Consider the following 110,757-nt stretch of genomic DNA (forward strand, 5'->3'; position numbering starts at 1 on the left):
CGAGAAAACACTCCCAACAAGATTGCTTGCTCCAAAATTGAAGAGGCACCGCCCTCCGAATCTCGAGAGCCAGACTCCCAACATGATTACTTTTTCAAAAATCGAAGAGAGGGTAAAGGAACAGTACCACTGCTGGATAATTGGAAAGTCCCTGTGTGTCAACCTCTGTGCTTCGTGGCAAGGTAGACTAGCAAACATGCCCAACCTTTACTCACATTCGAGAAAACACTCCCAACAAAATTGCTTGCTCCAAAATCGAAGAGGCACCGCCCTCCGAATCTCGAGACTCCCAACATGATTACTTTCTCAAAAATCGAAGAGACACCGCTCTCTGAATCTCGAGAGCCAGACCCTCAGCAGGATTGCTTTCTCAAAAATCGAAGAGGCATCGTTCTCCGAATCTCGAGAGCCAGATCCCCGACAGGATTGCTTGTTCGAAAACCGAAGAGGCACCACTTTCCCAACTTCAAGAGCTGGATCTCCTTGGATAAAGCTTGTCTGTAATCTTCACACGCAACATCAGCTTTCCAGATACCACATACCACTTTTTCAAAGTGCTCTGACAGAGTTAAAACATGTGAAGCTGGCAGCTCCCACTACCGTGCTATGACCAAGCAGGGTAAAGGAATAGCATTATTACTTGATGTTAGGGAGACTCCTATATATGTCGACCTCCATCCCCAACGGACAGGCAGACCTGCAAAAATGCTTAACCCTTCCTCTTATCTGAGAGGGCACTCTCAACAAAGCCTTTCGAAATATTCAGCTTTCTTTCTCCCCGATAATACCTCTGTAAACAAGCTATACTAGAGCAAGAATATCTCATATCATCAGGGTTAAAAGCAAGAGTATCCCATATCATGCTTTTTCCCTGTCTTTTCCTTTGGCCTTGTTCTTACCTGCAAGACAAGGAGAAAGAGAGCAATCAGTCAGCACTTGGAATCAAGCTTCCAGCCAGGAACTGACTGCCTGGAACCCCTTACCTGATTACTTACCTGGCATTGCTCTTGAGTACTCATCTTCAACATCTTATGCTTCCAGGGAAGATACCGCATCTGCCTGAGGAACAGATAGGGCAAGTGAGAAGGATACAAGGAAGCATGTGGAGACAAGCGTAACAGCACACGTGCCGATACATCCACTACTCTGTCAAAAGCAAAAGTATCCCATATCAGCAGGGTCGAACGTACTATAGATTTGATGGACTTGTTTTGACCCTCAAATTCTTCAGTCGACCTTATACTCTAGAGGAAACCAGAAAACCCTCCAGCCCAATTCAAGAATAAGCCTGTGGAAAGTTACTTCTTCAAAAGCAAAAGTATCCCATATCATCTCTTCTCATTTTTCTTCTCTTTATCCTTCATGCTGCCTGCAAGATAGGGAGAATGTGAACAATCAGCCGGAGCTCTGATTGCTTACCTTGTCTGTCACCTCTTTCAGCAGATCCCCTAGCTCGGCGACTTGGGGGACTCCTACTACATGGTTTGTATCGCGCTTGACCAAGCCTGAAACTACAAGTAAGCTTCAAGTGAAATTGATACATTACCTTGTGCATCTCCACCAGTTACAGATACCACCCCTGGATGGAGGAAGAGTACTTCCAGAGAAGATGCCACATCTACCTATGAGACAGATAAGGCAAGTCAATACGATATCACACTCCGGTACTTAGAAGTTTCATGGTTACGAGATCATTCTCCCACAATATTTCCTAATGTCATTTGTACTAAATCATTCACTTGTACTCACTAAAGGAGAACTTAAACCTGTGTACTTGTGTAAACCCTTCACAATTAATGAGAACTCCTCTATTCCGTGGACGTAGCCAATCTGGGTGAACCACGTACATCTTGTGTTTGCTTTCCTATCTCTATCCATTTATATACTTATCCACACTAATGACCGGAGCAATCTAGCAAAGATCACAAAAAGTGACCGTTTTCGCTACCTAGGATCTATCTTGCAAGAGAACGGAGAATTAGATGGAGATCTCAACCATAGAATACAAGCTGGATGGATGAAGTGTAAGAGTGCATCCGGCGTGTTGTGTGACCGTCGTAGGCCACTGAAGCTCAAGGGAAAATTTTAGAGGACGGCAATAAGGCCAGCGATGTTGTATGGCACAGAATGTTGGGAGGTGAAGCATCAACACGTACACAAAATGGGTGTAGCGGAGATGATGATGCTTCGTGGGATGTATGGGCACACGAGAAAGGATAAGATTGGGAATGAGGATATCCGAGGTAAAGTAGGAGTAGCCAAAATTGAAGGAAATATGAGAGAAAATCGGTTCCGGTGGTTTGGACATGTGCAAAGAAGGCCTACTGACGCTCCGGTTCGAAAATGTGACTACGGGACAGAGGTTCAGGGCCGAAGGGGTAGAGGAAGACCTAGGAAAACTTTGGAAGAGACCCTAAGAAAAGACTTGAGTACTTGGATCTAACGGAGGACATGACACAAAACCGAGCGCAATGGCGTTCTATGATTCATATAGCCGACCCCACTTAGTGGGAAAAGGCTTTGTTGTTGTTGAGGTTCTCAAGCATTTTCATCATATTTGAATCTTTAAATAAGGCATTCCAAACTCATTGCATCCTGGTGAGCCAATTACCGAATATGGAGTTATGGATAAAAAAAAATAGTTTTAGTTTTAATGGCATATCATCATTGTACAATAGGGTCAAAAAATGATTCACTTCTAATGTATAAGTGGACTGTAGAGTAAGGTAATTTAGGTTCAAATAAAATTTTCTTTATAATGTCACATGATCAATTAAAACTCTAATATTTTCATAGAATATGGTTCAAGTAAATGATCCCTCTAGCATTACCCTATTATTAGTATTTGATTAAAAAACTTTTAGATTACCCTACAGACATTTGTTAAGTTTCTCTAACAATTAGGTACATAGTTCATGTGGATAAGGTTACAAATCATGCACCAATAGTTGAACTGTTTTAATGGATTTTGTCAGTTGGTTGTAAGGATAAATTTGCTATAAATTTTTAGGGAAGTTAAAGCTTGTTATGAGCCAAAATGTCAAACTCCCTTACTTGTTACAATCAATCTCTACAGGAAGTAATTTTCAATTCCTCGCGAGACTTGATGAATAATGTACCCAAAATCCGCTCTTGTTCTACATTTATATATGCTATGATAAGAGAAATGCTAACGAAACTCTCTCAAAAATGGGAATTTTTTTTATAGATTTTTTGTCTTCTTATGTTTTTTACGCAATGTTTTATAACGTTGACACAAAAATTGATGTTAAACTGTAAGGTAATAGAGTTCATAGAGAGTCTCACCGTTGGGAAAGTCTCCTTAGCATCTCTCACTATTATAAACACAAAGGTTCAATCTCCATAAAAGAGGTTTGTCTCCAAAATAACTACGGTAAAATCTCTCTAAAAGAATACTCTATAAAGGAATAAAAATCATAAAAAGTTCCAGTTCAATTTGGGACCAGTGATGTATAGAAATAAACTTCACATTGTAATACGTTATAATTTTTCTTCGTCCCATCTTAAGGAAACATGTCTCCATGTAGTAATAATTGTCAATAGGTACAAAAATATGCAATATTGCAAATAAAAGCTTAAGATGAGCTAAAATATTTCTCTAAAGTTGTTTGGGACAATGCTTTAGTTTTTTGAGTTGATGTCACGTTTGAGCTTGCTGTTACGTATAGGCAGAAATAAAATACTTGGCACCCAAGAAATTAGGAAATACAACATTCATTAAGGATAAACTAGCATATGCCGCACACTTTGTGTGTTAAATTTTTTATTTATTGTTGTTTTAAATGGGAAGGAGAGAGGGAGAAAAAGAGGAACATGGAATTGGAGAGAGAAGTTTTTATTTTTATTTTTATTTTTATTTTTATTCTTGAAATCAGAGAGTGTTAAGATCACATTTGGATCAAGCTTTAAATATTTTACTACCCATGATTTTATTTTGTAGTAGACTAAATTATCTTTTCACCATCTTTTAGTTGATAAAGAGAGTTTTATTAATATGCAATTTAGATAAGTCAATACATAATATTTTTTAAATACACCTCTACTAATTAATAACCTCCCTACATTTATAATTTGATCTAGTCTCGACTTTATGCCTTAATAAAAGCAAGGACGAAGCTAGGATTTTTTCACCGGTGGGCTAGCCAAAAATATACCTTAAAATGATGATCGAACTTTTTTGTCTACATAAAGTTACATTATAATCAACCCAAAAATAAAAATATTTAAGTAATAAATAAAATAATTATATGGCTTTCCATTAATTAATTTCCAACCAACTTAAATATAAGGGTTAAGTATTGATGTAGTCCCTGGGCTATCACTTTAGTGAAAATTAGGTCCCTAAATTATTTTTTCGGTAAAATAAGTCCCTAAATTCATTAAAAATTGCTAATTTCATCCCTACTATTATATTCAAAGCTATTTTATCCAATTTTTCGTCAATTGAAGTCACTTAACACACTTTAAAGTGTAATACTGTTCTTTTCTCGCCCATAAGCCCTTAATATTTCATATAGGTTACGAATCTAATGTCTAATTTACCTTCAAAGTTAACTCTATACACTATTTCTTTATGTAAAATTACCAATCTACCCTCCAATATTATCACATGCAAGTAACGTGACTTAAATTGATAGAAAATTGAATATAGTAGCTTCGAATATAATATTTTGGATGTAATTAGCATATTTTTATAATTCAAGGACTGATTTTTCCGAAGAAAAAAAATAGTTTAGGGACATAATTTTCACTTAGATGATAATTCAAGGACTAAATTGGCAGTTCACTCTAAATATAAATACAAAAAAAAGTAAAGAAATTATGCTAAAAACAAAGTAAAGAAATTGGATCATTGATATGATCCAATTGGAGTTTTGATCCTTTAACTAAAAATTCATTAGTATTGATCATTGAACTTATCACAATGTGGAGCAATGATTCTCTTGGGTTACTCGTTACAACTTTAGCCCCTTATTCGCTCTTTAAAAGCCCTTAATTTTGGACAAAAGATTTAACGTTGTTGTTCAAATTAACTGTTGCTCTAGTGTGATGAGTCTTGACTACTATTCATATATTTTAATTTAGACACCAAAACTATCAAAATCTAAAGACCAGTGCACTATTTTTTCAGAAGGAAATATATAAAAATGCAATAAAAAAAGAGTGGTGTTATGCCCATCTTATCTCCCTACCCACCTTATGTTTACACCTACTATAAAAAGTGAAGCAACACATAAGCTCTTTCCCCACCTACTATTATTTCTAAAATAACCCTTGCCTTAAAAACTAATTATAATTTAAAAACAATTATCATTAAACAAAATTACCCAACACTCCAAATATGTAGAAAGCTAAATTCAGGAGGATCAAATATGATGGAAACGTTGAGTTTCATTGCTGCATTCATTAGGTATAAATAATGAGTTTAATATACAAGAGTCATATTGGGATTCAGAGTTCCCATCTCTATCAAATACAGAAAACATTTATCAAATCTATTGACAGATTACAAATTACTTCTAATGGACGTGGGACTCTTGTTTAACAAAATATCACCACCGCAACACCAGGCGCCCCTCCTCGGTCACCAACTGTGACGATCTATTCCTAATTTTTCATGTAATTTTCTCCCTGAGTGTGTAAAATGATGCTTATGTCCCTTTTGGCAAAAGTGGAACCTGACGTGGACGTAGTTATTCAGTTTTTAAATTATTTTTCTCGATATCATAATTAATTAGTACTCGTTGTTACGAATGTGTGAACGCGAGTTAGACCTAAATCGGAGTTGTAACGAAAAAGTTACATTTAGTTAAAATGCGTTAACAACGGGTAGATTTGTACGCATGTGTGCTAATTATTCAGTGTTGAAAACTACTGTTTTTTATAAGGTGTGTTAGATTTGGTGTGATTTCAAATTGTACAAAACCTTATCATTTTTCTATTTAAAAATATGTCCCATGCCCTATTCTCCCTCACCAACCAATTGTACAAAACCTTATCATTTTTCTCTTTAAAAATATGTCCCATGCCCTATTCTCCCTTACCAACCAATCAATCACATTCCCACATTTTCTCACCCAATCAGCCAACTCCTCTCTCTTCATTTTTGACCAATTAGAAAACTTCTCTATCTCTCTCTTCTTCTTCTCTCACGCCGAGCCTCTTTCTTCCCTCTGCAACACAAAGAATCATCATCAAACTTCACAGATCGAACCTAAAATCACCACCATCATGCTCCTCTCATCCTCACAAGCCCATTCGTACAAACTGATCATGAAATGATCAAGTTTTAAACCTCTAACTCGGAGCAACTTGGAGCTTCGACTTGGGTGTGGATTCTCCAATGATTTCCAGTTCAAGTTACAAGTTTTTGTGAAGCTTAGAAGCCACTACACAACTCCTTGTGGCCACTAACCTAAGTTGGGAGAGGAGCCAACGTTGAAATACGTAGTTTCAAGGATTGAAATAGGTCCGAGACTTTCGAGCTTATTCAGTCCATTTCCATCCACTTTATGGACTTTTGAAAGGTACAAACTTGTTCTCCACTTCATGAGCTTCATTTTCATATAAAGTACGTCAAAAATGGTTGAAAAATGAAGAAGATATGAAGTTTTAAAATTTTTCTAGAATCCGATGAAAATTCTCCAGTTTCCGACGAACTAGCCAGTGGTGACGGATGGTGGAGGACAACCAGAGAAGAAGGAGAATATTCCGTTAAAGTTAACGGAATATTATGATGCCATTAATATTTAACAGAATATTCCATCAAATATAACGGAATATTCCTCTGTCATCTGCCAATGTGTCAGGCGCGTGGGTGCATGTGTGGCTGCGACCTGGCGGCGCGTGGCCTGTGCGTGGGCGCGAGTGTGGCCACAACCTGGCTGCACGTAAGGTCACGTCTGGCCTCCGGGCGGCGCATGTTTGACGTGTACGGGTCTGTGACATCAAGTAGAATGTTTTCGTATACTTAAACCCTCAATTTAAGCAAACTATGGGGGATTTTCCTAGCCTTTTAGTGTATGTCCTAATTAATTAATTAGTAAAGTCATTTTACATATAGGTGAGACTTACCTCGAGGAGGTACGAGGACAAACAAGGCTAGGAGGCAATGATCCATCGACGTATTAGTGAGTGGGCATTTGTTTTTATATATTATATACAAAGTTTTATAGTTTCCACATGTGCTTTTGTATTGATTTTACGCCTATCATGCCATGTTTGATTTAATGTTAAAAAAATGCCATATTATTGTTGAGATTTTTATATATGATCATGGCATGTTCTTATACAATTACTTGCTCATCATACATGCTTGCACCGGTGTAGTACTCGCCCGGTCAGGGCAGGCTTCACGTGTATGCTCACATCGCACCGCACGCTCACCTTGGATCCATTGTAGGTGCCAATCATGTTGTATAGGTTGCATTAGGCAACTCTGATTCGTATGTGATGCACCTAGCGCCAGTCTTCATGTGATTGTAGTACTAGAGCATATATTATGATTACACTCAGTCCTGTTCATGTCCAAATATTTCTTCTGCATGAACTCGTGTGTTAGCATAGATTGATGAGCACCTAATTCTACTTATGCTACAATTGAGATATTATGAATGGTGTATTTCTAGATTTATTGTTGATTTACATTTGATTTCATACTTATACATAGTATGATTTTCTGGAAACTATACATGTTTTATAGCGAAGGGATAGTATGTTAAAAAAATAAATATGTTTTATAAACCTTTGTTTTTGCCCACTCACCCTTTTGTTTTTTGCCCCTCCAGAACTTAGATAGCTGAATTCTTTGTGGCGTACAAGGAATCTTTAGCAGTTCTGACATATCCATAAATAAATGTCGGGGCTTTTCCCGGTAGTGTATTAAGTACTTTACCTAGTTTCGACTACATTACTTTTGTCGTACTGCGCACTCTCTACCTTAGATTAAATAAATGTTAGTTTTGGTTTAAATTTATCCATAGTTTTATGCTTCACTTTCCTTTTTGGTTACGTCACCTTCGGATGTCGGCTAGCATGCCTTGACTCCGGTCGGAGTGTGTCACCAACCATCGTATTACCACATCTCGAAGATCCCTCCAGTACCCATCGATTTTGGACCATGTTAGAGCCATCGTTGCCCACGATCTTGTTCTTTGACATGCTCATCTCCTCCGCTAAATTCTCGGCCTCTTCTTCTCTGCCAATGACTCGATCGAAGCAGATGTATATACCAAACGCTGCCTTATTCTTGTTCATTGCCTCAAATATTTTTTTCCTTTTCCTCATATATGTTAATTAAGGTTTTTATGTCAATATAACTAATTATTATGTGACAATATATGATTCGCTGGTCTTCAGGTCTTTAACGATCATTTTATACAAGGATAAATTTGTCAATAAAATTGTTATTTTAAAGTGGATAAAGAAATAAGATATTGGAATGAGCTCAATATCACTCTTAAAAAAAGATAAGTTGGTTAAAATATTATTTATTATTATGATCCAGTGCATGCATTGTACATATGGAACTGGGTGGGCCATATATGGTGACAATAGGCCGCAGTAGCCTAATTGATATGGTAATAGCCTAATATAAGTAGAATTTGCACAAAACCTACCTAGGCTACAGCTAACCTTAGCCGTGGTTTTATTATATTAGTAGATTCTTTTCACTTAAAAACAGCACTCCCCATGCTTAAATTAACGTTGATAGGATTATGAACACGGAAAATTCCTGAAACGAAAGAGACAAGAACGACGTGCACAAACAAAATATTTGTATTTGATGATTTCGGGTTACAATCTCTCTTAAATTTGATCCTCTGATTCGATCTCCGTAAGGTGTGTTTTTGTGGATGTGTGATTGATCCAAAAGGCCGTTGGGCTTAATCTAAGGATGAACGTTCTTCAAGGGCCGTGGACTTGATCTTGAAGGTGGATTTGAGCGGATCTTCAAAGGGGCTTTTGGGCTTGATCTTTGAAGAACAGTGATGAACGGATCTTCAAGGGCTTTTGGGCTTGATCTTGAAGAACGGTTGGATGTGTGGATTTGTCGACGTTTTTTATCCAAAGGGCCGTTGGGGCTTGATCTTGGATGAACGGATGATGAACGATGGTGCTTTCTTCAAGGGCCGTCGGGGCTTGATCTTGAATTGGTGGATGGTTGATCCAAGGGCCGTTGGGGCTTGATCTTGGAAGAACGATGAACGAAGAACGAAGAACACTTTCTTCAAGGGCCGTCGGGGCTTGATCTTGAATTGGTGGATGATTGTTGATCCAAAGGGCCGTTGGGGCTTGATCTTGGAAGAACGATGAACGAAGAACACTTTCTTCAAGGGCCGTCGGGGCTTGATCTTGGAAGAACGATGAACGAAGAAGGAATAAGGCTTTCTTGATTCTTCGGGAACCTGGATGCTTGAGAGCTTCGGAGTTTCAGAGCTTCAGAGCTTCAAGGTGTAATATGAATTGGTCCCCTAAAATGAATGAAATGGGCTTGTATTTATAGAATTTTTCAAGGCCTAATTTTGAATATAATATCCCAGATGAAATAAGTCGTTTTTGCCAAGTGTTGACACGTGTCCTGTTTGATGACTTTTCCAACTTATTTCGATTTTTTGTTTAGACACACGTTACGTGTAAAATTTATGTAATACATGAGCGTTGACACTTTGATTTATCAGTCAACATTTATTTACCGAAATTTCGATGTCTACAAATGCCCCCACTTCAAGGCACGTCGTATACATGTGCTTGTCACGAGTAGGAGATGCGTTTTGAAGTCCCTTACTGTAGATGTCGATCCAAGGGCCATTCGAGGCTTGATCTTGAATTGGGCTGGAGATTTCTTCAAGGGCCGTTTGAGGCTTGATCTTGAATTGGGCTTGAGATTTCTTCAAGGGCCGTTGAGGCTTGTTCTTGAATTTTTTGTTTGAAATTTCTTCAAGGGCCGTCGAGGCTTGATCTTGAAGGTTGAAATTGGACCACAAGGAGCTTCATGTGGTAGATGATCTTTGGCTTTGGTAGTGGGTGAATCGGCACATATTTTGTTGCGCTTGTTGACTTTCCACAGCTTTGATCTTGAACTGGGTCAGAGGATTTTCTGGATTCCTCCAATTGTTGATTTTCCACAGCTTATTCTTGAACTAGGTTTTGATTCAAGGGTGGTAGACACTTAATCTTGAATCGGACTTGTGATTTCCTCAAGGGCCGTCGAGGCTTGATCTTGAATTTGGTTGGAAGCTTCCTCAAGGGCCGTTAAGGCTTGATTTTGAGGATGACTCGAACACATGGCAAGCAGGCACGAGGTGAAGGTGACGACTTGTTGCTTTGTTCAATCTTTCTAATTCACACCTGAGCAATTTGGTCAACGGTATGATCTTCAAGATTGATGGGCTTTTCTTCCAGTTGGTGACTTGATCTTTAAGGATTTGATTCAAGGGTGGTGAAACGGCACATGCAGCCCACAACGCCTAGCAAGTCGACCCAAGAATTTGAGGGTCAAAACGAGTCCACCGTCCAGAGTGATTTCACCCTGATGATATGAGATACTTTTGATTTTGACGAAGTAGCGGATGAATCAGCACGTGCTTGGTTGCACTTGTCTCCACATGCTTCAAGGTATCATTTTCATTTCCTTTATCTGTTCCTCAGGCAGATGTGGCATCTTCTCGAGTTCCTCATCTCAGACTCCTTCTGCTGAGTTGACTGTGCAGGCTGCATTCTTCTCTGCTTGTTTCTTCTGCACGTTGTCTCCACATGCTGCAAGGTATCATTTTCACTTGCCTTATCCGTTCTTCAGGCAGATGTGGCAGCTTCTTTGGAAGTACAGCAGTAGTGGGAGACAAGTACTCGAGAGCATTGCTAAGTAGGCAATCAAGGAAGGGTTCCAAGCAGTCGGTTCCTTACCCAAATTTGAGTCGAGGTTCCGGCATATTGTTTTCTTTATCCTTGTCTTTGTAGGTAAGAACAAGGACAAAGGAAAGGACAAGGAGAACGCATGATATGAGATACTCTTGCTTTCTACCCTGGTGATATGAGATACTTTTGCTTTGGAGTCATTGGCTTGCAGAGGTACTCCGAGGAATAAGGAACACTGAATGACCCGAGAGGCTTCGGTGAGAAGGCATTCTCAGAGACGAAGAAAGGTTCTATATGTCTGCCTTGCTATAGAAGACGAAGGTAGACAATTATAGGAAGTTCTTTGATACCTGTAGAGGTACTATTCTTTCACTCGTGTCGGCAACCGATGCTTGATTGATCTATATGGCTTCACGTGCTTTCTTCTTTATCAGAAATCTTCGACAAATTGTCCGTAATTTCCGCCAAGCTGAGTGTGCATGTGATAGGTGTTGACGAGGCTGAAAAAGACTGGCGCCTCTTCGATATCTGGGATTGGCGCTTCGACAAATTGCCCGTGATTTCTGCAAAGCTGAGTTTGCGTGTGACGGGTGCTGACGAGGCTGAAAAACACTGGCGCCTCTTCGATATCTGGGATTGGCGCTTTAACAAATTGCCCGTGATTTCCGCAAAGCTGAGTTTGCGTGTGACGGGTGCTAACGCGTCTGGAAAAGCAAGATGCTTCTTCGATTTCTGAGCTTGCCTCTTCGATTTTTGAATCGGCATTTTCGAACTCTGAGCTCACCTCTTCGATCTCTGAAATCCCGTCGAGTGCCGATTTTTTTTTATTTTATTTTATTTTTATTTTATTTTATTTTATATAGAGGCACGCAGTTCGTTTCAAAGCACACTTGAATTTTCGCTTGTAGAAACTCCCTTCTTGCACTTCTAAGGTCTTGATTTGTCCGACCTCTTCTTTCTTCAACACCTTTGAAAATGTCTGGACCCTCCGACCGTCGTTTTGATTTGAACTTTGATGAAGATGTAGTCCCGCCTTCTCCAGATAACATATGGCGCCCATCCTTCATATCCCCTACTGGTCCTCTTACCGTTGGGGATTCGGTGATGAAGAATGATATGACCGCTGCGGTGGTGGCCTGGAACCTTGTCACCCCCAAAGATAACAGACTACTTTCCAGGCGGTCTGATGAGTTGGCTGTTAAGGAGTCTCTGGCTCTTAGTGTGCAGTGTGCGGGTTCTGTGTCCAACATGGCCCAACGCCTATTTGCTCGAACCCGTCAAGTTGAATCGGTGGCGGCTGAAGTGATGAGTCTCAAACAGGAGATTAGAGGGCTCAAGCATGAGAATAAACAGTTGCACAAGCTCGCACACAACTATGCCACAAACATGAAGAGGAAAATTGACCAGATACAGGAATCTGATGGTCAGATTTTATTTGATCATCGGAGGTTTGTGGGTTTGTTCCAACAACATTTGCCTTCGTCTTCTAGGGCTGTACCGCGTAGTGAAGCTCCGAATGATCAACCTTTGGCTCCTCTTCTTCCTGGAGTTCCGCCGAGTGGTAAGGCTTCAAACAGTCAACCTCCAGCGCCTCTCATTTCTGGAGCTCTGCCGAGTGGTGAGGCGGCACCTGATCGTCCTTGAAGATCCCCTCTTGTAAATTTGATTTGATTTGATTTTTATTATTTTTTTTTAAGGTATGTATAATGCAAATTTATGCAAAATTTCTAGAAAAATAAATAAAATGGACTTTATTTCTCTCAATGCAAATTTTTTTTTTTTTGCTATATATATATATTATGTACACACACATATATATATATATCTATATATATTATTTCTTTTTCTTTTGGCGCTGTACAACCATCCCTTTTTTTTTCTTTTGTTTTTTTTTTTTTTCTCTTTTTTTCTTTTGTCACATGGTGCCAGACGCACCAAAGATCAATTTTATTTTTTTATTATTTATTATTTTTTATTTATTATATATATATTTTTTATTATTATTATTATTATTATATATATATATATATTGCCTTTAATTATGGTGCCAGATGCACCATTCTCCTTTTTTCACGTGGTGCCAGATGCACCACCACCCTTTCCTTTTTTTTTTTTTTTTTTTTTTTTTTTTTTTTCTGTATAAATTTGGGTGATGGGTAGAGGAACTTCTGCAGGGAGCGAAGCAAGGAGGAACTTAAAGCTGGAGATTGAGGAAGAGCTTCTCGGCCGGCTAGTCGTTTGACAGCGGTCTTTGAAGTTGCTGGCAGTTGCGAGGCAAGAGACGGAGGAGGATGCAAGAGAAGAGCGGTGCAGCCTTGACGTCGGAGATTTTGCCGTCGCTGTTGCTGCTTGGAACTGATGGGCAGAAGGGGAGAGCTGCAGAGATGGTGATGAAGAGTCCTGCTCGCGACTACCGCAACTGTTGTGACGATGGTTGCCGGTCATGGCAGAGCTGGAGTTGTAGGCAGCGGCGCAGTGGTGAGGAGAACAGAGGAGGACGTCGCCAAACCTCACGAGGACCTAGTCGTCGCTGCTGCGGTCACGAGGACCCAACCGTCGCTGCTGCGGTAGTCGCCGACGATTCGATCTTCCATTCATAGCCTCAACTCCGTCACGGAGGAGGACGTCACCGCCGCCAACGAAAACCATCAAGTGTTCATAGCCTTAACACTTGTTCCTTCGCTGCAACTTTAGGCTTCGCCGGAGCTGCTGCTACTTCTTCTCATCTCCTTTGAGAGTCTGACCAAAGCTAGAAGCAGCCGCGGAAGGTTTTGATTAAATGGAGCTCCTTTTGCGGCAGACAATGATGGGTGCAGTACACTTTTGCTTATCAAGCAAGGAATCTGATCTTTCAAGCTGTTCAGGGCGTTTGGGTTGCTGACTTGTGGCGGGTGCAGGAGGTTGAGATTGTCTTCCTTGAAGGAGATGATTATGGCGATGAGCTTGGCAAAGAGGAAGGAGAAAATGAGGCCGAGGATTATCGATTGGAGGAGCTGCTGCTACTCTCCGCCCATTGTTTCTTCCCTGCCAATTTTGATTCGAGATCAGCAACGGAGCCAACGTCTGGGGCTTTTCCAGGTGGGTCGACAGCTTCTCCGACGCCGACGATCTCGGATCGCATGTGTAGTTCAGCTTATCTTTGACTGAGCTATCGTTGAAGGAGATGAGGTCGGCGCGCTTAGGGCATCGAGTAAGGCAGCGGGTAAGTCGTGATTGGTAATGTGGAAGGCGCCCCAGTCTCTGCAGGTTTGTCCGATTGAGGCCTGAACTGAGTCGCAGCGGGTCGGGTCAAATCTGAATAGGTCGATGATGGGAATGTTGGTTGAAGTTCATGCACAGAGATCGATGGTTCAGAGCTTAAAATTGGCCTTTTAAAAGGTTCTCGCAACCAAAACTTGGTATACAAAGGCGCCCTGTTAAATTCAGCCTTTTTAAGATGCACATCACCAATGGATCTAGAAACCTGTATCAAGCCCTTCACACGCCATATGTTATGCTTTAAAACTACAATACGTGAGTCATCAGGGTGCAAAGAATGCATTTCCTGTCGAACAGATTCTATGGCCACATTGTGCTCTGATGACAACTGGATGGCACGAACCTCCCCTGTAGCCTTCATAACTCTCCCTAGCACAGCACGGGAGTCACCAACGTTGGCAATGTAAAGGGTGCCACTGCAAATAACACCCGCAAGGCAACCAAGAACCAACAGCTGCAATTTGGGGTTTCAACATAGACTTCTTATTCCCAAAATACCAATTCTGAGCAATGTTCTCAGTACTAACAATAACAGCATAAGTATTCCGATGGATTTGCAACAAGTCCTTGGCAAGATCAACAGCTATAACCCCAGCACTACAACCCATTCCCCGATTCACTCTCATTCTTCATTTCCAATTTACGCCCTCGAATCATCCCAACTATCATGGCCTCTGTAATCCTACTCAGTGACAAAGAGAACTCCTCCGACCTCGCAATTTTTTTTTTTGAAATCTGCTTTAAACTATGGGGCATTTCGTTCGAATCAGAATTCAGAAACTCCTTCAAATCCTTGGAGACAGCACCGATTGTCTCGACCGAATCGGAGACCATCTCGGCCATAGAAATTAGGGCTCCTACGAGCTTCAGGAACCTCTTCCTCTTCCTGACCACAGAGGGCAAATTGTAAACCCTATAAGCTCCATAGCCGGAGACCCCAAGTGCTGCGAGTATCAGAAGCCATCGCCTTCTTCTCCGAGAGAAATTCAAACCCTTAGCGACGAGCCCAAGTTCCATTGGAGCCCAAATCACAAAAGGGAAGCCGTAAAGATTCAATCTTTAAAGTGAGAACGGATATGAACTGACAATTTTACGAATTGGGTACTGAATATCGATTGCTTTGGGTCGATGAATTCCTTCCCGAGTGATTGTCGATTGGTGGGAGAGAATTTGGGCTTGGAGGCTGTCACTTGGGCCTGGATAACTTCCTTTTGAGAGGTTTGCTGCTGATGCATATACATACATATATATATATATACACATATATATATATATACATATATATATATATATATGTATGTATATGTATGTAAAAGAAATTTTTTTTTTTTTAGATACATAAAACATATGTATTTTTTTTTTTTTGATAAAACATTTATTCTTTTTATTTTGATGTGACTGTACTTGAAGTTTTGAGGTTTCAAGTTGCTTACGTACTCTTCCAAAAAAAGAGATCAAGTCATAACGTAGTTCAAATACATAGATATTTTTTGTATTTTCTTTTGGTGCAGTTTGCAGTTTTAACTCATGCAGGCAAGGAGTGTTGGTGTCGTTTGCAGTTTCAACTCGTGCAGACAAGGAGCGTTGGTGTTGCCTTTTATGCTTGTGCAGACCAGGAGCGTTGTGCCATGCAATTTAGGCTCGTGCAGGCGAGGAGCTTTGGTTCGTGCAGTTTAGGCTCGTGCGAACAAGGAGCATTGGTGTTGCCTTTTATGCTCGTGCAGACCAGGAGCTTTGTGCCATGCAGTTTAGACTCGTGCGGGCGAGGAGAATTTGTGAATTTTGTCAAGCAATCCGGGAGAGGCGTTCCTCACAATTTTCATAGCAAGGAGCTTTGACCGCGTGTTTGAAGAAGTTTTCGGGCAAGAAGTCGCGCATCGTGATGGGGATGGATGGTCTATGTGTCGAAATTTCATCATCTTCAACACGTTCACGTTGCTTTGAAGGTTGACAAGAGCTGCTTTGCCCCCTTTCCGATTGGCGGACTTGTGGATGAGACATATGCTTCTTGTGCAATTTCTTAGGAGTGACTTGAGTCCATCCTTCAATTTTGCTTGTCTTGGAGGATGCCCCCAGCGGTTGAGGTGAAAACTTCGAGTCGGAAGAGCCAGAAGTGATGGTGGTATAGTTTGTGTTCACCACATCGTCAAGATCTAGCTCGATGATTCCTTTTTGAGCCAGCTTTATGATGAGATCTTTCAGCACGAAACATTTTTCTGTCGGATGACTGATGAAGCGGTGGAATTTACAGTACCCTGAACTGTCAGTGCGATTCATCTCTTCTGGCCGTCTGCACTCAGGCAAGCCGATCACCTTCTTTTCCAGCAAGTCCTCTAAAATGGCAACCACATCTGAGTCGGGGAATGGATAAGTTTTCTCCTCAAGCTCCTTCAAAGTGTGTCTACGCATCTCTTGATCACGAAAGCCTTCGGCTTGAATCGCCTTGCCTCGTGTAGGGATTTTGACGGGAGCTGTGTTGACCGTCATTGCTTCCTTGGTGGGTTTCCACGTAGCCTTCTCCACCTTTGGCCCAAGAACTTTGTCGTTTTTGTAGTCGGCGATCGGTTCATTCTTCCCATGATGGGCGATGCTCAACTCCATGTCATGGGCGCGAGTGGCCAATTCCTCGAAAGTCTGTGGTTTAATGCCTTGAAGGATGTATTGTAAACCCCATTGCATGCCTTGGATGCACATCTCGATTGAAGAGGTTTCCGAGAGCCTGTCTTTACAGTCGAGGCTTAGAGTGCGCCATCTGTTGATGTAGTCAATGACTGGCTCGTCCTTCCACTGCTTTGTGCTCGTTAGATCTAGCATGCTCACAGTGCGGCAGGTGCTGTAGAAGCGGTTGAGGAATTCCCGTTCTAATTGCTCCCAGCTGTTGATGGACTTAGGCTCTAGGTCCGTGTACCACTCAAAGGCATTTCCTTTCAGCGAGCGCACAAACTGCTTGGCGAGGTAGTCTCCCTCCGTCCCCGCGTTGTTGCAAGTTTCGACAAAATGTGCAACGTGCTGCTTTGGGTTTCCTTTTCCATCAAACTGCATGAACTTTGGTGGTTGATAACCCCTTGGCATCTTTAGGGCATCAATCTTCTTGGAATAGGGCTTCGAGTAGAACAATGAGGTATGTGAGCTCCCTTCGTACTGTGCCTTGATGGTGTTGGTGATCATCTCCTGCAGCTGCTGGATAGAAAGAGATCCCATGAGTGCCGTTGCTTGGTCTGGCTCCGGCTTCCCATCGATTTTCTTCACCGGGGGTTCTTCGTCTCCGCCAGCTCCTCCCTTTAGTGGATCATCCTCTGGGTCTGGTTTATCGCCGTCTTGCGCCTCCAATCGGTTGACTAGTGCTGCAATTTGCAAGTCTTTTTCTTCCACAGTTCAAGTTAGCCTTGCGATTGCTTCATTCATTTGAACCAGCTGCTCATCGATTGAAGTTGCTCCAATGGTCATGACTTGCATGGCTGAACTGTCGCTTGAATCGGCATCAGAGAGCATGGATTCAGAGTATTTCCTTAGGCTTTCCCCCCTTGGTGCCCTTAGTGAGGCTAAGGTAATCAAAGGCTCGTGCCTTGGGTGCTTTTGTTCCCTTGGCAGAGTTGATGCAGAGGTGAAAGAGGCGGCAGAAGTAGCTCTTGCCATGCTTCGAGTCGTGATGCCCAAAGTGACACCAGTTGCCAAGAGGACGCTTTTGTTCTTTGCGCCGGTTGCGGGAACAGTTTGAGCCTTCCTTGATGCCATTAATTTTGGAAGCGCGCTTGAATTTCTTGAACGGAGAAAGAGATGAGAGGCAGAGATGGTCCCACTGGGCGTGCCAATTTGTGAACACGGAAAATTCCTGAAACGAAAGAGACAAGAACGACGTGCACAAACAAAATATTTGTATTTGATGATTTCGGGTTACAATCTCTCTTAAATTTGATCCTCTGATTCGATCTCCGTAAGGTGTGTTTTTGTGGATGTGTGATTGATCCAAAGGGCCGTTGGGCTTGATCTAAGGATGAACGTTCTTCAAGGGCCGTGGACTTTATCTTGAAGGTGGATTTGAGCGGATCTTCAAAGAGGCTTTTGGGCTTGATCTTTGAAGAACAGTGATGAACGGATCTTCAAGGGCTTTTGGGCTTGATCTTGAAGAACGGTTGGATGTGTGGATTTGTCGACGTTTTTGATCCAAAGGGCCGTTGGGGCTTGATCTTGGATGAACGGATGATGAACGATGGTGCTTTCTTCAAGGGCCGTCGGGGCTTGATCTTGAATTGGTGGATGGTTGATCCAAGGGCCGTTGGGGCTTGATCTTGGAAGAACGAAGAACGAAGAACGAAGAACACTTTCTTCAAGGGCCGTCGGGGCTTGATCTTGAATTGGTGGATGATTGTTGATCCAAAGGGCCGTTGGGGCTTGATCTTGGAAGAACGATGAACGAAGAACACTTTCTTCAAGGGCCGTCGGGGCTTGATCTTGGAAGAACGATGAACGAAGAACGAAGAAGGCTTTCTTGATTCTTCGGGAACCTGGATGCTTGAGAGCTTCGGAGTTTCAGAGCTTCAGAGCTTCAAGGTGTAATATGAATTGGTCCCCTAAAATGAATGAAATGGGCTTGTATTTATAGAATTTTCCAAGGCCTAATTTTGAATATAATATCCCAGATGAAATAAGTCGTTTCTGCCAAGTGTTGACACGTGTCCTGTTTGATGACTTTTCCAACTTATTTCGATTTTTTGTTTACACACACGTTACGTGTAAAATTTATGTAATACATGAGCGTTGACACTTTGATTTATCAGTCAACATTTATTTACCGAAATTTCGATGTCTACAAGGATATGCTACAACGTTGTTGTTGATGTAAATTTTCGTTTTTTTCAGTCTTGACAAAAATATATCTGTAAAATAATTAACACATTTGATTAAGGACCTAAGCCTCATGCACCCACATGGTGAGGAGTTAGGCCAATGGATCTCTGATGCCTAAGTCAGTTTCTCTGAGAGAGTAAAGTATTTAGGGCTTTTTAGGGGTAGCAAAAGCTTCTAAAATTTGGTAGAATATGAGGGTATATATTGGGAAAAGGGCCACCCATAGTGTTAGGGTTTTACCCTACACATGGCGGCATCCTATTGGCCAATGTTTATAGAGAAATATTCTTAAGATATTAAATAGGAAATAATATATTGAGATAATGGAGTAATTATCCCTAATTGATTTAAATTGGGATTACTTACTTGATTGGAGTCAATATTTGATCGGATCATATTTATATATATTTTTACTTCAAATTCACTCGTCTTTTCTTGGTTAGTTCCTTATATTTTTGAGCTATTTACGTTATTTTTGTGTTTATAGGATTTGTTATGCAAAGAAAATAAAAATAGAACAAGTGAAATTTTATGTAATAAATTCGTCAAACTGTCTGTGTAGATCAGCTTTTAAATAAAATTAATTAAAAAAATAATAATAATGATAAATCATGATGATGTTTGAAACATCATCATGATTCATGTTTTGTGGCAGGAAGAAAGGCATAACAATGGAATAAAAATAGGAGGAAAGGGAGAGACTCACGGGGTTGAAAGGCAGAAAAGAAAGAAAAACAGAAATAAATAGTGGGAGACAGCTACGGATCCAAGGAAAAAAAGGCAGCAAGGCTGCCAGAAAGAAAAGAATAAAAGAAAGCTGCCTTTGGCAGCACGGGGTCAGAGAGGATAGAGATACGTGAGGGAAGCAAATAAGAAAGAAGAAAGAAATAAAGGTTAGGCTGCACAGAAAAACAGGAGAGAGGCAAATGCTGCCTTGCGGCAGCAGAAACTGACGCGCAGAGGAGTCCACACAGGAGCACGGGAAACGAAGGCTGCCCTTGGCAGCGCAGAAATAGAGGGGAAGGAGAGCACAGAGGTCAGAGGCAGACTGAGTGAAAAGGAACAGCTGCCTTGCGGCAGCAGAAGAAAAATAAAAGGGTTGTATATTTTCTCAAACTCATGTTTAATTTCTGGTTTAATTTGAAGATAATGTGTAATTAAATTTATTTTGGCTAGAGGTTAATTCGAAACCATGAATATATTTGTAATATGAATTGATTACCTTCGGTTGTGATTTCATAAGTTGTGATTTCAATTTACTTATCCGTTCGTATAAAAACTGATTTGTGTATGTTGGTTGAGAGTGCACGCTTAATTTACATGCATGAATTTGATGCTAGAATATAAGTGAATTTCACCTAATCGTTATGAACTTATTTTCACAAGTAGTAAAGGTTGCTAGTCACAATCACGTTAAGTAAATTCTTGGCAAGAGTATCATGCTTTTCATAGTTACGAATGCCTCGTCAATGCTTATAGTTTTCACAAAGTTTAATGATCTTTGATTGTATCTCTATTGTGCTTTTCACGTAGGGGACTTTTGAAGAATGTTTTGAATTGTTGTATGCGTTTTCCCGTCCAATTCAATAACTTAAGGAAAACTTGAAGATTAAAAAAGTGCTGTTCACGGTTAATCTGGAGTATTGAGATTTACAATTTATTAAATGAACAACTGGAAATCATTTTGTATGCAAGTATAACATGTGTGGAGAAGAACCCTCTAGCTAGTCCGTCATTTATCATTTTACCTTAATTTTATGTTTTTATCAATTCTGTAATTTAATTAAGTTTAATTTACTTTTCATCAAAACCAAACACCCATCCATTATTAAATTATATTATTTAGTTAGTTTTCTTTATTGTTAGTCTTTTAATTTAATTTCCGTCCATTTCAGTTCCTAGTGTTTAATTTAATTGTTTTCATTGTTTTGAGTCATTTTAAGTGTGTTTCGAGTTATTAGAGTTTTTAGCCTAATTTTGTGTCCTTGAGTCTTATTTAATATTTTTAAATTAATTTAGAATAGATTAGCAATCCCTCCTAATCCCCGGCCTAGAACGATACCCTACTTACATCTATACTACAATTGTCAAAAAGAGGGTTTAATTTGTGTGTCAAGTAATTTCACGCATCAAATTTTGGCGCCGTTGCCGGGGATTAGCAACTTTGCTAATCCTTTTATTTTTGTTTTTGTTTATGTTTATATTGGTGTTTGTGTATTTTACTTTTGATATTTGATTTATTTTTCTTTCTTTGATTTTAGGTTCAAATGGAGCCGAGGGAAATTTAAAGGAAAGATGCGTCCGGCTAAAGACGTTAAAACAAGCGCTTCTTGGGAGGCAACCCAAGCATTCAACGAAGGGAGACTTTGGAATCACTAACCCAATCAGCTTTGCATTCTTCCACCCTTATCTTTACTGCTTTCATTTTGTTTTGTTTAGTTAGTTGTGTTATTTGGTTGATTTCTGTGAGTTTGTGTTATTTAGTTTAAGTGTGGGGGAAGGTTAACCAAAGTCTCTTTACATTAATTTACATATATATAAAAAAAAAAAAAAAAAAAAAAAAAAAAAAAAAAAAAAAAAAAAAAAAAATAAAAAAAAAAAAATAAAAAAAAAAAAAAAAAAAAAAAAAAAAAAAAAAAAAAAAAAAAAAAAAAAAAAAAAATGCAAATATTTTACAATAATGTAAACTAATAGTATTCATTGGTCGGGTGGTGCTTCAGTAGTAGGCGGGGCTTCAGCAGTCGGCGGGGCCACAGAAGGAGGAGGCGGCAGAGGTTGATCATTTGGAGCTTCACTACGCGGTGCCGCTCCAGAAGACGAAGGCAGATGCGGTTGGAACAAACCCACAAACCTCCGATGATCAAGTAAAATTTGACCATCGGTGTCCTGCATCTGGTCAATCTTTCTCTTCATGGTTGTGGCATAGTTGTGTGCAAGCTTGTGCAATTGTTTATTTTCATGCTTGAGTCCTCTAATCTCCTCTTTGAGACTCTGTATTTCAGCCACCAACGATTCAACGTGACGGGTTCGAGCAAATAGGCGTTGGGCCATGTTGGATACAGAACCCGCACACTGCACGCTAAGAGCCAGAGACTCCTTAACCGCCAATTCATCAGACCGCCTAACGAGCAGTCTGTTATCTCTGGGGGTGACAAGGTTCCGGGCCACCACCGCAGCAGTCATGTCATTTTTCATCACCGAATCCCCCACGGTAAGAGGACCGGTAGGGGATATGAAGGATGGGCGCCATATATTGTCTGGTGAAGGCGGAGCTGCCTCTTCACCAATGTTCAAGTCAAAACGACGATCGGAAGGGCCAGACATTTTTCAGAGGTGGTGAAGAAAGAAGAGAGTCGGAATGATCAAGATTAAACAAGTGCAAGAAGGGAGTGTTTACAGGAGGGTGCTCAAGTGTGTTGTGGAACAAAATTAACGCCTCTATAAAAAGAAGAAATCAAAGAGGCGCTCCTCAGAGAAGCGTCCTCTCGCAAATCGAAGAGGCGGGGCTCCTTTCTCAAAAGCCGGATTCTTTTCTCAAAAGAGGCGTTTCATTTCTTAAAGGCTGGGCTTGCTCAGAAACCACGAGCCGAACCCCGGATTTCAAAAGATCAATTTGTCCAGACGTGTTGTCACTCGTCACATGCAACCGGTAGCTTTGCGGAAATCACGGGCAGTTTGTCGAAGCACCAATTCAGAAATCGAAGAGGGAAATTCAATAGTCAAAGACACGCTAGCTTTCTCAAAAGCTGGGCTTCAACCCACGGGCAAATCTTCTTTTCCAGATTTATCCGCACGTGTCACATGCTACCTCTACAATCGACGATGCTCAGAGCTCGAAGCGCCGATTCCAGATATCAATGAGGAATCTGCTTTGCGGAAATTACGGGCAGCTTTGTCAGAAAGCGCGTAATTTGTACTATTCATCCATCTACCGGCTGCCGACAATGAGTGAGAGAATAGTTCCGGTTGTGAAGAGAAGTCCTATAAGTTTCTACCTTCGCTTTCCACAGCAAAGGCACACTCTCTCAGCACTTCTCTCTAAGCACTTCTTCATCTCCGAAAATGCATTCCCAAAGAATCCTCCTAAGTTACTCTGTGTTCCTCATTCCTTGGGATACTCCTGCGAACAACCCATTCAAAGCAAAAGTATTTCATATCATGAAGGTTGAAAGCAAGAGTATCTCATATCATGCTTTCTCCCTGTCCTTTCTCCAGCCAGCACCTGCTCTCGAGTACTCATCATCTTGTGCTTTCGCTTTGTTTCTCACTTATAAGGGAAGTGAAGATGATACCTCGAAGCATGTGGAGACAACGTGCTGATTCATCCTCAACTAAGGACAAGGAGAAAGAGAGCAAGAGGTGGGCACTTGGAAAGATTGAAGAAAGAAACAGACCAACACCTCTCCCTCGTGCCTGCCCGCCATGCAGAGGAAACAAGCAGAGAAGAATGCAGCTTGCACAATCATCCCAGCAGAAGGAGTCTGAGCTGAGGAACTAGAGAAGCTGCCATATCTGCTTGGAGAACAAATAAGGAACTGCAACATTCCCAAAGAGCAAAGCCTTGCAGTACAATAGCATAAAATCATCACTTGCAAGTGAAAAGCTAAGTGTCACCCTGTTCAAGAGGAAAGCTGTGGAAAGTCAACAAGCACGACCAATGATTACTTATTAGTTTTATTCATTATCTTTTATCTTAATTTTCAATTTTTCGTTTGCAATTTTTTTTAATTAATTTTCTTGCGTACTTAACTGAATTTTTCCTTTTCTTTGCAGGAACTTTTGGTTATTTCCACCCTTGAAGTTGATTGCAGAATTTTAGCTTGGGGGTCATCACTTGATTTTACTGCAAATTAGGGAAGTTTTCAGTCCAATCGCGTTATTTTGTTTCTTATTATTTATTTATTTTATTTTATTTTTTTTATTTGCATTATAGTGTTTTCTGACATTGGGGACAATGTCAAGTTTAAGTGTGGGGGTAGAAATCTCCAGAATTTCATTTGTCTCTGTGTTGTTGTTTTTTGTGTTCTTAATTAGTTTTGTTTTTTTTTGTGTTCTTAATTAGTTTTGTTTTCTTTTAAAAAAATAATAAAAAACAAAAAAAAAAAACAAAAAAAAAAAAAAAAAAAAAAAATGTGTTGTTGTTTTTTGTGTTCTTAATTAGTTTTGTTTTCTTTAAAAAAAAAAAAAAAAAAAAAATCGGAAAATTTAAAAACTCCAAAAATATTGTCTTGTTTCCCTTATTGTTTTGAATTAGATTTTTGTTAGTTTCCCGACCCAATGATATAATTGGATAAAATTTGAACCATGATCATCAAGAACTTAGTTAACATGTGTTTTGTGAAATTCCTAATTCTCTTGTTAGTTTTGTACATGTTTGATCATCTTTGAAAAACCAAATGCACATAGCCTTGTTGATGTGAAACTAAAGCATGACTTAAAGCTTCATATGTGAATTTAGTGACCATATACATCCTATGTGAGTTTTTGAGCCTATTGAAAGTGTGTGCATTTTTCATACACTCCTATTCTTTTCATGTGTGATGAACTTATGTGAGATACATCTCTAGAACTTGCGTAACGATCTTTCGAAATGTTTGTCATTGATTGCATGAACTTGGAAATGATAGAGGCATTAGGTTTACCACCATGGCCCAAATAACCATGTTTCCCAAAGAAAAATGATATCATTAGATTACAAATTTGAGCCGTGTATGTTGAGCCTTTTATTTCTTATCACCAGATATGCATACCCTTATACCTGAAACATTTTTTCCTTACCCTTTCCAAGCAAGCTAGTGAGCAATGTGAGATTGTCTTATGGGAAATGTTTGTGAAGTACTTGGAAGGTGTTTGGCAAAAGAATAAGTGTGGGGGTATTTCATGTTTGTATAAAAAAAAAAAAAAAAAAAAAAAAGAGAAAAGAAAAAAGAAAGATTGTACACAAAGAAAATAAAAAGTTGTTCAAGTTTCAGTTTAAGAGTGTGGTTGGAGGTGCTAAAAGAATCGTTGGAAAGGTTGAGTTCTTATAAATCTAAAGAAAAGAATTGCTTGCAATGTAGCTTGGAACTTGTGTTTACCTATTCTTTCATTTCAATAACCCTCTCCCTAAACCTCATTACGTCCAGTAAAAGTCCTCTTGATTTAAGTTTTGCAATTATGATTGTGGAGATGAGATCTTTATGCAAGCTTATGGTAGAAATTTCATATTTGATTCTTTGAGCGAAACACATTAAAACTAAACACATGTGTGATTGAGTGCATATCCCGTGAGAAGGTTGCTAGTTTGCATATGATGATTTTAAAAATAAAAACTTGAAATTGCATTAGCATGGCTATCTCACACACTACACTTCAAGGATGATTCAAAGATTACTGCTAATATTTGAATAAGAAAGATGAACTTAGATTAGTTCCTTGATGCTAGCTATGGTTCTTGATGATTTGTTTTCTTGAATGAAATTCTATGAGGGTCACATAGAGGGAAGCTAATGTTTTTCATGTTATTACTTTTTCATGTTTTCTTTGTTTTGCTCGAGGACTAGCAAAAGTTAAGTATGGGGGTATTTGATCGGATCATATTTATATATATTTTTACTTCAAATTCACTCGTCTTTTCTTGGTTAGTTCCTTATATTTTTGAGCTATTTACGTTATTTTTGTGTTTATAGGATTTGTTATGCAAAGAAAATAAAAATAGAACAAGTGAAATTTTATGTAATAAATTCGTCAAACTGTCTGTGTAGATCAGCTTTTAAATAAAATTAATTAAAAAAATAATAATAATGATAAATCATGATGATGTTTGAAACATCATCATGATTCATGTTTTGTGGCAGGAAGAAAGGCATAACAATGGAATAAAAATAGGAGGAAAGGGAGAGACTCACGGGGTTGAAAGGCAGAAAAGAAAGAAAAACAGAAATAAATAGTGGGAGACAGCTACGGATCCAAGGAAAAAAAGGCAGCAAGGCTGCCAGAAAGAAAAGAATAAAAGAAAGCTGCCTTTGGCAGCACGGGGTCAGAGAGGATAGAGATACGTGAGGGAAGCAAATAAGAAAGAAGAAAGAAATAAAGGTTAGGCTGCACAGAAAAACAGGAGAGAGGCAAATGCTGCCTTGCGGCAGCAGAAACTGACGCGCAGAGGAGTCCACACAGGAGCACGGGAAACGAAGGCTGCCCTTGGCAGCGCAGAAATAGAGGGGAAGGAGAGCACAGAGGTCAGAGGCAGACTGAGTGAAAAGGAACAGCTGCCTTGCGGCAGCAGAAGAAAAATAAAAGGGTTGTATATTTTCTCAAACTCATGTTTAATTTCTGGTTTAATTTGAAGATAATGTGTAATTAAATTTATTTTGGCTAGAGGTTAATTCGAAACCATGAATATATTTGTAATATGAATTGATTACCTTCGGTTGTGATTTCATAAGTTGTGATTTCAATTTACTTATCCGTTCGTATAAAAACTGATTTGTGTATGTTGGTTGAGAGTGCACGCTTAATTTACATGCATGAATTTGATGCTAGAATATAAGTGAATTTCACCTAATCGTTATGAACTTATTTTCACAAGTAGTAAAGGTTGCTAGTCACAATCACGTTAAGTAAATTCTTGGCAAGAGTATCATGCTTTTCATAGTTACGAATGCCTCGTCAATGCTTATAGTTTTCACAAAGTTTAATGATCTTTGATTGTATCTCTATTGTGCTTTTCACGTAGGGGACTTTTGAAGAATGTTTTGAATTGTTGTATGCGTTTTCCCGTCCAATTCAATAACTTAAGGAAAACTTGAAGATTAAAAAAGTGCTGTTCACGGTTAATCTGGAGTATTGAGATTTACAATTTATTAAATGAACAACTGGAAATCATTTTGTATGCAAGTATAACATGTGTGGAGAAGAACCCTCTAGCTAGTCCGTCATTTATCATTTTACCTTAATTTTATGTTTTTATCAATTCTGTAATTTAATTAAGTTTAATTTACTTTTCATCAAAACCAAACACCCATCCATTATTAAATTATATTATTTAGTTAGTTTTCTTTATTGTTAGTCTTTTAATTTAATTTCCGTCCATTTCAGTTCCTAGTGTTTAATTTAATTGTTTTCATTGTTTTGAGTCATTTTAAGTGTGTTTCGAGTTATTAGAGTTTTTAGCCTAATTTTGTGTCCTTGAGTCTTATTTAATATTTTTAAATTAATTTAGAATAGATTAGCAATCCCTCCTAATCCCCGGCCTAGAACGATACCCTACTTACATCTATACTACAATTGTCAAAAAGAGGGTTTAATTTGTGTGTCAAGTAATTTCACGCACCAATATTCAATTATGAATGTATTAAAGATAGGATCTGGGTAAGTAATCATTATCATTAATGCTTTGACTCTTCCTTGCCAAGGGCAAGTGAGTTGTGGGCATTTGTGTTCAGCTGCTGAGACCTTGAGGGGTGTGAGCTGCGCGTTGGAGTATCTAAAGAGTCTGCCAATTTATTGAGAGTAATCTTGTATTTCTTGAATGAAAGTGCACGTGTCGCTTCTAGAAGTTTTGGGATTATATTTAGCTCTACAAACACATTTTATATTCGTTAGATATAATTACTAATTATAAATTCCATTCTCAAAAGAATCTTATGCAAACAAGAGACCAGGGACATTGGTGTCCAAAGCATCCGAAGCAAAGGTCATGTTTTCCATTAATTTTTATTTGTTTAATTGATAATCAGATCAATATTTATTTAATTGATAATCAGATCAATATACAAAACAAAAAGCACGTAATGACATCGTATAGGTTCAAATCTTCAAGAAAATTAATAATTAATTTCTAACATTTATGATGTGTAGTCAAACTTAGATTTGAAAGAATTTTAAAAGATTTTAAAATTCTAAGTGTAGTCAATTAAAAGATTTTAAAGGATTTTAGAATCCATTCAAATCTACGTGCGACAGCCCGTCCCTAAAAATTATGGTTTTTGTAAATTTTAAAGCATGATTTTACGAAAATGCCCTTAGAGGCAAGGGTATTGACCTTCGTTGACCAACGTATAGTGAGACGTACTAAATATTCTTTTAGCGTATTCTTGAAGTACTCGACGATGTGAACGAGTAAGCGCAATCATAAGTGAATATGAAATTACGAACCGAAAGTATTTGGAAGAAATAACTATTCTATTTATATTATATTAATGTATGCTAAATTAGGAGGACAAGTGTGTGTGGGTGTATGTGACGGAAAGGGGGAAGAAAAAGAAAAGGAACAGGGGAGAAGAAGAAAGTAGGAGAAGGAAATGGCTGCTGCCCAATCAGGAAGAGGAGAAAAGTGAAGGACCAAAAAGAAAGGAGGGAAATGAGAGAGAATAGAAAGGAAAAGGAATCGGGTCCGTACAACCCGTGGACTCCGGCAACCCAAATTCATCCCTCCGACGGCTTTTCATGGTAAATTTCTTCAAGCAACCAATTGGAAACCTCCCCATGACCTTCCCTCTTCCTATTTCACCTCAAAAATCAAGGGTTTTGGCCTTGAAAATGGGTGAACCCGCACGGTGGGTGTGGCGGTTTTGTGTTCGAATCACTCAAATTTGAAACAATTTCATTCAATTACCACCACCATTACACTACCCTTGAGCTCTGGAACAAAGCCCAAGCATTGGTTGGGGCGTTGGAACAGTTTTGGAGTCGAATTGAAAACACCCTTTTCTAGGGTTTCTGGCGGATTTTAACGAAATTGAAGCTCTTCCCGGCCTAATTGGTCATGGTCACATGTATGAAAGTTACTCTACTCATTGAGATATTTATTCCTGTAATTTTTGGTAATTTTTGGAAATAGTTGGATTTTCCGGCAAGTTGGGACGGTCGATCGCCACCCACGACGGTGCGTGCAACGGCGCTGGCCAGGGGGCCGTAGATGTCATTCTTAGGCTAGGTTAGATACTTTGAGCTCATTCTTGGTAATTGCATGATATAAGTTGATGGTTGGAACCTGAATTCTCTGCGATATATTAATTGGTAAAAGTGTGAATCGACGATCCGACCGTTGGATCATTACCAAAATTTAATACATTATAGTATGTAATATTTGAGGACAATAGAAACTTACGGATTAGGAATCCGATGTACGGATCTTCCTGAATTGGAATTGTAAGTTTATAAAATAAATGTTAACCGTCACTTAGTTTTGGGCAATTGATGGAGATCCGACCGTTGGATCATAATGAAATTTTAGTATGTTATTCTAGAAGTATAATGTGGTTCCTTGGAGGTTGCGGATTGGAAATATGAGATACGGATCTTCTGGATCGAGTTTTGCAAGGTTGTGGACCCAACCGTCAATCAATGGGTCTCAAACTATTTTAGAACGTCCTTGAGGATGTGCTTTATGTGAATTACGTATTCTATTGATAAGAGTTCTGAGATGTGATTCTATAATTGGTCACAGGCGCAAATAGTTCGAGACGCCTTGATGTGCATGCTAGAGAACAATAGCGTGGACTCCAGGTGAATGAGTCTTTTCCTTTCTATCGTATGTATATATGTATATGTATATATATATATATGATTGATAATTTCATAATCGTTTATAAATCGATTATTGCTTACGATTACTGTGAATGTTTTGAACTAATTATTGTGAACTACGATTGGCTTGATCCCTATTTAGAGTACGTAGGCAGTCTAACGAGACGTTAGATGCAGCCATACAATAAATGAGACTAAATAATTGAGACAATAGCCTTGTGTGGAGAATTGAGCAATGTGAAGGAGATTGATGGAAAATGTGAGATTAAACCTTATGTTTTAGTGGTTAAATGTTGATTATAAATCAATGTGTGAAGAATCGTAACATTGAAGTGAAAAATAGTTAGTATGATAGTTAATTAATCTAGTGTTTAGTTGGGCTTATTACCGATAATTATTTCTGAAGGTAATTAGTTCGGGAGTGGGACGATACAGCTTATGCATTTTATGCCATTTGTATATATGCTATATGTTTGGAAATATCATGATATGGTCGAATTTCAGATTTACATCTTGGTATATTCACGTGTATGTTAATTGCACATAATTAAGGGTGAACGCTCTGAAATGCAAAGTTGAATTCAAGACACCCCGGTAAGTTCAGGTGAGTTATGGTATTAGTTGAAATGATTAAGTTATGACATGACTACATTTATGTTTTAGGCAACTCCGATATTGTCAAACAAGTTGCCTGTGAGTTTTATATGCCAAATGAGATTGCTTTAGTTGTACGAGATGTGTGATGAGATGTATTTAGAGCTCATAAACCTGCACCCCGGTGTTAGTACTCCCGCCTGTGGCCAGGGCATAGTCCTTCACATGTTGTTCACCTCCCGCACCTTACGCTTACCTTAGATCCAAGGTAGGTGCATAGTCATGTCATACAGACCACTATAGGTGGTTTCAACTCGTAGGTGACCTGCGATTATTCGCACAGTCTTCACGTGATTGTAGTACTTGAGCGTATTTATTTACACCCAGTCCTGTCGTACAGACCACTTTAGGTGGTTCCGACTCGTGTGCAGGTATACTTTTTGAGTTATGGATAAGTCGTACAAGTCATTAGAGGTGACTCCGACTTATGAGCTAGCATATATTTATGATGAGATTTGTGATGAGATGCTAGCATATATGTGATGATATATGTAATGAGATGCTAGCATATATTTATGATGAGATATGTGATGAGATGCTAGCATATATGGGATGAGATATTGATTCAACCATACATGATAGGTGGATCCGGCTAACATGCCACTTCCTATTGGTTTATTTCACCTGGGTTACTCATTCTTGTTAAGAAATTTGACGTAGCATAATCGTAAGACTATTATTTTGGTTATGGTTTTGATTTATAGTCACGCCTGTTATTTTCTGGGAAATTAAACAGGTATTACGGCGAGGGGCTACTATCTTTGGTAGTTGGAATTGGTTTAAAGAGTTTTATTTCACTCACCCACATTTTCTGTTTTTGTACTCCTCCAGGTTCTAGCAGCAGAGTTCCATATCGACGAAGATTCGTGGCACTGTTCAGCACAGATGTCTTTTATGATGGTATAATCATTATCTCTGTTAGAGTTTTGAGACTCTTGTCCCACATTGGAGAAAACAAGATTCCCAATGTCCTTTATATATGTTTTGTCCTCTACAATATTAGTTAGGTGTCGTACCACTTGGAATGGGAATTGAGGCTTGGGCCACCATTTGTGTGGATTGGGCTTGATGATTATACCATAATATTAATATTAATTAATATTAATTAATCAAGACAAAGGCCTTGGGCCTTGGGGCCTAATAATTAAAATTAATCTAATCAATTAGTTTTAATTTTCGAATTAAGTTTTTAATTAAATTTAATTCAAAACATTTTGATTAAAGACACAACTCCTTGGAAAGAGTTGTATAGCTTCAGATACATCCAAAAGGTATTTGAAGAGGTATGAAAGAGCCTATATAACTGGAGTCCTTGGTTCCATTCCAGACATCTTCTTTTCTTCCTTCTTGCTTTTGTACAAAATATCAAGAGAGTAAACACACAAAGCAAATTCGCTAGAATTTTATAATCCAGTGCGGGTTGTAGAATTAGGTAGTTGAATCCTGGTCGAGCAGACGTTGTTGAACCACAAGCACAAGAGTGGGACGGAAATATTGTTCGAATGACATAGCTATTACGCTAGCCTCTACCTTCTCTAATCACGTTAGTACCATTTTATTTATTTATGTATTATTGTGTAATTTTTGTTTTGCATAGCAAGTATATTTTGATTAAATAAAATATTAGAATTTATGTTATTTTTGTTTATTTCTAAATTGTTTTCCAACAATCTCAGGCAAAGACAATCGCTACATGAGCTTGGGCAGAAAGGTGAGCAAATTAAACCTCAGTTGGTTTAGTAGATGTGGGCCTCACACCACTTTAACTCAATTCATTAACACTCTATTAAAGCGATCATTTGATAACCATTTGTTTTAGTTTTTGCATTGTAGATAAAATAAAAGTACGTGGGAGAAATAAGGAATAAAGTGTGAAGGAAACACAAAATGGAAACTAATAACCAAAACATAAATCAATTTTACATTGTTTACGCTTGTTAAGTTTTTGTTTTCTTTCATGTGATCTCCTTCATTTCTTTCTTCTCCCTCCCACTACCTCCCTTTCATCCTACACCCTTCTCCGCTATTCATTTTTCTCTCTTAATTCGACATATTATGCAATCAGACTGTCAATTAAATATCGTCCATACAAAATAAGAGATTACTTGACTAAACAGCCAAACAAAATTATGTGTTTTGTTAATCCGTTTGACAAGACAACATTAGTTACAAAGTTGAAAATCTGCAGAGAGCACTCGAAGATTTTGGGGTGTGACTACATATGTTTTTGTATATTAGGGAATTTGAAAGAAGAGAAAATAATGTTGAGGCGCTTCCAGTTGGATGAACTAGTGAAGTCTACTAAGAATTTCAGCAGTGAGTGCTTGTTGGGTTCCGGTGCTTTTGCAAATGTCTTCAAGGGGACCTTTGATGATTTAGGAACCCTAGCCATTAAGCGAACCGCCTATTCATTTCAGAGTGTCGAAGAATTCAGAAATGGTAAGCCTCAACCAATATAAATGTGTAAACGGTACTTAGATTCACAAAACCGACACATTTGCTTACATTTTCTAATACATGTGAGTCTCATATACAATAGTGCGGCCCAATCAAAAGTGTTGTGTGTCCCAATAGAATTATCAATGTGTAAGTTTGTAGTGTAGAAAGAATCAGAATTTAGTTGAATTTTAATCTGATTTCTATGTAGTGTTTATTCCTTGAACAGAAGTGAGGTTACTTTCTAGGGTCAAGCACAGAAACCTTGTACGTTTGGTTGGATATTGTGAAGAAGGATCATCTGGTATGTAATCAACTTGTAAATGCATATTCAATTTTCCAAATTATCCCTCCTTGTATTGACAAGGAAAATTATTTCTGCACACTCTTATTCTCCTTAATTTGATTTCATAAAACTGAATGTCAGAAATGATTTGGAGAGTGTACGTAGGAGACAAAACAAGATGTGTGAAAATTAATTCCCCTTGATAAAGGCATGTATACTAGCTACTATTGTTGGATTGTGACTGGAATAGGGGCAAAAGGGGGAAAAGCGTTGATCTATGAATATGTACCCTATGGTTCTCTCCTTGATTACTTTATGGGTATGTATGTTCCTTACCAGGAAATTAAACCTACTTGTTAAGTGCTAATTATATAACCTTCCTAATTTTATGTTTGTTTTGCTTAAAATCCTGTTTAATTACCATGTAGGAAGAAAATGGAGGAGCTTAACTTGGAGGCAAAGAGTCAACATAGCCATTGGAGCAGCAAAAGGTCAGTCATCAGTGATTCAGTACTATATAATTTGTCTAAACAGATAAGTAGAACCAGTGTTTTCGATAACTGATAAGATTTTTAGTACCTACGTAATGAACGTTAAAATCACATAAAATACTTAGAAGAGTACAAGGCAGTTGTAGTATAAATGTTCATGCAAAGTCGTTTTCCACAAAGATTATTTAAATAGTTTATGTAAAACCAATTCCTAATTAATTACTTGAAAATGGAAATTGAGAAAGGTGATTCTGAATTTTTGTAATATTAAAACGAATTTTAATTAAAAACCAAATAATAAATTCAGCCAAAATTAAAAAGATAAAAGAAAACAGTCTTTAAAAACCAATTTATAAAAGCATTAGGATTCTGCTATCACCCTAACAATCCTATGTATTTTTTACTAATTACTTATGATTTACTCATGCAACTTTGAAGGTTAGGTTTTCCTAATATATGTCTTACTTGGAACCTCCAACATAGAACATATATTTAACATGTAATTCGTCCGGATGTTTGGATCAAATATGAACATGAGAGACTCATTAAGTTTTGTGAAAACCCTTTGAAAAACCATGCAATCCTTATGATGTGGTGTTCATCATGAGAAGTCAGCGTCAATTTCAGAGAACCTTCCGACCAAAATTGCTTCAAATTACTTTTGTAAAGATCCTAATGGTGATCAGGCATGAAGACAATTAGGTAGTTTAAGCATAGTGATTAATACATGCATGCATACAATCCCAAACAATTAAATAAAAACTACATATTCATGCATGCTAAGGCTCAAGGCTTCGCCCTAGCAAAACGGATTAGTTACGCATATTCATTTTTCCAACACCGCTCATTGCTCCTTTATTCTATCACCAAAAATTAACCGCTTGGTGGAAGAATCTGATATTTTGACACGATCAAGCCAAGTGACTCACGAATGTCTTCTAATTGGAACTACTCCAAAATTCATTCATTTGATCACATTTTTCCCCAGAGGAAGTCGAAAGCCTTTTATTGAAAATACAACTCAAAGTATCAAAATTATTCCAAAATAAACTATTCACTCAAAAAAATAATCAAAATAAACTAAGATTAGGGTAAAATATGTAATATAATATTGACTCATCAAAAACGTTGATAGGTTCGTCTTTTAATAAGACAAACGATTGTCTTATACAGAGGAGCTGTTAATTGATTATGTGAAATTTTGCAGGCATTGCTCATTTGCATGAAGGAGTAAACCCGAACATAATCCACCGTGATATAAAGCTTAGTAACATCTTGATAGGAGATGAATTTGAAGCCAAGGTTTCAGATTTTGGACTTGTTAGGTCAGGACCTACTGGGGATCAATCACATGTCAGCAGCCAAATCAAAGGAACTCCAGGATACCTAGACCATGCCTATTGTTCAAGTTTCCATTTGACGCCGTTTAGCGATGTCTATAGTTTTGGTGTGATACTTCTGCAGCTTGTTTCTTCCCGGCCAGTGGTTGATTCAACCGGGCACCGTCCCAATCAGCATATTTTTGATTGGGTAAACATTTCAATTATTGCTTTTCTTTCTTCTATAGAAGCAATATGTATTTGACTCTTAACTAATTTAAAATGCATAGAGGGTAATTATAAGGTACTTTAAAATCCTTCTTACTGTTGTGCCTTGGCCCGTTCGTTAGTGCGGAAATAAGATTCAGATTACAACCTCACCAAATCACACTCAGTTGAACAGAATAAAATACAAGAAATAAAGACATCGAGAAATTTACGAGATTCGGCAAAAACTTACCTACGTCCCTAGAAAGATATTGCTCTTCACTATGAGAATAACAGTACAAGTACACATGAGTTAAATCGATATAACCCAATCCCAAATCCCTTGTACACCCACTCATAGAATTTTCCAAAAGTCTCACTCTACCCCAAGAGTTCATTCACTAGAATACTTTTCACTCTAGCTCTCTTGATTTTCTCTCAACCCATGTTCAACCTTTCCCATGGGAGAGCCGAATGCTCTCTCCACCTTGGATGCTTTCCTGATGCAAACCTTCTCCCTCGACAAGCACACATAATGCAAGCATTTCCTTGCATTAAATAAAGGCCAAGCCATCATCACATTTCTTCATAATCATTAAAGCAAAAGCAGCCACCTTTTTCTATTTTCTTACAAGCATCATCATTGTGTCTTTACTCATGATGATGTCCACCAAACTTTTCTTTGTTTAGCTTACTAGCCGAAAGACATTTGGCTTGTTGTCCACTTTTGCTTTTACTTTGCAGCACTTGTCTGCAACTTTCATGCAGCCCACACCATGTGATATTTCCATCGAAAGCAAACACAGGTCACTTCATTGTTGCCAGCTCAAAATATGAGCCAATCACAACAATCTCCACCTTGGTGAATACACCATGTAAAAATCCTTGCATCCATTGCCAAAGCCTCCATTGGCCTTATGTACCAGCATACACACCATGAATCAACATCATTGGTCCTGTTTCGATTCAGTCACTGCTAATGCATGTGTAGCTGCTGCAAGCTAAAATTCACCATTTAGCTTCGAATAGGATCTCGACACACCCTCGTCTCCTCCAACAGGTTTTCCTCATCTTTATTGTCTGCAACCTGGAAACTCGTCAGCGCGCTTGTTTCCAGCAACAACCCATCGAGCCAGACAAAATTCCCACACTTCCTCCTACCCCAGGACCATTTCATCACCTGTGAATCCCATAGCTCCACCTGCTGCAAAACCCCTGCAACACTTGAGAATAAACATCACCAGGAGAAGTGTTGCTTCGAGTACCTAGAGGGCATACTCGAAGCCTTATGCCACAAACTTGCTACAACCCGGCCTTGCACCGTAGCACTGTGGACCCTTTCCTCCGGAACTGGATTTGAACCTGTTGTCTCTCTCAGATCCTCTTTCCAATTTTCTTCCACGATTCCAACCTTGAATAGCTTAAGCAGTCTCATGTCCACCATCATCCATGGTCTCCTTTGTGTATCATTCCACACCAAAGAAGCTTGCACCTGCTCCAAACTTACTATATCTTTCCATGCAGTAAAGTTTCATAAGGTTCTCGTACGAATCTGAAAGTAAGGTAAGAAGAAAGAGGCCTTTTTCTTCTTCCTCAACACCAACTTTCGCAGTTGATCCAAGCATCCCTGAACACGGCTTCCATTTCTTCAAGCTTCCATTACTCTCCTTTACCAAGAGTAAAACCGCCTCTCCCATTAAACTACTCAACTAAAAATTTCATGGTGAACAACAAATCTGGACCTCCAACGAACCAAGCACCCAACGATGCTCTGATACCAATTGTTATGCCTTGGCCCGTTCGTTAGTGCAGAAATGAGATTCAGATTACAACCTCACCAAATCACATTCAGTTGAACAGAATAAAATACAAGAAATAAAGACACTGAGAAATTTACGAGGTTCGGCAAAAACCTGCCTACGTCCCCAGAAAGATGTTGCTCTTCACTATGAGAATAACAGTACAAGTACACATGAGTTAAATCGACATAGCCCAATCCCAAATCCCTTGTACACCCACTCATAGAATTTTCCAAAAATCTCACTCTACCCCAAGAGTTCATTCACTAGAATACTTTTCACTCTAGCTCTCTTGATTTTCTCTCAACCCATGTTCAACCTTTCCCATGGGAGAGCCGAATGCTCTCTCCACCTTGGATGCTTTCCTGATGCAAACCTTCTCCCTCGGCAAGCACACATAATGCAAGCATTTCCTTGCATTAAATAAAGGCCAAGCCATCATCACATTTCTTCATAATCATTAAAGCAAAAGCAACCACCTTTTTCTATTTTCTTACAAGCATCATCATTGTGTCTTTACTCATGATGATGTCCACCAAACTTTTCTTTGTTTAGCTTACTAGCCGAAAGGCATTTGGCTTGTTGTCCACTTTTGCTTTTACTTTGCAGCACTTGTCTACAACTTTCATGCAGCCCACACCATGTGATATTTCCATCGAAAGCAAACACAGGTCACTTCATTGTTGCCAGCTCAAAATATGAGCCAATCACAACACTTACCCTAATAGGGTAAACCAACAAGCTTTTTCGCTTATTGCACTAATAGTAATAGTGATTGCAAAAGGGTTTGCCTTTGGTTTTTGAGTTCTAGTGAACTGTTTTTCTTGAATGTAGGCAAAACCAAGCTTAGAGCGAGGCCGCATTGAGAAGATTTTAGATGCAAATCTTTTGACAGAGCCATGCAACACAGAGATGATGCTAAAGATGGGGAAACTTGGCCTAAGATGTGTTGTGAAAGTGCCCAAAAACCGCCCTACAATGTCGATGGTGCGGCAAGAACTCAAAGCGGCCCTCTACTGTGCGGACAATTTCATTAGCAAACATCCTTCAAGGGGATCTCGAAGATCAGCTGGTACATCCCGCCGACCATCAGATATAGGGCTTAGAAGATCGATGGACTACGACCAGTCTCAAAACTCGGTGAGCATAGATGACATTGGATTCCAGAGGTTTCATGTCGACATAAATAGCATCTCCTTACGGAGCACAAGCTTAGGGTGTTTGGAGTTGGACGATAGCAGCATCATCGTCGACATCGAAAATTTGGAAGATATACATGAGGAATCTGTTAGAGAAAAAGAATTGAACATGTAATACATCTTTCTTCTGTGTGTGCATAATATATGAGTTTTCTAAATTGTGATATATTATCATTTCTTTAAAGAAGCACAGTACTTTTTCTATAAAGAAATTATCAACTTTTTAAACCATATTTGCAAATCATATGATGTGTTTTTAATAAGAAATAAGCATGTTATTCAACATTTAAATATTGATCCAATCATTAACAACCACGTCATTTAGTTTAAATATATGGTTTCCCTAACATCACCCTTTTACATATCACAATATTACAATACGTGACATACAAGAAAACTTATTAACATAAAACAACAGCAGCACCTCGGGAGACAAACGTGCACTAGTAGCAAAACCGAGTGTTCATGAAAAAGGTTGGAACCATTGATTAATTGGTTTATTGACCTAAACCAAATGTCCAATTGATTGAACGGATAGTTTATATTTAGAATCAAGTTTCTTCTCCATTCCATGTAAAGTTATTTACGATTTGTTGCATTTTAAGGATCATATAAAAAAGTTAATTTGTAAAGAAAAAAAAATCCTCAAATAAAAAAAGAAAAATTACATATTGTTCCCAAAACAAAAAACAACATATTAAGTTCCTAACGTTCTCAAATCCTATAACATGAATCAATTCTTAAAATTGCCTATCATGCTCAAAATCCTATAAGCATCCTTTCCAAATCAGACATCGGCATCAATGCGAATGCAGCAAGATCATTTTAGGATGAGTTGCTACTTTCGTTGTCAGCTTCGTTTGCATCTCCACAGCTTGCTATAAGGTTATCATACATTTTCATTGCACTGTTTGAATACTCAACCAGGGATTCGAAAACCGTTGAAAACCCCGTCTGAATCTACCCACAGGAATATAAGTTATCGCCTTCTTCTTGTCTAGCTTCTTCTTCAACTGTTCCGTCATATCAGTCAAGGACTCAAGCCTATTCCTCTTATTCAGTTTTTTCAACTCTTCGTCAATCTTTGTCTTTAGTCGATGCTCCTTTCTTTGTCGATCCACCAGTGCTTGGACATCCTTCCCAAACTCTTTCATGGCACAAGTGACTGCTTCATCTGGAAGGTTATTCAGGCAAGCTAACCATTTCTTATATAGTGAAGACTTGTCGGGGGAGCCGGATCCATTTTCAGCGCCAGCAAACTTGAATATCCCACCATCAAGAGCTTTGGCGTACGCCCTCTGCGAAGATACATACGAAGCAAAGCAAGAGCACCACTTTTGAAGTTCAACTTCAAGATTAGAAGTGGCATATTGGTGTAAGTTATTGCATGACATTCCATCAGATGGAGAGTTGAGACATTTCACTTGAGACATGATTCTCTTTTGCATCTCATGAGCTTCCAACATTATCTGCGAATTTGTCATTAGGCTGCAAAAATCGAGAAAGTGATCGTTAGAACACAATTAAAAAATAGGGAGCTTTAACGAAAAGCTCCCGGTATTGTTCACCTTAACGAAAAACCATATTTTTACACTAAAAAGTCAATCCTTATATTATTCACTTTACCCTTTATTTTGTCCTTATCGTTAAAACCAAAAATTTTCAAGCCCTTTTTATTAACTTTCCTTAAAAAATATTCAGATGTCTAATGCACATTCAAAATAAGATTGTAGCATTTATCTTACCCTGGAAACAACTTAACAAGTTCTGCCTGCAACTCATCTCTAGCTTGTGGATTTTCTTGGAGTTATACTTGATATCTGTATAGGAATTTGAAATTTTGCTTTCCAAGTACGTTATTTTCACTCCAATTCTGTCCTTTTTCTTGAGCACATCTCCTTCTCCTCTTTGCTTTTGCAGTTGGCCGCATCTTTTCTTGGTTGTTTCCACAATCTGAATACAACAACAACAACAAAAACAAAGCCTTTTCCCACTAAGTGGGGTCGGCTATATGAATCCTAGAATGCCATTGCGCGCGGTTTTGTGTCATATCCTCCGTTAGATCCAAGTACTCTAAGTCTTTTCTTAGGGTCTCTTCCAAAGTTTTCCTAGGTCTACCTCTACCCCTTCGGCCCTGAACCTCTATCCCGTAGTCCCATCTTCGAACCGGAGCGTCAGTAGGCCTTCTTTGTACATGTCCAAACCCATTTTGTGTACGTGTTGATGCTTCACCGCCCAACATTCTGTGCCATACAGCATCGTCGACCTTATTGTCGTCCTATAAAATTTTCCCTTGAGCTTTAGTGGCCTACGACGGTTACACAACACGCCGGAAGCACTCTTCCACTTCATCCATCCAGCTTGTATTCTATGGTTGAGATCTCCATCTAATTCTCTGTTCTTTTGCAAGATAGATCCTAGGTAGGGAAAACGGTCGCTCTTTGGTATTTCCTGATCTCCGATCCTCACCCCTAACTCATTTTGGCCTCCATTTGCAATGAACTTGCACTCCATATATTCTGTCCTTGATTGGCTTAGGCGAAGACCTTTAGATTCCAACATTTCTCTCCAAAAGTTACGCTTCGCATTTACCCCTCCTGAGTTTCATCTATCAACACTATATCGTCTGCGAAAAGCATACACCAAGGAATATCATCTTGAATATGTCCTGTTAACTCATCCATTACCAACGCAAAAAGGTAAGGACTTAAAGATTGTTGATGTACAAAATCAGTGAAGACTTTGGTACAACAGAGAGTGTTAAGTTTGTGATCTTCGCTAGATTGCTCTGGTCATTAGTGTGGATAAGTATGTAAATGGATAGAGACAGGAAAGCAAACACAAGATGTACGTGGTTCACCCAGATTGGCTACGTCCACGGAGTAGAGGAGTTCTCATTAATTGTGAAGGGTTTACGCAAGTACATAGGTTCAAGCTCTCCTTTAGTGAGTACAAGTGAATGATTTAGTACAAATGACATAGGTGCAGGCTCTCGTCTTCACTTGCCTTAACTGTCTCATAGGTAGATGTGGCATCTTCTCTGGAAGTACGCTTCCTCCATCCAGGGGTGGTATCTTTAACTGGTGGAGATGCACAAGGTAATGTATCAATTTCACTTGAAGCTTACTTGTAGTTTCAGGGTTGGTCAAGCGCGATACAAACCATGTAGTAGGAGTCCCCAAGTCGCCGAGCTAGGGGATCTGCTGAAAGAGGTGACAGACAAGGTAAGCAATCAGAGCTCCAAGCAATCAGTCCCAGATCAGAAGTTTGATTTTGAGTTTCGGCTGATTGTTCTCATTCTCCCTATCTTGCAGGCAGCATGAAGGATAAAGAGAAGAAAAAGAGAATAGATGATATGAGATACTTTTGCTTTTGAAGAAGTAACTTTCCACAGGTTTATTCTTGAACTGGGCTGGAGGATTTTCTGGTTTCCTCCAGAGTATAAGGCCGACTGAAGAATTTAAGGGTCAAAACACGTCCATCAAATCTAGAGTACGTTCGACCCTACTGATATGGGATACTTTTGCTGTTGACAAAGTAGTGGATGCATCGGCACGTGTTCTGTTACACTTGTCTCCACATGCTTCCTTGTATCCTTCTCACTTTCCCTATCTGTTCCTCAGGCAGATGTGGTATCTTCTCTGGAAGCATAAGATGTTGAAAATGGGTACTCGAGAGCAATGTCAAGTAAGTAATCAGGTAAGGGGTTCCAGGCAGTCAGTTCCTGACTGGAAGCTTGATTCCAAGTGCTGACTGATTGCTCTCTTTCTCCTTGTCTTGCAGGTAAGAACAAGGCCAAAGGAAAAGACAGGGAAAAAGCATGATATGGGATACTCTTGCTTTTAACCCTGATGATATGAGATATTCTTGCTCTAGTGTAGCTTGTTTGCAGAGGTATTATCGGGGGGAAAGAAAGCTGAGTATTTCGAGAAGCTTCGTTGGGAGTGCCCTCTCAGATATGAGGAAGGGTTGAGCATTTTTGCAGGTCTGCCTGTCCGTTGAGGATGGAGGTCGACATATATAGGAGTTTCCCTAACAACAAGTAGTAATGATATTCCTTTACCCTGCTTGGTCATAGCACAGTAGTGGGAGCTGCCAGCTTCACGTGTGTCAGAGCACTTTGAAAAAGTGGTCTGTGGTATCTGGAAAGCTGATGTTGCGTGTGAAGATTACAGACAAGCTTTATCCAAGGAGATCTGGCTCTCGAAGTTGAGAAAGCGGTGCCTCTTCGATTTTCGTACAAGCAATCCTGTCGGAGATCTGGCTCTCGAGATTCGAAAAACGGTGCCTCTTCGATTTTTGAGAGAGCAATCCTGCTGGGAGTCTAGCTCTCGAGATTCGGAGAGCGGTGTCTCTTCAATTTTTGAGAAAGTAATCATGTTGGGAGTCTGACTCTCGAGATTCGGATGACGGTGCCTCATCGATTTTGGAGCAAGCAATCTTGTTGGGAGTGTTTTCTCGAATGTAAGTAAAGGTTGGGCATGTTTGCTAGTCTACCTTGCCATAGAGCACAGAGGTTGACACACAAGGACTTTCCAATTATCCAGCAGCGGTGCTGTTCCTTTACCCTTGTAGGTAATAATATGGTAGCTAGACCTTCAAAATTTATGTATCTAAACTTTGTTAGTGCTGTTTCTTTGCTATTCATTTACCCTTCTTGGTCATAGCGATGTAGTGGGAGCTGCAAGCTTCACGTGTCTAAACTTTGTCAGAGATATTTGGCAAAGTTATCTATGGTACCCATAAGTTGATGGTGCGTGTGGAAAGTTGATGATTGAACAGTAAGATTCACGTGCTTTCTACTTCACCAGAAATCTTCAACAGAATGCCCGTAATTTCAGCAAAGCTGAGTGTGCATGTGACAGGTGCTGACAAGGCTGAAAAAAGCAGGTGCCTCTTCGATTTCTGAGATCAGCTCTCGTGGTCTCTGAGCAGCCCAGCTTTTGAGAAAGCAAGCGCTTCTTCGATTTCTGAGATCGGCCTTCGTGGTCTTTGAGCAGCCCAGCTTTTGAGAAAGCAAACGCCTTTTCAATTTCTGAGATCGGCCCTCGTGGTCTCTGAGCAGCCCAGCTTTTGAGAAAGCAAACGCCTCTTCGATTTCTGGGCAGGTGCCTCTTCGATTTCTGAAGCTCCGTCGAGTGCAGATTTTTATAGAGGCTGGCATTAAGTTCCAAAGCACACTTGAATCTTCACCAGTAGAGCTCCTTTCTTGCACTTCTAAGATCTTGATTTGTCCGACCTTTTCTCTCTTCAACACCTTTGAAAATGTCTGGCCCCTCCGACCGTCGTTTTGACTTGAACCTCGTTGAAGAGGTAGCCACGCCTTCTCCAGACAACATATGGCGCCCATCCTTCTTATTCCCTACTGGTCCGCTTACCGTTGGGGATTCCGTGATGAAGAATGATATGATTGCTGCGGTGGTAGCCAGGAACCTTCTCACTCCCAAAGATAACAGACTACTTTCCAAACGGTCTGATGAGTTGATTGTTAAGGATTCTCTGGCTCTAAGTGTTCAGTGTGCAAGTTCTGTGTCTAATATGGCCCAGCGCCTATTTGCTCGAACCCGCCAAGTTGAATCATTGGCGGCTGAAGTGATGAGTCTCAAACAAGAGATTATAGGGCTCAAGCATGAGAATAAACAGTTGCACCGGCTCGCACATGACTATGCTACAAACATGAAGAGGAAGCTTGACCAGATGAAGGAATCTGATGGTCAGGTTTTACTTGATCATCAGCGGTTTGTGGGTTTGTTCCAAAGGCATTTATTGCCTTCGTCTTATGGGGCTGTACCGCGTACTGAAACTCCAAATGATCAACCTTTGATGCCTCCTCCTTCTAGGGTTCTGTCCAGTACTGAGGCTCCGAATGATCCCCCTCTGGTGCCTTCTCTTTCTGGGGCTCTACTGACTGCTGAGACTTCTCCTAAGCAACCTTTGTGAAGACTCCCTCTTGTTTGTTTATTTTGACTCATGTATATGTACATATTTGTAACTTATCGGAGATATCAATAAATAAGTTTTGCTTCATTTCAACGTATGGTGTTAAATACACCAAAGCCTTCTTCACTGAGTGGGGTCGGCTATATGAATCTTAGAACACCATTGTCCTCGGTCTTGTGTCATGTCCTCCGTTAGATCCAAATACTCTAAGTCTTTTCTTAGAGTCTCTTCCAAAGTTTTCCTAGGTCTTCCTCTACCCATCCGGCCCTGAATCTCTGTCCCATAATCGCATCTTCTAACCGGAGCGTCAGTAGGCCTTCTTTGCACATGTCCAAACCACCGTAACCGATTTTCTCTCAATTTTCCTACAATTTCAGCTACTCCTACTTTACCTCGAATATCCTCATTCCTAATCTTATCCTTTCTCGTGTGCCCACACATCCAACGAAGCATCCTCATCTCCGCTACACCCATTTTGTGTACGTGTTGATGCTTCACCGCCCAATATTCTGTGCCATACAGCATCGCCGGCCTTATTGCTGTCCTATAAAATTTTCCCTTGAGCTTCAGTGGCATACGGCGATCACACAACACGCCGGATGCACTCTTCCACTTCATCCATCCAGCTTGTATTCTATGGTTAAGATCTCCATCTAATTCTCCATTCTTTTGCAAGATAGATCCTAAGTAGCGAAAACGATCGCTCTTTGGTATTTCCTGATCTCCGATCCTCACCCCTAACTCATTTTGGCCTCCATTTGCACTGAACTTGCACTCCATATATTATGTCTTTGATCGGCTTAGGCGAAGACCTTTAGATTCCAACACTTCTCTCCAAAGGTTAAGCTTCGCATTTACCCCTTCTTGAGTTTCATCTATCAATACTATATCGTCTGCGAAAAGCATACACGAAGGAATATCATCTTAAATATGTCATGTTAACTCATCTATTACCAACGTAAAAAAGTAAGGACTTAAGGATGAGCCTTAATGTAATCCTACAGTTATGGGGAAGCTTTCGGTTTGTCCTTCATGAGTTCTTACGGCAGTCTTTGCTCCTTCATACATATCCTTTATAGCTTGGATACATGCTACTCGTACTCATTTCTTCTCTAAAATCCTCCAAAGAATATCTCTTGGGACCCTATCATACACTTTTTCCAAATCTATAAAGACCATGTGTAAATCCTTTTTCCCATCTCTATATCTTTCCATCAATCTTCGTAAGAGATAGATTGCCTCCATGGTTGAGCGCCCTGGCATGAACCCGAATTGGTTGTCCGAAACCCGTGTCTCTTGCCTCAATCTATGCTCAATGACTCTCTCCCAGAGCTTCATTGTATGGCTCATTAACTTAATACCCCTATAGTTCATGCAATTTTGTACGTCGCCCTTATTCTTGTAGATAGGCACCAAAGTGCTCTTTCACCACTCAGTTGGCATCTTCTTCGTTTTCAAAATCCTATTGAAAAGGTCAGTGAGCCATGCTATACCTGTCTCTCCCAAGACTTTCCACACTTCGATCGGTATATCGTCTGGGCCCACTGCTTTTCTATGCTTCATCTTCTTCAAAGCTACAACCACTTCTTCCTTCCTGATTCGACGATAAAATGAGTAGATTCTACACTCTTCTGAGTTACTTAACTCCCCTAAAGAAGTACTCCTTTCATGTCCTTCATTGAAAAGATTATGAAAATAACCTCTCCATCTGTCTTTGACCGCATTCTCTGTAGCAAGAACCTTTCCATCCTCATCCTTGATGCATCTCACTTGGTTTAGGTCCCTTGTTTTCTTTTCCCTTGCTCTAGCTAGTTTATAGATATCCAACTCTCCTTCTTTGGTATCTAGTCGCTTATACATGTCGTCATAAGCCGCTAACTTAGCTTCTCTCACAGCTTTCTTCGCCTCTTGCTTCGCTCTTCTATACCTTTCACCATTTTCATCGGTCATGTCCTTGTATAAGGCTTTACAACATTCCTTCTTAGCCTTCACCTTTGTTTGTACATCCTCATTCCACCACCAAGATTCCTTTTGGTGTGGGGCAAAGCCCTTGGACTCTCCTAATACCTCTTTTGCTACTTTTCGGATACAACTAGCCATGGAATCCCATATTTGGCTAGCTTCCCCCTCTCTATCCCACCCACACTGGGTGATTACTTTCTCTTTGAAAATGGCTTGTTTTTCTCCTTTTAGATTCCACCATCTAGTCTTTTGGCACTTCCAAGTCTTGTTCTTTTTTCTCACTCTTTTGATATGTACATCCATCACCAACAAGCGATGTTGATTAGCCAAGCTCTCTCCCGGTATAACTTTGCAATCCTTACAAGTTATACGATCCCCTTTTCTCATTAGAAGAAAATCTATTTGTGTTTTTGACGACCCACTCTTGTAGGTGATCACATGTTCTTCTCTCTTCTTAAAGAAGGTGTTGGCTAAAAAGAGATCATATGCCATTGCAAAATCCAAGATAGCTTCCCCATCCTCGTTTCTCTCCCCAAAACCATGGCCACCATGAAAACCTCTATAGTTGCATGTCTCCCTGCCCACGTGTCCATTTAAATCTCCTCCTATAAATAACTTCTCCGTCTGGGCAATTCCTTGCACCAAGTCTCCAAGGTCTTCCCAAAATTTATCCTTCGAACTCGTATCCAACCCTACTTGAGGTGCGTACGCACTAATGACATTGATGAGTTCTTGTCCTATTACAATCTTGATTGCCATGATTCTATCTCCTACCCTCTTGACATCTACAACATCTTGTGTCAAGGTCTTGTCAACGATGATGCCAACACCGTTTCTCGTTCTACTTGTGCCCGAATACCAAAGTTTAAACCCTGAGTTTTCTAGATCCTTTACCTTAAGACCAACCCACTTAGTTTCTTGTAGGCACATAATATTTATCCTTCTCCTCACCATAACTTCCACTACTTCCATAGATTTTCCCGTTAAGGTTCCTATATTCCACGTTCCTAAACGCATTCTACTCTCTTGAACTCTACCCTTCTGTCCTAGCTTCTTCACCCTCCCCCGTCCAATAGGATCAAAGTACTTCTTTTGTGTGTCCTGTGTAAAGTTGATAGGAGCATATGCTCCCAAACAACTTTGAGTGGAGTCGTTCGAAAAGAAGTTTCTATGGCCCCCTTGCTCATTTAACACTGCATCCAGGTGCCGATGGAGATACAGCGACCCTTGCTCACTTATCACTGTGCTCGGGCCACACAGCGCGCCACTTACAGGTGATGCCCTAGCTTTAGCGCGATTTCGTTCTGGATTCATTTTCATAAGGATTCGACGTAACTGTGGAGTGCCGGCTGTCGACTACCTGACGCCCTCCCCCTCCTCCTTTACCCGGGCTTGGGACCGGCAATATAAAACTAAAGGTGATTTGATAAAAATTGTTGTGAAACTCGTAAAATCGAATAAAAGATCAAGCTTTAGCAAAGAAATTTCAGAAACTGAACGAAAAAAAGCAATTGTCAGATTGATTTACCTTCACCTCCTCATACAGCTTTTTCTCCGCATCATATAGGCTCGTAAGTGTTGACGAATGGCCCCCAAGCAACGCTTTCCATGGTCATCGACGAGGCCACTATTGAAATAAGTGCATGTTGAAGAACTTCTGGAGCTAGATCTCAACAGAATTTTGGAGGAGAACCTAGATGAGGCGGAGCGGCTCACAGTCATTGAACGGACAAACTTTTCCGATTTTTGTGCACCCAAAATCTTAGATACATTGACGTTAGAGCTATATTAAAGAATAAAATCAAATGTGGACGATATGAATTGCACACACACACACAAAAAAGGTGTTATTATGTATACACATAATATATGTGTCATTTTTTCTAGTTATAAACTAGATAGTAAAATAGAGTAGATATTAAAAAAAATATCAAAATTACAAAATGGATTTTTCGAGGAAAGAAGGAAAAAAACACCAAAAATTAAAAGAGAAAGATCTCACCTTTAATCTCCTTCGAGGTAGATTGTGCTTGAACCATGTTGGTTTCAAGCATCTTGGAAACCTCCATACCAGAATAATAAGCTTCAAAGAAATACTTCTCAACAACTTTTAGTGCTTCCAATAATTCCATTGTCCCTTCTCCCTCCCCTTGATTCAAATTACTCGAATCTTCCTCCTTTTCACTACTTATTACCATCTCTCTCCCCTCACCATCAGAATCTCTTTGTACTGATGAGGCCACCGACGGAGCCACCATCACCCTACAAACTACTTCCCCATCAGTCCCGGCCTCGTCCTCTTCTCCATCAACCTCTACAGTGCTCATCGAAATTTCGGAATCCAGAAACGTTGAGCCAATTTTTTGAGGATGAACATTTGCTAACATCCCTACAGCATGTCCCACCGCCAAGAGCGAATGGATGTATTTGCACCGTGCGTCTGCGAACGTAGACCTTCTGTCTAGGGCTAACTCTAGCTGGCGTTCTCTCTCTACAAAGCCGTACCTGATCGTTAACATCCACCACTTTGGACTTAGATTTGGAAGGAATACCACCCATGTCTCTGTTTCCTCTTAATTTGCAGGGTTTTGGTTTGCTTAGGAAGATTTGTACGGACTTCTGAAGATCAATGTGTTGTGTGTTTTTTTTTTTTTTTTTGGTTTGTTCATGGAGAGAGTTATGTATACTAGTAGTAAAAAACTCCTTGTTGGAAGGGGTAATTTAAAAACTTACTGTTTTGTAATCTAATCCCACGAGTAAGAGGAAGAAAATATCAATTTAATAATTTTGATTAGGCAAGTTCGTCATGTACTTAGCCGTTTTCTACATGTTTGAAACTGGGAAACCTCTTCTCATATTCAAAACGGAAAATAGCTTTCCTTTTTTTTTTTCTCTTGTAATTCTCCTTTCTTGGGCCTAAAGTTAGAACATTCTAGAGGTCGAACATTCAAACACGTTAAGGGAAATTTGCCATCTTATCCGGCTTACGGAATCATGTAATAACGGAGATAGATGAAAGATTTGTGTGTATTACTTGATCATTGTGTGTAATTATATTTATTTTTTTATCATGTGATTTGTGTCTATTTGCAATTCTCTTATCACGTGATTTATGTTTATGTTTCTCATCACATGACTAGTACGACTAATAAACATTTTTCAAAATAAAAACATGTCCAAAAATCTCGACATTTGGAGTCGCATTTCGCTTCTCATATTAGCACTCAGGGTTTAACTAAGAGGGAGGAGGATTCTCTCCCCTTCTCTCCTCTCCTATTTGAACAAACACTGTTAAGCCACATCAACATCTTATATTGATTTTTTTTTTTTTGCTTAATTATGGCAGTTTTGTTCGCTTTCTAGTACACAAGTACAAACCGCACTCATTATTGATTAAGGTAGTTTATAATATCAAATTGTCAGAAGAAACTCAAAATGATTATAATTTGGATGGTAATGTTTTGAACAATAGATATTATTTACACTCAACAGATGAAATGCGCTAAGTCTCACAATGGACTAGCAATAATGTGGTTCAAATTCGTCTTTAACGATATTCAAATCTAAGACCTTTCACTTACAAATGAAAAAAATTATCACTATATCATAATACTAAGTGATTAATTTGTATGGTAATGTTAATAAATCATTGGTGAACCGGTTGGTGAAAGATGATCTGGCACAGCGGTAAAAGGAACTTTTGGAAATCTTAACCTCGTTTTAGCATCTCCCAATAATGATTAATTACTAACTTAATTATGTATTAAAGATGGACCAAACATCACATAATTATAGACCACTTCAGAAACCGGAAAACTTATGAGCTGCTGCTGCCCAGATATTGCGTACCAAAAAGTTCTCTCCCTAGCTTTTGTATGTATGTTCCTTTGTCAACAGCAAATGTTTTGGGTCCTGATTTGGTAATTGGATTCTTGGGTTTTGACCACAACCAAAAGAAAAGCCAAAAGCCCAAAAGCTGACAAGTGATTCTTGGAAATCACCATGTCTAATTTTGGATGCTCGGAATACCTGGTACTCCAGTTGTTTTTCCTTTTTAATATTTTTAAACAAAGAATTAATGGTTAAAGTATCTAGAGTAGTGGGTAATCCGGAGCACACAAGAGAGTACAAAAGATCCGAGCTTCAAGAAAAAGCAGACATATTAGAGATCCTTTATTCCCCATAATCTCTGTTAGGGTTTTGTACAATTAGTTTATAGTTTCCTGCTCATTTGCTCCATGCTTCCATGTTTAACTAAAGAAAGAAAAGGTTTTCAATCTCATCCCTTGATTTTATTTCAGAGCCAACATCCATTTAGGGAGGACATCCCAAATGAATAACAGTGTCTTGGTTTTACACGTTCCAACATAACATCGCGTAATTATTCTGGAATGCAACGTTTGCATACCAGGAGGTATAAGGAAGTGTGTTCTCTTCTTCTTCCATTTAGGAGACAATAGGTTCATCGTCTTTGCGACATCCTACGTTACTAATACATGGTCTTATAATAATAGACTAAGACACCACGCAACAGTAAACTCGTTCCACACGGCCAAATTTATAAGTTATCTGTGGACCCAGCAAACCACACATTCAGGGTTAAGGAAGCTGGATCAGGATCCTAACCAAATTTATAAGATTTCTGTGGACCCAACAAACCACACATTTAGGGTTAAGGAAGCTGGATCAGGATCCTTTCCTGAGCTTAGGAGGCTGAGCCTCCTGAGCAAACCCAACAGACCGTTAAAATTTGATCCAACAACTACAATTATTATAACTTTTAAAATGACCCCTATTTGTAACCATTGGATCAAATTTCAACGGTCCGATGGGTTTGCTCAGGAAGCTCAACCTCCTAAGCTCAGGAGACGATCCTGATCCAAGGAAGCTCTATGTTGCAGCAATTTGATCTTCGGGCCATCCTGACAATTTCAGAATTCAAGAGAAAAAACAAATTGTAGAGAAGATTATGTCCTCAAGAAAGAATCTTTGTCTGTCACCTTTGTAGCTCTACATCTTTTGGTTCTTTCATTTTATATCTTTGCTCAATATCTCATAAACTAAAAAAAAATTACATGTTCAAGTTAATTGTTACAATGTACAGTGGAAAAAAAATGACTGCACCTTCTCTTACCTCTCTCTCTCGGATGTACAAGCTGACCGTTCACCGGAGTTCTCAGAGGGACACAACAATAGATCCAATATTTCATGAACTGGCTCCCATCAGGTATCCATGGGCGTGGAACATGGGGCAAGAGTTTTTGATGGTATATGAACACCGGTTCCTCTCACGGACAAAGTAGGGCCTCTCGTTGAGCTGGCTCGCCTCACAAGGTTCGAGTCAAGGAATAAGACTATGACCGTTATGTCGTCGTGGAAATGCCGGCGGACACCACGCTCTATTTTCTTCAAGTCTGAGTATCTCATTTCTCTTTTCTTAGCTGCTTCCTGCAAGGCAGTTTTCACAAGCCTCCGAGCACTTCCCTGAAAACCAATAAGCAAGTAAAATCATGTTCCTTCTCTTTTTAACCACTCGCAATATGGTGTTTGATGTACAATTCTACACTATTCTGCGGTGCTCCTGTATTCGTAGTCATAAACTCGATTCTATCAATATAAGCATTTATATCCTCCTCAAAGTCCACTTTGCCCATTTGGCACATAGACCCCAAATATAGCCCACCATCTAACTGGCTATTCAAACATATTAAACAAAATCGAACTGCAGAGATAAGTAAATTACGCTGCGTGGGTGATTTTGAACAATATCAACCGCCTCCTGGTTGGTAAGGTGCTCCCACAGCCCATCGGAAGCAAGTATGAGAAACTGATCATGTGGTTGAAGTTCATGCACAGAGATCGATGGTTCAGAGCTTAAAATTGGCCTTTTAAAAGGTTCTCGCAACCGAAACTTGGTATACAAAGGCGCCCTGTTAAATTCAGCCTTTTTAAGATACACATCACCAATGGATCTAGAAACCTGCAGAAGAAAAATATCATGACCCTTAATATCAATAACAACCAAATATTCAATTAAGAACCATAATTTTGATTCATTAAACACCAAAAATAAAGTAATCTTAGAAAAGAAAATGCCACTTATGATCATAACCACGAAACTCAGTAACACCCAGCATGTGCTTAGTCGTTTCTACCACAGAAATAGAAAATTAATAGCTCTACGCCAGCCCCAAAAAGAACGGAAATTTATCACTGCTTGAAATTTGAATCAATCTCAGGCCAGGTATTATCCCGCCATGGATCATGTTTGATAATTACCCACATGAAATCTTTATTCTTTAAATGAAAACAAACATTAGCCTACAAGCCTATGTAGTAGCTCAAACCAAAACCAGCATCTTAGTCCCCTAGCATGGTAGATGTTAACATCATTTTTTTTTTCTATTGGGAGCCACAGTTCTCCATCTAATAATCCAAACTGATTAGTCATTTCAATCTTCTTCTTCAACAATTAAACGAGTCAATATTGAATTAGCTTAGGAAATAGGAAAGAAAGCACTTTACCATGAATCATAGAATCTGTGATGGATAAACTATAATTAACGCAATGAAGTTACCTGTATCAAGCCCTTCACACGCCATACGTTATGCTTTAAAACTACAATACGTGAGTCATCAGGGTGCAAAGAATGCATTTCCTGTCGGACAGATTCTATGGCCACATTGTGCTCTGATGACAACTGGATGGCACGAACCTCCCCTGTAGCCTTCATAACTCTCCCCAGCACAGCACGGGAGTCACCAACGTTGGCAATGTAAAGGGTGCCACTGCAAATAACACCAGCAAGGCAACAAGAACCAACAGCTGCAATTTGGGGTTTCATAGGCCATTGTTTGGTAACAACAGAGAGGAATCCCTCTTCTGTTGCTTGATATGCTTTACGCATCACGTCTACTGACATGGACTGTTGCTCTGAAGTGAACCCTGAAAATAAACCAAGATTAACAGAATTGTCAGCAATGACTTCATTTCAATCCTAAGAAATCATCAATCAGAAATAGATAATACACAGCCCCTGAATTGTAGTAAGGAGCTTCATTTAATTCCGTGATAATGAATCCTAACATGGACTAGTTTGAGTGAATCGAATTTAATTTCCCTAACACACTTTTTTGCTAGAAAGTGCATTTGGGACTGGGATGAAGTAGCTTACGTTTTAGATGCTGGAATAGGTGATCATTGATGTAACGGGAGGTCTCAGGACCACCATGACCGTCATATATTCCGAAAAAGGTGCCATGCGGGCCAGACTCGAGCGAGCTCAAGGGACCAGACTCAACCTGGCTTTGATCCTCAAGCAAATTGTTGGCCTGCACAACAGCCATTGAAAATTCACCATTCATGTGCTGCCCAGTGTCTTTGTACCAAAGTAGCCCTTCTTGTCTGCCAGCTGCATCCGAACCTGCGTGTCCATACCGGTCCAAGGAAGGCAGCCAGCAGGCCCTCAGAATGTTCATCAACCTTGATAACATCCCTCATTTCACCTCGGCCAGCCTCCAATGCTTCCACATCCAAAATGGATGCAATCCCTCTCACAACCAAAGACCCCACCACACCGGGCACCTCTCCTGAAGACCAAAAAATCGAATATAAAACCCAAAACCGATCAATTAATACAGTAAAATTAAAACAAGTTAATCAAAATTCACCACACACTTAACCAAAGATTCAAACTTTACAATGCAAGATTAGTTAACAGGCTCATTCAAAATATGATCAAATGATAAAATCAGGCATGAAATATCAACCCCATCTGCATTTCTACTAAATACTACCTTGAAAACAAAGAAAGCAACACAACCAACATACAGTTTTGGGAAAACAGTGACAGTCACGGCCACTACTACTTTACACACCAAACTTCCACCACACAATTATCTCTACACGCCCAAAGCAACCTTAACTTTACCCACTAACAAATTACTACACTTTCCAGTTACCCGATAACAAATTACTGAACTTTTTGATTACCCAATAGCAAAAACAGCACATCAGAGAGTAAAAACCAAGAAAAATCAACTCACAGTGCAAAATTAGGCAGTTTTGATGTCAGCTACTGAACCTTGGCTGGTGAAAACGACGGAGATCTAAATGAAACAGAGCAATACATGTGGGTGTTTACGCGTTAGATCTGCAGATCCATCAAACTTGAAAACTGTGGGCAAAAGGGTTTTTGGACAGGGGTCACTTCTGCTTTTGGTTTTGAAATAAACTTTTATGGTTTTTTTTTTCTTTCTGATTTGGGATTTTTCTTGTGGGTGTAACGCAGAAGGGTGGAGGAGGAGGAGGGAGAGGAAGAAGAAAGAGAGTGATTTTATTAAGGGGAGCTTTCAATCAGTGTGATTGAACGAACTGAAACTCTTTTTTTATCCTCTCCTTTTCTCGGCTGAGAAAACCCCTTCAAGAAAGGAATGTGATCCACACGTTCCTTTTTACTCTTCTCATATTTTTTTAATTTTTGACTTTCAGATTGGGATGACAGAAATTAATAAAAGATGTGAAAGAAGTAAAAATTAGTGTATGGATAGCTCTACCCTAAAGAAAAACCAACAAATCAATGGGTGAGAGCCAGCAATGCATATGGGCAGTCCATGGGCTCCACATAAACCAGAGAAAGAGAAAGTAGATAGAAAGATGTACAATAATTTAATATTCTTTTAATTGAAAATTATGAAAATATAAACATAAATTTTTTAATTGCTTGAAACTCTAAATTGTCAAATTATTTTAAATTTTGTCTGCCCAATTGAGATATAAAAATTTGGAAATGGATTAAATATATGCTAGTTCGTCACTGTGGTAAAGGATACCTTGTCCGATCTGCACTGTTTGGCCATTCACTTTGTCATGAAATCATTTCATGAAATGGAAAGTTACAGTTGTCTTTACAATACAAGTTTATAAATTTACTTTAGGTGTATGAAGTTAAATTCCATCAAATTTAAACATAACTTAATTATCAAAATTCTAATGTTTTTTTTTTTTTTGTCAATGTAGTGTTTTGTTAACGTATATGCTTCTAAAAGTTGATCTTGTGTGGTTAGAGGGGATTAAAATATCAACATCTTTTTTCAAGAGTTTGGAGTATTACAATTTCAAAAAGTGGCTTTAACTTGTGAGGGAAAAAAGTACTTTCTCTTTCTATCCATTTCAAGTATGTCATTTTTTTTCAAAATATTACTTGAGTGGTATGGTTCACCTGACATGTTATTTCTTTTAGCAATATGTTACGATATGGCAAAGACCAAAAATGCCTCCATGGTCCATGGTGTGTGACATTTTGATTAAACATGCTCATTCAAATGATCATTGCTAGGGGTGGTTTGGTATGGGATCCCATACCGAAACTCTTGTCCCGATTCTCAAATCGAAATTTTCGGGAATCCCAATTTCAATACCGATCCCAAACCAAATTTTCGGGAATCCCAATTTTTGGGAATCCCGAAATAGTTTCGGGATTTCGGGACAAATTGGGAATCCCGAAATAGTTTTATGGTGAAGCCCGTGTATTCTTGCAAAACTCCAGTTGGCATATACTGCTATCAAAATTGCAATATGAAGAAAGGATAAACTTCAGCTTTCGATAACATATACATAAAAACTTGTTGTATTTAATAGAGGATATAAGCGGCATTCTTCTTACCAGCTGCGCGATCATGAAAGCACCGAGTAGAAGCATTCCAGGGCGTTCCATAAAGGAGAAGCCGCGGGATCGAGTCACAAAAATGGTATAAGGCAGCCATTAGTTCCTCAGGAGTCTCCCTTAAGGATCTTACACCAAATTGGTCCTGCAAAACAATGAGCAAAAAAATGCAGATTGGAATCTGAACTTCATGAAGTTTTTGTAAAAAAAGATGGATCAAAAAGCGAAAAGCATAACAAAGAAAGCTGAAACCTAAAAGCCTAACAAGGAATAGATGGACGGCATAGATTAATTTGAAACAATCCAACGGTTCAAATTAATTCTAATTATAATTAAAAAATTATATATATATAATAATTAAAAATATATATTTTTGGTTCGGTATGGGAATACCGAAATATTGGAAAGGCAATCCCGAATCCCATACCGAAATTTCGGTATTTTTTCGGTTTGGGAATACCAAAATTTTGGGAAAATCGGTTTGGGACATTTTTTGTTTGGGATCGGTATTTTTTTGGTTTGGTTTGGGAATTTTGGGAATTTTTTCCACCCCTAATCATTGCTTAGTAAAATACAAGTGAATTCTGATAAAAAAATACTTAAGTACTTTTGGAATTCAAAATAATTTCACTAAAACATTTTACGTCATTTTAAAAACAAAGAACCCGATATCATTTTACAATGAGTTATGTTTTGTATCTTTTGCATGTAAATGACTTAAAAAACAGCTAGAAATATTCTTTGATTGTTTGACGAATCGAATCTCAAAAATAAACCACTCAACTGCCTTAAACATTACACAATATTCCAAATAAAGTTTAGCAAACACATTGCTTGTGGGTTTGTAGTCTTATTTATTATACAACTTTGTTACGTGTTTGTTTTGACTATTATTTTGATTCTTGAACATGGTTTGTGTCTGATGACAATAACAAAAGGAAAAGACTTGGCTGCTGAAAAATTCAGCAACACCTCCTGCTGCCAATCAATCACGGCTAGACACGTATCCAAATTGTGATTAAAAAATGAAGAAATTAGGTTTTCATCCTTCCTTTTGCTACTCCATTGATTAAAATTCTATTCCTTTTTATTTTTTATCAATGTCCTTGGGTATTAATAACATCATTAATTATTTCAATAATAAAATATTTTTTTATTTCTTAATATATTCATTTAATGTTAAAAATGTTACAATTAGTATATTTATATTTATAACTAAATTTATTATCATATATTTTTAGTTTTAGTTTGTACCCATTTTTAATTTGTAATTCTTTTTTAATTTGTACCAATTTTCTTTTCAGTTTTAATTTGTACCCATATATTAATTTCTTTTTGTGCCCATATTTTTTAAAGTTTATTTGTATTTGTACCCATATTTTTTTTATTTGTACTTTTTAGTTTGTACCCACTTTTAATTTGCAACATTTTTTTTTAAATTTGTAGTATTTTGTTTTTAGTTTTATTTTGTACCCATGTATTAATTTCTTTTAGCGCCTATATTTTTTTAAAATTCATTTGTACTCATAATTTATTAATATTTTATATGTACCCTAATTTATTTACAATGTACTCATTCTTCTTTATTAATGTACCACTTTATTATATGTGAAATGTACCAATTTTTTTTTGTAAAATGTACCAATAATTTTAACACTATGGATACATTCTTTTGTCATTTATTATTTCTTATTTTTACATAGTTTTTATCCATTTATTCAATCAAAATGTTTGAATTTTTTTTATTGTAACCGTTTCTAATAGTATTATAATGAGGGATTTTAAATTTATAGGATTATAAATCTCATAAAATATCAAACAATTAATGTCAACACTATAAAATTATTAATATTAATTGTAATATAATGAGGTGTACAAAGTCAATATACTTTGATCAAACTTTAACTACCATTAAGGTTTTAGTCAAAGAATATTAAGGATTAGGGACCACATCCAAAGTATTCCTTAAAAAATTCACAACTTAAGCACATGTCTAACCGTGATTGGTTGACAGCATGAGGTGATGCTGAATCTTCAACAGCCAAGTCTCGTTCATAACAAAAAGAAGACGGTTTGTGTCTGTGACCTTGTGACTTGTTTGCATAGGTGTCCATGCATCAAATGTCTGTGGGACACGTGTCCGCACATAATCACGAGAAAGTGGTAATCATTTTATGGAGAGAGTTGAACGTAAAATAATATTTATATAAAAATCTTAGATTTATGTTGCATTTTATTGCGCCAATTTCCGAGAAATACGTATATTTTGGGTGTACTTTGTCTATTTATTGGGTTATTTTTCTTATATTTTCTATCCTAAGATTCCACCCTAGCATGGAACTATTGATGAATATCCCAAAATGATAAACATCTATAGGCAAAGAAGGATTTTTTTTTTTGGTCAAAGAGAATTTTTATAACAAAGTAGAGAATGACAAATTAAAAAGACTCCGCAGGTAAAAGAGAGAAATAAAACAGCCCAAAAAAGGGGACAGTACAGATAGGACGCCACATATGCACATAGTGCATGAGTAAAGGTTCCCATCTATACCAAAAGTAAAAAATTACATAGAATTCCAAAAAACTAAAGTCCAATTGTAGAGTTTTAAAAGTGACCACACAAAATAACCTAATAATCCTAAACAGATCTTCGTCCGCCGCATACACGGCCGAATCAGTGAAGACACCACCGCAAGGTGCACGGCTCAAACCCATCGTAGTCACTATGTTGGGGAAAAAGTGCCAAATCTTCAGATCTAAAAAAACCACACCAATAACGAAAGCCACAATTCTAGCCCTTAGCCGATACCAAACACACAAGGGACGTTTAAATGCCCAGAACCAAGTTGTAACCAAAAATAGCAAAGAAGGATTTTAAGTACAATTATTTGTGTTTTTTTATCCAAGTTTGGTTGTCTATATTTCATGTATAAGACTTGTCATAATATTATTATATGTGTGTATGGAACGGAAAAGGATCCTCTCTGGATCCACTTTGTGAAAATTTCTTGCCGTTCATCGTATATCGTGCAGTCAGTTTTCTTCAGATACTATTTGTGTTTTAATTTTAAATAAAAAAAAGTCAAATGATTTATGACCGCACGATATACAATGAATGGCTAAGATATGAGGATCCCTAGGATCCTCACAATTTGGATCCGGATTGTGACAACCCATCTCTAATTTTTTGATTTTATAAATTTTAGAATGATGAAAGGAAGAAAATGCCCTAGAAGTGAGATAGTTGACTTTCGTAGACCATTATTTCGTGACGTGTACGAGCTTTTATTTTACCATATTCTCAAAGTACTTGATGATACGAACGCGTAGGCGCAAGGAGAATCCAAATAGAAGCTACGGTTAAAATTTTACGAAACATAGAATATCGAGGACAAATTGGTAATTTCATGTTTAGAGATATTTTGTATTGATTTGTGAGACAAGTAAGGCCTACACCCCACTCTTGCCCTATTCCGTATCCTCACCCTCTAGAGATCTCAGTCTCTCTCTCCCATTATTTCTCTTATTTTCAAACTCTATCTTTCTCACTAAGACTCTCTTTCCCTTTCTTTCTCGCATGTCACTCATCATTTCTCCCTCATTCCTCCGTGTTACAGAGACCGACAAAACACGACCACTCCGACAAGATCCTTTGTCAATGAGCTACCCCCGCTGATGGCCACGACTTGTCTCCCATCTCAAACTTTCTAAGATTATCTCATCCAAAACTCTATACACTCCCCGTGCACAGTAACACCGAACCACCATCACTCGACTACTCCAATGAGTTAGACCATCGAACCACCACCGTGCCTTGTCTTTTCTTATCTACGTAAGCTCAGACGTGTAGCTCGACACTCACAAGAACTTTGCCATTGTTCATCATCTCTTTCATGGAACTCCAGCAAGATTTCTCAGTTTTTCGACTTGGGTAAGTTTTGTTTTTCCTTCCATTAGACCTTAGTGATGTTGTGGTTTTGCTCAAAACCTTGAGACTGTGTCTTGGTGGTGTTTTGGTGTAGTTACATCTCGGGGATATTTTCCCCAGAAATTTTGGAAACTTGGAACCTTGGCCATTAGGCCACTTTTAGAGATTTTTTTCGGCCAACTCCGACCGTATCTCAGCCTCGCTCCAGTATAGATCTATTCCCTGCATTTCCTATTTCACTTAGGTTTTTTAATCATCAATTTTGGTTGAGATTTAAACTCGTTTGGAGCTCTGGAAGTCGGCGGTTCAACCTGCAAAACGCAGGTCCTCGTGAAGAAGGCAAGTACGTTTGTACTCACAAGCACGTGGGCGCATGTGAGGGAGCCACCGTGAGTGGCGCGTGCAGCGGCAAGTGGAGGAACCCGAGGTCCCTTCTTAGGTTTCTCGACGTGCCGAACCCGAATCCACCAACTGTTTTATGAAATTCGATCATTTAAAATAGTTCACTTATTAGCCATACTTTTTACAAATACACATTTATATGTTAGTATGTTACGTAATTAAATAAATGGTTTCGTTTCTAGGCGAAACGCATCGCAATGACTCTCAATGCTACGAGGTGGGTTCGACTCGACGACATGATTTGTGAGTGGGTCTTTTCTTTGATATATACATATATATGTTTAGTTTCCATATATACATCTAACAATGAACTTTCTTTATGATTGCCGTAATTAAATTAACGTTTATGGTAAATGACGTAACAATAAAAATTAGTAAGTCATTATAAACTGTACGAGATGCTTTAGCTAAATTTACGGCTATGAATAATGTGATGTTAACTAAAGTTATCGAATCATCTATGTTTATGTTATCTACTTATCGTTTGCTGCACCGGTGTTGGTACTCGCCCAGGCCAAGGCCAGTTTTTCACGTGTAAGTACACATCGCACTGTACGCTCACTTTGGATCCATTGTAGGTGCCAATCATGTCTTAGAGTGTTATAGGCAATTAAGACTCGTATGTGCTACACATAGCACTAGTCTTCACGTGATTGTAGTACTAGAGCGTATATCATTGTTACACTCAGTCATGTTCATGTCAAAATACCTCTGCATGAACTCATATGTCAGCATGTGTTGATAAGCACTCGATATGATATGGTTGCTTATGCGAGATTATGTTGATTACCGACATCAAGCGTTTACTTACGAAATATTGTGCTGTATTGAATCTTGAGATATTGCAGGTTACGGTAAGTACTTTCTTACTATACGCAGTATGTATATTTTGGAAACTATACTTATTTTATGGCGATGAGTTATTATGTTTTTGAAAAGGTTTTTACAAAACTTTATTTTTAGGCCCACTCACCCTTGTTTTTCACCCCTTCAGGTTTTAGCGCTGAGCTTTTGTGTCGATGAGGATTCTTGGCAAATCTCGGTATAGGTGGCTACCTTTGATGGTATAATTCTCATCCTACTTTACTGTACTCTACTTATGCTCTATCATCACATGTGAAATAGGTTCATTCCCGCTCACAAGCGCACTCTTATATTTAGGCAGTTTTATGTTTAAATTTATTCACATTTTCCGCATCACTACACTTTATGGCTTTGTCACTCTCCAGGTATCGATTAGCATAGCTCGATCCGGAGTCCAAGTGGACATTCCAGGTCGAGGTGTGTCATGGATGGAATCCAATTCCAGCATGGAATATATATCTATATACACACACGCTCGCGTGCGTGCACACACACAAATATAATATTATCTTCTGTTGATGCACAAAATCAGCGAGGACTTTGGTACAACAGAAAGTGTTAAGTTTGTTACCTTCGCTAGATTGCTCCGGTCACTAGTGTGGATAAGTAAGTAAATGGATAAGGACAGGGAAGCAAACACAAGATATACATGGTTCACCCAGATTGGTTACGTCCACGGAGTAGAGGAGTTCTCATTAATTGTGAAGGGTTTACACAAGTACATAGGTTCAAGCTCTCCTTTAGTGAGTACTAGTGAATGATTTAGTACAAATGACATTAGGAAATATTGTGAGAAAATGATCTCTATTTATAGAAGAAAGTTTCTAGTTTCATCTTGACATTGACATGTGTCGTGTTATGATTGGCTTCTAATGTTGACACGTGTCGCGCTATGATTGGCTTCTGATGTCGACAAGTGTCGCGTTGTGATTGGCTTCCTGGTTGAAGGGAAACTCTTCTAGGTCCTTGACGGTATAACGTTGACCAGTGCTCAGTAGTTTCGGGATTGGTCAAGTATGGTACAAACAATGCTTCCCTAAGTTCCCGAGTGAAGGAAGCTCCTCGGTTGGGGACTTGCAAGATTCAAGCTATTGAGTAATCACGAAACTTCTAAGTACCGAAGTGTGGTATCATTTTCACTTGCCTTATCTGTCTTATATGTAGATGTGGCATCTTCTCTGGAAGTACTTTTCCTCCATCTAGAGGTGGTATCTTTAACCGATGAAGATGCACAAGGTAATGTATCAATTTCACTTGAATCTTACTTCTAGTTTCAAGCTTGGTCAAGTGTGATATAAACCATATAGTAGGAGTCTCCTAAGTCGCCAAGCTAGGAGATTTACCGAATGAGGTAACAGACAAGGTAAGCAATCAGACTTCCAAGCAAGCAACCTGGATCGGAAGTTCGACTTCGGCTTCCGGTTGATTGTTCTCATTCTCCTTGTGTCATAAACAACAATAAGGATAAGGAGAAGCAAATGGAGAAGAGATAATATGAGATACTTTTGCTTTTGAAAAAGTAACTTTCCACAGGCTTATTCTTGAACTAGGCTGGAGGGTTTTCTGGTTTCCTCTAGAGTATAAGGTCGACTCAAGAATTTGAGGGTTAAAACAAGTCCATCAAATCTAGAGTACGTTCGACCCTGATGATATGAGATACTTTTGCTATTGACAAAGTAGTGGATGTATCGGCATGTGTTCTGTTACACTTGTCTCCACATGCTTCCTTGTATCCTTCTCACTTGCCTTATCTATTCCTCAGGCAGATGTGGTATCTTCTCTGGAAGCATAAGATGTTGAAGATGAGTACTCGAGAGCAATGCCAGGTAAGTAATCAGGCAAGGGGTTCCAGGCAGTCAGTTCCTGCCTAGCTGTGGAGGATGAAGGTTGACATATATAGGAGTCTTCCTAACAACAAGTAATAGTGTTATTCCTTTACCTTTCTTGATCATAGTGGGAGCTGCAAGCTTCACGTGTTTTAACTTTGTCAGAGCACTTTGAAAAAGTGGTATGTGGTATCTGGAAAGCTGATGTTGCGTGTGAAGATTGCAGACAAGCTTTATCCAAGGAAATTTGGCTTTCGAAGTTCAGAGAGCGGTGCCTCTTCAGTTTTCTAATAAGCAATCATGTCGGGGATCTGGCTCTCGAGATTCAAAGAACAGTGCCTCTTCGATTTTTGAGAAAACAATCCTGTTGGGAGTCTGACTCTTGAGATTCGGAGAGCAGTGTCTCTTCGATTTTTGAGAAAGTAATCATGTTGGGAGTCTGGCTCTCGAGATTCGGAGGGTGGTGCCTCTTCGATTTTTGAGCACGTAATCCTGTTGGGAGTCTGGCTCTCGAGATTTGGGGAGCGGTGCTCTTCGATTTTTGAGAAAGCAATCCTATTAGGAGTCTGACTCTCAAGATTCGGATAGCAATGTCTCTTCGATTTTTGAGAAAGTAATCTTGTTGGGAGTCTGGCTCTCGAGATTAGGAGGGCGATGCCTCTTCGATTTTTGAGCAAGCAATCTTGTTGGAAATGTTTTCTTGAATGTGAGTAAAGGTTGGGCATTTTTGCCAGTTTGCCTTGCCACGGAGCACAGAGGTTGACACATATTGGGACTTTCTAGTTATCAAGCAGTGATGTTGTTCCTTTACCCTTGTGGGTAATAATAGGGTAGCTGAACCTTCAAAATTTATGTGTCTAAACTTTGTCAGAGATCTTTGGCAAAGTTATATGTGGTACCTGAGGAGCTGATGTTGCGTGTGGAAAGTGGTGCCTCTTTGGAATCCGGAAAGTGGTGTCTTTTCAAAATCCGGAGAATGGTGCCTCTTCGATTTTTGAACCAACGGCCCTGTTGCCCTTTCTTTTATAAGGGCACCAATTGTGTGCGAGAAGTACATTTAGAGAGTTATTGCTTGTAGGAATTTTCCCCTCACTTCAGTGATTTATTACACCTCATTTCTCCTTCATCATTTCTGAGAATGTCTGGCCTATCCGACCGTCGTTTTGACTTGAACTTTGGTGAAGAGGTAGGCATACCTTCTCAAGACAACATATGGCGCTCATCCTTCTTATCCCCTACTGGTCCTCTTACCGTTAGGGATTTTATGATGAAGAATGATATGACCGCTGCGGTGGTGGCCAGGAACATTCTCACTCTCAAAGATAACAGACTACTTTCCAAATGGTCTGATGAGTTGGCTGTTAAGGATTCTCTGGCTCTCAGTGTTCAGTGTGCAGGTTCTGTGTCAAATATGGCCCAACGCCTATTTGCTCAAACATGAGATCAGATGGCTCAAGCATAAGAATAAACAATTGCACAGGCTCGCACATGACTATGCTATAAACATGAAGAGGAAGCTCGACTAGCTGCAGGAATCTGATGGTCAGATTTTACTTGACCATCAGAGGTTTGTGGGTTTGTTCCAAAAGCATTTATTGCCTTCGTATTCTGGGGCTGTACCGTGTAATGAAACTCCAAATGATCAACCTTCGGTGCCTCCTCCTTCTAGGGTTCTGCCTAGTACTGAGGCTCCGAATAATCACCATCTGGTTCCTCCTCTTTCTGGGGCTCTGCCGACTGCTGAGATTTCTCTTGAGCAACCTTTGTGAAGGCTCCCTCTTGTTTGTTTATTTTGATTCATGTATACATATTTGTAACTTATCGGAGATATCAATAAAAAAGCTTTGCTTCATTTCAACGTATTGTGTTAAATATACCAAGGCCTTCTTCACTAAGTTCTTTGATTTTTCCTTTTGTTGAAGCTTGTATGTTGAAGCTTTGTGAGTGAAGCATGTAGGTTGAGGTAGTGCTCCCTTAATTTCCCGAGTGAGGAAAACTTCTCGTTTGGAGACTTGAAAAATCCAAGTCACTGAATGGTCGTGAGACTTCGGAGTATCAAGGTGTGGTAGCATATGGTAGAAGTCCTCCAAGTCTCCGATCGAGGGAGTTGACGAATGAGGCATTTCCTTTCTAAGTGGTAGCCCAAAACTCCTTCTTCATATATATTTATTATGAAAGTTGTTAGGCCCAAAGAAGAGAAGGCCTAGGCAAATTTTTTTTTTCCAATTTTTTTTTTCAAATTTTTTTTTTGATTTTTTTTTTCTAATTTTCAAATTTCCGAAAATATATATATATATATATATATATATATATATATATATATTTTAAAGCTTTGTAGGTGAAGTTTTGGTGTTGAAGCTTTGTAGGTGAAGCTTTGAGGTTGAAGCTTTGTTGGGTACCATAAATTGATTTTGCTTCACACTATCTTGATCAAGATAGTGTGAAGCTTTTGTAGGTGAAGCTTTTGTGTTGAAGCTTTGGAGTTGAAGCTTTGTAGGTGAAGCTTTAGAGTTGAAGCTTTTGTTGGGTACCATGAATTGATTTTGCTTTACACTGTCTCGATCAAGATAGTGTGAAGCTTTTGAAAATTTGTAGTTGTCCTCCATTGATGAAGCTTTTGTTGGTGAAACTTTGGAGTTGAAGCTTTTGTTGGTGAAGCTTTTATGGGTGAAGCTTTTGTTGGGTACCATGAATTGATTTTGCTTCACACTATCTTGATCAAGATAGTGTGAAGCTTTTGAGAATTTGTAGTTGTTCTCCATTGATGAAGCTTTTATTGGTGAAGCTTTTGTGGTGAAGCCTTGTTGGGTACCATGAATTGATTTTGCTTCACACCATCTTGATCAAGATAGTGTGAAGCTTTTGAGAATTTGTAGTTGTCCTCCATTAATGAAGCTTTGTTGAATTTCCTTTTTTTTTTCTTTTTTTTTTTAGGAAACTAAAAATTTGAAAATGTGGGAGAGACAACATATACAAATTTTGCTTCCATACTGTTGAGCAAGAGATTGTGATGTAAGCTATACCTTGTAGTAGTCGAAGGTTTGGATGAACCTTATAAATTGAATTTGCTTCGAACAATCTTGAATTTGCTTCGAATGTTTGAGAATTGTAGTTGCCCTCCATTGATGAAGCTTTTGTTGGCACCATAAATTCGTTTTGCTTCACACTATCTTGATTAAGAGTGTGTGAAGCTTTTGAGAATTGTGGTTGAACTCCTTTGATGAAGCTTTTGTTGGCACCATAAATTGGTTTTGCTTCACACTATTTTGATCAAGAGTGTGTGAAGTTTTTTAGAATTGTGGTTGCCCTCCATTGATGAAGCTCTTGTTGGCACCATAAATTGGTTTTGCTTCACATTGTCTTGATCAAGAGTGTGTGAAGTTTTTGAGAATTGTGGTTGAACTTCTTTGATGAAGCTCTTGTTGGCACCATAAATTGGTTTTGCTTCACACTGTCTTGATCAAGAGTGTGTGAAGTTTTTGAGAATTGTAGTTGCCCTCCATTGATGAAGCTCTTGTTGGCACCATAAATTGGTTTTGTTTCACACTGTCTTGATCAAGAGTGTGTGAAGCTTTTGAGAATTATGGTTGAACTCCTTTGATGAAGCTCTTGTTGGCACCATAAATTGGTTTTGCTTCACACTATCTTGATCAAGAGTGTGTGAAGTTTTTGAGAATTGTGGTTGCCCTCCATTGATGAAGCTCTTGTTGGCACCATAAATTGGTTTTGCTTCATACTGTCTTAATCAAGAATGTGTGAAGCTTTTAAGAATTGTGGTTGAACTCCTTTGATGAAGCTCTTGTTGGCACCATAAATTGGTTTTGCTTCACACTGTCTTGATCAAGAGTGTGTGAAGCTTTCTACGAGTTGTAGTGTTTGCATTGTTACAGAGGGGAAATGTTTAAAGCAGATGCAAGAGAGCTGAATAGTTTGATCTTCGTATGCTATGCACTGAAGTTGTTGTTGGCTTACAATAAGACTTTGTTGGTGACTATAACTCTTGTTGAGCATAAGTGTTCCCCTAGTTGAGTTGTCAAGCTTGAGGGTTTTTTATTATTTGTGAATGCTAGAAGTTCACATGTACAAGTTGTACCACTCGTCTTCTGGTAGGTGGAATGAATGGTGAGTTGCTTTTATCACTTGGTTGGTGATACGAATGTGAGTTCCTTCATCACTTTTCATCACATTTCATCACCTGGTTCGTGACACGAGGATGAGTTCCTTCTTCCCCTGGTTGGTGGCATGAATGGAAAGTTGCCAAATGATATTAGAGTACGGGTTGTACATTTTATCACCTGGTTGGTGGCATGAAAGAGAGTACGGGTTGTACATTTCATCACCTGGTTGGTGGCATGAAGATGAGTTCCTTCTTCACCTAGTTGGTGGCATGAAGATGAGTTCCTTCTTTACCTGGTTGATGGCATGATTGGCAAGTTGCCAAATGATATTAGAGTACGGGTTGTACATTTTATCACCTGGTTGGTGGCATGAAGGGGAGTATGGGTTGTACATTTCATCACCTAGTTGGTGGCACAAAGATGAGTTCCTTCTTCACTTGGTTGGTGGCATAAGTGGCAAGTTGCCAAATGATATTAGAGTACGGGTTGTACATTTCATCACCTGGTTGGTGGCATGAAGGAGAGTACGAGTTGTGCATTTCATCATCTGGTTGGTGGCACGAAGATGAGTTCCTTCTTCACCTGGTTGGTGGCATGAGTGCCAAGTTGCCAAATGATATTAAAGTACAGGTTGTACATTTCATCACTTAGTTGGTGGCATGAAGGAGAGTACGGGTTGTACATTTCATCACCTGGTTGGTGGCATGAAGATGAGTTCCTTCTTCACCTGGTTGGTGGCATGAGTGCCAAGTTGCCAAATGATATTAGAGTACGGGTTGTACATTTCATCACCTGGTTAGTGGCATGAATGAGAGTACGGGTTGTACATTTCATCATCTGGTTGGTGGCATGAAGATGAGTTCATTCTTCCCATTTCATCACCTAGTTGGTGAGAATAAGGGCAAGGTGTTGAGGCACATTGTAGCAAGTGTCGAAGACACAAAATATGTTGAACCCTTTCGAAGCACAATTGACTTATGTATGGATGTGTTGGAATGTATGATGTTTATGTATGAATGTGTTGGAATGTATGATGTTTATGTATGAATGTGTTGGAATGTATAATGTTTATGTTGATTGATATGAGTGATGCTTATAAAATATTTTGCTATGCATGAAGGGATCCATGCTTTTAATATGTGAACCATGTTGGTTGTAACACTTAGTATCACATACTTTGTGTCAAAGTACGCATGTTGAACTCTAAGTTGGAGTATAAGGATAGGTCAGCGTAGACCAAGTGTTCCAGTGCTAGGAACGCAAAAGACTCAGAAGAAGTTGTCTGAATTCCCTCTTCTTTAAATATTTGCCGAATGGCTTGTGTGACAAAAGATCTAAAGCGGTTGAGAGTCGAAACATTTGTAATGTGTATGCCTTCTTATAATAACATTTCCTTCAGTACATAGTCCTCCACTTTGAAAGAGTGAAGCTTGGCCCCATAGTCATAATAGTCGACGGTACGTTCACCCCTGGTTGTCTTGATACGAACTTTTATCCCTCTTGTTGTAATAGGCTTGCTGAAAGTAAAAATCATTCCTCTTACCAAGAGACAGATACGTTTGGTGACTTAGCGAGTAGCTAAATGAGGCAGGAGATGATGCAATGAGTGTCTGAATGGCCAATATCTCCTCACTTGGTAGAACTTGACTTCCACTTCCCATTTGTTGATAGGGATTAACCATATGGGGGTTCCCTTGGTATGTCCTTGCTTTGGCAGATACGTGGTTGTAAGCTTGTGTCATTACCTCAGAGTAAGTCTTCCAAGTGTTGGCATTGATCATGTACTTGAAGAAACAATCACGTAGGCTTGTCGTGAAGGCCTTAAGGGCGGTCTTGTCATCTACCTCAGCGCAGCGAGAATACTCATGGTTGAAACGACCAGCATGCTCTCGTAGTGACTCGTCCTGCTTCTGGCGAATAGTGTACAAGTCATCTGCAGAATGCAAGTGATCGGTTTATAAGATGTGTTGAAAGACAAACAGTTTCCTTAATTCCTCAAATGAGTCTACTGTTTCAGGTGGAAAACGGCAATACCAGTTTAGAGCTCTGCCAAAGAGGGTGGAGGGGAAGAGAAGACATCGCTCTTCGTCGATGTGCATCTGATATGCCATGGTGCACTCAAAGAGGTTAAGGTGTTCAATTGGGTCCTCCCTCAGTATAGAGTTGTAAACCAAGTTTTTGTCTTGTCTTCGTTTGAAGGGGGTGTCGAAGATCCTTCTTGTGAGAGGGCCATGCCTAGGTTGGTTCTAGTCAGGTATCTCAGCCTAACGTTCGGCCTTCAACTTGTTTACTTCCTCAAAGAGTTGTAGGACAAAGGGGTTCTGAGTGGAGTCATGTACCACTGGAATTTTCTTTCGTAAGTCTCCATCGCCTCTTAGAAATAGGAAAGTTTGAGCAAGGGCGTGTGGTTTTTTCTTGGACTCGCCATACTGACTTCTAGGGCTAGTCTGTCGGAATACCTCAGAGTCCCCCGTACCTTCATGTTCCTCTGGGACCTGTCGTTCTTTCCCTAGATTGACAGCTGGCCTAGGTCGTGGGAGAGGACCGAGTCTTTCAGAAACCATTGGGTCATTGATCTTTGAGCATATGTGGAGGGGATTCACTCGACGTTGCTTTAGGAAGTCTCGGCAATCACGATAAACGGCTTTCTATCCTTCCAACCCTTTTGCAAGGAGGTGTCTTCTTCCACTTCTTCTACTTCGGGTCGAAGCATCTGGGTTGAGAGAAGTCTCATGTTGATCAATGTTTTGATGATTAGCTCGCTCTTCATCAGTGATACCCATGTCGAATGGAGGTGACCCTCCATGTTGAGGGACACCCAGATGATGGTTGATGTCCACAGAGGCAACAAGCTCGCGTGTTTGAATACGCCTAGTTTCGTGAAACGTCTAAAAGAGCTTCTCATACTGCTCATAGAGGACCTCATTCTTCATTGTTATCTTGTTGTTCTAAGCTTCTAGCTCATCGACTTTAGCTTGAAGAGCAACCCTCTTTCCTTCCTTCTTTCGTTGCTTCGCACTAGGTGCAGGAGAAGTGTCATTATGTGTGTTGTGGCTTTCTTCGCTCCCCATGTTGGAGAGGGATGCCTGGTCAAAAGAGAGTGTACGAATGGTGGAAACCAGCTTGGCAAAGCTGAAGAGAATGGGAATAAGTGTCGTTCCCACAGACGGCACCAAATGTTGATGCACAAAATCAGCGAGGACTTTGGTACAACAGAAAGTGTTAAGTTTGTGACCTTCGCTAGATTGATCCGGCCACTAGTGTGGATAAGTAAGTAAATGGATAGAGACATGGAAGCAAACACAAGATGTACGTGGTTCACCTAGATTGGCTATGTCCACGGAGTAAATGAGTTCTCATTAATTGTGAAGGGTTTACACAAGTACATAGGTTCAAGCTCTCCTTTAATGAGTACTAGTGAATGATTTAGTACAAGTGACATTAGGAAATATTGTGAGAGAATGATTTCTATTTATAGAAGTGAGTTTCTAGTTTCATTCTGACATTGACACGTGTCGTGTTGTGATTGGCTTCTGATGTTGACACGTGTTGTGCTATGATTGGCTTCTGATGTTGACATGTGTCACGTTGTGATTGTCCTCCTGGTTGGAGGGAAACTCTTCTGGGTCCTTGACGGTATAACGTTGACCGGTGCTCAGTAATTTTGGGATTGATCAAGTATGGTACAAACATCTTCGATTCTTGTGTGGGACAATAATGTGTGACTCTATAAATCAAGCCGATATTTTCACATGTTATTGTTAACGTAAAAGGTATCACTATTTTCCCTTCAACATTTTATATGATACATCATACATCTCATGTTAAATTGGCCTCTTGAAAAACCATGACTATTTTAACCTAAGTTAGATATGTCTCATTAAAAATCGAATGTGGAGGCTAAATAACATGTTTGCCTAAGCTAGTTTGCATGCATTAGATATGCTATTACGCGGTGTTGTAGTTAGGGAATATAAGAATGAGAAGTAAACAAATTTGTGGGTGTAATTAACTCGAAAAAGTATGCACCGTAACTAAATTAGGTACACTGTACACAGTATGTTTTCTTATCTGCACCTGAGTTCAAATTTTTCTAAGGTAGTTTGAAAGAATTTAAACTTTGGTTACTTAATTAATTAGTGTTTAGTGCAATTGCTGATCAAAGATTAATTAAGGTTCCATAATTAGAGGAAGAGAGAGAGGTATGCTTGCAGCGAGAAGAGATCATCTCTGGATCTCTTCCACCAAAGCTACCAGATCAAGTGATACGGATTTTTGAATTTCATCCAACGGTAAAAAATTATTATAGCTTTTAAGGGATCAAAACAGGTAGGCCGTTGGATGAAATTTCAAAAGCTCGGATCACTTGATCCAGTAACTTCGGTGGAAGAAATCTAGAAAGAATCTCTTCTCGCTTGCAGCTGAGAAGGCACTAGCCCTACCAGTAGCACCATAGGAGTCCCTAGGTCTGCTGGCATGGCATGTTTCATGCCAAAATTAAAATATTCCCTTGCAACAATGATAATCAACTTATCAATTATCAATAAGTAGGCTCACATTTCCTCAATTTTTTTAATCATAAATTTTAAAACAAATGTCGTTGTTGATTCACACTATTAATTCGGTAGGTAGGTTGGTTTGGTTTGATTTGGCTAGAGGTTACTTAGTCTAAAGTTTACGAATTTTTTTATGCAGTTGTTGTATATGACAACGCACATATATAATAAAAGTTAAATTTTAAACGGTCGAAAATGATTGGAAAACGGAAAATTCGTTTGGTGGGAAGTGGGAACCAATAACCGGATCGATTTGGACTCTTCAAAAGTGCAATACGGTTCATCGATTTCAAGCACAATAATAAGAACACGTTAATATTAGGTCATATATAGGTAGATAGCCTCGTAGGGTTGGTAGATATAGGCGATCATATACTTTGGTATGGTATAGGTCAAATTATAGAGGGAACAAAACAAGTGCAACGCTCCAAAGTCCAAAAGCTAATAGGAAAAGCTAAAACGCGTATTTGGTGAAAGTTTCACTGTAACAAATGATTGATGTATAACTCTTTAAATAGAAAAAGATTTATATAAAACGAGAACGTTTCGATTCAATAATATAATATATTATATATGTTTTTTTTTACCTGACATTACTTTATAAAACGATATGTTAGAATAGTAATGAATTTGTTTCATATAAGTTACTCTAGATAAGTAAGCATATTACATTTTGGCCACAATTTAAAATAGTATTAAGAAAAAGAAAGAAAAAGAAATGAGATGATGGACATATTGCTTTTGCATTATCAAGCCCAAAGGCAATAAAGAGGAGAAGTGGCCCTGCATTATCATTATCATTATTCGTGACCAAGCTGGGGACCTCGATCAGCCAAAAAAGGCCCAAAAGTTAGGCATCGCCAGAAACAATATCATTAATGAACCTGTTCAAAAGATGGCTTTCTTTTGCAGAATTGGATCCCCTCCTAAGCAAATGGTAAGGATCCTCATGACCCATTAATAAGGGCTGTTAGATTTTGATCAAACGGCTACAAACAGGGAATTCTTCTAAAAGTTATAATAATTGTAGTTGTCGAATCAAAATTCAACGGCCCGTTTTAGTGAGTCATGAGGATCCCCACCATTTGCTCAGGAGGGGATTCAATTCCTTCTTTTGCCACGAGACTTTTTATTGTTGTACAGTAATAGTACTTGCATTTCTTTTTCGGGATGAACTCATTTTTTCACTTACAAATAATGTATCTTAAAGTTAGAAATTTCGTAGTTGTAACTATTCAATCTATTAGTCTTTCTTTGAATGTCATCAGTACAAAAATAATTTGAATTGGTGATTGTTTAATCATTCAAATGTATCAAATAAACCAGCGGTATAGATACCAAGTAACATATTTATGATGAATCGTTAATTTATTTAATACATTTGGATAACTAACAATCATCAGTTCAAATGATTTTTAAATAGGGATGGCCTTCAAATGAAGATAGAGATTGAATGGTTTCTATTATGAAACTTTTACAATGAAGATGCATTATTTGCAAGTGGGCACTCGTCAAGGGGATACAACCATTATCCATAAGTTAACTTCCAATTGTGAAGTGTGTTACTCTTAACTAACAGTTGTTATCAAGGCTCCAGAAAAGTGATTATGTAATCTTCATCTCTAAAAACACAATAAACAAAATACACGCAAATGAGTACATGATAACTTTTTTTTTTTTATAGAGGTAATGTTTAGGAGACTAAATTTGCAAACCAAATGATGTGGTTGTAGATGCCTGGATTATTAATAAAGTATCGATTAACGTGATTCTTTCTTATTAATGACATATAATTTGATTTACAAATTTGAACTTCCTAGGATTATCCTTTTTACATTGCCAATAACAACTCTCAATTGACAATCTCACTAACTCATAGAGTTAATACCTTCCCAATACCAATTCTCTTAATTGTTTTAGGAACGCAAAAGAGAAAACTAAGAGATATTGCGTGAGAAAATATGTTCTCTTATTAGGGGGGAGAGAGAGAGAGAGAGAGAGAGAGAGAGAGAGAGAGAGAGAGAGAGAGAAACACAAGGTTAATAGCGTTAATTAACTATATGCATAGGGAAGTTTTTCAAACTGTTATACTATCAGACAATATTACTAATCCATTCATATTATAACATGTGAATTTCTTGTTAATACTTTATGATGATAAAATTAACTCATATTATAAAACACAAATGCTATTAGCACTACCTAAAATGTGTATGATAGGAGCATGTTTATGCGACTTAGTCAGCTTGTTTTCTAGCACTTTTATAGTTAGTTTGTGGTTATTATAGTGTTTTAAGCTATTTTCGTGTAATTGTAGGTCCAAATGACAAGAAAGTGCATTTTGGAGCATTTTGGAGCGGTTTTGGGCACTAAATGGATAGCACATGTATGGGCCAAGATGGATAGACGAATTTGGAGTTCAAAAGGCTAGGAATCTGATAAGAAGATGATGAAATTAAATTCAAGACATAGAAGATAAGGAATAAGCTCAAAAGAGGAAAGATTATCCAAAACCTTATCCAACCTTATCCAACCTTATCTTATCCAAACTAACCTTATCTTATCTTATCATATCCTAATCTTATCATGCCTTCATCCTAGCTGCAAGGGGACCTAAATATATATTTCTAGAAGCATTCTCTTCTAGAAATCCCAAATCAGCCACAAAACGCATTGTTTCTAGAATCCCTACAAAAGTGGTGCCTATTTCCCTTCTAGAAGGCTTTTGCCTTGCCTTGCCTTGCAAGCAATTCCCATTCCCTCCAAATCAGTGCCGCACCCCTCTATCCCTTTTCCTTTGTGGATTCTGTTTTATTAGGCCTTATTCCTTGTGGATTTGGGTTATACAAATTCTTTTCTGAAATTAATTGGGCCAAACCCTTTCCTTAGTGGATTTAAACCCTTGTGCCTCACCCTTAATGTGCTGATTCATAACCCTAATCTGATTAACCCTAGGGTTTTGCCTTGTCTATATATATGTGTTTTAAGCCTAAATTCGTCACCACCCTTCATACCATTCAGAAACACCTTTGCCGCAACCCTAAACACCATTTTACATCACAAAACATCATTCTACATCAAGATACATCTCTGCCGCACCTTTTGGAGAAGAAGGGGCCGTGCATTCCATTGATGAATGAGGACCTTGTGCACAAGTCATCTGCATCCTTGGGAGTTCTAAGAGTTCTTTCTTCCCTCGTTTTAGTTTCAATGTTTATTTCAATTTGCTTTTCAATTGCTATGAACATGTGTAACTAAATTCTTATTAGTTAGTGGTGAATTCAAAGCCATGGACATATGTTAATATGAATTGATTCTTTTCAGTTATTGTTTCGTAAAACATGAATGTGATTTACTTATCTATTTAATTGATAACTTATTCTTGTGTGTTGATTAAGGAGGCCTACTTAGTTTGCATGCATGAATCTGATGCTAAATTATAAAGGACTTTCACCTAATCGTTAGGAACTTATAATTAAAAGTAGTGAAGATTGTTAGTCACAATCGTGTTAAGTAGATTCTTGGCAAGAGTATCATGCAGTTCATAGTTATAATTGTCTTGTCAATGCTTATGATTTCTATGGAACTTAATGATCTTTGAATGTATCTCTATCATGCTGTTCATATAGGAAACTTGAGAAGAATGATTTGGGTTGTTATATGCATTCATCCAATTCAATGAATCTAGGGAAATCTAATAGTTAATTAGTACATTCACGATTAATTTGGGGCATTGTCATTCATGGTTTAAAGAAACAATACTGGAAATCGATTTATGTTGCATATGTTCATGTGTGGAGAATGATCCTCTAACTAGCCTTTCACCCTTGAATTCATCTCAATTTCGTTTTAGTTTACTTTGTTTTGCAATTTGTTTAGTTTTAATTCAATTTCATCAGAAACCAAACTCCCTTTTCTATTTTGTGTTTTTAGGTCAGAATCTACCCTAATTAGATTCTTTAGAGTGTTTTGAGTCAATATAGGTTAGAATTAGTCCATAAACATTGGTTGAGTCTTAGTTTAGTCTTAAATTCGTCCAATTTAATCCCTAGTATTTGTTTTGAGTCTAATTGTTAGTATTGTGCTGTTTTGAGTCTTTTAAGTGTGTTTTGAGTTGGTTAAGTCATAATCTGTTTTCTTTTAGTATTTTGAGTCAATTTGAGTTTTATTTTCGTCTAAATCACTTGTTAGGTCTAGAATTGAGTCAATTCCATTTAGTTTTGCAGATTTGAGTGTTTTAGGTCAGTTTAGAGTCTATAGAGTCTATTCTTGTGTTTTTAAGTCTAGTTTAGTGTTTTAGAGTTTAATTTGAGTAGATTAGCAGCCCTAGTTAATCTCCGGTTTAGAACGATCCATACTTACATCTTTGCTACAATTGTCATCAATAGGGTTTAATTTGCGTGTTGGATTATTTCACATCAGTGTATCTCAACCCAAGGTTTCTCGTTCATAGCTAGTTCCATCACAACAACTTTGGTTTTCATGGAAAACAAGTATCATATTTGTGTGTTCCAAATTAAGCTATGTTTCCTTCAAGAACAACAAGAAAGTTAAGGCCTATTTGATACTTTACTTGAATCCAACTTTTTAAACTAAACAACAATTTTCAAGTTTTAGGCCTTAAAAACTTGTTTAGTAGGACTATTTTAAAAAACTGAACTCAAGACTAACTAAAAAATATAGTCTATTCTCTAAAAACATTAAAAAAAAAGAGTTTTTAGAGTTTTTAAACTTGAGTAAATTGTAGCTATGATCCCTTAACTTTAACTCAATTAGAGCAATGGTCCATCAACTAAAAATCCATTACCATTGGTCCCTCAACTTTAATTCAACTAGAGAAATGATCTCTTAACTTTAACCCAATTGTAGCAATGGTCCTTCCAACATAACTCGTTTTGTCAAATTTTTTGATGTAGTTGACGAAAATGACCATAATTACACACTTTGATAAGTTAAGGGACCCTAATTGTATAAATGGTCATTCCAACACAACTTATTTTTGACAAAATTTTTACGAAATTGATGAAAATGACTATAACTACACATTTTGATAAGTTGAGGGACCAATGGTAATGAATTTTTAGTTGATGGACCATTGCTCCAATTTGATTAAAGTTGAGGGACCATTGCTACAATTTACTCTTTAAACGTAAACCACTCCTTTCTTTTCTTTCCCTCCCCTTTCACTCCAAATATCTCTCTTCTTTTTTCTCTCCCCTCTTTTGTTTTTTACCCTTTTTGTCTCTTCTCCAATCCGCTCTCATTATTCTTTCGGCTATTTCTCTTACTCCTCTATCTCTCTATCTCGTCCGATCCTCTCTCTTCTTTCTCTTTTATTTAATCATCTCTTACTTTCTTTCTTTCTCTCTCCTCTTTCTCTATATCCTGCGACCTCCTCTTTTTAGATCTCTTTGTCTAGTTTAAGTCGTAAGATTTAAAAATTTTAAATCGCAAACCAATTAAGTTTTTGAGTTTTAAAGAAAATTGTTTTCAAGAAATGTTTTTAAGAAATGTTTTGAGAAATGATACAAAATTTCAATATGATACCAAACATGCCCTTAGTTTCTTGTTGGTTAGAAAGCTTAGCCTAATTTAACTTAACTATGCATTAAAACTAAATTGTTTTATAATCCTCTCCTATTCATATTTGGAAGAAGAAAACTATACTACTTGTTATAATTTATTTATTTTTGGGCATTTATTCCCCTTCCATCAGTGTACGCTGCTCCGAAAAATCCCAGCATCTTCCTTTTATTCCCCACAACCCCAAATTCCCTCCCTGCAACCCCCCCCCCCCCCCCCCCCCCCCCCAAAAACCCCTCAACCCAAACCCTAATTCCTCCGCCACATGAAGAAAATCCCAGTCCAATTCAATCCCAATTACCTCAAATCCCACCAGAGAAACCCCAAATTCTGGTTCTTCAATCCCTAGATTTCCCACGCCTCCGTTGCCCACACCTTATCAATCTTTAGCCTTCTCCCCCATCCCCTCCATGAACGACACTCTCTCTCCTCCGCCGTCACCCAGCGACGGCGCCGATACCTACGAGGCCTGGTACGGGAACATACAGTACCTTCTCAACATCTCCGCCATCGGCTCCTTCTTCTGTGTCTTCTTCTTCATCTTCGTCAAGCTCCGCAGCGACCACCGCCGCATGCCCGGCCCGTCCGCACTCGTCGCCAAGCTCCTCGCTGTGTGGCACGCTACCTGTCGAGAGATTGCGCGCCACTGCGGCGCTGACGCCGCCCAATTTCTCTTGATCGAGGGTGGAAGCTGCGGGTTGCTGTTGTCGATGGCGGTTTTGGCTGTGCTTGTGATGCTTCCGCTGAATCTCTACGCCGGGAGTGCTGTGCTCGGGGATCAGTTTTCAAAGACGACCATCATTCACATCGAGAGAGGTTCGGCTTTGCTTTGGGTGCATTTCGTTTTCGTGGTTGTTGTTGTTGTTTTGGTGCATTTTAGTATTTCTGCCATTGAAGGGAGATTGAGAATCACTAGGATTAGGGATGGAAATGGCAATTTGAGTGACCCAACTGTGAATTCCACGGCTATTTTTACTATAATGGTGCAGGGGATACCGAAAACTATAGGTAATGATAGGACTGTGTTGCATGAGTACTTTCAACATAGGTATCCAGGCAAGGTCTATAGGGTTATAATGCCGATGGATTTGTGTGCGTTGGATGAATTAGCCTCGGAATTAGTGAGGGTTAGGCATGAAATTTCTTGGTTGGTTGCACGAATTGACTCCCGGCTCTTGCCGTTTGAAAGTGAAGAGGATGGATATGTAAGGACTTCTTCAGAGGGGGTATGGGGCTGTGCTTGTAATTTATGGCATAAGGTGGAAGATTTCTGGTATAATACTCTGGCTAGGTTGGGATACACTGATGAAAGGAAGTTAGGAGAGTTGCAGGGATTGAGAGCTGAATTGGAGACTGAACTAGCTGCTTACAAAGAAGGTCATGCACTGGGTGCTGGAGTTGCGTTTGTGGTGTTTAAGGATGTATACACTGCAAATAAAGCTGTTCAGGACTTTCAACATGAGAAGAAGAAGCGGATAGGGAAGTTTTTTTCTCTTGTGGAATTGCGTTTACAGAGAAACCAATGGAAAGTAGAGCAGGCACCCTTGGCCACAGATATTTATTGGAATCATTTGGGGTCTTCAAAGCTCTCACTGAAATTGCGAAGAGTGTTGGTGAACACGTGCTTGCTGTTGATTCTTCTGTTCTTTAGCTCTCCTCTGGCAATTATCAGTGCTCTAAAAAATGCCTGGCGGATTATAAATGCAGAAGCTATGGATAATGCCCAGTTGTGGTTTGCTTGGGTGCAGAGCTCAAGCTGGCTCGGGAGTCTTATCTTTCAGTTTCTACCCAATGTGTTTATTTTTGTCAGCATGTATATAGTTATTCCATCAGCACTTTCATATCTCTCCAAGTTCGAGCGACACCTTACAGTGTCAGGGGAGCAAAGAGCTGCTCTTCTTAAGATGGTTTGTTTCTTCCTGGTGAATCTTATACTTCTTAAGGGACTGGTTGAATCATCTTTAGAGAGTGCCATCTTAAAAATGGGAAGGTGCTATTTGGATGGAGAAGATTGCAAGAGAATTGAGCAGTACATGAGTGCCTCGTTTTTGTCAAGGTCATGTCTTTCCTCTCTTGCATTCTTGATAACGAGTACATTCCTGGGTATATCTTATGATCTATTGGCTCCAATCCCTTGGATAAAAAGGAAGATTCAGAAGTTTCGAAAGAATGACATGCTACAGCTGGTCCCGGAACAAAGTGAAGAATATGCATTGGAAACTCAGGAAACCGATAGTCTAGAAAGGCCCTTGATTGTGGACACCACTTACGATTCTCCCAGATCGTATGGAATTGATCTGCAGGGAAATGATCTTTCTGATTACCCAATCAACAGAACATCAACAGCCCCAAAACAGACATTCGATTTTGCCCAATATTATGCCTTTAATTTGACGATATTCGCCCTAACCTTTATATATTCTTCCTTCTCTCCGCTTGTGGTTCCCGTCGGTGCTATTTATTTTGGGTATAGGTACGTGGTCGATAAGTACAACTTCCTCTTTGTCTATAGGGTCCGTGGCTTTCCTGCTGGGAATGATGGGAAGTTGATGGATACAGTATTGTGCATCATGCGTTTTTGTGTCGATCTGTTCCTTCTTGCAATGCTGCTGTTCTTTTCGGTCCATGGAGACTCAACGAAGCTGCAAGCTATATTTACACTTGGGGTACTAGTAATGTATAAATTGCTGCCTTCCCAGAATGATAGTCTTCATCCAGCTCTCTTGGAAGGCATACAAACTGTAGACACTGTTGTTGATGGGCCTATTGACTATGAGGTGTATTCACAGCCCAGATTTGACTGGGATACATATTATTCATGATTCACCTTCGGTTGACATGTAACTTTGCACAGTAAGTATTGTCCATATTGCCACTTCTATGAAGAAAAAATGGATTCTCTCTGATATTCATGTCCCATTGATCTTTTGAGTGAGGACTTACCTACGCATGGTACGCTATCGTAGATATTACAAATCAATAACGTAGTACTACTTGAGAAAATTAAAACACGTGACATTGTATAATTAATTTAAGATGTTGTCATAATTTAGTCGATTGTCATTGTGATTTTGCCACAATTTATTTTATTATTATTTTTTAATGAGAAAAAGAACTTCAAAACAAACTCACGACGATAATCTAATTTTAGCCCACCAAAGCTGAAAGTCGGGGAAACGACCATAGGGATAAGATGGACACCAAAACTTCATGGAGTTTTGCCAGAAAGGGTTCCAGATAATATTGATATGATGATAAAAATTGGATGAGAAAAAGAATGGTTCAATATCATGGGGATAGAGCAGCAAGAAAACCGTAGAGAAAGAAGGGAGATTGAGGAATATTAGGAGATCAAAAGCCAAGACTTACCCTAACTCCACTCTTGGCCAAGCCTCTACTCCTCCTATACTTGCACAGTTGAACAAAGTCTCCAACCAAAATGTGGTTCCACTTCTCACTAGTTTCTCACTCATCTCTCTCTCCCTCTCTTTCTCTCTCCTCTCTCTCTCTCCTCTCTTTCTTAAATGTGTGGCTAATATTTAAATAAAAGGGGCAGGTTCTTATATATTAATTACCATTTCAATGAGGGTAAGTAAATAAGGCAACAGTTGAAAGTTTTGCAGTCACAAGTTAATCGTTTCTTTTTCTTCTACTTGTGACTTTGATTTTCTTTCTTCCTTCTTCTTGTTTGTTTTGTTTTTTGTTGAAAAAAAACTATGCACCAATTAGGTGTGAAGAAAAGCAGCAATCTTCTTCTGGGTTCTGGTTCTGCTGCACAGGCAAACTCTGCCGGCAATGCCCAGCCTCTTTGCCCTAAGCCTCGAAGAGTTGGCCCTGCCATGCCTGAATTCCTCAACCCTATAAGATGTAACAATCACAGGTTTCATTAGGGTTTTCTTCTTTTTCTTTTGGGCCAATTTTAAATGATAGTGATTTTCGCACTCTCTTTTCTTCCCGTGCACTCCTTTTGTTTTAGCTTTTAGATTTAATAAATTAAGGGCGAAAACAAAGAGAGGAGTTCAGATAGAGAAAACATGATAGTTCGAAAATCACTACCTACTTAAATTCATGTGTTTTGAAGATGTAAATACCAACTTATGTAGCTCTTGTGCTTATTTTTTGTGACCAGCCAAAAAATTTCCAATGAGAGAAGTGGGGTTCTGAATATGATCAGTGAAAAGGTTAGCATTCATGCGCTTTTATTTTAATTTTGCTTTTTCAACCGTTGTCGGTCATACTTTGTTTATTTGAGATTGCTTTTAAAAAGGCTAAAAATGTTTTTGTTAGTGCTGGACCGAAAAATTTAAAAGTACTTTTGGGACTTCAACAACGTTTTATGAAAAAAAAAACCATTATTAGAAAGCACTTTCAGGTATTTTTTTTTTCAAAAAACACAAAATTTTAATAAAAAATTCAACGTATTTTTAATAAAAGCACCTCTTTAAAAAAAAAAACTCTTATAACAAAGGTACTTCTTAAATAGCCAACCCCAAACAAGCCCTAAATTTGAACCCATAATTTCGTTTGTGACCAAATGAGTATCATCTCGTGTTTTTCGAATTGAAATTGTGCAGGAAATATTTGACGGAAGGGAATATGTGTGCACGAAATGCTCACCGGCATGCTACTCAGGCTCTCCACCAGGAAGAACACACAACCCTTTGGTTCATGATGTGCAGTTCCTCCATCAGATGGAGCTTCTCTCTCCATTTACAAGAACAAAGCTCTCAGATAAATTTGGTTTAAGTACGACCTCTGCCTCTCCAGTGTGATATATCCTCAGAAAAATTGTGTCCCCAACTTCTTGGAAGAATCTTTCAGGGTTCCTTTTTTGTAGTGTGTTAATTTTGTATAAGCTTGTAATTTGTTGAGTTTAATTTGTGAGTATCAAATTGTATATATTATGAGATGATTACCCCAAATTTGTCTTGTATATATGATTTTGATAATAAAAAGGCATCTTCTTTCAATCTTTTCTTCATGTTAGTTGAGGATGTACATGGTTCCCAAAATATTTAAGTTATATATATATATATATATATATATATATATATATATATATGTTTGAATGTACCATCTTTTGGTGTTAAAAAAATGATTTTATACGGTGTTTCAAAGTAAAAGCGATTTTTTATAACTAACAACACTTTTAATTACGTTTCACACAACAAATAGAAGTGTTTCCAAATTATAAAAAATGTTTTATGGAGAAGCACATGCTAGATGCTTCTTTCACAAGCAATTTCAATATTTTTTTTTTAAGGCTTACTTTTAACTATGACACATGACTCTTCCCTAAATCTTATTTTACCCTCTACATTTTATATAGTCTCACTTTACCACATGTACTCGTCCACCATGTCCACTTTACCCTTAGACCGTATTATCACACTTTAACACTTGCACTATTCCTCCATTTCTTGCTTTAACATATTCCATCAAATAAGTTAAAGACTTGTTAATTGTGCTGACGTGATATGAATAATTTAGTAATTTTAAAACTAAGTTGGCCATGTGACATATGACATGTTATGTTAGTGGTACCATGTGTAATGGGACGTAGGTTGGATTCAAATTAGAGTTTGGTTTCTCACGACCAAGAGCAAAAAAGAAGAATGGAAGGTTGAATATTAAGATTCGTGTGTCAATTTCAAAGTTTTCCCATCTTTTACAAAGATTTAACCCACTAATATAGTTGAAAAGACTGAATTATCTATGCTACGTCAGTACAATTAATAGCTCTCTTAACTTATTGACGAAATAAAATAAAGTGCGACACTAAGAAAGGGTTCGATTATCAAAGTGAGACAATATTGAGTATTAGAGTGTAAAAGCTAAATTGGGATACCAAGAGTAGCTATAAAAATAAGAGTAATGCTATAAAGATTAAATTTATAAATAAAATTTGTAAATCAAGTGATGTGTCACCAATAGAAAACTAGCATATGCACCACATTTTGTGTGTGAAAATGATTGAGTTTTATTAACACCCCATTTTTTTGAATTCTTGTTGAACTACCTCTTTTACTGTTACATCTCGTCCTAAATCAAGGTATATATTTTATCACCGAGCATGTAAATTGACAATAATGCCCTCATGATTTATTGACATGGATGGACATATATAGTTTTAAATTATTCCCTTGTTCGCAAAATTAAATGGTGCTCGACGTCACGAGCACGTCGACATGAATTAATAACGAGTATGGGTGCGATTCTATTTTTCAGGTTGGTTATTTCTTCTTTGGACCCATTTTTAGGATCTTAACTCAATGGCCGAATTAAGGGCCTTATTACTCCCTCCACCCGTGCCTTTTCCCCCCTCATTCCAAAAAAATCCTTTTCTCCCTCACACTCTCCCGCACCTCTCCTCCTCTCGGTGATCTCGTCCCCGACATCACACACACGCACATACATATTTACACCTACTGCAACTATCAAAATTTCTCCCTTTCTTCCTCACACCCCATACTCACCTTTTCTCACCCTTTGGAATTGTGTAGTTTTCATATGGTAACTTCGTCGGAATCTCGAACCTTTCGACCAAGGTAAGTTTGGAATTTCCAACCTCAAATCCTTCTCACGTTGAACTCCTAGTGATGTTTTTAATCTTAAATAGAAGGTTTGTGGGTGATTTAATACATATTTCATCTCGGGGAAGAATTTCCCCAGATTTGTGGAAAGTGAACAATGGTCGTTTGACCATTTTCAGACCAAATTTCCAACCAACTCCGGTTCTCCGTTGGGTCTCTTAAGGGTTTGATTCTCTTCTCTACATTTCTAACTTAAAAATGGTTTTTGAATCATCAAGTTTGGTTTAGTATCGAACTAGAAACTAGCTAGGAAAGTTCGGTAAAAAAAAATTCCAGTTTTCTGGGATTCTTGGACCCGTGACCATTTGGCCAATTTTAGACCACTTTTCTGACGAACCCTGTCTATGTCATAACCCCAAATGGGTATAGATCTATTCCATGCATTCCTAAATTTACTTAGGCTTTTGAATCATGATTTTGGTTGAGAATCGAGCTCAAAATGAGCTCTAGAAGTCTTGCGTTCCAAACTGCAAAAGTGCATATTTTTGCAATGAGGAAGAAGAAGGAAAAAAAAAAATTGAATATGTTGGGCCAGCCCAACCTTTAAACCATTTCAAATTGGACCTAAGCCATTTAATTGGTTTAGGCCTTATATTCAAAATGGATTAAGTCCATTTTGTTTTAAGTTGGGTTTTACAATTAAACTAGATTAAGTCAAAAAATTATTCTAAAAATATGAGGATGCTCGTGAGGTTGAGTAGGCAATGATGGTATATTCAAACACCCCAATTGAGCGAAGTATGAGAAATTGATCCCAGGTTTTGTATATGTGCTATTGAATTAACGTTAAAGTAGTTGTTTCACATATATAGGTGAGACGTTTCCAGAGGACGAGCGTAGCCAGGCAAGACTCGGGGACTACGACCTAGCTATATACTAGTGAGTGGGCTTTTGGTTTTCAGTATATACCAATGAGGGTACAATCCTTCACGTGATATTCACTTCCCGCACCATACGCTTACCTTAGATCCAAGTTAGGTGCACAGTCCTGTTGTACATACCACTATAAGTGGTTCCGACGCGTAGGTAACCCGCGATTATTCGCACAGTCTTCACATGATCGTAGCACTTGAGCGTATTTATTTACACCCAGTCTTGTCGTACAAACCACTATGGGTGGTTCCGACTCGTGTGCAGGTATACTTGTTGAGCTATATGGTCAGCCGTACAGGCCACTTTGGATGGATCCAGCTGATATGTGATTTCTTATGAGTTTATTTCACCTGAGTAACTTATTATGTTATTTTGAGATATTTGGCATGACATACTTATGAATATCGCTTTTATGAGCATGGTTTTGAGTTATGTATATATTCTATTTGTTTGGGAAATTATACAAGTTTTATGGCGAGAGGTTACTACCTTTGATAATTGAAATGGTTTTTGAAAAACTTTGTTTTTGCCCACTCGCACTTTCTGTTTTGCGCTCCTCCAGATTTTAATTGTTGAAAGTTCGTATCGACGAGGATTCTTGACAAATCTCAGGATAGGTGGCTACTTCTGAGGGTATAATCTTTATCCACTATACTGTACTTACTTATGCTCTAATGTCACGTGTGAAGTGGGTTCATTCCCCCTCATCAGCGCACTCTGGTATTTAGGCACGCTTAAGTTTAAATTTATTCACATTTTTCCACACCATCACACTTTATGGCTTCATCACATTCTAGGTGTCGCCCAGTACAACTTGATTTGGAGTCCTAGTGGACGTTCCGGGTCGGGGTGTGTCATTTACCCTTATTTAAATTTGAAAAAAGAAAAAAAAAACAGCACCCACAAATGCATCACGTATTCCTTTCAAAACTATCACATCCCGGCCCGAGGTCCACCACATCCCGGGCCTGCTCTACCACCGTAGCACGATATTGTCCGCTTTGGGCCCCAACTACGCCCTCGCGGTTTTGTTTCTGGGAACTCACACAAGAATTTCTCAGTAGGTCACCCATCATGGGAGTGCTCTCATGCGCTACTCGCTTAACTTCGGAGTTCCAACGGAACCCGAAGCCAGTGAGCTTCCAAAAGGCCTCGTGCTAGGTAGAGATGAGAATATACATTTAAGGATCACTCCCCTGGGTGATGTGGGATCTTACAAAAACAGCCAAACAACATGCACTACCATTAACGAATTCCATTGATCTCAATAATTCAATTGTTACAAGAAGATGGTCTTGATAAATTTATTTACCCAAACATATGCCGACCTTATATTACAGAAGCACTTCCATATGTTTTCCTGCCCATAGCCATCAAGTAGACATCCTTGAGTATGGTGTCTGAAATTGCAATTTTTGCAAACTGCTAAAGGCCTCACAAAATGACAGGGAGGGAAAAGGGAGGGGAAGATAAGGGAATGGAGTGCTAGCATGGATCGACGAAGTGGCGGAGGGTGAGCGAGATGTCAGTTAGGTGAAATGTTATTGTTGTTTTGAATAGGTGGGGAGGCTTCAGTAAAAGTAGGGTTAAAATTGAAATTTAAAAGAACAATTTTAAGTGTGGGTGTATTTATAAGATTGTGGGGTACCAATAAAACAACCCAAATTATTTTTATTTTTATTTTAAAATGGGAAGGAGAAAGGGAGAAAAAAGGAATGTGGATTAGAAAGAGAAGTTTTTTTTTTAAATTATATATATATATATATTATTTTGGAGAAATTAGGTTCTTATCCTTCCTTTTGCTACTCCATTGATTAAAATCCTATTCCTTTTTAATTTTTGATCAAGGTCCTTGGGTATTAATAACATCATTAATTATTTTAATAATAAAATATTTTTTATTTCTAAATATATTCATTTAATGTTAAAAATGTTACAATTAGTATATTTATATTTATGACTAAATTTTTTATCATATATTTTTAGTTTTAGTTTGTACCCATTTTTAATTTGTAATTCTTTTTTAATTTGTACCAATTTTCTTTTCAGTTTTAATTTGTATCCATATATTAATAGGAAAACTAATGAAAAGGGTTTGAAAACTTTGAGTTTTAATGATAAGGACAAAATAAAGGGTAAAGTGAATAGTACCAGGATTGACTTTTTAGTGTAAAAATGTGGTTTTTCGTTAAAGTGAACAGTACCGGGTGCTTTTCATTAAAGTTCCCATTATTAATTTCTTTTTGTACCCATATTTTTTAAGGTTTATTTGTATTTGTACCCATAAATTTTTTTAATTTGTACTTTTTATTTTGCTAAATGTAACCATTCATTTAAAACTTTTTAATCTTAAAATGTACTCATTCTTAAATATACCAATTTGTTATATGTAAAATGCCTTTTTTTTATATGTATAAAATCTATTCAATTTTTTTCTAATCCATTTTTAAACTTATATGGTTACATTCTTTTTTCTTTGATTTTAAAATTGTATCCATGCCAAGTTTAATCAAAGAAATTTACTAATGTTATTAAGCCTAATATCTATTTTTTTGTTTTTTTTTGTTGTGATTTTGAAGAATGTACCCATGTTTTGATACAATAATTTTTTTGGTTAATTTTGATGAATGTACCTATGTTTATATATATATATATACACTCACACACAATAGTATATTTATATTTTAATATTTTTAATCCCACAAATTATGGTTTTTTTATATTTAAAATCTCATTTATATAAACAACTAAAATTTTTAATTTTTAATTTTAAAAATATAGTAACGTACATAGAAATAAATTATCACATTAATTTCAGAGACCTCGATCAAAAATTAAAAATCAATAATGTTTTAATCAAATAATATTTATAACTAAGGACCGCATCCAATGTATCCCTATTATTTTTTTAAATTAGAGGATGTTAGGATCACTCTTGAGTGAGACTTTGAAAAAAAACTGTAAAATTTAGTTTGTGTGAATTTACTTTATTGTTCATGATTTTGTTTTGTGATAGAAGATAAAATTGTCTTTTTACCTTATTTTGATTGACAAAGAGAGTTTTATTAATATAATTTTAGATGAGCACTTTATCAACGTTTAAATAATAATACAAATGTAAACATTCATATTATTTAATTTTATCTATAAATTTAACCACCTTGCCGTCCCCCCAAAAACATAGTTATGGTATTGCTCCCTCCAAGAAACCGCGTGACCGTTGAAAAGCTCCTCAGGTGAAAGGAAAAGTGCGCGCAACCCAGTGAGTCACACTGTAATGATCAAGACTTCCAGTGGGTCCCGCCTGCAAAATCCACACGCTTCTTCTTCCATTGTATTCGGATTCAATCGAATTTCATCGTCTCCTTCCCCAATGCAAATCTGTCTAGGGTTTCAGAAAAGATCATCGAACGGAAATGCTTTTTTCCGATCACTGTAAGTTCGTTGTCCTCCTCGTCTTCCTTCTCTCGATCTTGGGCCTCGGGAGCTGCCACGGCCGCATCTTCAGCTTCAAGATGCACCACCGCTTCTCCGACCCCGTGAAGAAGTGGTCCGCCGCCGCCGGAAAACTCACGCCGGCCGAAAATCTCCCGGCGAAGGGAAGCTTCGAGTACTACGCTGAATTGGCCCACCGCGATCGCGTCCTCCGCGGCCGCAACCTCGCACAGAGGGGCGGCGGCACCACTCCGCTGGCTTTCTCTGGCGGCAACTCCACTTTCAAAATCAGCTCCTTGGGATTGTACGTTTCTTTCTCTCAAGTTTCGATTTTTTAGTAAATTCTTGAATTGGAGTTTAATTTAAATTGCTGATTTTCATTTTAAATTTAATTATTTAACTTGTGCAGTCTGCATTACACGACAGTGCAATTGGGAACGCCGGGAGTGAAGTTTTTGGTGGCGCTCGACACTGGGAGTGATCTGCTTTGGGTGCCTTGCGAGGGCACAGCTTACGTTCCTGTATGTATCAAATTATAGGTTTAGCAGATTATGCGAAACTTTGTAATTAATCAATGCAAAAAGGCGTAGGCGGTAATATCGATTTCAAGTACTAAGATGTTGTTATGTAGGGTTTGAGGGACAAGAATTGTGATATCAATTTTCTGATGAGTTCATGTGTTATTACTTCTACTTTTAGCACTTTACTAATTAGGTTTCATTTACTATGGCAGGATTTTGAGGTTAGCAAATATGACCCTGAAGGGTCGTCGACAAGCAAAACAGTCAGTTGCAACAGCACTTTGTGTGCACACCGTAATAGCTGTCTAGGAAGATTCAACGATTGCCCTTACACGGTCTCTTATATCTCAGCTGAAACTTCTAGCTCTGGGGTACTGGTAGAGGATGTTCTGCACTTAACAACGGAAGATAATCATCGGAAACTGGTTGATGCATACATTACCTTTGGGTTAGTTCTGTCATCGAGATCTTTGGACTTCTTTCTGTTCCTTTTCTTGTAAGTCTCATGTATGCAGCTGAAAATGCATTGTGAATGTGCAGTTGTGGGCAGGTGCAAAGCGGCTCTTTCCTGGATGTCGCTGCTCCTAATGGGTTGCTTGGGCTCGGTATGCAAAACATATCTGTTCCTAGTATTTTATCCCGGGAAGGCTTTACATCAGATTCCTTTTCCATGTGTTTCGGACATGATGGGGTTGGGAGAATTAATTTCGGTGACAGGGGGAGTCCAGGACAGGAAGAGACCCCTTTTAATTACAACCCGTCACAGTAAGTGGTAACTTCTCAGATTCTTGAAATTGATTTTTTATGAGATATTTTCCTGAAAAGAGGTTTTAATATTTATATGCTCTGATGCATATCACAGTCCAACATATAACATCACCGTAACTCAAATTCGATTGGGGACAGATCTTGTAGACATCGAATTCACAGCTATTTTTGATTCTGGAACATCTTTCACATACTTGGGGGACCCATCTTATTCAAATCTTTCAGAGAGTGTAAGCATTAAGTCTTCTAGTTAATATCAGTATGTTGAACACTAGAACATCAATTTGTACTTAAACGCAACTAAGTAATTGATGCTCTATGACTTCTGCAGTTCAATTCACAGGCTCGAGATAAGCGTCGCCCACCTGATTCGAGGATCCCATTTGAATATTGTTATGATATGAGGTTTACATAATTTTTTTTTCTTTTCTGTATTTTCTTTTAGCCGTACTTCCAACTTCAAATTCTTTTTCTATTATTCACAAGAAGTTCTTTCTTTCATTGTGCAGTCCTGATGCAAATACTAGTTTGATACCTAGTCTCAGTTTAACCATGAAAGGTGGAAGCCAGTTTGCAGTCTATGATCCGATCATTGTCATATCCACTCAGGTATTGCTTTGTTCTTATTTTTTTTCCCTGGTGTTATTTGTTGTTTCCTGAGAATGGTTATTATCTTCCTTGCAAATGATTTGCAGAGTGAGCTGTTATATTGCCTGGCTGTTGTCAAGAGTGCGGAACTAAATATAATTGGGCGTAAGTCTTTGAATTTACAGGTCATTTAAACTCTTTTGGCTATTAAAGCTCATTCCTAGTTGACCATTTCTCAGTTATTGGGCACAAATCAGCTACTGCGACTTTCTATCTCTCGGATCAACAGTCCACTCTAATATAAGTGTCCTAGTGGCTTTTGTTTTGTTGTTACATGTTGGCTTATGCTTAAGTTGTTGCTCTTTGTGCAGAAAACTTCATGACTGGCTACCATGTTGTGTTTGACCGAGAAAAATTCGTTTTGGGCTGGAAGAAGTTTGACTGTAGGTGTTAATCCCGTTTATGCACTCAGCTTTTCGCAATGCCTTATTGCATAACCGAATTTTTGGACCTTAATGCAGGTTACGACGTCGAGGACCATACTAACTTACCTTCTGAACCGCACTCTAGCACTGTGCCTCCAGCTGTTGCTGCTGGGCTTGGTAACCATTCTAATCCAGAATCAACGAAAAAGACCAGGAATAGACAGGCTTCAGTTGCATCTCTGCCTTACCGTAGCCATTCTTCTCTGATATATTTTGTCATCCTCCTTTTCCTACTACTGTAGCTGGTATGCGGCCGTCTTTTTTTCTGGTTAGTCACACTTCCATATGGTAAACCGATTCAGATAATGTCCTCTTACCACATATTAGATTTAAATCCTCTCTAATCCGTCCCACTTTACGCTACGATTGGAATAATCGTGAGCATGCCAAGATCGATTCCCCCCATATTGTTTAGCCCTTCCTCATGTAGCATAGGCATTTGCACATTATTGTTGTAGCTGAATATTTTACAGGGTTCAAGAGATCCAGTTCGTTGAATACACGGTTATACTGCACGTGTTTCAGTCACCTTGTAAAATTGCAATATTGTAGATGGAATGTGAATTTAGAGTTCCCAAAATCCCAGGGCGGGATCTCTGGCTTATTTTATCAACAATTGTCGTTTATGAAATTTGAACTCAGGAACTACTTCGATGAAGTCCCACCGTACTCTATCACGCGCTAGTGGATTGGAAAAGCTCTATTTTAGATGCAGTTGTTGTGTAATCCGAGACACCGAACAAATTCCCTAGGACTGCTATAACTCGCATGATATTAGACCGCGAAAAAATCTTGTTCGGGCATGTTTGTGCCATTAAAAAATAGTAATTAGTTCCGATTGCCAGGGCAGAGAATAAGAGGTTGTAATTAATAAAATAAATAAAAAATAATTGGACTGAGGCACAACTCATAGACCTTCATAACGCTATGTAGGTTGACTTGGTCACATAAAAACTTTATCTTTGAATAAGAATTGGCCGAGGGCAAATAATAGGAGTGATTGGTGGTGAAAAATTTGAGTCATATAAATTTGACCAAGAAAAAGAGGTCTCTTTTTCTTTTATTGTGCGTGTGCACGTTACGTGCAACTTTTGAATGAAAATCTTAATTTTGATTGATTTTGGCAACAAGCTTTCGTCAAATGAGTATGATCCATTGTTACTTTTAGCACATGGATGATTGGTTTAAACTTTATTTTTGAGTGGGGTGGATGAATAAAGAAAGATTAGGAGAGTGATTGATGGTAAAAGACTTGAGTCATATGTCTCCATTCAAGCTTTTGAGAAAAAGCAAGTCATAACTTTTGATCTTTCAATCTTGTTCCTTTGATAATATTTTTGCTCAATATCTCAGGTGATTGGTGGTGCTCACCACCTTATTTATTACCGTTAGATGAGTTCAAATCCAATTCGTGAAAAGAAGCATAAAATGATTTGGACAGTTGTCGTGCAAATTTCTAAATATGTGTAGCAGATAGACACAAATTTCAAATTTAAACTCATTCAATGATAATAAATAAGATTATAAGCATTACATCACTTGAAGCTGATGAGCAAAAATGCACCCGATTCCTTTTTGTGTCATCCATATGTTTTGGTTGAGGTGTCAATTGGACACAGATGAAATTGAAATTTCGTTTGAGGCGATGGTGAAGGGTCGGTCCAAAACCACTTGCTAGGTCAAGTTTGCAATGCTATGCTTTTCCTACTTTCTCGAATCTCCTCTTGGCTTTGTTAGATTGGTGTGAAATTGTCAATGTGGTCATTTTTTATTGGCGACTTGCATGCTGGAATTCTAGAGGAGGAAAGTTCCAAGCACCTTCTGCGGCTTAATTGCCCCCGTTTTTCATGGCATTCATATGAAAGCTCCATGCAAAGGAGTCTTTACAAAACTTACCTCCTAACGACGGAGAGTCGAACTTAAAATCTCGTACTTACAAGTGGGGAGAAATACAGTTAAACTATGCTTTTCAAAAATGTTCTTCTTGAATTAGATGCTAAAGAAACAATTTATCTTCATGTTAGATTAGTGAAATGGGGAAAATGAGATCATTGTGAAAGATGATCTTATGTAGAAGTTTCGTGGTTTTTTTACGTGTCAATGGAGGCATCAAGTTTCCAATATACCGACACATTTGATTGTGACATTTGCACTTACATCGAATGAGTTTCCTGCTTGGATTGAGGAGGAGCTAGTTTGGTTAATCCCATCGATGATGTGGGGAATGGTTAATTTTGCCTTATGTTGGTTTTTGCTTGTAGTTTTGTCACATAGTGTGCAATTTTTTTTCTTCGTCAGATTTTCTTCCTTTTGAGGGCTCTGTCGCAAGGTTTGACAATATTGTTGCACATTTGTCTTACAAGCTTTGAATTTTGCACAAAAACAGAAAACACATTATTTTGTCCGACTTGACTATATACTAAATTTTGCAATAATAAGAAAGAGAAATTGTGTTAGTGATAGTTAAATATCCAAAGTGGTTGATATAAAATCATTAATTCCAATATTTTCTATAAAACTAGCAATATATTAGCTTGGACAAATGTTTGGTTTGAGTCATTGATCCAATAAGACAGTATAATTTAAAATGAAGTAGGAATTAAGGCAACCTATAAATGGTTTGTTCAATGTTTCAAAGCTTGATTTTCGCCACGTGGCTTCGAAATGGCGTGTGATTAAATCAGCTTTCAAATTATGACTTCAAAGTCAATATCTTTGGAAAATGATGGATTTGGATCCTCTTCAAGGCAATTGGTCGGGATCCTTCTGACCGGTGTTAGTGGGCCGTTGAATTTTTATCCAACGGTTATAAGCATGGAGGCTCTCTAAAAATTATAATAATTGTAGTCATTGGATAAAAATCCAACGACCCACAGACACCGATCAGGAGGATCTCGATCAATTGCCTCGGAGAGGATCCAATTCCAAAAAGGATCGCACGATGATCATTTTCTTGAGAATTCGAACGATCCCATAATTATGACCGTTCATCTTATATCATGTGGTCAGTTTTTGTTATATATTATTTATATTTAATTTAAAAGTTAAAATTTAAAATAATTTTTAATCATACGATATACGATGAACGATCATGATTACGGAATTTCCTGGATTCCCAAGAAAATGATCCGACGAGAATCATTTTCCAATATCTTTTTGCTTATAATTTTTTATACTATTATTATTATTATTAATCTTTTTGGTAATGTGATGCCTGTCTTTACCCAACCGACCTCTTAATCAGTTTACCTTCCCATTCACACCCTCAAATTTCTCTCTTCTTGTCTAATCGCCCCTCAACTTTCATGTTATTCAATAACTCCCCAACTCATTTTTTTTTCACACCTGTTAATTTAGGACTCGTTTGAATGTACTTTCAAAATAATTAAAAACGCTTTTAGATAAAATATTTTTTTATTTCAAAAGCACCAGTTATGTTATTCTTCCATAAAGTACTTTAAATGCTTTTTCAAAATTTACTTATATTTTTATTAAGAATTGGTTCTAAAAACATTTTCACCAAAAGCGTTTTCAATCATTTTAAAATCACGTCCAAACGAGCTCTTAGATTCCTTCATTTTATTTTCTTTATGATAAATCAATGCAATTAGGACTCAATGAAAGGCCATCAATTTAAATCCTTGAACTTTTGAACTTATTCAATTCAAAAGTAAAAATTAAAAAGATGTATAGAGCGAGAAAACGAAGTGCGAAATGATTCTATGATATTCCATCATACTTTTGTTTATTTGATACGTTATGTCAATGTATTTTAGTCAAACAATTTGCATTTCTCCTAATATTTTTAGACTAAAGACATGCAATTTCTCGTAATATTTTTATGGTAGAAACAATCATATTTTTTTAAAATATTGATAACAACTTTCAAAGAGACACATAAATAAATGAAAATACACGCAGACGTATTTTTATGCATAAACCCAAGGTCCATTCAATAAATATATGCAAAAAATCTAAACTTCTTTTTTATCGGATGGTATGTTAATTTAATCTAAATTACTGAAAAATAACTTAAATTTTAATACACAAAATAGAGAAATATTTTTATAGCTAACTTGGTTAAACGTCCTAAATACACAGTAGAAAATACCAAACTTTGGATAGGTAGAATCGTTGGGAGGGAGGGCTCTACGCAATTAGAGAAATGCTAAGGAGACTCTTTGAAAAATAAGATTCTTCGTGGACTATCTGATAACTCGTGTTTTTTGTCCAATTTTCTTGCTAACATTATAAAAATATGCTAAATATATCAAATAAAACTACTTAGTATTACAGATGTCTTAAATTCAATTTTCGCCAAAGACAAATTTGAAACACATTGTTTCTAGCTCATTTTGAGACTTAGTTCACCATCAACCATTTTATTGTAAATAATTTTGTTTGTTAAAAAAATTATATTAAATTGAGATTTACCTTGGATCATGATCCATAATTAAGAAAATCAAATGGACATTCATGGCGTATATTCTCATCCCAACCTCCCAAAGTTTCCAACGGACCCCACTAACCAGCGATTTCGTTTATCACTGAACAAACTTATTTCTCTGTCTCTGTCTCTCTCCCTACCTCTCCCCTGTCAGCTGCCGGCTTGGGTCATTGGGTGTGTGAACACGTCGCCGCCCACCCAGTATAAACCCATTTCATCACATTTCTCTGTTTCCCACTCATGCCTCCCAACCCAATTCACCAAAACCTCTGTTTCTCTCTCTAGAATCGTCTCAGCCATGGCGGCCTGTACTTGCACAGCTTCTTCCAGCTTCTCCGCAGCTCGTCTCTTATTGGTTTTCTTCGTATCGGGTTTTGCTTGTCGGACCTGTTTCGGACTCGGGTCGTACGGGTTCGATATCCACCACCGGTTCTCAGATCCCGTCAAGGCAATTCTGGGTTCCGATGAGCTGCCGGAGAAGGGGAGCTCAGAGTACTACGCTGCTATGGCCCACCGAGACCGATTGGTTCGCGGCCGCCATCTATCCACCGCCGACAATCAAAAGACGCCGCTTGCTTTTGAATACGGAAACATCACTTATCGGTTTAGTGCTTTTGGATAGTAAGCACCTTTCACCCTTTATTCCCCTAATACTATGTTTGGACGGAGTCAGTATTTATAAATTCCATACACCAATTTTTTGTTTGATTCGTAAACATAGAAATTTAAAATTTTCACATGGAAAAAAATTTGAAATTGGGACCTCCAATTTCTAAGTTTAAATTCTATGTAAATAAGTGTCATTTCTCAATTTCTATGATTGAGAGTTTAAAAATAACAAATTTCATATTCAATTCCATATTCTTTTAGGTTAACCAAACAAAAAAATTCACAAATTCTATAAAATAAAATCCGTCATTTTAATTAGTGTCATTTTAAAATTTCTTAGTAATCTTAATTTCTTTATCCAAACATAGTGTTAAGGTTCATATTTTTTGGTGTTTACATTAATATGGTTTTTTTTTTTTTTTTTTTAATTGTTGAATTTTTCTTGCGGTTCTGAATATTTTACAAAAAAAAAAAAAAAAAACCCCACAAATTTGTTTTCTTCTTTGCACAAAACCCCTATACTTGATTCATCAGAAGAAAATTGTACATAAAGTGTTTGAATTTTTGTTTTTTGGGTTGAAATTTCAGTCTGCATTATGCAAATGTATCTGTTGGGACGCCGAGCACATCATACCTTGTGGCGTTGGACACGGGCAGCGATTTCCTTTGGTTGCCATGTGATTGCAGCAGCTGCGTCCACGGCATCAAGTTTTCGAATGGAGATGTATGTGAGCTGAATTACAATTATTTTTGTTTGCCTTTTCGTGAATTTTACACGATTGGTGAATTTGATGCATTTTTACTTCAAAATTTTGTTGGTTGGAGTACTTTGACTGGTCATCGCTTCGAGTTGACTTCGCGGTTATGTTGGTTTGTGATAATTTCCATTAGTTTGTGAATTTTGCTCTGGGAATATGTACTAAAACTCGATTCAAGCATGTAACTTTACCTGTTTACCATCATCAGTGTTGAGTTGATTGAGTACTGGAGTGTCTTTACGGTGAGTGTTTCTTGGGCAACAAAATAGCATTGTTTTCTCGAACGCTTCAGGTTGCATCGTAACTTGGTAGTGTTATTCATCAAAATACTGATTTGCATCTTGCGGTTCCTAAAACTATCTACCAGGCATAATTTTAGAAGGATGGACTAACATTGCTAGTGCTTTTGGTCCCTATGTGGATGGATAGGGAAGATGGTCTTATTGTATTCATTTTATTGACAATTAACTCTTGAGCTCTTCTATCAACCAGGTACTAGAATTTGAAATCTACAGCCCTAATACGTCATCTACAAGCAAAATGATTTCTTGCAACAACAAAACGTTTTGTTCACAATCGCAACACTGTGCTTCACCAAGTAGTAATTGTCGTTACAGGATTGAGTATCTGTCTAATGGCACCTCATCTACTGGGGTCGTGGTAGAGGATGTTTTGCACCTATCTACTGATGATGCTCAACAAAAAGATGTACCTGCACGGATTGCCTTTGGGTGGGTAATTTTTTCACTGCTTTGCCACAAAAAAAATATGGGGTAGTTATTCGAAGTCTAAACATGCCAATTTTAATTGGTTAGCACACTTGTGATGTTTGTGTGCTACTCTATTGCAGTTGTGGTAAGGTGCAGACTGGTATATTTTTGGACGGTGCAGCTCCCAATGGTCTGTTAGGTCTTGGTATGGATAACGTATCCATTCCTAGCATTTTAGCTGGACAGGGGCTTGCTTTGAATTCTTTTTCCATGTGTTTTGGACTGGACGGAGTTGGGAGAATCAGATTTGGTGATAATGGAAGCCAAGGCCTAGCAGAAACACCATTCAATCGTCATAGCCATTCATAGTAAGAGCTCCCTCAAAATATCCATGTACTGATGACAAATTTACAAGTTTCGCAAGTTAACTACTTCGGTCTTTGATATCATCCCAGTTGTACTAATCTTTTCCCATTCGAACTTGTTGCCAGTCCAACTTACAACATTACTATCACTCAAATAGCCATCGGAAAAAGTGTTACTGATCTCGAATTCTATGCAATTTTTGACTCTGGTACCTCATTTACATACCTAAATGATCCAGCTTACACGCAGATTACTGAGAGTGTAAGTAGTTCAAATTCAGTTTTTCATAATATTATCTTTTTGTATCTTCTTTATTGTATAGTCTTTGTAACTGTGTCATTTTTCAGTTTAACTCTCTGCTAAAAAATAGTCGGCGTCCAAATGATTCAGATATTCCTTTTGAATATTGTTATGACATAAGGTAATTTCTTTCAGAACATAAAACTTTGTAGCAACTTCCTCTTTCTGAGTCTTCAGGCACTGACTTGACTTTGTGGGCAGTCCAAATATAACGGTGAACTTGACAATGAAAGGTGGAAAGCAGTATTCTCTCCTCGATCCACTAGTAACTGTATCCACTTCTTCGGTGAGTTGCCACTTTTCGTATTTCTTATATGTCCAGCTCCTTCATCATGTCATGCTAAACTTTACCATTCCAATCTCCAGGATGAATCGACATTGTTCTATTGCCTGGGTCTCGTCAAAAGTGGAGATGTTAACATCATTGGACGTGAGTATCTCTTTCTAAATATCTTTCATTATCTTGCAAACTGGCATTCAAGATCATGTAATAGTTGATTTTCAAATCAGATTTCATAAAACCTTCGTAACGAATGGTTAAAGCCCTTACACCCCCCTTAACCATCACTGGCATTCAAATGAACTTGTACATGTTTGCTTCAACCGTTGCTTACAACGTTGATTTATTCCTGCAGAAAACTTCATGACGGGTTATCGCGTAATTTTTGACCGTGAGAAGATGGTATTGGGTTGGAAGGAATCCAATTGTGAGTCTTAATTCCACCATTTCAAATCAAATATGGACGGCGTTTTCCTCAGTATCTTTTTCAGTGACAATAACGAAACATTTTTCCTTTCAGGTTACAAAGATGAGGAAACCGTCACTCTTCCTATCAGCCCATCGAAATCTCCGGCCACATCCATGTCTCCGACTGCATCCCCAACAAACTTCAACCCGGAAGCCACAGCAGAGAGTGGCGATACTTCTCGCATACCGGCGTCAAATTATTCACCCAAATTGAAGAACTCCTTCGCTTCTGCTATCACTGTCGTTCTTTTCGTCCTTTTCGCCCTCGTTTGATCATTCTTTGCCTTTCTGTAGCATATCTATAATTGATAGGCATTTGTTTTGGAGGTGGAATATACACAGCAATTCGAAGTTGTTGACGTTCTATTTGTGGGTTAAATTGGGAGGCGGTGCATGGGCATCTTGATTTCTGCCACTGCAATAAAACGTCATCAATATATTATTAGCAACATGGGTTGTACGTATGATTTTAAATATGACCACAGATACTAAATATATTATTTTTTGGTTGCAATAATACATGGTTTTTGTTTTTGGTTTCTCTTTACACTAATCATTTCCAAGAGTTCTTTTGAGCGCTGATTAGTAATTTAATAAGGCGTTAACCATTCAGTTGGTCCATCTCACAACCGTCACTTTAAAAATTCATCTAAATTGAGTGTCATAACTAAAAGCATTCCGAATTGAGAAAATTTTTAAAAAAATGCTCTTTCAAGTTTCACTAATAAATCATAAAGTAATGTAAAACAAGCTCAAAAAAGTAAGTCATATTGTATTTAAGTTACTAACCGATTAGCACCGAATCATTTATCATATATGGATAAATATAAGAAAAGCAAATTTCCCATGCAATTATACTCTTATAACAACAGAATACGAGCCAAAACTTACGTTATCTTCAATTCTCCATAATTCCTCTTTTTCTCTTCCGAATGACAAAATCTTCGATAACACTTGAACCAAGTGCAGCTTAACTATCACGGAGTTGATGATGATGCCGAACAGACTTATCTCAAGTTAACAATGCTTTCTGTCTTTGTTAAACTTTGGTCTTTTTCTGTTTCTTCGCCGGTTGAGCCAACCTTGGGGCCTCCTGCTTATCTCTCCTTTCCTTTTTCCCTTTGGACTGCAAATTTTCTTCTTTCTTTGGCGTCTTACCTCGGAAGGTCTGGGACTTCATCATGATCGATTTAATTAATGATGATTTCTCTATCTTTGATGGTGAAACATCGGATTTCATTTCCTTTTCTGGCACTTCTTCTCGGCCACCCTCTCACTGTCTCAGTGCTACCTGCCGAGCATAAGCTGCACTCCTGCAAACACCAAACCACAACAAATACATATAACTAAACAGTTGCAGCCTATTAATTAAGTAGCACATGTTAAGGCAAATACTTCTGATAGCAAGTAAAAACTCGAGGGAGATACCTCTTGAACTGTGGATCTGTCGGATCCAGAGCAAAGCGTGGTGAGGTGAAGAGTGCTGAAAACCGTGGATCTTCAAAATCAATGGTTGGTAGTTTATCCTCTTCTAGAACCTCTTTACCCTTCTTTCCCTTGGTCTTTTTATGTTTCAAATTGTAGCCCTTTGGCCCTGCATCTGCTCCATTGTCATCAGCAAGTAATAGCTCGAGCTCATTTCTGCTTGCTTCTGCTTCCCTATCATCTTGCTGTTGCTTTTCATCTTTTTTACTTTTACCTTGAGATGCTTTTTTAGTTTTTTGACTGAAGGCTCTTCCATAAAGAAATCATCTGGTCCCTCCGCTGCCTCTTCATCAGTGTCACTACCCTCATCCTCAGATGAGTCCCCCGATTTATTTTTCCTATTCTTCCTTTTCTCACGTCTTTTTCTGAGATAGGACTCCCAAACTGTTTCTGATCCCTTATCTTTCTTTTCTAGGATGCGCTTGCTTATATCTTCTAAGCCAGTATTAAAAGTGATCTCCATATCCTGGTCATTGTCTTCACCGTCTCCTTCTGATGCATCTCCATCTCCTTCCCCTTCTCCAGACAGGAGTAACGCACGGTACATATCTCGTTTTTTACTCTTTTTATCGGTCTTGTCCTCTGCAGCATCATCATTCTCCTCCTGATCACTTTCACTCTCATCAGAAGCCAAATACTCCTTCAGTTCCAATTCAGAAAGCTACAGGTAAACCAATGTCAAAATAGCTAGAAGCAAACAGTACAAGAAGTTGGGTTTTTTTAACATAAGTTTATAGTTGATTTCCATTGTTCAGTCAGATCAGTGCGACAGAACGCCCATTCAGTCCTCAATAATGAAAGATAAGAATGCATGGAGCTAGATATGAACTCTATTAACAAATGACGTAAATTGCAAGCAATGTTCACTTAGATAAATTATCCTAACCTGATCATCAGTGAATTTCCGTTTCAAGGTCTTGCGTCCAGGCTCATCCTCATCCCAAGAAATATCAATTTTACTATGTTGCAGAGCTTGAGTCTGGAAATCCAAACCTCCGTAGCTCGCAGGCACCTGACGAAAGCCAAAGACTTCACAATCACTCCTACATTTACGAGAAAATTCAATTCATTTCCTTTTTGTTTAAAAGAAATTTACATTCCAAAAAAAAAAAAACATGAAATTACACGATTTCCACATAACCTCTACTTCTTTTATTACAGACAGACTAGACTTATTGCTCTCTATACACTTATAAATGACTGGTTGAAACATATACCTCTGTCGCAACATCACGGGGTGGGTGTTTAAATTCCATCGAGTCAGGGATGAACCTTAAATCAAGTTTATTCGATGATCTTTCAAACTCAACTCCATCACAACTCTTGTAGAGGTAATCTGCTGTGGTAATTGAATCACATTCCACAACAGCAAAATAATACCTGGAAATAAAGTTATTCCCACAATCGATAAATGAACATATACTTTAGAGACAAAACATAAATCATTATCACAAAATAACAACAATTAACCACCTTAGCCTGCTTTTCTCATAAGCACGCATTTTCTGAGCAATAAGCTCCTCATCATCATCGTCAGTGTCGTCATCTTCATCACTTTTCTCATTTTCATCATCAAATAGGCCAACAGGACCATGAAGTTCTTCATCTTTCATACGCTGGAGTCCAAACTCAGACGGATAGACAGTCACAGATTTCATTTGTCCACCTTTGGGAAGAAATGACCTCAACACTGCATACAAGTCAACAGCCTACATGAAACACAATGAATTTTTCAGTTGCTGAAAGAACCTTAAAGACAAAGTAACAGTACTCAGCTCAAAAAGTTCTTACTCGAACATCTCATATAAAGTGTGCAGTCCAAAATTACAACTTATCATGAAAATTCATTTAGTACGCAAATTTCGTCGAAAAATTACACAATCTCCAGACCCAATGGCTCAAAAATAACAAATTATGTTGCTTTTTCAATGTCACTTAATAATTATATAACGAATTCAACCTACAGCATCCAACAACTAAAAACAATCAATCCAAAATACATACCTTCACATGCCTCCAATCCAGGTTAACAATAGCAAGTCTGTGAGTCTCCTTCTCAATTTCTGGTATATCTTCCGCCTGCTCGTAAATTAAATCAATTAACCAAAATGTAGCAACATTTTCTTCCAAATTACAATTAATTAAGGCCTAATTATACTCACAAAAACAATTAACAATAACTACCTCAATTCCAGGCGCTCCGTCCTCAAAAACCACCTCCTCATCTTCGTATCCATCATCGGCGTCGGTATCCGTCGTAGTATTCGAGCCACCACTGGCCACGTCATCCTCCGATTCCTCTCCGCCGAGCCTCTCCACTTCCTCACTCTCTTCCTCCTCCTCTTCCTCTTCCTTTTCCTCTTTCAATTTTGCCTTATCTTCGTCTTCCTCTTCGGACTTGACCTTATCTCCGTCGTCGTCGTCCTCCATCCGGTAGTACTGCCGCAGCGAGTTTCCCTCATCGAGCTTCTTCGGCTTGCCTCGCTTGTCCAGCGGCGCCGACGATGAGCTGAACCGCTTGTCCGTGAACATCCGGTTGAACCGCGAGTCAATCTCAACCTTCGCCTTGTGCTTGGGAACGTTCTGGAACCTCGGGTCCCAGTGCACGGAAGAAAACCGAGGACCGGCGATGATGTTCTCATCGTCGCCTTTGGATTCTTTGAGCTTCTTCTTGTTCTTCCCCATGGTGGCGGCGTAGACGGTTGTTGTTGGGCGGTTGAAGGTGGCGCGGGTCACGGCGGGTGTGGGATTTCAGTGGCGGTCTTATGAGAGGCTTAAGATTTAACGGTCGTCCTCCTCCTAGGTTTAAAGTTTAAAAGAAAAAAAGTAAAAAAGAAAAAGAAATTTTCGGCTGAATTGCTGTGGACTATGATGAAGGCCACTGGAAATTGCAAGCCCAACTTGAGATTCTACTTTAAAGAGTCCAACTTCAGGGAATTATTATGGGCTGGTTTAGTATTAATGTGCTGTGAGAATAAGCAGCTGTGAAATAAAACAGCAAAGTATTTGGTAAAATTTTTTGTATAAGTACTTTTGGAAGAAAAAAAACGGTATGATAGTGTTTGGTAAAATTTTATGCAAAACAGCTGTGATGATGTGAAATAACCAAAACCAAGCTTATCTATCTATTACATTTTTTTCCCTTTCTCTTTTCTTTTACTTTTCTAAAACGCTCTCTCTCTAGAATCATTTCCATTTTTTTCTCCATCTCGTCCAAATGCTTCTCTGTCTCTCTTTCTTCACTTTTTCTCTCATCATCAAATTCCATTCGTTTCGCACTTTCTCCCTCATCATCAAAGATCTTTGGTAGAGATGAAGCTGGGAGGAGCAAAAAGGGGATGATAGAGATGAAGGGAGAAGCTTAATTTGAGAAATGGGAGAAGCTTTTGGAATTTCGAAGCTGATTTCGTACAGCGACGATCTGGTGAAGGTGTTGAAGAACCAGAAGGACATCAACAACTTGGCGTAGTGTCTCCAGAACTCGCTTCGAGGTTTGTTTCCTCACTTGGGTTCTGTTTGTTTCCCGAGAAAATTTCTGACCCAGAAAATTTTCAGTTAGTTGCTTATACTTTTTTCCACTTTCAAGCAAGCAAAATTATGCCTTAGGTAACATAAAGAAGATATTTGGTTGGTGTTGTATGTCGATACGTGCATTGATTGATGAGTTCTTATACGAAGCAGACTATGAGATAAAGGGTAGGATTGCCAGAAACTTTCATTAAAGGGTCACTGTTCACCCGTGTTTTAGAGGTTTGCATAGAAGCTAAAAAGCCAGTTTTTCAAAGCTACCTTTTGCTGCTTCTGTTTTTTTTGGCTTTTTTCACCTAAAACTGTGAAAAAAAACTGAAGTTGGAAGTTTACCAAACACCAAAAACTCTCCCAGTTTTTTTTCATACCAGCTTTTTTTAAAATCACATCAATCCCAAACCATACCTATGTCATGCGACAATGTTGAGTTTTAAAAAGGGAACTTTTTTAACGAAAAGTTTCTGGTACTGTTTACTTTAACGAAAAATCATATTTTTACACTAAAAAGTCAATCATGGTACTATTCACTTTTCCCTTTATTTTGTCCTAATCGTTAAAACTCAAAGTTTTCAAGCTCTTTTCATTAGTTTTCCTTTTTAAAAATTGTCAAATTGAGGCAAGTTCGAGGGTGTTATGTACTCGTTGTGGCAAACCGTGTCAAATTCCTTGTGCCACTTGCCTGCCACATATACATAATTACCAAAAATCAGTTACCGCTAGGCAACCGTCTTTTTACGGTTGCAAAAAATTGGTTCAGCCAAAATTATTGGCTGGTTTGGTTGGTAAATGGCATAACCGGTGGTTTCCACTTCTTCCTTGCTATCTTCCAGTTCCAATGGCTCAATTTGATTTTCAGATTGGGGTGCTTGTTCGGTTGCATTGTGTGGTTTGTTGATGCACAAAACCAGAGGTCTTGGAACAACGTAAATCCGACCATGAATTTGCAAGAAAGTAAATAACACAAGATGTATCGTGGTTCACCCCAAGGTTTGGGCTACATCCACATTGATATTGTATTTCTGAGGGAGAGAGAGAGAGCTCTGAATATGAGAGTGAGAGCTCTGAGAGGATGAAGGGTTAGGCCTAAGAATTGGCCTCTTCCAATTGTGAGGGTGATTAGTCCTTTTATAGAATAAGGGATCCTCACTTATTACATATTTGCCTCTTCCTTTATTACATAATTACATTTAAGTCCCTCGAGTATTTTTACGAGATCTAAATACAGAGGCCCTAAGTATGGTATAAACAGTAGTCCCCCAAGTCTTCAGTCAAGAGAGTCTTTTGGCTGGAGACTTGAAATTCAGTCCATGTGTGGGCCGAAGTAACTAGATGTCGTCTTGAACTGATACTTGATATGAGGCGGTGCTCAAAGTGAAATGATGCTCAACTATCACATGTTGTGAGACTGCTCGACTTGTGGCTTATGTTGCCTTGGTTGGCTCGGCTTGTGGTGTTTGAAGGTGAGGGAGTCCCTTTTATAGAATAAGGGCTCGCTCCTCAATACATGAATGATGGGCTAAAGTTAATACTCTCTAATGATGGTGAGGGAGTCCCTTTTATAGAATAAGGGTTCACTCCTCAGTACATAAATAATGGGTTATGAGTGATACTCGTGGCCATGCGGTTGCTCAGCTGGCAGCGATACTCTCTAACGAAGGTGAGGAAGTCCCTTTTATAAAATAAAGGCTCGCTCCTCAATACATAAGTGATGGGCTAAGTCCCCCAAGTATTTTTCATGAGTGCTCTCTAATGAAAGTGAGTGAGTCCCTTTTATAGAATAAGGGCTCGCTCCTCATTACATAGATCATGGGCTAAGTCCCCTAAGTATTTTCATGAGGTATAGTTGAGGCCCAATATATGGTACATAATGTAGTCCCCCAAGTCTTCGGTCAATAGAGTCTGTTGGCTGGAGACTTCAAATTGAATCCATGTATGGGCCGAAATGGCGGTTGTTCGGATGTGGTATTTGTATACCCTGCACTGAAGTTTTTTAGGTGAAGCTTTGCAAGTGAAGCTTTGAAGCTAGAGCTCTGTAAATGAAACTTTCAAAGCTGGAGCTTTTGTAAATGAAGTTTTTGAAGTTGGAGCTTTTGTAAATGAAGCTTTTGAAGCTAGAGCTCTGTAAATGAAGCTTTTGAAGCTAGAGCTCTGTAAATGAAACTTTTGAAGCTGATTGACATGAGTGATGCTCATGAATGTTTATGTTGATTGACATGAGTGATGCTCATAGATGTTGTCATGAGTGATGCTCATGAATGTTAACATGAGTGATGCTCATGAATGTTGACATGAATGATGGTCATGAATGTTTATGTATGATTGTCATGAGTGATGCTCATGAATGTTTATGTATGAATGACATGAGTAATGCTCATGTATAATTTGGAGTATTGGGCATACTTTTGATCACCTGGTTGGTGGCATGAAGGAGAGTACGGGTTGTACATTTCATCACCTGGTTGGTGGCATGAATGGCTAGTTGCCAAGTGATATTAGAGTACGGGTTGTACATTTCATCACTTGGTTAGTGGTAATAGCGGCAGGTTGCCGAATAATTTTGGAGTACTGGGAGTACTTTTGATCAGCAGGTTGGTGCTAATAGCGGTAGGTTGCCGAATAATTTTGGAGTACTGGGCGTACTTTTAATCACCTAATTTTGGAGTATTGGGCGTATTTTTGGTCACCTGGTTGATGATTAATAGAGGGCCTGGCTCTTTTGGGCATATGGGCATTCGCCCTCCACATGACATTACAGCCCATTATTTTGGGCTTGCCGTTTTATTTTATTATTACCCTCTAATGAGGTTATACAGATATCTCCGAAAGATACGAAAAATAAATTACATCGTTAAAAAATAAATAAAGTAAATCACATCATTCTGGTAGGATGTTCATTCCTTGCTTTTGTTTTTCTGCTTTGCTTTTGCTTTTCCCACTCTATTTCTTTCTCTTTTTCTCTTTTCCTTTTGCTTTCCACTGCGTCTCTGTCTCTATCTCTTGGCGAAACTAGAGGGCTAACTCCACTTGCTTTTCTTGGACAGCCTGGTCGTGCCCATCACTCATCCTTTTTCTTTTTTTTTCTTTTTGCTTTCTGCTTTGGATATGTCGTTTGACGACATGATTAAAGGCAATACTCTTTCTCTAAAATGACAGCTGCTTAGACAGCCTCGGTTGGGGACTTGCCTTTATTTATGGTGACTTGATTAAAGGCAATATTCCTTATTAAAGGCAATATTCCTTTCTCAAACTGTTCCCACAGACGTCTACCACTTGCCTGATCAGAGGATCCGTCCAATTGGGCATGCGAGATGATCAGGAGAGAGAAGGTGACGAGGAGAGAGGGGATGCGTTCCATTGTTGAACAGTAGAGGCCGTCTGATACGGCAAGTATGACCGCCATTTGTCCTCCTCCTTCTTTTTCCTGTTTTCTGCTCTTGGCACCAGTATTGTCTGCGACAGTGACGGCGTCGGTTATGTAGACGGCGCGTCCTCTGCGCTCGTTATGGAGCGGGCCCCGTCGAGCTCCGTCGGAATAATTAGTATTTTCTACTGAGTTACTAGTCTCCTGATCTGAAATTTCGGGTTGGTTTTGGCGGAGAACTGCGGAGATGCAGCTGCAGCGGCATTTGACGAGGTCCTTCCTGGTGGAGACTTCTTCGACGATGGCAGTCAGTGTGAAGTCGTTGTTAGGACTAGCGTAGAACATCTTCTTTTCCAACACGATGGAGGACGAAGAGCTGTAGAGGAAGCTCGTAGACGCCATGGATGGCATAAGAGATAGAATCGTGGCGAGGTCGCAAGCTGAGCATGGCAAATTTATTGGGTCAACTTTGCTGCATTTTTTAACAAGATCTACTCCCTTCTCCATTTGTACTCCATAATATTCCAGTCATTCTTTCTAGTTATATCTTTCAATCTCTTGGATGAGTGGCTGCAGAGAGTTCAGTGTGGATTTGATGTCTCCGATGAGGTGTTTGAACATAGTAGTCTCCTCCTGCAGGAATCTCTTCTTGGCTGATGGAGAACTCAAGCCTGCTCCTTTACCCACATCAACCTCAGATCCATTAATCATGGTAAAAACCCATTTCTCAAAACACTCATCACGGTGCCATTAATCACGGATCGTGTTCAGGTCCCACCAGAGTTCCGCTGACAGGCTGCGGTCACGCCACGTGGTAAGGGAGGCATCGATGCTGCAGAGAATGTGGGTTATGTTAGTGGGTTCCGGTTCGGGTCCAGGTCCCGGAGCTACAGAGTCGACTCGGGTCCGGACTACATCCGGCATGGGGAACCAGTGTGACTTGGTGAAGAAGGCGAGGAAGAGCGCGAGTGAAATCGATGTGACGAGGCAAATGAGGAGGCCCAAGTGTAGGCAGAGGACCTTGTTGTACTTGTTGGAAATGTGCACTGAAAGTCAATCTTTGGAAGAAACCCTTCAGGACAATGAATGTATGTATAGATGACTCTTATACATCAAAAGGCAAAGATATTAATTAGGACTATCTCAATAAACGATATATGTCCTAAATAATGAATCCATGGACAATGGATCGATGGAAGAAATAATCTAATGATGTTAGACTACAGAGACCTTCTTCACATAACCATCATGTCCAAAAAGGTTCCTGGTCATATGATTGTCAGAGGGATACTGACAATGCAAAGACCAGTACATATTATGTCCCCTTCAATTGGAAAGATGGAAAGTCTCATCCCATTCGTGTAGTGACGCTAAGACAGGTATATAGGTGCTCATTAAGGGAATGAGTTCACTGAACACAATCGAACGAAAGTACTTGCATGAAGGTCTACTCACATGTCAAGCAAGTAACTCTAATGGTTGGAATAATGTAAGTAGTCCTTTGACCTGAGGCATCATAGTTGTCTTGTGGTTAGGTCCTTGATCTTTGATTATGTCAAAGTCACTCCATCCGCGGGTGTCCACGGCATAGTTGGGGTTAAGCCACTTAGCCATGGAGGTAGGTGAATGCGCAACAAGGGATCTCTAATCCTCGTTATGAAAGGTTGAATACTCTAAGATATGATTCGGGAATCTTCGGCCGAAGTATCGAGCGTAATAAAGGAAAGTGTTCCTATACGACTCAATTGAATCATATAACATGGAATAATCACATTAGGGGTTTGACATAATATATTCATACCCTAATAGTGTGATTGAGAGTATTGTTTTAGAGAAGGATCAAATTACATTGTAATTCCAACTGAATAGGTTCTCCGAACAAATTCTACATTAGCTTGGGTAGCCATGATATATGGTTAGATGTCACTCATGGCTTGTGAGTTCTTCTAGATGATTAAATAAGTAGTCGTCAAAGAAGAAGGAGAATTAAAAGTAAGTTTTAATTCACTAAGTGATTGGATTAAATATAATCAATTGGATTTGTGCCAATCACCTCACTGCCTTGCTAATTAGAACCTAAAATGATTGTACACCGATACACTTTTGTAGTGAGACAACTAATGGATGATGAAAATAATTAATTGGATTAATTAAGTGTTGTGATTAATTAGAAAGTCTAAAGAAATCATAAAAGCGATAAAAGATCGTTTTAGGCTTAAAGAAAAGTTCGGGTTTATTTGGGCCCATTGAGCCTAAACCCATTGGGCTTTTATTCAAGCATATGATGACTTGAAATGATAAAAGCCCAAAGCCCAAAACAAAACACAAAGGGCCGGCCAAAGAGAGGGAGAGAGAAAGTCAAGTTGTTGACTTGTTTCTTTGTGTTATAAAATGAACTTTATAGTGAAAAGTTTTATTAGGGTTTTTTGTGTGTTGATTTAACAAAAGGAGAAAACATATCTCTCTCTCAAACACAATAGGCCGGCCACCAAAGGGGAGACTTAGCTAATCATCTTATCTCCCTTTGGTTATTCCTCCATCCATCTCACTACACTAGTGGGTGTGGATCTTTAGAGGTCTTCAATCTTGGAGACTAAAGGAGAACCAATGAGCACTCATTCTAGCAAAGTGGAGGAAGCAAGGGAGGAGGCTAGGCTCAAGGAGTTCCAACAACAAAGGGCTTGGAGGTGGTCTATCCTTGGTCTCAAGTCTAGATCAAGAGGTATAAATCTACTCCTACACTTTGTTTTTCAATAAAATGTTTTGATGCATCTTATATAAACCTATGCTTCTTGAAGGGGATTTGCATGACTATAGCTTTGATATTATGTGATAAAATGCTTCCGTTGCGTATGTATATGAATTTTGAATTGTATATGCATGCTAGTCACTAGAAATCCCACATAAATCTCATTATTTCCCTTCAAGTGGTATCAGAGCCAAAGGTTTATATTTGATGTGTCATTTTGGATTTTATGCATATGGGTTTTAATTTTATGTTTGACATATTATTTCTTCATTCAAAATATGTTTATCTTTTGTTTTTCAAATGTTGAAAAATGTGAATCAAGAGTTGAAAAATATATGCATGCAAAAAGTGTTTTGGATGCATGAATGAAGATTGAGTTTTGAACAAAATTTGGGGTTTTGTTCCATAGGGTAGGCACGGCAAAGGGGATATTTTTGGCTTGTGTTCGTGTTTTATTTTAAATCACACACACACACTTTGAAGCTAGAAAGTAGAGATCTTGTCACTTTTGCTTTTGGGTTTGAAAAATCACCAAGAAAATACAAATCTTGAAATTGTGTTCATGGTTTTGTTCTTGGTGTTCATGGTTTTGTTTTTGGTGAAAATGATTTTATTTTATGTTCATAAATTGTTTTATGGTTTTGGATGATATACTTACCATCCATAGCCTTCCCAAAAATTTATTAAATCCTAGACTTGACTAGGTGAATTTCCATCACCTTTACACTAAAGTCCTTAAAGCATAGTCAAGTGACAAGTAAAATTTATTATTTTTTTCTACTTTAAGTTGCTTTAAAGCAAGATATTTAAAACTTCACATCCCCCTTAATGTGGCCGGCCACCCTAGTGGATTACCCACTTGTGGGGCTATTTTGTAATTTGAAAAATGTTGTTTTTACTTTTTAGTATTTACGGTTTGACCCCTAACTTTTCATATTTGCATTTAGGCCCCATCTATCTAACAAGTTAAAATATTTTGATTTTAATTTTGTTAGTTGTTTAAACTCATAATACAATTATGCCCATATGCACTAAATCTAATTGTTAATGTTGCATTCCAATTAATTATTTAATGTGATTAAGTAGTTAGAAAATGGTTGACTATGGACTTATGCCTTAAACGATAATTGAGCTATGAGAAAGGGTGCTAAACTCAAATTGTTTGAACCTTGGGAATGTGTTTTAATTACTATTTCAATTGGACCTTGTCATGATAGACATTAATCTTTCTCTCCCTCTTAGTATATGTAATTTGTAGGAATTTGTACAAATCGGTTTGTAATTCTTATTGCTTCTTAATCTCTTTCAACTAGTTGATTCCCTCTAGCACTAGACTAGAGTTTCTTTAACTATTGGTAAGGAGAAATAATTAAAAGAGGGTTTTGACATGAGATTAAAGATTAATTGGGTCCAACGCCCTAATTAGCAATGAATGATTGTCTTTCATTTCTAATGGCTCAATGAAAAATGTTTTAATTGGATTGAAAGCACGTAATTAAAACGACACAACCTTCCCTAGAACTTATTCAACAATGTTGGCTCGTTGTTGAATTAGCCCAATAAGTCCATGGTCATCCAAAGAGCCTAAGATAACTATAAAGTCCAATTTCAAGGGAATGCAAAAACCATAGTAGTAGTAGTTACTTCCAATATTTGAAAAATTCGTTTTTGATATTGATTTGTTTTTCTCAAAACAAATAGTGGG

General features: G+C 38.4%; 7 protein-coding genes across 8 annotated transcripts; 5 read left to right on the forward strand and 2 right to left on the reverse strand.

Moving 5' to 3' along the window:
* The first annotated feature begins 30,744 nt into the window (after positions 1-30,744).
* LOC126602772 (probable serine/threonine-protein kinase PBL25) lies at positions 30,745-38,112 on the forward strand. The gene is made up of 11 exons (XM_050269646.1): positions 30,745-30,760; positions 30,852-30,883; positions 30,979-31,047; positions 31,372-31,430; positions 31,824-31,858; positions 32,386-32,586; positions 32,813-32,887; positions 33,120-33,188; positions 33,298-33,360; positions 34,568-34,890; positions 37,520-38,112. The coding sequence occupies exons 1-11, from the start codon at positions 30,745-30,747 to the stop codon at positions 37,997-37,999; spliced, it is 1,422 nt and encodes a 473-aa protein (XP_050125603.1). The 3' UTR covers positions 38,000-38,112.
* Positions 38,113-50,753: 12,641 nt separating this feature from the next.
* LOC126604901 (probable protein phosphatase 2C 46) lies at positions 50,754-54,201 on the reverse strand. The gene is made up of 5 exons (XM_050272226.1): positions 53,833-54,201; positions 52,962-53,376; positions 52,365-52,732; positions 51,530-51,766; positions 50,754-51,270 (listed from the first exon to the last, which is right to left on the reverse strand). The coding sequence occupies exons 2-5, from the start codon at positions 53,278-53,280 to the stop codon at positions 51,010-51,012; spliced, it is 1,185 nt and encodes a 394-aa protein (XP_050128183.1). The 5' UTR covers positions 53,281-53,376; positions 53,833-54,201; the 3' UTR covers positions 50,754-51,009.
* A 22,666-nt stretch (positions 54,202-76,867) lies between these two features.
* On the forward strand, positions 76,868-79,634 carry LOC126604896 (CSC1-like protein At4g35870). Its single transcript, XM_050272220.1, has one exon. The coding sequence runs from the start codon at positions 77,139-77,141 to the stop codon at positions 79,548-79,550; it is 2,412 nt and encodes an 803-aa protein (XP_050128177.1). The 5' UTR covers positions 76,868-77,138; the 3' UTR covers positions 79,551-79,634.
* Positions 79,635-79,782: 148 nt separating this feature from the next.
* LOC126604905 (uncharacterized) lies at positions 79,783-81,698 on the forward strand. The gene is made up of 3 exons (XM_050272229.1): positions 79,783-80,608; positions 80,858-80,909; positions 81,303-81,698. Exons 1-3 carry the CDS (start codon positions 80,445-80,447, stop codon positions 81,498-81,500), a joined length of 414 nt encoding a protein of 137 aa, XP_050128186.1. The 5' UTR covers positions 79,783-80,444; the 3' UTR covers positions 81,501-81,698.
* A 5,697-nt stretch (positions 81,699-87,395) lies between these two features.
* Positions 87,396-90,649, forward strand: LOC126604900 (aspartyl protease family protein 1). 2 transcript variants are annotated; one of them, XR_007616783.1, is made up of 10 exons: positions 87,396-87,933; positions 88,039-88,150; positions 88,363-88,598; positions 88,691-88,915; positions 89,013-89,148; positions 89,250-89,323; positions 89,428-89,527; positions 89,614-89,691; positions 89,878-89,949; positions 90,028-90,176. XR_007616783.1 is itself a non-coding variant. In XM_050272225.1 (10 exons), the coding sequence occupies exons 1-10, from the start codon at positions 87,611-87,613 to the stop codon at positions 90,231-90,233; spliced, it is 1,542 nt and encodes a 513-aa protein (XP_050128182.1). In that variant the 5' UTR covers positions 87,398-87,610; the 3' UTR covers positions 90,234-90,649. The 2 variants fall into 2 exon arrangements, 1 of the variants encoding a protein (XP_050128182.1); XM_050272225.1 differs by having other exon boundaries at positions 87,398-87,933; positions 89,614-89,671; positions 90,028-90,649.
* Positions 90,650-94,500: 3,851 nt separating this feature from the next.
* Positions 94,501-98,463, forward strand: LOC126604899 (aspartyl protease family protein 1-like). Its single transcript, XM_050272224.1, has 10 exons — positions 94,501-95,059; positions 95,636-95,771; positions 96,298-96,536; positions 96,656-96,883; positions 97,007-97,142; positions 97,229-97,302; positions 97,383-97,467; positions 97,548-97,611; positions 97,817-97,888; positions 97,982-98,463. Exons 1-10 carry the CDS (start codon positions 94,737-94,739, stop codon positions 98,200-98,202), a joined length of 1,578 nt encoding a protein of 525 aa, XP_050128181.1. The 5' UTR covers positions 94,501-94,736; the 3' UTR covers positions 98,203-98,463.
* Positions 98,464-98,681: 218 nt separating this feature from the next.
* Positions 98,682-102,286, reverse strand: LOC126604897 (pre-rRNA-processing protein esf1-like). The gene is given in 8 exon segments (XM_050272221.1): positions 98,682-99,242; positions 99,358-99,632; positions 99,635-100,075; positions 100,301-100,426; positions 100,632-100,794; positions 100,888-101,123; positions 101,419-101,493; positions 101,599-102,286. Coding segments are annotated over 8 exon segments (1,857 nt in total). The 5' UTR covers positions 102,100-102,286; the 3' UTR covers positions 98,682-99,202.
* Positions 102,287-110,757: the final 8,471 nt, after the last annotated feature.

The sequence above is a fragment of the Malus sylvestris genome, chromosome 15 (genome assembly GCF_916048215.2).
Source record: "Malus sylvestris chromosome 15, drMalSylv7.2, whole genome shotgun sequence".
Classification (NCBI taxonomy): Eukaryota; Viridiplantae; Streptophyta; class Magnoliopsida; order Rosales; family Rosaceae; genus Malus; species Malus sylvestris.

Coding starts and splice junctions, on each gene's coding strand:
- LOC126602772 (XM_050269646.1), top strand. Junction 32,587..32,812: donor TGTCGAAGAATTCAGAAATG/GTAAGCCTCAAC, acceptor TTCCTTGAACAG/AAGTGAGGTTACTTTCTAGG. Junction 33,361..34,567: donor AGCCATTGGAGCAGCAAAAG/GTCAGTCATCAG, acceptor GAAATTTTGCAG/GCATTGCTCATTTGCATGAA.
- LOC126604901 (XM_050272226.1), bottom strand. CDS start 53,280: ATGTTATCAAGGTTGATGAACATTCTGAGGGCCTGCTGGCTGCCTTCC. Junction 51,767..52,364: donor GTGTGAAGGGCTTGATACAG/GTAACTTCATTG, acceptor TTTCTTCTGCAG/GTTTCTAGATCCATTGGTGA. Junction 51,271..51,529: donor TTCAAAATCACCCACGCAGC/GTAATTTACTTA, acceptor ATTGGTTTTCAG/GGAAGTGCTCGGAGGCTTGT.
- LOC126604896 (XM_050272220.1), top strand. CDS start 77,139: ATGAACGACACTCTCTCTCCTCCGCCGTCACCCAGCGACGGCGCCGAT.
- LOC126604905 (XM_050272229.1), top strand. CDS start 80,445: ATGCACCAATTAGGTGTGAAGAAAAGCAGCAATCTTCTTCTGGGTTCT. Junction 80,609..80,857: donor ATAAGATGTAACAATCACAG/GTTTCATTAGGG, acceptor TTTTGTGACCAG/CCAAAAAATTTCCAATGAGA. Junction 80,910..81,302: donor TGAATATGATCAGTGAAAAG/GTTAGCATTCAT, acceptor GAAATTGTGCAG/GAAATATTTGACGGAAGGGA.
- LOC126604900 (XM_050272225.1), top strand. CDS start 87,611: ATGCTTTTTTCCGATCACTGTAAGTTCGTTGTCCTCCTCGTCTTCCTT. Junction 88,599..88,690: donor GATGCATACATTACCTTTGG/GTTAGTTCTGTC, acceptor GTGAATGTGCAG/TTGTGGGCAGGTGCAAAGCG. Junction 89,324..89,427: donor GAATATTGTTATGATATGAG/GTTTACATAATT, acceptor TTCATTGTGCAG/TCCTGATGCAAATACTAGTT.
- LOC126604899 (XM_050272224.1), top strand. CDS start 94,737: ATGGCGGCCTGTACTTGCACAGCTTCTTCCAGCTTCTCCGCAGCTCGT. Junction 96,884..97,006: donor AATCGTCATAGCCATTCATA/GTAAGAGCTCCC, acceptor ACTTGTTGCCAG/TCCAACTTACAACATTACTA. Junction 97,468..97,547: donor TAACTGTATCCACTTCTTCG/GTGAGTTGCCAC, acceptor TCCAATCTCCAG/GATGAATCGACATTGTTCTA.